The sequence below is a fragment of the Heloderma suspectum genome, chromosome 14 (genome assembly GCF_057233095.1).
Source record: "Heloderma suspectum isolate Gila_16-S chromosome 14, 16-S_ref, whole genome shotgun sequence".
NCBI lineage: Eukaryota > Metazoa > Chordata > Lepidosauria > Squamata > Helodermatidae > Heloderma > Heloderma suspectum.
The window spans coordinates 2,403,254-2,532,554 of NC_139471.1; the positions used below are offsets into that span (position 1 = coordinate 2,403,254).

A 129,301-nucleotide genomic window follows, 5' to 3' on the forward strand; every position below is an offset into this window, starting at 1 on the left:
GGTCCATCCAGTCCAGCATGCTGTTCACACTCTGGCCAACCGGCTGTCCCAGTAGGAAACCCACAAGCAGGACACAAATAGAACAGCACCCCCATGCCCATGTCCCCCAGCAATGTCTGGGACTGTTGAGCTTAGGAGAAAGGTGAGTGAGGGGCAGTATGACAGAGGTGCACAAAATTATGCCTGGTGTGGAGAAAGTGGAGAGGGGGACATTCATTCATTCATTCATTCATTTAATTTCTAGAGAGACATTTTCTTCCCTCTCCCACAGTACCAGACTCTCATGAGGCTGATGGGTGGGAGATTCAGTACAGACAAAAGGAAGTCATCCTTCACACAGTGCAGAGTTAAACTATGGAATTCGCTAACACAAGGTGTAGTGATGGCCACCAACGCAGATGACTTTAAAGGGGGACTAGGCCAGTTCATGGAGGGTGAGGCTATCAATGGCTACTAGTCCTTTTGGCTATGTATTAGCTCCAGTATCAGAGGCAATATGCCTGTGTCCACCTGTTGCTGGGGAGTGAGAGAAGGCCTTCTTGGTGGCCACTCCCAGGCTGTGGAACTCCCTGCTGAGGGAGGCTAGCTTGGCTCCCTCTCTGTTGTCCTTCCGCTGGTAGGCAAAGACCGCTGTACTCAAGTGGGCCTTTGCATGTGAGTGGGCCTGTTGGGCTGGATGCTGGTTTTGTTCCGTTATGGCTGTGTTTTTAAATGTATTTCAACACACTCATTTTATTATTGTTTCAATTAAGTTTTATTTGTGAAAGTTAGCTGCCTTGAGTGCCATTTTTCTTGGTAGAAAGGTAGGGTTCAAATCGAATAAACCAAATAATTAATAAACACGAGTGGAAGGGCGGTGTCACACTCATGTCCTAGTTGTGGGCTTTTAACAGGCAGCTGGTTGGCCAGAGTGTGAACAGAATGCTGCACGAGATGGAGCCTTGGTCTGACCCAGCAGGGCTCTTCATATGTCCTCAACTTCTCCTTCCAGTCAGCCCCTATTGGGGTGTGGGTGGGTCTTGTTTTGCATGTGTTGAACTTGCTTCCTTCCAGTCATGCAGAGGCGCTGGCGAGCTCCTCCAAAGACTGGTCATGCTTCACTGCAGGGCTGGCTCCAGGTTTCAGAAGGCCCTTGGGCAAGACGCCCTCCATGGGCCCCCTCCCTCAGTGAGACCACCTCCTCACCGCCATGGTCACCAGTTGCTGTTGCTCCTCCTCCTCATTGCTCCCGCTTGCTTGCTTGACAGGCAGGGAGCCAGGCGGCCGCGGCATCTCCTGCTCCTCCTCACCACCTCCGTTGCCTGGGCCAGAGCGAGAGGCAGGGGAACAAGCGGGGCGCAACTGGGGAGCGGAGGAGGAGCAACCCAGGGGGCTGTCAGTGGGACCCTGCTGGGGTGTGGGTGCTCAGCAGGTGGCCCTCCACGCCCACCCCGGCGCTGATCCTGCTTCAGTGTTCTACATTCTAAAAAGTGAAGCACCTTTCCAGGCATACATTTTAAATGCAACTCCAGTTTTAACTCGGGAAAAGGAGTGGTTAGGCTATGAAAAGTTGAGAAAATGCTGGTCTAGTCTGCTCCTAGATGGGATGAAAAACCAAGTTCAGGGAACGTTGTAGTGGGAGAAACAGATGTCTGGATGGTGTCACATTTGCTTTTTCGCCTGAGCTGCCTAAATGCTGTCATTGGTGGAGACAGGAGCTCAGGGTGTGTGACACCTGCAGGATTTTTGGAAAAACAACAACATCATCACCCCAAATCCATTGATGGCAGTGGCAGCAGTGAGCAAAACAAGCCAAAAAAGTCACAAGCTCAATTCCTGGTCCTGCATGTTTGGGCATGAGCTTTCAACGGCCTCTTTGCAAGTTCCCAACGTTGCCTTAAGAATAAAAGACGATGAACTCATCACTCCGAGGATGTGAACTCAGCTGAATTATTCTCTCTGTGAATGCCCATGCCGTTAGAAGCAACTGACGTGTGGATTGTTCCTTCCTGTTGCAGATTTTTCTGTGTTTGGCAAGACCAGGATTTTCGTTCAGAAGTTATTGTAAAAATACAAATGTGCAAAACATCGCACGTGCTAGCAAAAGTCACAAATGTGGAATGGAAAATGCAGGGCAGGATGCAGTGCTGCCATGCCGCATAAACCAAGGAGAGTACGATGTCATCAGCACTTGCGAGGCAAAGGGGAGAAGTGGCGACCTGCGGCCAAATTTTCCCCCTTTGCCTAGCAAGTGCCAATGGCGTTGTGCTACGTTCCAGGATGCCTTTTTGGAGAGGTGGGGAGAGCCGTGACAGTTAACCTGGTATAAAAGCGCTGGGTGTTTGCAGTGCAGACAGGCCCTAGTCTTACAAGGTCAAGAGGAAATGCCTTCCTGAGGGCTTTGTTACTAGCAATAAGAAGTCGTAAAGCAAATGGGCTGGTTGGCCATAGAGAAAGAGTAACGCCCGAATTCTCATTGCGGAAACAGGGTTGGTGTGTGTTTTAATGCTCAGAAGTGTTGGTTTCTGCTGGTCTCCAGCCTACCTGGGCATTTTAGCTGGGAAAGCTATTTCCCATAATCCCAGATGTGTGGGAACCTGCGGAGCCAAAGCACTCTGCACATGCTCTCTCATGGATGAGGAAAGAGCTGTGGCACTGCAGCATGGAGGCTCCCAGCCCCTGGCATGATTTGGGGTCCGGAGCTGCTCACAAGCTTCTGATCTGCCCGTGGTGCTGGATCAGGATTTAATGCAGGCATGGCTCCCTCGGTCTCTTGGGTACAATCCATCTCAGAGTTTGGTCAGATGTTCAGCCCTGCACCAGTGTTCCCGTTTCAGAGGCAGGGGCGCCTGCTGGAATAAGGCGAGCAGTATTGAGGGGCGCCGTGTCTTTTCGATGCTGTTTTTAAAATAATGCACGGTGACCGCAGAGGAAAAAAGCAAGTTGTTCTCCAGGTCGTCATATGACTATCCATTCAAAATCAACAAGTCAGCTTTTAAATGACTTCTTCTTAATCATTTTAATCTTCTCCTCCTCCGTCATCACTTCTTTAAATACATGCACATTTTAATTTTACAGCTCGGAAACACATTGGGATGCCAGAGCCGTCCTCCTGATCCCGTGGTGGAGTGGTACATTCCGAAGTGCAAGCACTCATCATGACATTGGGAGGGGACATCGCTCCGTGGTACTGCCCCTTCGCACACAGGTCCCAGGTTCAGTCCCCGGCAGCATCTCCAAGGAGGGCTGGGAAGGAATCCTGCCTAAAGCCCCGGAGAGCCCTTGCTGTCAGTCAGTGTCGGCAATACAGGGCCAGATGGGGCAAGGTCTGACCCAGTAGAAGGCAACTTCTGATGTTCTCCAATCCATTTCAACAAACCCGTTCTACACATTTTTATCTCCACCCAGATTGGGGCTTTTGGTCCGCCCCAAAGTACTTTGCATGACAAGAGGGATCTATCTATTGTTGCTGGGAAAATTCATTTCCCCCTAGCCACTGTGAAGATTGCAGCTAAGAACAGGGAATTCTGAGCAGGGCGGCAGGTGACGTGACGTCAGCGTCCCTGCTAATAAAAAAGTCCCAGTCCTGTGCCCCTGTGAGTCTGGCTCTACCACACCATGGGCTTCACCTCAGACCGAGAATTCTTTGAGCTCCACATTCTGCCCCCAGAAGCCCAGGGTTGTGTTGCCCCTGTCTGGACTTCGGAGGCATTCTGCGCCTGAACGTGGAGGCAAGCTGTGCTGATAGGTTAAACCTCCAGAAATCCATGGGCACAACTGGAATGTTGAGGGAGTATTGTGGGTGCTCTCACAACATGGCTGTCATGGGGGGACTTACCCATTCACAAAATGGCTGCCGTGGCAGGTGTGGCCAGTCACAAAACACTACTTTCCCCAAAGACAGAACGTCTTAAGAAATAAACATCAGGAGCGACAAGGAGTCTGGCAGATGTTAAGTAAGCTGTCTGAGGGCACACTGGACAAGCAGGTGGCAATAGTGATGCGCAGGAACAGCTTTGGGGGGCTCTTTTCAGTGGGCCCCTGCTGGGGTGTGGGCCCTCAGCAGGTGCCCAACTATGCCTACCCGTGACACTGGCCCTGGAGACACCAAAGACGACCCCGGGATTGTGGCTGGTGGCAATTCTCGAAGAGATCTTTCCTAGCCCTGGCATTTGACATCCCCACAACCAATGCTCTGACATGCAAAGTACACGCTCCACCTTGGGTTAGGGCCAATCCCGGATTATTATTTTTTAAAAGATGGTCCACTGAACTCAGGCAGTCTTTCTGAGGCTATCAGAGTTTGAGGGTTTCTTTAGCAACAGCAACGGCTGCTTGTATGAGACAAAATGTCTGTGGGGGTCATTTTAAACCCCTCTGTTACGTTGGAAGGCTGCAAGCAGCGGGCAAGAGAATGCAAAGCATAAACCCAGCTAGGGAAAGCAAGAAAAATCAAGTTTGACGGCTGCCTTTTTCGGGGTCCCATTTTCAGTGTGCTGAATGTCAGGAAGTAAAAATTAATATTTGATTGTGATGATAAAAGAGATAGTGGTGTCCTGCATGGACAGAACATCCATCCACTGCGTGGGCAATCGAGTCACCATTCTAGTGTCGTTGAACGCCAGTTAAAAAAAAAAAGCGGCTGGTTTTATTTAAATAGCCTAGGGCAAATTTCTCACTAAACCAACTTTCCCACGCTGGGACTCTCCTCAGCTTGCACATTTTGGCAATTTTTTTGTTCCCTGAGCTGTCAGGGCAAAATATATAAGCATGCTGGTTTCACTTAGAAGGCTTTTTTTTCAGGCCCTGGGGACATGAAAATAATTTACAGATGTGTGTTACCTGTTTATATTTGCATTAGGTTTTCCTTAGTGAACATAATATTTCCTAGCTTGCAGGAACAAAAAAAAAATCCCGTGGAGGTTTTCCTTATCCATTTTATTTTAACTTACAAAAAAGAAAAAAAGAAAAAAAAACCCGACCAAAAACCCCCTCCAACCCCCAAACAGAAGACATGTTTAAATATGTCTGGGCAGGGAAACATTTAAAAGAACTACTAATCATATGGAAAACTGCCAAGGTTTCCATTAAGACAGACTTAACAGTCATTTATTTTTAAATGCCTAAAGTCCTGCTATTTTAACCCAAAAGGTCTACGCAAACTGGTCTTTTTTTTTTTACCATGGTCAGCAACAAGTATCACTTAAGATGTTTTGCTTTATGGAAATATTCCTCTCCATGGCATCTTTTCTTTAAAAAAAATCTAAGCATTTATTATAAAAGAAGAAAAGAGTCTCTATGTCCTGAGTCCCATGATTTTAAAAATATGTCTTTTACTGCATTCATGGGATCACTGGAAACAGGGCTTCCAGAGATTGCTACTTATATTTCAGAGAACGGGAGATTTTCCTGATTTTTTCCCAGATGATTTCCAAGATGTTTCTCACCTATTGGCAAATCCCCCCCCAAACACCAGAAATGTGTCAAGCAACGCCCCATCCTCGGTACAGTGTGCAAGATCCTTTCACAAGGTTAGCTTTGGCTATCTTCTCACTACAAAAAAAAGCCGCATAGGGCTGGTTTTTAAAAAGCTCAATGCTCTCCCAGTTGGAAGGACAGGTCCGGGCAAAAACTGGAGAGGTATTTTAAAAATAGGGAAATCAGATACGCTGATTATAGTGAAGGGCTATGATACACACAGCCTGTGATCCATAGGAAACAATGAATAAGATGTGGGGCTCACACTCCCTACCCCAATAATCTGTTGCACTGGAATGTGTTCCGGTGATAAGTTCTTTGGCGTCTCCAGGGCAGTGTCCAGGGCAGGCATGTTGGGGCACCTGCTGAAGGCCCACACTGCAGCAGGGTCCCACTGACAAGAGCCCCCCAGAGTTGTTCCTGCTGTTCACCATTTCCCCTTGCTTCTCCATGTGCTTCTCGCGCCGGCCCAGACAATAGTGGTGGCGAGGAGGAGGAGCAGGAGATGCTCCTCCTTCCTCCCTGGCTGTCTGCTGGCAAGCAAGCAGCGGCTGTGATGAGAAAGAGGAGAAGCTGGGCTTTTTGAAGGTGACTTGCCCAAGGGCCCTCCAAAGCCTACAGCTGGCACTGGGTGCCCCCTTTACTGCAGTTTTCATCTACAAACTGCAATTGCTCCCGTCTTGCCACTCCAGCAGCGGTCAATAGCAAGAGTTCCTGCATTTAGGTGCCACGTTTGGCCTGGCCTGTCTCTAAGGCCACCTGTGATTACTCCTCTGTTCCTGGTTCTGAGTAACTCTCACTAAAACAGTGAAATGGGCCTGTGCATTGGTGGTGTGTGTGTGTGTGATCTGGAGTTCATACTACAAGCTTCCTGGCTGCGCATGAGGGTTCCTTGTGGCTGAGCCACTCCAGTCTGCTGACCAGTTGGGTCCTGCAGTTCTTCTACGGAGATGATAGCCCTGCTCTTCCTCAACTCCGGCCCATCTGGCATCAGGTTGGGGAAAGTCTGTGCTGGAATCAAACTTGTTGCACACTCTGCTTCTGGAAATTATTTTAATGCAGGGAATGGTTGGAGAACAGCAGCTCTCTGCTTGGGAAAGGTGTTATGTCTGTGGGCCCAACTGCCCTCCCAGAGAGATGGTGGCACACAGCTAGCGTGGGTGGCTGCTCTGTGTGTGTGTGTCAGTTCCTGGCTGCGCCCTTTTTCATTCATTAGTTCAAACTAATCACATGCCAGGACTTAGGTTTTCTTCCCTCTTCCTGGAATTGCTTCCAGGAAAGAAAGAAAAAGAGAGAGAATTCGATGGGTGGAAGCAAGAGGGACAAGTGCAAGAAAATGGCCCACTACCTAGCAAAAACATTTTGCTAATGTGACGAAGTGTGTGTGTGTGTGAGAAAATCAGCCCTCGTCTCCTGTTCAGCTGATCTCTTTTGGAGCACTCCTGCAGAAGTTCACTTGCTTTAAGAGAAAGGGTGGAGAATCAGAATAAGGTGTGGAGGAGGCCAAACTGTCAGCCACCAGGCCCTATGCCAGCCGGATGACACCATCGCCTTGCCCATTTTGCCCTTCTCTGCGCCGAGGGACTCTCAGAATGGAGAAAGAGATGTGGCGGGTGCCAGCTCAGACCCAGCAGTGCCTGAATCAATCCCCCACCACTTGTATCCCTGGAGATAAACCACGGAGGGTGGAACCCAAGGCAGCTCTGTGGGCTGCATATAGAAAACCCATGGGCAGGACAAGCGCCACGAGCTGGAGGTTCCGCATGCATCTAAGTACAACAACTCTAGGGCAGTGGGACTCAAGTAATCTGTAGGATGGGCTGATCCTAACACTGGCTGGCTGGGGGAATGCTGGGAGTTGTAGGACCTTTTTCTGTCTTAACACGCATAGGACTGTGCCCTAAAGATCTCAGTGCATGGGCAACTTCCTTGCCTCTTCCTTGCTAGGGCTCCCTCTGAAAATTAGATTGTATATGGCTTGGGAGCAGGGACGTGGGGAGAAAAAAGACAGGCCCCTGCCCTCAAGGAGATTGCAATCTACATTTTTCTTGACGTTACACTGTAAAGCACCATGAATGCTGATGGAGAAATGACAGCTGTCAGGATATGGCACAGGTCAGCCTTTCCCCAAACTGGGGCCTTCCAGATGAGTTGGACTACAACTCCCATAATCCCCCAGCTATGCTTTGGTAACCCCAGCTTAGTATGCAGGGGCAGGAAGATAGATGTGGGGGAGACTCAGCAGGCCACTTAGAGAGCCTCACAGGTCCGAGTGATTCAGACAAAGCCGGTGCCAAAGGCAGGTATGGTTGGGCACCTGCCCAGGTCCTGCACCCCAGCAGGGGCCCACTGACAAGGGCCCCCTGAACTTGCTCCTCTGCTTGCCCATGGCAGCCTGCTTGTTCCCCTGCCTCTCGCTCCGGCCCAGGCAGCGGCGGCGGTGAGGAGCAGGAGATGCTGCGGCCAATTTGCCCGCTGGCTCTCTGCCTGGCAAGCAAGCAAGCGGGAGCCATGATGGGAAAGAGAAGGAGGAGGAGGAGGAGGCAGAGCAGCTGGTGGCCATGGCGATGAGACGGTGGGCTCGCTGAGGCAGGGGCCCATGGAGGGCGTCTTGCCCAAGGCCCCTCCAGAGTCTGGGGCTGCCCTGGCAGCGAAGAATAACCCAGCTTTGGAGCTGCTCCTGCTCCAAGTCTCTGCATGACTGGAAGGAACCCAAAGCAGCAACTCAGAGATGCAACAGGCACACTCTGCCCCAGGAGGGATCTAGTCACGTGGCTGGCGTGCCAGTTCAGCCCCGGCTGTGCCAACCAGCCCTATGGGGCAAGCCACCATCTTATGTACATGTACTGATTTAGTTACCTTTGTATGCTGCCTCCCCCGCCCTTTTATGCCCGCAAGAACCCTGTGGGGTACGCCGGGCCGGGGTCCGAGCCTGGCCCAAGGCAGCCAGCGAGCTTCCTGGCGGAGCGGGGGCTCGAACTCCGGTCCAGAGAACGGAGGCGCGCCGGGGATTGACCCAGGCCCGCGGCCCCGCCGGACGCGGGGGCGCGCTGGGCGGAGGGCAGCCCGGCCCGGCCGGGCCCCCTCCGGAGCGGCCGGGCCCCGACGCCCAGCATGCCCGGCCCGCCGGGGTGTTCCGGCGGCATGCCGGGCCGGACGGGCCCCGCTCTGGCCCGCCGCTCCTCCTCCGCTCGCAGGCAGCTCGCGCCCCTCCGGATGCTTCGGCCGGCCGCTCCCGCGAGCCCTCGCCGGCAGGGGCGCCGGGGGCTCCGCGGGGGAGGAGCAGCGGCTCCGCCAGGCCGCTCCGGGCCGCGGGCGCGCGCGCCCGGCCGGCCCGCCGCGGCTCTCCCGCGCCGCCCCCCGCGGCTGCCCGAGCCCGCCCCGCCCCGCCCCGCCCCGCCCCGGCGCCGGCCCCGCCCCGAGGCCGCCTCGGCGCGGCGCGCGCGCCCGCCCGCCCGCACTCTCGCCAAACTTTCCGGCGGCGGCGGCGGCGGCGCGAGGAGCGGCTCGTTCTCGGCGCGCTCGGCTGGGGCAGCGAGACCGGCCCGGGCTGCCTCGGCGGGCGCCTCGCGGCCCCGCGCACCGGCCGGCGGGAGCAGCCGCGGCGCGGGCGAGCCGGCCACCGCGCTCCGCGGGCGCTTCCGGACGAGCGCGCTCGCCTTGGGGGTGCCGGCCGGAGCGCACCCGCCGCGGGCGCGCCGGGACCCGCCGAGCGCCCCCGGCTGTCCTCGCCGAGAGCGCGGAGCGCGGGGCCCGAGCCGGTGCGCGCGGAGGCGCCGCCGAGCCCAGCGCGGGGGGATGCGGCCCCTTCGGGCGCGGAGCTGCCGCCGCCTCCTCTCCCTCCTCCTCCTCGCGTTGCTGCCCGTCCTAAGCCGAGGTAAGCGGCGGGGGGGGGGGGGGCTTCGCGGGCGGAATTCGAACTCGCCGCCTCCGCTCCCCGCGCCTCTCTCCTCCTGTTCTGCCCCGGCTGCCGAGCCGCTCTTGGGGGGGGGGGGCGATTGTGAGGGTTTTTTAGCGGAACCCCCAGGCACGGGGGGAGGCTACCCCCGAGGGGCAGCGGATGTGGCTGTCTGTCTCCAAGGGGCAGCCGTGCTTGGAGCAGCGCAGCTTTTCCGCAACCCGGCGCCCTCCGGACCGGTCGTGCGGCAGTTTCCATTATTCCCCCACACACCCACGCCACTGACGGCCTGTACTGCAAGCTCCATCATTCCCCTCCGGGGGGGCTGTGCTTCGTGTCCGTCACCCCGCTCTGCGTGTGGGTGGGTGGCCGTATTGCAAGTTCCATCATTCCTTTCCTGGATGGCTGAATCGCAAGTTGCATCATCCCCCTCCGGGGGGGGCTGTATTGCAAGTTCCATCATCCTCAGCCAGCATGGCCCTGTTGGCAGGGGCTGATGGGAGTTGTAGAGCAACCCATCTGGGGGCTGCTGGGTTAGAGAAGGCGAAAGCAGACCCGTGGCCAGGACTGGGATTTCAGTCAGATGGACCTTGGGATGCAGTTCCAGGTGCTGGGCCCCTCCGTTCCCTTCGCTGGGCGGCCTCCGGCCGGCCCTGCTGGAGGCAGGGGGCTGGGGACTAGGCGGAGGACCCGCCGGGGCCTGATCCCGCGCAGACCAGCCCCGCGCTTTTACAGAGCCTGGAGAAAACGCGCAGGGGCTGCTGTGCCGGCAAGCGCTGCGCCGCTAAGTGAAACCTCCGTGGACGGGGCGGCCCGCCGTCTGGCGCGGCGGGCAAACCCGGAGGCAGCTCCCCGCGGCGCCGTCCGGACGGCCCGGACTGCAGCCCCCAGCATCCCTGGCCATCGGCTATGCTGGTGGTGTCTGGAGCCCCAGACGCCCGCGGGGAAGCCACTGGCTCCGCACACCGGCCCCGCGTGTGAGCTGCCTGGGCCGAGACCCAGCGGGCTCCTCTGACCCGCTGCTCACCTCCGGGAGCAAGGCAGGCGCGCGAGTGTGTCTCGGTGTGTGTGTGTGTGTGGGGGGGGGGGTTGTGTTGTTCGTGAGAGGAGCGTTAGTTTGCAAAGTGAAACCAAGCAGACCGGATTGGCGGGCAGTAGGAGGGATTCGCGCTTGGCTTTTCGTTTTGCAGAAGCGGAGAGGCTCTTTAAAAAAGCCACTTTGCGGAACGTTGGCTCTCCGCTGGAATCCTGTGTGGCCCTGCTGTTAGTGACGCTCGAGGAAACGGAGGCGGCGCGCGCGCGCAGACCTCCTCCTCCTGCCATCCTGTGTGTTTCTAAAATCTCACAAAACCCCGTGGTGGGAGGGGGAGAGTTGGGGGATGCCTCGCACTGGGTGTTTCCCAACATCACAGAGCAGGATGAAGGCATATGGCAAGAGTGGCAGAGCCCATGATGGTAAATCTTGGAATATCCGGTCCAGGGGAAGCGCTTGGAGCCCAGAGGGTGGGTCCGTTTGTAGTGTGTGAAGTGACCACCTTTGTCCGGCAGGAAGCTTTTATTTGGAGGGGCACCCTTCTTGTCTGCAGAGCAAGTTTAAATGCAGTAGGGAAATTAAATTGTTAAATGCGGCCTGTCCTTGGTTACAGTTTTTTAAAAAAGAAATTTCTATTTTGTGAAAATGCGTCAGATTTCCTGTATTCACAGCCTCTCTCTTTCACCTCCTCTTCTTTTTTTTTTTTTTTACTCATTACTTTCTGGGGGCGGATGTCAAATGTCACACGCTGTGTGTGTGTGTGTGCGCACGCGTGTACACGCTTCCTTGTTCTGTAGAGTGTTTGGGAGAAACAATTGAATGGAAATGGGGCTGAACTTAAAACCTGATGCTGATGCGTCAGGGCTTACGAGTTTCATTGAGATGGGAAGAGGAATGCAAAATGAACTACTTCACGTCCCCCCCCCCAAAAGTCCCCGGGTGCACTGTCCATTTTGGAGTTAGCGGAACTTTTTTCTAGATGCAGAAAAAGCTTTCGGGGTGCATGTGAGGCTGACGGAACTTCCCACGAAGTGCCTGGCTCACTGAGTGCACAGGGTAAGCTGGCTTGCAAGCTGAGCTGTGTGCTCAATGGTTTCCCTCGCCTGAATTCACTCCTCTTGCGTTGTGGTGCCAGGCAGGTGGTGATCAGGTACACAGGAAGCTGCCTTCTACCGAGTCAGACCCTGGGTCCATCTAGCTCAGTATTGTCGATACTGACTGGCAGCAGTGGCTCTCCAGGGTTTCAGGGAGGGTTTTTTTCCAGCCAGCCCTACCTGGAGGTGCTGCCGGGGATTGAAGCTGGGACCTTTTGCATGCACAGCACGGGCTCTGCCACTGAGCCACGTCCCTTGGAGAGTGCAGCATCTGTGCACACATTGAGGGGAGCCATATAATCCTCTGGGTGTGCAAGTTGACTGGCACTCATACAGCCTTCAGCCAGGAAAGAAGGAGCCGGCTTCAGGTTTCTGTGTGGCACGAGGAGAAAGCATCCGGCTGCTTCTTCATCTGGCTTTCGCCAACCTGCTGCCCTCCAGATGTGTGGAACTACAACTCATCCAGCCAGTAGGGCCAGGTTGGGGTTGTGAGGCTGTTGTCTGCATGAGCTGCATCTTGAAAGCGACTGGTGAGGGAGGTGTCTGCCGTGGGATTACGGGGCTCCTGAGAATGTTAATGGACCACCCCTGTTGCACTCGCGTCCGGCTTGTTGGTTTCCCATTGGGGCCACTGGTTGGCTGCTGTGTGAACAGAATGCTGGACTAGATGGATCTTTGGTCTGATCCGGCATCAGGGCTCTTCTTACATTCCTGATGGTATAGATATTTTGCGCCAGGGCAGCTCAGGAGATCCAAGTCAGTCTTTGAATCCATGATCAGCCTTCCCCAATCTGGTGCCCCCCAGGTATGCTGGACTGCATAGTGTAGATTTGGCTGTAGCTCTGGTTGAGCACCTTCTTTGCATGCGGAAGGTCCCCAGTTCAGTTCCCAGCAGCGTCTCCAGGTAGGGCTAGGAAGGAACCCTTCCTGAAACCCCGGAGAGCCATTGCTGCCAGTCAGTGTTGACAATACTGGGCTAGATGGACCAAGGGTCTCATGTCATGTAAAGCAGTTATCTCTTTGGGCACTGAGCCACATTGCACAATTTTATTATCTGGGGAATAGCCTCTACTACACCCAGTCCACTCTGTGGACCTTTCTTAATGTAAAGCAGCTTCCTACATTCCCATTTAAATCACCCCTTTATTCGGAACCAAGAGGACTAGAATCTTGCTTTATTTTTAGGGGAAGGGCCATAACTCGGTGGTAGAGCCCCTGCTTTGCATGCAAAAGGTCCCAGGTTCAATTCTTGGCATCTCCAGATAGGGCTAGGAAAGAATCCTGCCTGAAACCCTGGAGATCCGCTGCTGCCAGTCAGTGTTGACAATACCGGGCCATGATGTCCCAGTGGTCCTGCTGGCTGGGGAGTGATGGCAGTTGCAGTCCAACACTATCTAGTGGCTAGAATGTTGGACTGGGAGTCAGGAGATCCGGGTTCTAGTCCCCACTCAGCCATGAAGCTCACTGGGTGATTTTGAGCCAGTCACAGACTCTCAGCCCAACCTACCTCACAGGGTTGTTGTTGTGAGGATAAAGTGGAGAGGAGGAGGATTATGTACGTTTCCTGGGTTCCTTAAGGGTGAAAATAGGTGGGATATAAATGTAATAAATAAAATAAAAAATTTGCGGGGAGCAGAGTTACGTATCTTTAGAATAGATTTCCATTGCTGGATTGGCAACTCTTAACACTTCCAGAAGGCATGAACTGTGCCACCCTTGTCAAGTGAAGCAATCCTGCTTTGTTTTGGAGTGCGTTGGAAATAGTCCTCAAATCGTAGCCCTCAGATTTATTTATTTATTTATTTATTTATTAAATTTATTAATCGCCCATCTGACTGGTCACCCAGCCACTCTGGGCGATGTACAACCCCCATAAAACAATTTAAAACAATAAAATTTTACCATATATTTTTTTTTTTAAATACCCTAACCCACCCCAAATGCCTGCCTGAACAACCACGTTTTTAATGCACGACGGGAGCTCATTAAAGAGGGGGCATGACGGAGTTCCCTAGGGAGGGAGTTCCACAGAGTGGGGGCCACCACAGAGAAGGCCCTCTCCCTCGTCCCCACCAGTCTAGCTGTCCTGGCTGATGGGACAGAGAGAAGGCCATCTGAGGCTGATCTTGTTAAGCGGCCTGTCTGGTGTTGCTGGAGGCGCTCCTTAAGATAGGCTGGGCCGGAACCATATAGGGTTTTAAAGATCTTACTGGGACCCCAAATCATTTTTCCCCATTCACAAAAACTTGTGTATCTAGTCGCCTAGAAGTAGCTGATGCTCACCACAGGTGAATTTCCCAAGGATTCGATGGTATGGTCCTTCAGCAAAAACTACCTCTGCTTTGTATATAAGATATTCTTATTTAATCCATTTGTCACACTTGAACCCCAACTTCCCTTCACGCAGCTCAGTGGGGAGTGCTTCAGTTCAGCCCAACGTGACCTCCCTGTGAAGTATTACTTATTTATTCAGTTAAGTTATCTGGTCAAGAGGAAGGTTAGACTGAGAGACAGTGACTTGAGAAAGGTCGGCCAGTGAGGTAGAAACAGGTATCTGGACCTTGGCTTCCTTCCCTCCCACCCACTCATACCCCCCAAGAAGCTCTACATGCTACCTTGTTCTTTTCAGGGCCCAGAGACAAAATTCTTCTGTTGAGTTCCACAGACTCCTAGGGAAGAACAGTCATGGCTCCCACAACAGGAAAAGGAACTCCTTTTTCTTGTGGAGCCTATGGTGGAGCGGCTACTTACGTTAGCAGTATTAGCCCATGAACGTGCCCATGGGCAACGTTATATGCCCCCTTTCCTCTTCTCCGTCTCCTTGGGAGCCCTATGGAAAATCTAGATTGTTTTGTGGTGAAGCCTCCAGCACTGATCTGCTGCACTGATAATAGCAAGGATTTTTTTTGTTGCTAAGGGAGCCAAAAAGTTTGTAGTCCAGCTTCTGTGAGGGAAGGGAGATGTTGTCAGTTTGGCTGGGGGCTACACTCACACAAGGAGTGAGGATGCCAAGAAATGGGAAGTCCAGAGGGAAGTCGGCTGAAAGAATGGAGCAGAGTAGGCCCTAGACATAGAAAAAGGGATCTGAAGGGAGATGGCGGTTGAGACTTGAAGGAAAAGACAGAGGAGGCAAGAAATTGCGTGCTGTTTGGTTTTAATTTTTGTGAACCGCCCAGAGAGCTTTGGCTATTGGGCAGTATAGAAATGAAATAAATAAATACATTGAGGCAAAGAGAAGCTAACTAGAGAGGTGATTTCAAGCCCCCCCCCTTTTTTTTTACCTCAAAGGGCCGTTTCATATATTTGTGTGATCTTCATACGACTCATTGCAAACTAAGCATCACAGCATTTTCTAGACCTGGTGATCTGGCCACGCTAAAGCCTGTTCACACATTCAGGGGAAGTTGTCAAAGGCATGTGTGTGCATCTGTGAAACAGGCCATAAGAAGGCTTGCTGGAGAACCTGGCCCTTCCGCAAACCCACGAGGGCTGCCGAAGACCAGGCTGTGGCTGCTTCTGGCGCTACCCAGCTCAGTGGAAGTTTGGCGCCTCGTAGTCATACTGCTAGAGAGTCATTTTGCCTCTGCCTTCCGGGAACGGAGGAGGAGGAACCCCCTTTTGCTTACTTTCCGGGGGGGGGGGGGCATGTCTAGTTTCACTTTGCGTTTTCTTTCTAAGCTGCTTAGTCAAAACCTTCCCCCTTTCCCCCCCCAACGGGAGCCTAGATGAGTGTGTGTTTGTGCGCGCGCGTGCGCAGGTGGGTATGTGCGTCTGTGCGTGCTCTGATCTGATTCAATCCGAAACAGGTAGGTATTGAATATCAAGGGGCCAAGATCTAGCTTTGCATGTAGGGCCTGCAGTAAATACAACAAGAGGTATCTGTAGCTTTTGACAATGGGCAGCTCTGATTCCCCCCCCCCCCCCGCCGCCTTTTGTTTGGGTTGGGGAGAGAGCTCTGCTGTGCAGCTGTTGCTTTTTCCCACGAGCAAGGAGGGGGCGTGCTTGGTTGCTGCTTTACAACACTCCCTTATGCCCCTCTGTAGGACTCTTTTGCAGCTTCTCTCCCTCTTTTTTTAAAAAATCATGAATATCTGAACAGCCAGACAATTCAGGAATAGCTTTGTGTCCGTGCGTGCGTGCGTGCGTGCGTGTGTGTTGGGGGTGGGGAGGCTAAAACCGGATAGCTGTTAATAAAAGCAAGGTCGTATTTCATTGGAGCGCCTGAGGAATGGGTTTTCTAGAAAACAGCCAACTTGATATGCAAGGATGATCTTATCTAACTCTTGCCTGCGCACTGTAAGCAGAAGCTGAAAACTTAGTGTAGCACCAAACTTTGCTGCGTTTGGGATTGTTTTTCTTACAGCCCCTTTTGCGAGGGAGAGAAAATCAACATTTTACTCACCTTGTTCATGCTTGCAATAACACTGTCAGGGTTGTATCCACTGTTCATCTAACTTAATCCCTGTTCATGTCACTGGGTCTACTCTAGGTAAGAGTAGCATTGGATACAACCTCACTGCGTGTTGCTCCCATTTCATGGAGAGTGAACTGAGGCCCAGCGGATGAGGTGAGAACTATGCCGAAATCAGGTGCATTTTGTCGAGATCGTAAATAATTTGGATAAGGGCAGCAGTTTATAATCTAGCCTGACTTCATCTCTGTTCTCACAACAACCCTGAGGTGCAGATAGAGAGAGGGCGATAACTTGGCCAGTGAGATCCTCGCACTGAGTGGAGATTTGAACCCAGGATCCCAGCCTTGCACATAAATCCACGATAGGAACTAGGCCATGCACACACCTCATGTAACAGTTTCCATCAAGGTAGGCGTGTTAGTCTGAATAGCGGCAATGGTTTCCTGCCCCACTATATGGGATAATTTACTTAGCAATGCTAAGGTGATTGTGTTATCACGAATTATTCCAGCTGTGAATTTGCATGTCGATTTGCATGTGTTTCAGCTCTAATTGAATTGTCACAGAATGTCCTTCTTGCATTTCATTGCCATTTAACTCAAAACTTCCACCTGTTTTTACAACTGCGTGCACGTGTGTGTGTATACACGCGCACGCACACACCCCTAATAATTAAGGATCTCATTTCATGCATCTAGGAATATAGATCTAGGAATATAGGAAGCGTCTTTATCGGGAATCAGGCCATCCAACCCAGTGGTGCTGGGGATCAAATCTGGGAGCTTCTGAATGCAAAGCAGGGGCTCTACCACTGAACTGAGGTGGTTCTCTTATCTGATGAAATTAGCTCGAATCCATGGATGCTTCTGTTACTGTTTAAGGTGCCATGAGATTCTTTTGCCCTTCCCATATGTGACCTGTCAAGAAAAGACCAGCAACTCTTTTCTGCTTTAACCAGTGTTTCCATGCTTAGTTGCCTAAGCATGGAAACACCTAGAGGTGATCCTTCTTAACCACAAGCGATCAGATGAATGCATATTTAAATGCCATTATGACTATATTCAGGGTCTTCAATAGACTTGGTGCTTTACAAAATAATTGAAAGAGAAAGGTCGCTGCCCCAAGGAGCTTGGAGTTTACTGAATCATACCACTTCCTTTATTGCACATGGATAGCAATTAACAAGTCCTTGTTTTATTTGCCCTCTTAGTAGTCCGCTGTAATTTATCCATGGATAAGTCTTAGCATCCTTCCCCAACCTGGTGCCCTCCAGAGGTTTTGCACTTCAGCTCCCGTCCGCTCCAGTCAGCATGTCCCATGGTCAGGAACTGTAGTGCAAAACATCTGGAGGGCACCAGGTTGGGGAGGGCTCTGTTACAGGAATTCTTTACAGCTCAGAAGGAGCAGGTATAGGTTCTGTTTTTAAAAGCCATTTTGCAAAGACAGTGTGTTCTAAATGGTTACTTGTCGTGGGCTCTTAAAGTACAGCCTGTGCACCATCTAGGCTGGCAGCGTGCTGTTTTTTTAAAAAAGAAAGAAAGTGAAAGAATCTAGTCCACATGGATGTAGTGAGAACCATGGAACCTTGTGGGCGGATCAAGAACAGGTATGGCCAGGACTTGCATGAATCATGGGGTAGAGTTGGAACTTGAGATGCCCCAGTCCTACCCTTATCCCCTTGCCACTGCCCCATGCTCTTGATTGGCCACTGACCCTCCCAAACCATAATGCCAACCCACCTTGCAACGCCTCTCTTGCCACTTGCTTTGCTCCAATGCCTTTGGAAACCTCAGCTCTGGAGGCAGAGCAAACTATGCACAGACTTTGAGTGTGTTTACCGATTAATGATGCTGTTTATGCTAATGGTAGACTTCAGCTTTCCTTTGTGTATGTATTTCCTTACACCCTAGTTCTAGGCTCCTCTAAGGCAGTGGATGCACCTTGCATGGGCATTTGGCTTGTCCAGGCACTCCGTGTGTGTGTGTGTGTGTGTGTGTGAGCGAGCACGGAGCGCCTATCACAGGAGTGTTGGACCTCTTCCAGCCCATGGGCTGAAATCCATTTCGGAGAAGTTCCCGGGGCCACATTTCAGTGCTGGGTGGGGCCATGGCAAAAGAGGCAGAGCTGAAAATGCCAGCATATTTTATCTTAAAACCCTTACTGCCAGTAAATAAGAGAGCCAGTGTGGTGTAGTGGCGAGAGTGTTGGACTGGGAGCTGGGAGATCCGGGTTCTGGTCCCCACATGGCCACGGAAGCTCACTGGGTGACTTTGGGCCAGTCACAGACTCTCTGCCCCCACCCTACCTAAAGGGTTGTTGATGTGAGGATAAAATGCAGAGGAGGAGGATCATATAAGCTGCCGTGGTTTCCTTGCAAGAGGAAAAAAGGCAGGATATAAATGCAGTTAATAAATTTAGGAGAGGCATTTCAACTTTTTAGAATGCGGGGAAAACTCTGCAAAACTGGGAAAACACCAAATGGCCAGTGGTTGGAAAGAAGTTAGGGCCAAGGGAAAGAGATGCATTGGGTAGCTTTCTAAACCAGCCTTCCCTGTTGGCTGTGCTTGTTGGTAATGATGGGAGTTGCCGTCCAGCGCATGAGGGCACCAGGTTGGGCAAGGATGATCTACACAATCAGGCGGCTTTATAGCAGCAATTTGGTTGAGATATATATCAGGCTGTGGTTCCGCATTATGGATTCTGTTGTTTACTTTGAAAACTGTCCAGCAGCTAGATTATAGGTCTTTTATCTTGAGAACTTTGGTTCAGATCATCCAACCTTGAGCTCGGTGGGTGGTCTCAGGCCATTCCTTTACTCTTTGCCTCAGCTCCCCGTCTGTAAAATGGGGATAGGGCTCTCTAACCTTATAGCAGGGTTGACCAACGTGTGGCCCTCCAGGTATTGCTGCACTGCAGCTTCCATCAGCCCTAGCCAGCATGCCCAGTAGTGAGGGACAATGGGCTTGCCATCCACCAACATCTGGAGAACCTTCCCACCCATGCCTTATGGAGTTGTTGCTGTTAGGAGGAAAGAGATAAAATATGACTGGATTTGTTTGTGCACTTGAGGGTGTCTGTATTTGTCGTTTAAAAAAACATAATGAGTAGAACTAAAATGCTTTGTGAGTGTCAACAACCTGACCTCTGAATGGTACATTTATGGAGTTGGTGATCACAAACTAGATGCCCATCTCTGTTTTCCACTCCCCCTCTTGCTGTTTTCAAGTTATTGAGGGTAACCCTCTGCCCTCTCATTGCAGGTTTCCGATGTAGCCAGTCTTCTGAATCCTGCTTGAATGGAGGAAGGTGTGAACCCTATCCCAATGGGACAGAAATGTGCTCGTAAGTATGGAGTGACCCTTGGCGGTGGACAGATGGGAGCTAAGCTAAACGTTGGTTCTGATGGTAGAAGAGAAATAATATTTGTGAGCAGTTGGATGGGGTTTGATCTTTTAGCTTCTTGTGTGATGAGCAAGTTGGTGGAAAGGAAGTCCTTCTTCACACAGCACATAGTTAAACTATGGAATGCACTTCCAGAAGATGTAGTGATGGCCACCCACGTGGATGGCTCTAAAAGGGAATTGGACAAATTCATAGAGGGGAAGGCTATCAATGGCTACTAATCCTGATGGCTATGTGCTACCTCCAGTATCAGAGACAGTGAGCCTATGTACACCAGTTGCTGGGGAACATGGGTGGGAGGGTGCTGTTGTGCTCATGTCCTGCTTGTGGGCTTCCTATGGGCAGCTGGCTGGCCACTGTGTGAACAGAATGATGGACTAGATGGGCTGTTGGTCTGATCCCACAGGTCTCTTCTTAAGGTTGGAGGATTCTGTGTTGGGGCAGGGTAGATGAAAGAACCTTTGCAACCTTTTCCAGATCTAAGGGCAGATCAAAGCAGGCTGTTGTTTTGAAGATGGAGCCTTGGCCCCATTAAGGTGGTTTGGAAGAACCTGGTAGCGATGGCACGGCACTGTGAATACTGTGGTGGTTGGCATTTTGCTGTGATTACATGCGGTGGACACGTAACTGGGAGCTTGTTGTTCCCTAGCATGTTCCCCCAAGTGTTTGGGGCGGGGCTGTCTTATGTTTGCTGTAGCAAACACAGGCATACTCAGGAGTATGGCATGAAGTGGTTCTAAGACGGTGCTGTAATGGTGAAGTTTGTTGGTCAGATCCCTTGAGGGTTGAGCCTGGGTTCAAGATCTAGCTCAAATCAGAGTTACCGGACAGCCTCCTTAGTGTCTCATCCAAAATGGGAATATTACGCCCTGCCTAAAGGAGCCATTATGGGGAGAAAAGATTGTCTCTGTCTCCTCTTTAATTGACTTCTACATTAGGATTTAATTCAGAGGTGGGCAACGTCTGGCCCTCCAGATGTTTTGGCCAACAATTCCATCATCCCTCACCAGTGGCTATGTTGACTAGGGCTGATGGGAGTTGTAAGCCCGAACATCTGGAGGGCCGTAAGTTGTCCACCCCTAATAACTGAACAGCCCTAATCTAGTCATGTTGATAGGTGTATATTTGTGTGTAACCATAACAAGTGTGATAGAATCGAGCTGTCTACTGGTGGTGGTAATAATAATAATAATAATAATAATTTACATTTCTATACCGCCCAATAGCCAGAACTCTCTGGGCATTTTACAAAGATTAAAAACATTAAAAATACAATATACAGAGATTTAAAAAAATGTACATAAAAAACACATGAACAGACAAGATACACAAAAGAAACATATACCTAAAACAACTTCAAACAAACTATCTCAAAAACAAATGACCATAATCAAAAGACATTCCATGACCGATTAAAACTTATCATATGCTGCCAAATGCCTGGGAGTAGAGAAAGGTTTTAACCTGGTGCTGAAAAGATAACAGTGTTGGTGCCAGGCAGGCCTCAGGGAGATCATTCCATAATTTGGGGGCCACCACCGAAAAGGCCCTCTCCCTTCTTGCTGTCCTCCGAGCTTCCCTCAGTGTAGGCAGCTGGACGAGGGCCTTAGATGTTGAGCATAGTCTACGGCTAGGTTCATGTTGGGAGAGGCGCTCCATCAGGTATTGTGGCCCCAAGCCATGTAAGGCTTTATAGGTTAAAACCAGCACCTTGAATTGGGCTTGGAAACATACAGGCAGCTAATGCAAGCGGGCCAGAGGCAGTCTTATATTTTTGGACCTTCTGGTCCCCGTTATCTAACTGGCTGCAGCATTTTGCACGAGCTGCAGTTTCTGAATTGTCTTCAAAGGCAGCCCCATGTAGAGTGCATTGCAGTAATCTAACTTGGAGATTACCAGAGCACAGACAACTGAAGCCAGGTTATCCCTGTCCAGATAGAGGTGTAGCTGGGCCACCAAAGTTGGTAAAAGGCACCCCGTGCCACTGAGGCCACCTGAGCCTCAAGTGACAAAGATGGCTCAAGGAGGGCCCCCAAGCTACGAATCTGCTCCTTCAGGGGGAGTGTAACCCCATCCAGAACAGGTTGAGCACCCTCCATCCGGTCAGAAGAACCACCCATCAACAGCATCTCAGTCTTGTCTGGATTGAGTTTCAGTTTATTAGTCCACTGAATAATAATTAATAATTATTCATAATTATGAATAATTAGTCCCCATCCAGTCCACTGTTGCAGCCAGGCACAGATTTAGCACATCCACATCCTCACTTGAAGAAGATGAAAAGGAGAAATAGAGCTGTGTGTCATCAGCATACTGATGACAACGCACCCCAAAACTCTGGATGACTGCACTCAATGGTTTCATGTAGATGTTAAATAGCATGGGGGACAGAACTGACCCTTATGGCACCCCGTACTGGAGAATCCACAGGGCCGAGCAATATTCCCCAAGCACCACCTTCTGGAGCCGACCCTCCAAGTAGGAGCGAAACCACTGCAATGCAGTGCCTCCCACTCCCAGCTCAGGCAATCGTCCCAGAAGGATACCACAGTCGATGGTATTGAAAGCCACTGAGAGATCAAGGAGAATCAACAAGGTCACATTCCCCCTGTCTCTCTCCCGTCATAGGTCATCATACAGGACGACCAAGGCTGTTTCTGTGCCAAAACCTGGCATAAGAAGATACTTTTCCAAGTGTGAGCAATGGCATTCAACTTAAAACTTTCCCTTGGGGAGTTGTAGGCCTGGTGGAAAAGCTTTGGTGCTTACACTAAAGCTCACAAAAGTTTGAAGAGAGGCTTCCTGATCTCCCTGAAGTGAGTAAGGGATGACATCAGTTTATGCCAGCCTTCACCAAACAAGTTTTGCTTGATACTGTTTGGTGGAATTTGCTTGCATGTAAGTGGCTTGCAGCTGAATCAGACCAAGAGCTAATATGTTGAAGTTTCTCGCCTGTTAGAAGCAACTGGCCAGACCCATGCTTAAAGGGGGTCCTAATGGTCCCGCTCTCTTAGTGGCATTTCTAATCCCAACTGTTGAATGGCGGACTTTTCTCTGTGTGGTTGGGGAATAATGCAGGGAGGAAGGGTGGGGGAGAGGGCAGAAGACTCTGCTAGTGTGTGTGCTTCAGTTATTTCATTTTGCTCCCATTTGGCGTTTTCTGTTTGCCCAGGGGAGGGGGGGGGGACCTTCAGCAAATTAATCGGGCACATGAGCAATTTAATGGACAAAGGCAGGGTCTCCTTTGTGAGGCACTAATGAATGCACGCCACAATTTTTTTCTACCCGCAGAAGCTGTACCGACGCTTGACGCTCTAAATCTTGTTTTCTTTCATTCAAAGAATGACAGCTGGGATTCGGTCGAAATTCGGCAGCTATTGTTGGGGAAGGCAGATTAATGCTATGTGACTAATCGTGGAGGGCTTCCCAGAATGCATAACTCACTCTGCTTCCCCACCTCTTGCCCTGGTCTCTCTCCCCCCGCCCTTTTCCCCCTCTTCTGGTCATTCTTTCTCTCTTTCTTCATCTAAAAAGCCCTCTTGTATCCTCCTGATTTACATTGGATGTACAGATGGCAGTGGAATCTAATTAGGCCTGATGTGTGTGTGAGCTCTGTCCCAAGGGGAGAGGCTGCAAAGAACTTCCACTTGTAGGGCAGTTCTGGGGGTGGGGGGAGAAGTCTTCCGTGCCTGAGAGAAGTCTTTTCCAGTTACGAATTTCCTTCTGGTTTTACATGTCAGCCTGGAAATCTCTGGACCTCATCTGTGTAAATAAAAAAAAAAGTTGATGACTTCCAGTGATAGGAGGCAAAGGTTGGTAAGAGCTCCTCCAAAGTTGCTTGAGTTCAGCTGAACCAACACAAATGCCATTAGATGCAGCTCTCCGGGGCCATCGTTATTTGGGTCCCCAAGAACAGTTTTGTGTTTTGGAGCTCAGACCCCACCGTGGACCTGGGTTCTTGGGCTAGTCTCACCACTTTACCTTTGGGGAAATGAGTGTTTTGTGACTGGTCATGCCCGCCACGAATGGGGGCAAGCTTCCCCCAATGGTAGCCATTTGGTGAGAGTGCCTGCAACACCCTCTCAAAATTCCAATTGTGCCCACCAACCCAAAACGTTTGGGGACTCCCAGTACAGAACTTGGTGCCATGCTACTGTAATACGGTCACCACCAACAATCATTACAGGCAGTGCTTTCCTACAAGGAGGATCAAACTGTGAGAAACAGCACACTCCAGGGTTCTTTTCTCCTCTGCTTCGTCCATACATAGAAGTGGAAGGGGTCACTGAGCCCACCAACCCCCTGCTCAGTGCAGGAATCCTGTTTCAAGCATCCCTGACAGATGGCTGTCCAGTTTCTGCTTGAATACCTCCAACAACGGAGAGTCCACCACCTCCATAGGCAGTTGGTTCCATTGTCTGCCTGCTGGGACCGCAAGGCCGTTTTTCCTGAGGTTCAGCCGAAATCTGCCTTCCCATGACTTAAGCCTGTTATTTCATGTCTTGGATGACAGAGAACAGGTCGTGGCCCTCTTATGTGTGGCAACCCTTGAGGGGCCTGGAAACCACTAATATATCCCCCCTCGGTCTTCTCTTCTTGAGGCTAAACAGACCCAGTTCCTTCCACCTTTCCTCATAGGACTTAATTTCTAAATAAAGTGTCTGCCTTGCAGTAGCTTTGGATGTTTCTGCCCAGTCATATCCTCATGCATCTGGGGGCACTTCTATTTAATCTAATCCCCGAAAGGACTTTGCCTGGGCAGTTGTCCAGGCTGACCTTGCGACCGCAGCCTGCACATAATTTTCCTAAACAAGATCATCTTTGGACGTAACTGCAGGTGGGTGCTTTTGCTTGTTCAGAATGTCCAAAGTTGTTCTTTTGAGACAGCCTGAGAAAGGGCAGAGAGGTGCTCCCATTACACTGAACTTGGTGTTTGTGACATAAGAAATTGGATGAGATTCGCTGACGAGCGGTGAAAGGCAGGAGTAGCAATGTGAAGTTGATCCAACAGCCATAGTATGAAGTCCTCTTAACTTGACTGAGAATCTTATTTCCAACTTCAAAAGACACATTAAAATAGGCTAGTAAATAAGCTACTCTTCTGGTCGTCTGTGATGAGTTGGCATTGCATCCAGGTGACTTGCTGGGGAAACTACAAAAGTTGGTTCGAATAAACCGATATGTAGGCGATGCGATGCACATGACACAACACTCCAAACCCCACAATAAACGTCCAGCAATTATGCACCCAGTTTATAAAAAAAGGAAAATTTAGTAACAGATTTTAAAATGTGAAGCATTTCAGCAGAAGATGCCAGCTTCAGTCACAAATGAGTGTATGCTGCCGTGCCACTTATAAACTAAGCCAGTTGGTTCTTTTTTTTCTTCTTTTTAGCCCCGCACATTTTTAATAGTTCACCTGCCCAAATACACTGTCATCATTTGTGGCCTAAAAGAAGAAAAGAACCAATTCCTGTTTTTTAAAAAAAATAGCCCAGTCTAATTGCTTATTGAGGCGTTCCTTGCTCACCGTAGGAGATCAAGCAAAGAGTATTTACTGTCTTAGGTCTGAGCCAATACGGCAGCTTGCTTGTTGATTCGTGTTCTGTCAACCTTGCAAACATACTCAGAAACCCCCAGGCTTTAGAAGCCAGATAGCCCGAACCCTATATTTTATTTTTGATATGATATAAATAAAATGAACATTTGGAGTTGGCAGTCGTGGTTTTGTGCCAGCCATCAGCAATGGTGGCTTCAGCTTTCTGCCAGTGTGGTTTTTGTGGTCGTGAGTGTTAACAGCAGCTTTGCAAAATTCGGTCCCTCTCTCTCGAGTAGAATACTTTTTCCCAGATCAGATGAAAAGGTTTCCCGAAGGATCATGTATCCTTGCAGTGATGGGTACTAATTAAAGCTTGGCATGATGGTGTTTTTGGACTGGCACCCTTACCACAGATGAAAAGGGACTGATCTATTTATTATTTTTAAGATTGTGGAGACATGGGGTGGCGCTTTCCCAGGAACACCCTCGCTTGCTTAGTTAAAAGCAGATGGTACAGTTGGGGCCTGGGTTAGAATTGGAGTGGGAGACTTTAGGAGCATCGGAAGTTTTATACTGAGGCCGGCCCTTGGTCCATCTAGCCCAGTACTGTCGACACTGACTGGCAGCAGTGGCTCTCCAGGGTTTCAGGCAGGATTCTTTCCTAGCCTTACCAGGTGGGGCTGGCACAACTCCTGCCTGGAATCCTGGAGAGCCATTGCTGCCAGTCAGTGTCGACAGTACTGGGCTAGATGGACCCAGGGTCTGACTCGGTACAGGGCACCTTCCTAGATTCCTGTGTCTTGCATGGCAGAAAGATTTCACAGTGCTTTGGTTTGCAGGAGCAAAGGGTGCTGATGAATTTATCACCATCAGCTTCCCCTTGAAGCCAATCCTTTTTGGCCATTTTAACAGCTATTTTGACTAGAACGGAAACTTGCACTTAAAACGTTCTCTCTTGCTTTCTGTACTGTGTTAATGAGATTCAGAAGAGGTGCCACCCAGACTTAAAAGGTTTCCTTACATCCTTAGTGTGGGGTTCATAGCTCTTGTTGGGAAAAGTATCCAGGAAGAGAGTACAGAAGCAAAGGACTTTGGACTGAAAGTCTCCTTGTGGCAGAACGTAGAAATTCACAGGCACCAGGGGTTTGGGTTTTTGTTGTTTGTTTATTTGCTTCCCAAGCTTTCTGGAGCCGCTGGGGTTATTCAGCTCCGGAGTCTATTGTTATCTTCTTAAAGGGACAGAAGCTTTTTGCTTGAATCCCCCCCCCCCTTATGATTTAACCTGTCGTAATTTCCATGAGACAATAACTGTGGTGGGGGAAAAGCGAATAAAAGACTCGTACCGGACAGGAAACGGGTGCGGTGCTGAAATTGCCTGAGGAAGTCCGTAATCTAAGGAGCAGGAATAGTCCAGCAGGGATCCCGCCACACTGGACTCCCTTGGTGGACTTTTCTGGTGGCCTTACTCTTGAAGGAAGAACAATTTGAGGGTGATGACCAGTGAGTCCTGTAAATTAAAATGAAAAACTAAAACACTTGAGCATTTTGTATTTTGCAGGTAGCAAGAAACTCACTGCATAAAATTAAGTTGTTCATATATTCTCTGCTATGTCCATGGAATAAATGAAGAAAATCGAAGGTCCTTTGCATTCTTGTTTTGGGCACGCTGCTTGCATGTCACCCTCCGGTGGCTTTCGAACTACCTTCCTCTGTGGACTCCTTTCCACATGCAGAGGGTTCTCCATGGCACGTGTGGTCAGACCTCAGGAGTGCGGGATCTGTTTTGAGTATTTCTGGTCCACCAGTACTATGCAAATGAATGGCTGGGGTCAGTTACGGAGCACGGATGTAAGGTTTACTGCTGGCCCAGAACTATGGCCGTAAGCTTTGACATTTTTTAAGAAGACCTTTGGGCTGTGGTCTTGTAGGTGACGAAGGCAGCACTGCTTTACTCAAAAGCAGTTGTTCTGGGGCTCAGGCTTGCACAAGAGCCCTAGTATGCCCTGCTCATTAACTCAGCCTCTGGGGACAGGCTGCTCAGTGGTGAAGGACGGGTGCTACTCTGGCATATTCTCAGAGGCGGTTTCATCCTTTGTTTAAAGCAGGGGTAACTAAGCCTTAAGAGAGGCACGTCCACCTTCTAGAAGGGAGGAAAATGCACAAAAGCACCAAGCAGTTGGTAGTCTGATGAAACAATCTGATGAAACAATTGGTAGTCCGATGAAAGTAGCTGTGGCCTGGGGAGGGGACGTGGCCATCTGGTGGAGCTCAGAGGGCCAGAGCAGGTGACTATCATATCTACTATTGTGGGCAAGAATCCCTTAGAAGAAATGGAGTAGCCAGTGTGGCGTAGTGGCTAGAGTGTTGGACTGGGAGCTGGGAGATCTGGGTTCTAGTCCCCACTCGGCCATGGAAGCTCACTGGGTGACTTTGGGCCAGTCACAGACTCTCAGCCCAACCCACCTCACAGGGTTGTTGTTGTGAGGATAAAATGGAGAGGAGGATGATAATGTAAGCCGCCTTGGGTGCCTTGCAAGAGGAAAAAAGGCGGGATATAAATGCAATAAATAAATAAATAAATAGCACTCATAGTCAACAAAAGGGTGGGAAAAGCAGTACTGGGGTACAATCTTAAAAACGATAGAATGATCTCAGTACAAATCCAAGGCAAACCATTCAACATCACAGTAATTCAAGTCTATGCCCCAACCACTGATGCCGAAGAAGCTGAGGTTGATCGGTTCTATGAAGACCTACAACACCTTCTAGAACTAACACCAAAAAAAGATGTCCTCTTCATCATAGGGGATTGGAATGCTAAAGTAGGAAGTCAAGAAATCACCGGGATAACAGGCAGGCATGGCCTTGGTGTACAAAATGAAGCAGGACAAAAGCTAATAGAGTTTTGCCAAGAGAACATGCTGATCATAGCAAACACTCTTTTCCAACAGCACAAGAGGCGACTCTACACATGGACATCACCAGATGGTCAATATCGAAATCAGATTGATTATGTCCTTTGCAGCCAAAGATGGAGAAGCTCCATACAGTCAGTAAAAACAAGACCTGGAGCTGACTGTGGCTCAGATCATGAGCTGCTTCTTGCAAAATTTCGGCTTAAATTGAAGAACGTCGGGAAAACCACTAAACCGTTCAGGTATGACCTAAATCATATCCCTGATGAATATACAGTGGAGGTGAGGAATAGATTTCAGGGATTAGACCTGATAGACAGAGTGCCTGAGGAACTATGGACGGAGGTCCGTAACGTTGTTCAGGAGGCAGCAACTAAATCCGTCCCAAAGCAAAAGAAATGCAAGAAAGCAAAGTGGCTGTCTGATGAGGCTTGACAAGTAGCTGAGGAAAGAAGGGAAGCGAAAAGCAAGGGAGAAAGGGGAAGATATACCCAACTGAATGCAGAGTTCCAGAGAATAGCAAGGAGAGACAAGAAGGCCTTCTTAAATGAACAATGCAAAGAAATCGAGGAAAACAACAGAATGGGAAAGACTCGAGATCTCTTCAAGAAAATTGGAGATCTCAAGGGAACGTTTTGTGCAAAGACGGGCATGATAAAGCACAAAGAAGGCAGGGACCTAACAGAAGCAGATGAGATTAAGAAGAGGTGGAAAGAATACACAGAAGAACTATACAGGAAAGATCTTAATGTCCCTGATAGCCATGATAGTGCGGTCACTGAACTTGAGCCGGACATCCTAGAGAGTGAAGTCAAGTGGGCCTTAGGAAGCATTAGTAACAACAAAGCTAGCGGAGATGACAGTATTCCAGCCGAGCTATTTAAAATCCTAAAAGATGATGCTGTTAAAGTGCTGCATTCAATATGCCAACAAATCTGGAACACTCAACAGTGGCCACAAGACTGGAAAAGGTCAGTTTACATTCCAATTCCAAAGAAGGGCAACGCCAAAGAGTGTTCAAACTACCGCACAATTGCGCTCATTTCACATGCCAGCAAGGTGATGCTCAAAATCCTACAAGCTAGGCTTCAGCAGTATGCGAACCGAGAACTACCGGAAGTACAAGCTGGGTTTCGAAGAGGCAGAGGAACTAGAGATCAAATCGCCAACATTCGCTGCATCATGGAGAAAGCAAGAGAATTTCAGAAAAACGTCTATTTCTGCTTCATTGACTACGCTAAAGCCTTTGATTGTGTGGATCACAACAAACTGTGGCAAATTCTGAAAGTGATGGGAGTACCAGACCACCTTACCTGTCTCCTGAGAAACCTGTACGAGGGTCAAGAAGCAACAGTAAGAACCAGACATGGAACAACCGATTGGTTCAAAATTGGGAAAGGAGTACAACAAGGCTGCATATTGTCACCCTGCTTATTTAACTTATATGCAGAGTACATCATGAGAAATGCCGGGTTGGATGAATCAGAGGTCGGAATTAAGATTGCCGGGAGAATTATCAACAACCTCCGATATGCAGACGATACCACCCTAATGGCAGAAAGCGAAGAGGATCTAAAGAGCCTCTTGTTGAGGGTGAAAGAGGAGAGTGCAAAAGCTGGAAACTCAACATTAAAAAAACGAAGATCATGGCATCTGGCCCCATCACTTCCTGGCATATAGAAGGGGAAGAAATGGAAGCAGTGACAGATTTTACTTTCTTGGGCTCCAAGATCACTGCAGACGGTGACTGTAGCCATGAAATTAAAAGACGCTTGCTCCTTGGGAGGAAAGCTATGGCCAACCTAGACAGCATAGTAAGAAGCAGAGACATCACCTTGCCGACAAAGGTCCGTCTAATCAAAGCTATGGTTTTCCCAGTAGTAATGTATGGCTGTGAGAGCTGGACTATAAGGAAGGCTGAGCGCCGAAGAATCGTTGCTTTCGAACTGTGGTGCTGGAGAAGACTCTTACGAGTCCCCTGGACTGCAAGGAGGTCAAATCAGTCCATCCTAAAGGAAATCAACCCTGAGTGCTCATTGGAAGGACAGATAGTGAAGCTGAAGCTCAAATATTTTGGCCATCTAATGCGAAGAGAAAACTCCCTGGAAAAGACCCTGATGCTGGGAGAGACTGAAGGCAAAAGGAGAAGGGGACGGCAGAGGATGAGATGCCTAGATGGCATCATGGATGCAATGAATATGAACTTGAGCATGCTCCGGGAGAGAGCGCAGGACAGGAAGGCCTGGCGTGCTATGGTCCATGGGGTCACGAAGAGTCGGACACGACTGAACAACAACAACAAACCTGAGCTCCTGCACCCCTGATGTCAAACCTCATGGAAGAATGTGCGTGTACACCCTCACAGACATCCTCCCCTGAGAACCCCAAGTCAGGGTGCCGCTTAAGCTAACGGCTTGGGTGGTGCTTCTAAGGAAATTACACGGCTTGCTTTGCTCCAGCAGGAGCCTGGAAACCAGCTTGGGGGAGTGGGGGGAAGGGGGTGGGGTCATCTGGTGAATCCCGGAAGGACGTATTCAGCACCCTTGTCTTAGACCACTGAAGAAGCTACACAAGCAACGCTCAGCCGCGTCTTGCATGCCCCTGCAGCCCGCGCCTTCAGTTTGTCGCCTGTCCCCGTACTGCTGGGTTCCCTGTGGTGTTAGGAATGGAGCCCACCGCTCAGTGTGACCAAACCAAGACAAAAGTGGCTGGGTTCACACAACACACGCCAACCCATGCGCAGTGGTTCCGTGTGGGTTGTTTGTTGAACCGTTGGTTAGTGTGTTGTCTGAACCCAGGACATTTTCCTCAGGTTGGCTTGTTAACCATGCAGTGTTGCTTATTTTTCCTCAAACAAGCTATCTTGAGAACCCATGGTTTGTTGTTGGTTGTTCAGGGTGGTTAACAAGCCACACTGCAGAAAATGTCCTGGGTTCAGACAACATGCTAACCCATGGTTCACCAAACAACCCACGGTTCAACAACAACTCACACACAACCACTGAGTGTGGGTTAGCATGTTGTGTGAACAGCCCGACGGTGAACCTGTGACCTCATACCAGGTCAGTCCATCCAACCCGTTATTGTCTGTTTTGGCTGTGGGATGCTGGGAGTTGTAGTCCAACACAGCTGGAGGCCACTGGTTTCAGGAAGTCTGTTTTGTTCGGACCAGCGGTGGTTCTCCCACAGAGAAGGATCTTTCCGTCTCCTCCTGCAAGGTTCCTTTCAGCAGGAGCTGCCAGGGATCAAACCTGAAGCATTTTTGACATGCAAAATCGAAAACCTAATTTGGTCACAGCTCAGTTGATGGGGCAGTCGGGTGCATCTGCCTTTGTCATGCGGGGCTGAGTGACCCAGCACTGAGCTGCTTGGGCTGCCGTTTCCCGTTCAGCTTCCCTAAAGCTGCTGCTCGGTAGACTTTGATGGGTGGGCCCCTCTGGTTTTGCAGTGGGAGGAAATCTGTGGCTGTGACAGCAGCTGCAGCAGAACAAACCAAGATGGTGCTTGATGGGCCTCCATTTAGCTTCTGGTGCTCAGCGGGGGGTATAGATAATAATGCCATCAAGAGGGAAGGAATCGCCTTGCCCTTTCTTCGATTCTGTCGCTGAGTGGGACTGACCAATTTCCCTCTTGCCCAACGTGCAAGATTTAAAGTTGGCTCCTAGGTCTGACCCTGAAATCGCTTTTCTCGGTAGGCGATTGGCAGGGCTGCCCTAATTATACATGTAGATTACGCAGCAGCTAAAAGTTCTGTATGTGCTGTCTATAAACCTGACACTCTCCATAATGTTCTGTGCATCTGACGAAGTGGGCTATAATCCACGAGAGTTTATGCCAGAATAAACATGTTAGTCTTTAAGGCAATGGAGAGCAGCTTGCGACCCTCCAGATGTTTTGGCCTACCACTCACGCCAGCCCTGTCCGCGTTGACTGTGCTGGCTAGCGTCCATGGAAGTTAAGATCATAGGGAGCTGTGTTATGCTGAGTCAGACCCTCGGTCCACCTAGCCCAGTACTGTGGACACTGGCTAAGTGGCTCTCCAGGGCTTCAGGCAGGATTCTTCCCTACCTGTACCTGGAGATGCTGCCAGGGATCAAACCGGGGACCTTCTGCCTGCAAAGCAGGGGCTCCAGCACTGAGCTGTAGGCCAAAACGTATGGAAGGCTACAAGTTATTCACCATTGTTGAAGAGGAATATGACTTCAACACAGGCTGTCCCTGATCTGCTGTTCTATTGACACCTTTGTCTTGCTGGGATTAAACTTTAATTATTTGTCCATATCTATTTTTATTTTTTATTTATTAAATTTATTAATTGCCCATCTGGCTGGTCATCCAGCCACTCTGTTACCAGTCTGTTACCCCCAGAACCTCAACCACCTCCCCAGATTTGCAGGGGAGAATGCTGAATGTCATCCACATATTGATGGCATTGCGCTCCAAATCCCTGTGTGTCTTCTCCCAACTGTTCCATGCAGATGTTAAATAGCATGGTGTGGGGAAATATCTCCATGGGACCCTGGCATAGGCCCACGGACAAGATGTCAAGCAGAAGTCCGCCAGCACCATCTTCTGGAAGTACCCCTCTAGGAAGGAGTGGAACCCTTGCAAGATGGTGCCCCCAAGTCCCATCCCTGCCAGGTGTCCCAGAAGGATGGCCTGGTCAATGGAATTGGAAGCTGCTGGGAGGCCCAACAGAACCAACAGGGACAACCCCCCATCCAGTTTAATTAAAGTGATCAAAGCAGTCTCTGTCCCATAACCAGGCCTGAAGATAGATTGAAGTGGATCTAGAAGGACCTTCCTCAGCATGAGACATCGTGCCTTCCAGATGTTTTTGACTACAACTCCCAGCATTCCTGACCATTGGCCATGCGAGCTGGGAATTATGGGAGGTGCAGTCCAACACATCTGGTGGGCTCCAGGTTGTGGAAGGCTGCATTAAAAAACCCAGAATATAGCATATTATTGAAACTAGGGTTCCTGGGCGTTTTCTTCCAAGCAAGCACTAACAAACCCTGGCTTACGATCCTGGCTTGTAAGGGGAACAAGAAGCCAGGAGCCTTGGTTCAGACAGTACACTAAGGGCGCAATCCTATATGCATGTTTAGACAGAAAAAGGTCCTACAGCTCCCAGCATTCCCCAGCCAGCTATGGTTGGCTGGGGAATGCTAGGACTTGTAGGACTTTTTTCTGTCTAAACGCATAGGATTGCGCCCTAAAGAAACAACTTCTGGAGCCAGGCGGGAACGGACTGACTCTGTGTATTAGTGTGCAACCCATTCATGTTAAGCCATGATTCCGCAGAATTCTGGCTTTACAGTTCCGTGCAAATGCTGCCGAAATGTTGCAGAGACATTAAGCCATATTTCAATGTGCCTGATACCTGGGACCCTCCAACAAGCTAGAGTTATAAGCCAAGAACAAACCCTGGCTTCTGTCTGTCTGGTTAGGAGAGGAACAAGCCAAGATCCCAGTTCAGATGACATGCTAAACAAATGTGAGAAGAAGAGTCCCTGGCTTGCTAAGCTCAGACACTGGTGGCAGAAGGAGCTGAGTAGGAGCAATTCGGTAGTGAGTGCCAGCTTGCACGCTCGTTCGTAGTAAACCAGAATGAAGAACAAGCAGACCAGAACTCTCACATACCATGATGTACCAACTGGCCCACTTGGAGCAAAGGGAACGGTCAGAATACATTAAATAACTAAAAATGAGAGGTAGTATTTTGTTAAACTGCAAGTTTATCCTCTGCTTCCTCCAGGAGCTTAGCCCGATATGAGTTCTGGGTTTGCCTGGAAATATTCTAACTGGAGCTCTGAGCCAGTTCTGTTGCATGTGTGTGCTTTGTAACTGTGTGTGGAATTTGGCTCCTGCCTAATTTCAAAAGACTTGACACCCGCTTGAGAATCTTGACAGCCTGTGCGTGGTTCTCTTCCCGAGGATGGGGGAACGGCATTTAGAAGGTGGGGGGTGGGGTGGGGACTCTTATTTTATGGCCCTGTCGCCCTTTGCCACTAGCAGCCGTTGGAAGTTTGCCGTGCGCAGCTGTCCTGGGAACGACGCGCATTTATTTATATGCCGCCGCTCTATAGAGCATAGGCCTCACAAGCCCACTGAGTGGTGGCGGGGCTGTTGGGACTGGCTAAAAAAAGTAAAACCAAAAACTGCGCCAAGAAAAGCTGAATTTTGCAACTTGTAGATGTGAATTTATTACATTTTTCTCCTGCATGGCGACTCCCTGCCCCACCCCCCACCACAAATCTATCTGAATGAAGATCTGAATCCAAACCTCTGTGGTTAAAGTTGGGATGGAATTTCGTTTCAGTTCAGTTTTGATAAAGATTTACCAAAATTCGCAACTTTATTATTATTATTTTTTTATTATTATTATTAAATTTATTAATCGCCCATCTGGCTGGTTACCCAGCCACTCTGGGCGATGTACAACATACAATAAAAACAGTTTAAAACAATAAAATTCTACAATAAAAACATTTTCTAAAATACCCTAACCCACCCCAAATGCCTGCCTGAACAACAGCGTTTTTAATGCACGACGGAAGCTCATTAAAGAGGGGGCATGATGGAGTTCCCAAGGGAGGGAGTTCCACAGAGTGGGGGCCACCACAGAAAAGGCCCTCTCCCTCGTCCCCACCAGTCTAGCTGTCCATCTAACTTTCTCCATATTTGGGACAAAAAAGAACTTTGAGATTAAAAAAAAATTCAAATGTGGGAGAAACAGAAAATGATAGATTTCTCCATCCAGAGCTTTGAGGGCTTTGCTCTTAATTGGCTTTGAATCCCAGTATATTCAACCATTTCAATGCTGAATTTGGGTTGCTGCTTTTTTTTTCCTGACACACCCCTCGTCTTTACCAGGTACATCACAGGTACATCCTGATTCTCTTCGTGATGGGAATAGTTGTGCTTATTGAATTTAGCTGGTGCAGATGGATGAGAATTTGCTTTCAGTTAGTTTTTCATAAGAATCTACCCAAATTCTCAATGTTCTTTGTATTCAGGAGAAAAAGAACTTGAGATTTGAAAAACAAAAACACTAATGCAGGCATAAGTGAAACTGACACATTCGGCCATCCTTATGTGGAAGCACAGAACTCAGATTCGCTACACCAGGCTGGCATATGATGTAAATTTAGCAAGTCTGATTTTGTATTATGTATTTATTGTCCTGCTCATAGGCTGGCCAGGTGCGCATCTGTGGAGCTATATAGGGCACTAAAATCTTCATTCTTTCCTACTTCTGAAATGTGCCCTGGCATTGCCTACACGCCTAGGCGTCTCTTTGCAAACACAAGAGTGTGAAACGCATTCAGGTTTCTGTTTTATTTTATTTTATTTAAAAGAAAGCTGACGTTCTTAGGAAGTTGGGATTTTGTGGCTAATAAATCCAAGTCCTGTTGCTCCCTTCCCCCGCCCGCCTCCATGTTCCATAAGGATCCTGCTCCCCACATCACCTCTTGATGTTGTTTTGTTACTGTTATTCTGTCCTTCCTCACAAAGCAGTCAGGGTGTCTAGAAGCCTACATCAAACATAATACATCACATAGTCAACATTAAAATCATGACTCCAAAATCACAAATATATCATAGAATACAATAAAGCCAACCACAGAGTCAATCAAAAAACAAATAAAGCACTTGTCTGTACCACAAAAGCTTGCACAAATAAATAGGCCTTTAACTGCTTCCCAGTTAACTGCAATAGTGTTGGGGACTGAATCTCTACAGGAAGAAGTGTCCACAGCCAGGGTGCTGTCTCAAAAGGGCCCTGCCATGTGTGGTAGCCATATTCCTCAAGGGCTCATTGCTGCTTAGTGCATTGCCCTGGAAATAGATGGGATTTTGAGAGAGACCCTTTGGTGATGGGCAGTTCTGGATGGAGGTGATAGATGTTGGGGAGTGGGGCTTTAACCCATAGCCAGTTTTCAGTTGTTGGGCCCTATTCCTGGGGAAGATCCATTTCCTCAAATCTCTACCTCTGAATTTGTTTTAAGTTCCCTCTGAAAGCTTTTTGCATGTGGTTGTCCAGGTTGGCTTTTTGTGTGCAGAGAAAAAAACCTGCCAATTGCACAGCCGGAGTTGGGGAAAGTCCCAGATCATGCCTGTGTTAGCAGCTATTCTCCAAGAATTTCAGATTAATATAGCAGCCTTCACTGCGGGCCTGGGAGTGTAATGTGTTTCCCATGGAGCTCTTGTATTCCAACACTCCCGTTATCGTATGTGTGTCTGAGGGGGTGTGGGGTGTTAATGTATATTCAGAGGTCGGGGCAGTAATTCATACTGAGATGACAATGCATGGGCCCCCACAAAGGCTGCAGTGTAATCTGAGGTGTCAACAGCCCAGATCGCAAGTTGGGATGGCTTTTTAGTGTTTATGCAGTTGGAAGTTCTTTGTCAGATCTTTGATCTGCATAATGTAACTTGACCCACCGGGGTCAATGATTGAGGTACTCAGCCAGTGCAAGTAGGCATACATCCGTAAACTAAATGCTCTCCAACTCTTCCTGCAGAGCATTCAACCCACAAACATGTTACATTGACTTAGGGCAGAATCCTATGCATGTTTAGACAGAAAAATGTCCTACAACTCAAAACAGCTCAATGCTAAAGTTGTAGAACTTTTTCTGTCTAAACATGCATAGGATTTTGCATCCTTAGATTGTTTTGCTGCTTGTTCTTTCTAAAACAGGCATCTGGTCATGGAGCAAGGGTGAGGGGAACCAGTGTAAAATCTGTGATGTCCAGCTTCAGTGAGGGAAGGAAAAGTTGTCAGGGTATGGCTGTGGAGTGGTGTGAGTTTTCTAGGAAACCTTGAATTTTCTGGAAAAATGTCCCATGCAGATTAGGGCAATTTGCAAAGGATAATTTATTTTGGAAAGCTTTCAGTTTGCACCAGAAGATGTTCTGATGCTCTAGACATGGAGTGGGACACTTCTTGCTCTCCAGATGTTTAGGCCTACAACTCCCATCAGCCCTAGCCAGCATAGGGATGATGTGGCTTGTAGGCCAAAACATCTGGAGGGCCACAAGTTGCCCAGAATAGATTGACTAGGTTTGCACAACACACTAATCCAAACTCAGTGGTTGAGTGTGGGCTGTTGTTGAACTGTGGGTTGTTTGTTGAACTGTGACTTAGCGTGTTGTCTGAACCCAGGACATTTTCCACAGGGTGGCTTGTTAACCATTCAGTGTGGCTTATTTTTCTCGGAACAAGCCACCTTGAAACCACATGGTTTGTTGTTGGGTTGTTAAGGATGGTCAACAAGACACTCTGCATGGTTAACAAACCACCCTGTGGAAAATGTCCCAGGTTCAGACAGCACGCTAACCCACGGTTGTGTGAGCAGCCCCACTGAGGGAGACAAATGCCAAAGAAGGAGAGGTTTAAAATGAGGGTTGAGGGGGAAGGGCACAGAGAACTGAGTTCTGAAGAAACTTCACAGGGCTAAAGGTAAGGAGGGGCTCTTTTCTGTTGTGGGAAGGGGAGAGGGTTGGTCAAGAGTCAAGGGTGTCTGAAGGAAGTGGGGACAAAAGTCTGCGGCAGCCGAAGCAGCAGGAACCACTGTAAACAATTGGGGTGGCGGAGACACCAAGCTGAAGAAAGGGAGAGCCAAGGCTGCAGTAGGGCTCCTATATAGGGTTGGTCTAGCCCTAGAGACAGAAAGGGCTTTGTGCTAGTTGCAGGAAGGAAATGGGCAGGGTTGGGAGCTGAGCTGGGGAGCTAGGTCCAGAGTCACACTATTGAGTGCGAAGTTCTGCCCGCAGTGGGTCCTGCTGCAGAACCCTGGCAAATGGATATGAGATCAGTTTTGTTAACCATTGATGCCTTCCCCATAATACTTGCTAGAATAGATGTCCCCAACCTGGTGCTCTCCAGACTTGAGGATTATGGGAGTTGTAGTCCAACACATCTGGAGGTCACCAGCTTAGGGGAAGGCTGTGTTGTTAGAGCAAGCATTCCACAACTATTTGTACCTGGAATGATGGGGACCCACTTGTGTCTTGGCCTCCCCTCTCTCTCTCCTTCCCCATCTCGATTTGTCTGAAGCTATTCACGGGTAAAGTTAGGGAAAGTTACAAGCAATTAATATCATGGATATTGTTTGGACAACTCTGTTGAATGGTCTAGGAAGGTGGCGAGGCGAGATGGCGGGGAGTCAGATTTTAATGGGAAAGTTTCATGCTCGGTTTAGTTGCAAGAATGTGTAGGGATGTAAATCAGTGCCTCCTTAACAGGTTTTTTCCCGTGTGCATGCATGCACGGGTGCTTGTTAACCTATTTCTCTGAGCGCTAACCCCTCCCCACTTCCACATGCACACACACACGCGCACGGCGTGGGAGATTTGGATGCTATTTATATGTCCAATGGATTTGCATCTTTTAATGATGCCGAAACGGCATTCCCTCTCCCCTGCTGGTTTAATAGATCAGGGCTCGTTATGAGATCGTCTTGCAGCTCTGGGTCCTTGCCCTGTTCAGGAAGGAAGGGGTCATTTATTGTAACAGTCATACATCTCTGTAATCAGGGATGTATTTATAGAGCAGCTTCGGTGTATGGTGAACAGAAGCCAGAAAGGCAGGCCTCTGTTCCAAGGAGCTTGCAATCTAAATTGGAAAAGCGGTGGGGAGGGTAGAGGGACTGCCTTCTCTCATACGAGCCTGTCTGGGTTTTAAGATCTTGAGGGCAGCCGTTCTCTTGGTCCTGCCACTGCTGGAGGCACATTTGGTAGAGATGTGAGAGAGGGCCTTCTCGGTGGCTGCTCCCAGGCTCTTGAACTCCATGCCGATGGAGACTTGGTTGGCTCCTTCTCTGCTGGTAGGCAGGCAGCGATGTTTTTATCTCCTTCCCTGCTTTATCACCTGGACATTACTCTTCTTCACCCCGGACAAGAGGTTGGTCATGAGGCTGGGGCAATGAGTGAAAACAGGAGGAATGTTTTGTTTTGTTTTGGAGTGTGGGCTGCAGTTTTTGACATGACTCTGCACCAAAATACCCTTATGTGATAGCTGGAAACCTCCAAGGTACCTTTATGTCTCTATTCCAGTTTAGGTCTTGCAAAACCTTGTAGAGCAGGGGTGCAGAATCTTGGTCCCAATCCAGCCCTCTGCAGTTTCCCAGATGGCCCTGCCCCCTTCCCCTGCCCCCTCGCCCTTTCCTCCAACCACCGATCATGTGGTGCTTTCCTGGTTTTGTGCATTTTTCCCCATTCTCAAAGGTTGAAATGCCTCTCCTAAGGCTGAGTTACTGGCAGGAAAAGCTTTAAGCTAAAAGACGCTGGTATTTTTGGCCGTGCCCCTTTTGCCTTTGGCCCCGCCCACCAAATGCAGCCCCTGAGACCTTCTCCAAAATGGAATATGGCCAAAAGAGATTCTGCACCCCTGTTTCAGAGGGTGTTCGTTTGAGAGAAAGTGGCCCCAGACAGTTGCCGGCTTAGGGGGAGTGACCGCTGCAACAGAACGGCCCCGGAGAAAACTTGTGAGGGAGTTCAAAGAATGCCTCCCTTCCCCCAGCCACGATGAAAAAGCTGGATGCAGGCCTCAGAGTCAAAAGGCAAGGTGACAGACGGCTTCTCCGCAGAGGCCGCTGCTCCCCACAAAAGGTGGGTTTCTAAGAGAGACTGTGGAAGAATGCCGGGGGCAGAAGTGTCTCCGTTGTCTGGGTTTGGTCAATAAGTCCTCATGTTGACATTTGGGCTTTTGCTGGTAGAACACAGAGTCAGGGGCTCATTCCTGGGTTCAGTTTGGTAGGCGGCTAACAATATCCAAGCCCAGCAGGAATTATTTTATCTGCTCTTGAGTTTTCATGTGTTCTTCTGTTTTAGAAGGTGGCTGTCCCCCCCACCCAAACCAGTCAGACGTTTCACTTTAGCAACATTTGAGAACGCTCCGGATTCTTGTTCTTATTCTTTTGGGTTCCCCTTCTTGCTGTTTGGACAGCCCAAAAGATAAAGTAGAGCTCTCGTTTGCCCATTGTAAATGCTGCCCCCTCTGTTGATGGCAAGGCTGGTGCTACTTGTGACTCATCATCTAATGCTGAAAGATTGGGCAGCCTTACCAAACCCAGCATGAAAGAGACAGTTCTGGTTTCTTGGAGAAATGCCATCAGTCTGTGGGCCAAATATTAACAGCTGGCATTACTGTCTCAAAATAGAGCAAATGCCATACCCCACCACACTACAAAGCAGTCGGCGATAGCCACCACATTACTAAGTCATGCCCAGGCGACATTCAGGATCGTCAAAGGAGGCCTTGTGGGCCATTCCGAAACTAACAACGTCACCATGCAATACCTCGACAGCAGGCCTTCTCTGCGGCAGCCCCCATCTTTTGGGAAACCCTCCCTCGCACAGTTTGGGAGGCAGAAAATGTGGCATCTTTCAGATGCCTCCCGAAAACATACTTGTTCACCCAAGTTTTCCCTGGGCTGTAAATGAATTCACCATGCTGCTCCATCTTGCCACTCCTTGTATTGCTTTTATTGTAATTGGAATTGTTTTTAATGTTGTGTTTTTAATATGGATATGTGAACTGCTTAGGGATTTTATTGTATTTAGCAGTACATAAATATTACGAATAAAACAAATAAATAATAACATGCCCCTGGTGTGCACCTATTGTGCAAGAGGTTTGTAGAGCTCCTGCAAAAGTTAAGGCCGAGGTTACTGTGGAAGCAGCTTTGCATGGAACCCAGAATTCTTCCTCTGTGATTCAGGGTCTAAATCAGGGGTTCAGAGCCTCAGACTCCAGGGACAAATCCCCTCCCCATTCTAAAAGGTTGAAACGCCTCTCTTTAGTTACTGACAGTAAGAGCTTGAAGCTAAAGTATGCATATATTTGGCCCACCCTTTTTGCCTTCAGCCCCAATGCTGGAAATTGTTTGCTTAGGGAGGCATCCAAACATGGGATCTTGGCTTGTTGGTCCTTTTACATCTGTAAGCCAAGAACAAACTGTGATGTATATTCCTGGCTTGTAAAGGGAGCAAACAAGCCAGGATCCCACATTTGGACAACCTGCTACACAAACTGTTTTTGGTTTAGAGCTAGAAGGAGAGCCAAATTGGAGTGTATGAATGCAGCCTTTTTCCTTTCCTTTCCTTTCCTTTTTAAAAAGCCAAGCTATAATTCTCAGGATTGAAAATCGTGCCCCTCAAAGCAGAATATATAGAGTTAATATTAAGAGACTGAAAAACAAGAGATCCTTCTTAGGCTTCTTTGAAGGGTGGATGCAAATGTTCATTCACAATCCCTTCACTTGGCAAAGCGCTATTTCCATTGTGAATGGAATTTTGTAGAAGTTCCATTGAAAAGCAGTTCCTCTCTTTCTCCCATTCAGAAATACATGAGATGTGATTCCTTTTCCATCATCCAGATTGCGCTGTCTTTCGTTACAATACGGACTCCCATTCCAAAACTCTGTTGGCCAACATCTGCCTACATAACAGCTCAGGGGTTTTCTTCTACTCAGAAAGGAAGAAAAATGATTCCAAGTTACACACAAACCTAAAAACACCCCAGGCGTGTAAGAGTTTGACTTCCTTATGGAATGATTTTAGTCCATCTGAAGAAAAAAGCTTGCAATTTCGGGCTCGGTATGATATGTTGTGTGCAATTTCTTTTCATAAAAAACAATGTTTGCAGTCTCCTACCCTACCAAATTCATAAAAACCAAAGGAGAGGCTTTTTGGAAATCAGCTGACATCTCTAACTTGCAACTTGAATGGCTGCTGCTGCTTAATTACTTTTCTTCATTGGCATCCTGGAGTGCTTAATAACCTTGATTCTGGATGTTTTATGGTTTCAATTTAGCACTGTTGTCAGGCAATGGCTGAGGCATTTGCATCTGGCTACTGGTCTGGATGGCTGTGTGCTACCTGCAGTACCAGGGGCAGTGGGCATCTGTGCACCAGTGGCTGGGGAACATGGGCGGGAGGGTGCTGTTGAGCTCATGCCCTGCTTGTGGGTTCCTCGTTGACAGCTGGTTGGCCCCTGTGTGAACAGGGTGCTGGACTACATGGACCCTGGGTCTGACCCAGCAGGGCACTTCTGATGTTCTTATCTGGGTTATCCTGCCTAGGCTATCTGAAGGGCAAGCAGAGGGCAAATTTAAAACAGCAGATGAGTGTCTGGGTGTGGTCAGGCCTCTCATTTTGAAACTGGGGCGTTGATGTAATATGATGGAAGGACGGGAGAATCAGGGAAGTTTGAGTTCACCAGAATTCTCTGAGCTTCTTTTTAAAGCTTGGTTTAGCAACCTTAGGGCTCTATAAGACAGGATCTCCAAATTTCTTAAGGATGGGTCCTCACGAGGATCCTATGCACCTGGGTTGGTAAATGGCCCAGAATCAGGAGCTGGAACCTCTTTCAACCCAGGGGGTCAAATTCCATGTCAGAGAAGCTCTCGGGGGCCGCATTCCAGTGCTGGGTGGGGCCAAAGGTGAAAGGGGTGTGGCCAAAGGTGGGGGGGCAAAAATACCAGCGTATTTTAGCTTAAAGCGCTTCCTGCCAGTAACTGAGCCTTTGGACAGGCATTTCAACCTTTGAAAATGGGGGAAAGCTGCACAAAAGCTAGGAAACCCCTGCACTGTTGGTGGTCAGGGGGAATGGGGTCAGGCCAGGGGACTGTGGTGTGGCCATCTGGGTTAACCCAGGCAGCGGGTTTGGCTGTTGAGCCTGAGATTCTGCCCCCGTGCTGTAGCAGGAGTGGAGGAGGTGGGAAGCACTGCTCCGTCAGCTGGGTAAGGGAAAGAAGCGTGGCGCCTGTGGTATTTCTGGCCATCCAGAGGCCAGCTACTGCCTGCCTGTCGCTGAGAGAGGACGTTGCTCAGCGTGATTCCTCTTCTCCGCGTTTGGGGGGGCTTGTTTCAAAACCTTGGTGGTTTAAGTCGCCTTGGGGGCCCTTTTTGGGTTGAAAGGTAACTCAGAAATAATTATATAAATATAAAGGGCCTAGGTTGAAGCTGGGTCAATCACGCTGGCAGAAGTGGACTTCTCTCCCCGCCCCCTCCCATGGCAGCCCCTCCAGACCCTTAAAATACATGCCAAATGGGGGTGATGAGTAGGGTGAGATGGGGGGAACGTCTGCCCAAAAATTGGGTGGATGGACCTTCCGCAAGCAGAGGGAGCTCTTCCTCTCCTGGAAGGCAGATCGTGGATCCAACACAAAATGTTTATGTTGGTAACTGGGACACCTATGGAATTTATTCTGTCCACCTTTTGGTGGCCCCTGTAACCTGCTGACAGAAGCTGATGGAACTTTTGGATTTGGGAGTTGAGTTTTGCACTCTCTTCCTCGCAGGTTGGACATCCCCCCTTGTGTCCTGAACGTCGGAACTTGGCTATAAGGGGGAGTCTCCACCTGTTCAGTACCCCCGCCTCCTTTGCTGTTGCTGTACTGGTGAGGCCCGTGCAAGAACTCCACCAGAGTGCCTGGAGGCTGTTGAGGGTGAGCGAGCGGCAAGTCCTTTGATTGCCGCCATAAAACCCTCACTGGTCATGGCCGCAGGCATTGCAGAAAACCAGCAGTGCTCCGAGCATGGAGGAAAGTCATCCTCTTTTAATCTTTAAACCCAAGAGTAGTGCCAGACTTTCTCCTGGGGGTGCTTTCCAGGGCCAGGCAGTGATAAAGGTACTTTATTGACTTTTCAGTCGGCGTCAGATTTGAATTCGGCGGAGATGAATCGATCGTTAAGCTCTAGAGATGTGGGGCTGGATGACTGGCCCATAAAACAGCACCTGCAGTGCAGAAGGGCTCTTGTAATCTCCCAACAGGTGATACCTGTAATCAGAAGGGCTTAGACAATTTGGGGGAGGGCAGCTGTCGGCTGCACAGCTTACCTGGCGAGTGTTTCCAGTTGTCAAAGCAGTGGAAGGGGAAACTCCTGGGTCTTGTTTAATTAATGCAGAGGCAGGGGGTCTAATTAAAAGAGCGTGACCCTGTTTTTCCCAGACTTTCCCATGAGTGCTTTTACTGTGAGGAGGGGGGAACAGACAGGGCCTTTATGATTCCAGCAGACCACAGCGAGGGGGGGGAGCAGTTACTTGCGTGACAGAGATAAGCAGGACTTGTGTACAGTTGGGGCCAGTTGGTGGAGCTGAGTAGGTGATCCTAGTGCTTTCTTAGGGTTGGCCCATCCATGCGTTTTACCTCTGCAGCCGAAAGTGGGACCCCCACCAACCTATTAGACCATTGTGTTTAAGGCGGTAGGTGAGTTCTGCCCCTAGAGTCACACACACGAATGGTGCTCAGAAGTGTACAGCGTTGCTTGATGTTGCAATCAAGTGGTTTTAAAGATAAACCCCTTGATTGCGACTGGGCCTTTGACTCTGTTGATGTGGAAGAGTTCTCTGACTAGAGTGGCCTCTTCTATGTCTCCGAGAAAGAGGAAATGCATCACCACAAAAGAGGGCACTGATTTGTATAAAATTTGCATGTGTTGATTTATACATCTACGTGCACATTTAGAAATAAGTTTAATTTAAATAGAACTACATCTCAATACATAGTGGGGAAGACTGTGACAGGGTGACCTGTGTGTTTTGCTGCTCATTCTGCTGTCCAAGTGATAACTGTTTGGGTAACCTATGGCTATTTAAACTGGACTTGGAGAGGACAGCCTTTCAAACAGAGGATGCCTTCAAATAGAGGACTGTCCTCTGCAAAGTAGGACACATGGCCTCCTGATCCCTGAGAGTACACATTTTGAAAGCACTGACTTAATGGGGCCAATCAGAGGGTTTTCATCTTCCCTTTTCTTCTAACCTTAATACTTTTGTACAATGCCCAAGCAGCCAACCCCGTTGGAAGCGTTGCTTTCCCAAAGCAAGGTAGAATTTGTTTCCTGACCGGAAGAACAGACACGAAGTCCACCCTTCTCGCATGTCAAGAACCCTGTTTGCTGGGGGTCCAAACACTTTGCAAGTTGATTTTGGATCCTGATGTAATACCATTTCTGGTCACTTCATAATCATTGGACAGAATGCTACAGCCAGACTGTTGATGGGAAGGAGCTGGTTACAGGGAGCACGTGACTCCCTCCCTGGCTACAGCAGCTTCACTGGCCACCAGTCAGTTTCTGGGCACAATTCAAAGTGCTGGTTATGACCTGTAAAGCCCTGTATGGCTTAGGACCACCTTACCTGAAAGACCGCCTTCTCCCATATGAGCCTGCCTGGGTTTTAAGATCTTTCGGACAGGGCCTTCTCTCAGTCCTGCTGCCCTTGGAGGTGTGTTTGATGGGTGTGTGCAAGAGGGCCTTCTCAGTGGCTGCTTCCAGGGTCTGGAACTCCCTGCCAAGGGAAGCTGGGTTGGCTTCCTGTCTGTTGTCCTTCCACTGGTCTGGTGCTAAAGGAGCTTTTGACTGGTTGGCGCTATTTATTTCTCCTCTCGTGTTCTTAATTATTTGTTTTTATGCTATGTTTTAATTAAGATTTTGTTAATTTGGGTTTTATTGTTAGCCGTCTTGAGCACCATTTTTTGGGGGTGGAAAGACTGTTTAGAAATTAAAACATAAATAGCTGAGTTCCTGTCTAGCCAGTTTACTTAATCCCCCCCCCCTTCCCCCTTCTGTCGGGGCCCAATAAGTTCTTAACATCAGATATTGCTAACACAAGGTCTTCTGCTTGAACAGGCCTTCAGTTTGTTTCTCAAACTTCTCCACACAGCTTCCCGACAAAGTGTCCAAATTGGAGAGAGGCTCTTCTGAACATTGGAATCCGTTTGAGGGAGCATCAAGGCACCCTTGAAAGGCTTATGGTCTCTCAGCAAAAGGGGTTCTCGAAACGCTGCAAAAATTATTCTCTCCGAGCTGATTGCACTTCTGAATTCAAACTTTATCTCATCCCACAATGGGCCTCTTTGATTTTTTTTTTTGCATCCAATTGGCAGCGCTCTTACCCTTAGTAACTTGGGTGGTGGAGGGTTTTTTCCTTCCTCTTTGAGAAAAAGAGGGAGGCAGAAGAAAATGGAGGGGTGGCTGTGTGTGTGTGTGTGTGTGTGTGTGTGTGCGCGCGCGCGCATGGCATCTGTCCCCAGGGTGGCAGATGGTAGCTGGTGACTCTGAAAAGAAACGGCGAGCCTTCTGAATTAATCTCGGGTGAAAGGTCAGCAAAACATCTGCCCTGGGATGTGTTTAGAGATGGCATTTCTATAGAGGGGAGAGTGTGGAAAAGACAAAAACCTGTTGCTGGTAGGATGGCAGGAAAACCCCCGAAACAGTGGAAATATTGAAGGAAGGGGATAAAATCCAGGGGGAGGCATTTGTCAAACACGCACTGAACCACCGTTTTTGACATGCGGTTGTCCTTGGTGCTAAAAGTTCCTTCAGTCCAACCATTTATTTTATCTGGGGGATGGGAGACTTTGGATTTGCAGTGATGAGTTTCCCCGAAGAATGATTGGCATTCGAACTAGAAATATTTGCATTGGAGAATTTTGTCTGAAAATCTTACATCACCCGGTGGTGCAGCTTGGCAATTTTAGACCCTTTACCTGATGGTCTTACATATCCGTCCCTTTAAATGACTATGTGTGTTATTTCAGTTGTGATGCACACAACTCTCTTTTCTATTTATTCCACCCAACCAACCACCATTCCATGCTTTATAACTGTTTCTACATTCCTGACATTTTAGAGCAAACAAAAACGTTTTGCTCACCCTGATTTAAAAAAGAAGGGGGGGGGCACTCTGAGCCTGTGCAGTTTTGCATTTTAAACTCAATCATAGAGCTGTCATGGCTGTAGGAATAAAATCAGAGTTGCTGCCCTGATGCTAAACACATTGTGGCTGTTCAGACAACACGCTAACCCACACTCGGTGGTTGAGTGTGGGTTGTTGTTGAACCATGGGTTTCTTGTTGAACTGTGGGTTAGCATGTTGTCTGAGCCCAGGGCATTTTCTGCAGGGTGGCTTGTTAACCATGCCGTGTGGCTTATTTTCTCAAACAAGCCACCTTGAGAAGCCATGGTTTGTTGTTGGGATGTTCAGGGTGCTTAGCAAGCCACCCTGCCTGAGTTCAGACAACATGCTAACCCACATTTCAGCAAACACCCCGCCCCCACCCACTGTGTGTGGGTTAGCATGTTGTGCGAACAGCCCCATTGGCTTGGGAATAAGTGCTATTTTCTTGTAGAAAATAATATATTTTTAAGGTTAAAAACAATAAAATGAGCATCTCTTACACATGCTTGGCTGGCTGCATGCTGACTATAAAATGATTTTTAAAAAATAAGGAAGAACACTGTGGCAAACAGCATCAGATCCAGTGTCCATGCCAAACCTGGTGCTGAAGCTGGGCCTGTTTATACGGCCTTCATCACCTGCCACTCTTTGGGTGGCCCTTTGGCCCAAGGTCCAACCTGCCACTTCTGCCACCTCTCCAACAGGTTGGACGTTGTTGTGATCCAGCGGCTGCCAGCTGACCTGCATTGTTTCCCTCAAACAGCATCTACCATTAGCAGCAAAGGATGACTTTTTTCATTCCAGACGTTGACATTTTATTGCTTGGAACAAGAACAGACTTCACGGACAAACAGTCTTATGGCATCTTAAAGACTTAATGAATTTAGTAGGACAGAAGGTTTTATGGACTAGGGGCCACTTGATCCAAGTGTGAAGGGTTATCCCTAATTCGGCTATTGGGCAGTATAAAAATGTGATAAATAAAAATAATTGGCAGGGGTGTGTGTGTGTGTGTGTATCTACATATCTTTCTGTCTACATGCACGCACACACACACACACACACACGTGTGCATGAGGGAATAATAAAACAGAGGTTAAATGTAATGAAATGCAAAAAGTTAAGCTTGTGAAAATTCAGTAAATAATAAAAAGGTAAAGGTAAAGGTGTACCCAACCAGTCGTGTCCAACTCTAAGGTGCGGTGCTCATCCCCGTTTCTAAGCCGAAGAGCCAGCGCTGTCCGAAGACGCTTCCGTGGTCATGTGGCCGGCATGACTGAACACCGAGGTGCATGGAACGCTGTTACCTTTCCCGCCGAGGCGGTACCTATTTATCTACTTGCAATTTCTTGCTTTCAAATTGCTAGGTTGGCAGGAGCTGGGACTGAAGACGGGAGCTCACTCCGTCACGCGGTACTCGGGTCTCGAACTGCTGTCCTGCCGACCTTCCGGTCTGCAGTTCAGCATCTTAACCACTAAGCCACCAAAAGAAGCTCAGTGACCATTGACAGCCACAGTAATTTGGTGGTGATTTACCTAGCTGTGCCAAACTGATTATTGCCAGTAACAGTGGTTGTGAATGCTTCTGCATACACCTGAATGATCACAGACTGTATTTTTTTGTTTCACATTAACATTTAACCGGTCTCACAGTTTTTCATACGAGCCACCCTTCATGCATCTGGCATGAAGTCGAAAAAAGGCTTATGCCATAATACATGTCAGTCTTTAAGGTGCTACCAGACTCTTGTTGTGTTATGGCCAAAGACCAACACAATGAAGATGGCTACGCCCCCTCCCCCTGGAATACTTCATGGAACAATTGATTCGGTTAATTGATCGTGGGACTATGAGTTGTAAATGAGTTGTTTAGATGTATTATTGGAGAAATCAACAGGGATTTGGGAGTATTGCAGCCAATCAGAGGAGAAGCTACTAGGCCTTCCCTAACCTGATGCCCTCCATGTTGGACTATAATGCCCATTATCCCCAGCCAGCATGGCCATTGCACTCCAACACATCTGGAGGGCGCTAGGTTGGGGAAAGATATACATTTGGATCCTTCTTGGAAAGTGGTGAGGCCCTGAGAGGGACTTTGTGCATGCTAGTAAGGTGTTCTCAGATGTGGTCGATCAAAATAAAAAGTAGGGGAAACCCTCAGAAAGGTTCAGGAGTTGGATGGGATAATTGCCCTGAAGCATTTCGAGCAACAAGGGCTCTGTGTTGCCTTTTTCCAATAAGTGAAACTCTTTGTTCTCTAACGAGTCTGCCTAGTGCTGAATACTCCTGCCCTTCTTAGAGATGAGTAGGTGGGCTTTTAGGGTACCTGCACTCAAGTTCGTGAACAAGTGCAATGGCCTGTAGATCAAGTTGCAAATTAGGAAATCCGTGGTTGAAACTGTCACGAATTCAGCAGGTGGCCTTAGCCCAAGTATGCACATGTGATGACTGCCAAGCTGCCAGTACTGCCCACAGGCCATGCCTTGACAACGCCCTTGTTTTCTTGCAGTCCCAGGAAGGCAGGAGAAGTAGGAGCTTCGTTGATCATCTGAACGTGGCGGTGGCCTACCTCAGTGGTGGAGCACCCGCACTGCATGCAAAAAGAGTCCCAGGTTCAATCTCCAGCATTTCCAAGAAGACCCTGTCCGAAACCCTGGAGAGCCACTGCTGCCAGTTGGTGTTGACCAAGGGTGCCACACTCTTCCGTTCCCCAGATTGCCACACCATTTCTCCCTTTCCGTTTGGTGGTTTCCTGGCTTTTGTGCAGTTCCCCTGCCTTCTAAAAGGGCCTCATTCATTCATTCATTCATTCATTCATTCATTTATTTATAACATTTCTATCCTGCCCTAGATCATTAAGATCTCAGGGTACCGATAAAATCAATTTAAACAGTATAAAATGCCTCTTTGAAGGCTGAGTTACTGGCAGGAAGAGTAACTTCAGAGTATTTAAGCTAAAATAGGCTGGTATTTTTAGCCATGCCCCTTTCGCCTTTAGCCCCACCCACCACTGGAACGTGGCCCCCGAGAGCTTCCTTGAAAAGGAATTTGGCCCTCAGGCTTTTAGGTTCTGCACCCTGGCATAGGTAATACTGAACTTGATGGACCAAAGTCTGCCGCCACATAAGGCAGTTTCCCATGTTTATATGACTTGATGGGTCACACATTCCCTTAGCTAAGCTCCACACTCACACCCTTACCTGCCTTCCATCCCAGTACACATAGCAGCAGTGTAGAGATGGCAATACTGGTTTACCTCACAAAGCTGTGGTGGTATGGACTGAGAGGACATAATGGGACGTGCGGCTGCTGCTGCTATTTCACGCTGTGTTGTTTTGTGACTCTGTCTAACTTCCAGTGTGTGTAGAAAGTACCATAAGATTTCTTATCTCTGTGATTGAGGACCCATTTAAATGCATCTACAGTCTTTTCGAAACAGCTTCGATAAAATGTGCTGTATGAACTTAAAAACAATGGAGAGACTTGCGGCACCTGAAAGATGAACACCTTTATTATTGCTTCAGCTTTTGTGTATTACAGCCCACTTTGTCAGATGTAGCAATAAAGATTGTTTTCAAGAACAGTCATTGTTTGCTTTAGGGGGAAACAATTCTGCAAACAAGGTGCGGCCACAGGGCTTTTCAGCTGCGTTTCAGCTGTAGAGCTGCTGAGTCAGTGTAGTATCCGGGGTTTTTTCTCACCTTGGCTGGGGCAGTTCCAATGCTACAAGTGCTTTGCACCGTTCGGTTGTCTGTCCCAGTATCTCCAGGCTTGGAAGGCTGGGATAAGGTCTCTTGCTTACTTGCCAGCCGTTAACTCTTTTCCTCTGATCAAGTTCTTCTGCAAGTAATGCCAGAACCATGTTGTGAGCTATCAGATCAAAAAGCTCCCCAAATGAAGATCTTTATCGACAATTGTATTGACTATCTTCTTGCCATCTTGCATGGCAACATGGCCTCATACTGAATTGGTCTGTCTCTGTCTCTCTCTAGGTGTGGGTGTCTGTCTGTGTCCTGCATATGGGACTTACCCTGCACTGCTTAAGTGTCCCTCCCATTTTTAGGCCTTAGCAACAGAAGAAGCCTTTTGAAACAGAATCCTGGAAGCACAACACCTTCATGAAAGCTAAATTTAATTCTCTTACCCAAATTCTGTGGTCAGGTTATGGTTATTGTTTGGCTGCAGATTGGAACCAGACTTAGTCATGCCTAGAGTTGATTCATCAAACTGGCTGGGACTTAAGTTAGTTATGACTTAGTTCTCTCATAGTTACCTTGTCCCATTGATTTCTACTCTAAGAACTGCTAAGTCTAGCGCAGGGGTGAGGAACCTGGTGCCTCTCCAGATGGTGGTGAACTCTAGCCCCCATCAGACACAGCCAGCATGGTCAGTGGTCAGGGGTGTTGGGAACCACTGTCCAACGACATCTATAGGGCCACCAGTAACCCAACCCTGGTCTAGATCCAACACTTTGTTTTAAAATCTCTCTCAAGGTGCAGCTTATCAACAGTTCTTCACATGTTTGTGCACAGAGGGAGAACCCTCAAAAGCCCACTGTGTGGCCACTTGAGTGCTCCTGTAGCTCACATCTGTCTGCTCTCTCTCAGTTGCATTGTGCTGGATTACTTCCCATCAGTCAAAGACATCTGAGGGCTATAGTTTTGTTTCTCTATTTGTTTCCTAAGCGAGTCTTGTCACTAATTCAGGCAAATAAGTAGGAGTTGGCAACAGTTTCTCCTGCAGTGATGCCTTTCTTTGTTTTAAGATATGAGATCATTTCCTGCAACTTCCTCACCAACCTGAGGCTGCTTTTCTTGGCAGTACCGTTCATAGGATCAGCAAAGTGCAAGTTACTCCTGGAAGTGCCCACATGCAAGTCCTATTCCAGTGCTGGTGTGACATCACACTTGGCACTATCAGCGGTGGCTGCAACTATGGAAGAACAGAAGAAGAGCCCTGCTGGATCGGACCACGGTCCATCTCACCCAGCATTCTGTTTAACTCATAGTTTAACTCTGCGCTGTGTGAAGAAGCCCTTCCTTTGATCTGTCCTGAATCTCCCACCAATCAGCCTCATGGGATGACCCCTTTGTGTTTAGTATTATATGAGAGGGAGGAAAATGTCTCCTTTTCCACTTTTTCCACACCAGGCATCACTGTGTACGTCTCCATCATGTGTCTCCTCCCTGGCCTTTTCCCTAAGCTAAACATTCCCAGACATTGTAACCTTCCTCATGGGGGAGTTGTTCCAGCTCCTTGATAATTTTGGTTGGCCTTCTCTGCCCTTTTTGCAATTCTGCAGTATCCTTTTTGAGGTGCAGTGACCAGAACTGCACATGCCTCTCCCAACTGTGGTTGCACCCTAGATCTGTATAAGGGCAGGAGGATATTGGCAGACTGCCCTTGTGACTGTCTCTAAGCCAGACGCCCCCACCTGGGTGCCCACCAGAAGTTTTGGACTTCATCTTACATCCTTGGTGATCATTAGCCATGAGGCTGATGGGGGTTGAAGTCCAAAACACCGAGAGGGCACCATGTTGGAGAAGACTGCATCAGGCTCACCATGGCAAGAGCACCCGAAGCATTCTTACCACGCCAAGTCCATCCGCTCACTGATAGCCCCACAGGGGGACACTGAAGCAAGGAAGTTGGCAGTTGCATTTTCTCCCCCCCACCCACACCTCAAGGAAGAGTGATGCACTTAAAATATTCTGTTTGTGCAATCTGAGCTTTTGAGGGGGAGGTGGTGTTGCAGGGAGCCAGCAGAAAGCGCTGCAGACTGGGAGAGGAATCGTGGGGGGCTGCACACTCCAGCAGCCGACCACATGCGGTTGGAATGCCTTTGCTGCCCTTTCTGGGTCTTCAGGAAGGGGCGATTCCAACACGCTGGCGCTGCTCCTATGAGCAGCAGGTTTGTCTCCAAAGCAGCCAGCTGAATTCCCTAACAGAGTGGGGTGGCCCGGCCCCCTGCCCCCCCCCCCCGGTATTGGCTGGGGGGGGGAAGAGCAGCTGCCGCACTCTGATTAACATGCACACCTGCTCCCGGCAGCCCTTTGTCTGCCCAGCAGATGCCCTGGGTTTTGTTGTTATGCCCATTTTCCCTTTTCATTGGGGGCTGGATCATGCCATCTCATTAACTCGAAATGTCCTCGAACCGCGGCAGATTCTCACACTAGCTCCCAACAATGAAATTGGAATTTGAGCACTGGAAAGAGAGGAGGAGGGGGAGATCTCTCCCTGTTTCTCTTTCTTTTGTGGTGCTTCTATCTTTGTCCTTTTACAGAGGATATTTGGAACTTAGTTTCTCTTCAGATCTGCCAACTGCACTGCTTAACTCCCCACCCATCCCTCTGCCATGTTCCCCTCTTAGTTTGCTGCTTGGTATTTTGTTCCTGCCCTGATTGTTTTCATCTGAACGGCTCCAAAGTATATGCATCTTCAAAATGCTGGGCGCAGGCCACCCAGAATCGAATGCTTTGAAGTCCCGTTGTGATTTCAGTGGGAGAGTTCAACGCATTTTCAGGTCTCTCCTTTTAAAATAAAAACAACTGCTTCGGCCTTCTGGAAGTGGAGTTTGGGGTGGGGAAAACAGGATAGAAACCAAGTGAAATGGCTTTGGGGCTTCTGCTGGTTTGGATATTGAAGTTCCAAGTGGTTAGTTTGCCTGATGGATCATACAGTCAGACTAGTAGGGGCCTATAAGACCATCGAGCTCCTTGTAAGAGCTTCTTTGTGCTGCATCAGAGAAGGACACTGGGTTCCCCCACAACAGATGAGTAACGGCTACATGAGAAAACACACACTGCGGAAAGGCACCGGTGGACATTTTGCAAGTCACATATCGGCAAACCTGCCGGGCTGTACACACGAGGCAGAAAACCGCAGCCAGTCCTGGATTTCTAATTAGTATACCTCTCATTGAGCTCTCAGGCAGGTGTGGGGTGTGCATGCAGGCATGGTTAACGCTATGTGTGTGCTTAAGGGGATGGAAGAGGCACTGGGTTTTGAACTACCAACGGATAGTGTTGCCAAATGCAGATGCCTTTGTTGGGGCAAAAAGGGCTCCGCTAGACCACCTTTCCTCATCTGGGTACCTCCAGATGTGTTGGACTACAGCTGCCATAATGCCCATTGGCCATGCTTGCTGGGCATGATGGGAGTTGCGGTCCAAACACATCTGGAGACCACCTGATTGGGGGAGGTTTCTCTAGCCCATCCTCACTGGGAGATACGGAGAAGGAAATGGAGGAGGGAAAGAGGCCATATCAGGCACTCCAGTGAAGACAAGGTAGCTGGAGTAAAGGGTGAAGGCTTTAGCAGCAGGCTCATGGAGATGACATTGGGGAGGAAACATCCGGAACTGGTGAGGAGAAGGTGAAAACTAGGAACGGCTTCCCAGAGGTGTGAGTTTGGGAGAGGAAGGAAGGCAGCGCCCCGTGGAGATCAGGAGCTGACCTTTACCTGCTCCAAGCGCAGCCCTTGTGCCACCCTGATGCCTTCCAGGGGCAGGTGAGTCATGACGCTGGGCGCAAAGGGAACCCTCTGGGCGACTGCCTCACTTCAGATTCAGCACCACCTATGGAAGATGCCGGGCAGGCGGATGCAGCGCGGAGTTCTGCTTGGAGAGGATGTGGCCAAAGCGCTTCTTCCCGCTGCCTCCCTCTTGCATAACTGCTCTTCCTCCCACTCTTCCAGATCGTCCTTACTCTCGCCCCTCAAACTTAAGTGTTTCTTCTTCCTCATGAAGAAATACAATGTGAGGGAGGACAGGAAAAAAGGTGATGCCTGCAGCACCCCTTGTTCCTGCAACTGGAGCTTTCCAGTCTGATGAAAAAGATACGGGGGGTTGGAGAGGAGAGACAGGGAGGAAGCGAAACAGGACAGAGAGGAGAGTGCTTTTTTGGGATCCAGACACAAAGGGCTTCGTAGTCCTCATCATAATCAAAGAAATATTCCAGAGACAGCTCCTGTCGACGCCTTGCCCGTGCAAACCCACCTGTCTGTCCTCTCCTGCTTTTGTTTGGCTCTCTTTGGCACAAGACAGACCTTCATTTTTCCGTCTTTGAACTCTGGTTGTTCATGTTACCAGCCTTCAAAAGAAGAAGGAATTGCTGCACACAGGACACCAGTTCAATGTTCTCCCCACCAGCAGAGTTTCTCTAGGACTAGGAAGGGCTAAGCGCTGCCCTGAGCCTGGAATCCATGATTATACCCTTCAGCCAGGGTAGTTTAGTGGATTGGATGCTGGGTCTGCACATGGGATCACAATATAATGCCAGTTCCCGGGCATGTCTCTTGATGACCTTGGACTCCTTGGTGCAGCCGTGGGGAAGCCATTTACCTCTGCGGGAAAAGGTGCTGGCCCTTGCTAGCTCACACTGATCCTGGCATAGCAAGAAGGTCATTTTCCCTTCAAAAATGGCTTTCTTTCCCCAGAGCAGGGATCCCCAACCTTTTTGAAATTCTAAGGAGTGTTGTGGGCACTCTCACAAAATGGCTGCCACCAGGGGCGCTTGCCCATTCATAAAACAGTTGCAGTGGTGGGCACAGCCGGTCACAAAACACTCATTCCCCAGGAGACAAATTGGTGAGGCTAAAAGAAAGGTAACTTGCCCGAGAACCTAAGTAAGATGGCAGAGATGGGGTCTGAGCTCCAAAACAAACAAGCAAACAAAAACCACTCTGTTAAACTCAAATAAAGATGGTGTTGGAGGGCAGCATTTTGCAGCATGGTAACCTCCCGGGTTAAAAATAATTTTAGGAAATAAAGTTGGGTGGGATGGGGGTCCTTGTAGGCACCAAGAGAGGGGTCTGTGGGCACATCAGTGTCTGTGGGCATCACATTGAAGGCCGGGGAATCTAAACTTGATTTGTGTAAAAATGAAACTTGGGCCTTCAAGATTTTGCAGCTTCTTGGGCTTTGCTGCTGCGAGACATTTTGCTGGTTTAGTGAGTGGTCTCAGCAGTGCAGTAAACCAATGTATCTATTCTATGGCTGAATGCACACAGTTGTGCTCCTTCTCAGAGCTGAGTTATGTGTTCCTCTGACCAGTTGTTCCAGAAAGTGGTGTGTGTGCACATCATATGCTCTCCTTGCTTTCTTTTGGTGTGTGGGCTTTTTAATGAACCAGTTGGCTGAGACCCTTTTGGCTTCTGGTAACAGATGCTGGCAGCCATTTGATGGATTGGGTGTTTTGTTGCAAGGATGTTTTCAAAAAAGAAAAGAAGGAAAATAAATAAAAATTTAAGGCCCTCATGCTGAGATAAGAATTAAAGCATGTGTTGGGCTGACCCTGCCCTTTTGCTGTTGATAATAACTTTTTGAAAGGGAGTTTATCTTTTAAGGCAAGAATGAATCAGTTGTGTTGGAGAGTTATGTACACAGGGGGGTTTAAGGATGCATCACCTGTCTTCAAGGCCACCTGTCAACAAGCACGGAGTGGGCTCTTGGTGTCTGACTTGTGCTGAGTGTTAGGGTCTGATTCCCACAGCAACCTATCTGACCGTTTGCCAAAATATTGCCATATTTTGGAACCATAAGGGCTAGAAACTTGTAAGTGTGTGTGTGTGTCTTTCAGACATTAGAAAACAGTTGTGTGCATTTATAGTTCCATCTACCGGTAGTAATGGTAAAGCCAGCAACTACATTTTAATTATTTTCTGGGACTTTGTAATAACTTCCATTACAAAATATGCCAATTTTCAGTAAGCTTCTCACCAAAGGAGTGTGTGTGCGTTTTCAAATGTAAGAGAATGTGGAGCTGTAAGAAGTTACCTGATTTATATATTCATGCGTACTTTCCTTCACAAATCCCAGTTTTTAAAAAGCTCTGCTAAGGAGAGAAACAAGTCGAGCAAAGGGCTGGGTGCACCCGATCTTGTCTGATCTCGGAAGCTAAGCAGGGTCAGCCCTTCCTGCACTAAGCAAGGGGTTGGACTCGATGGTCTTGTGGGCCCCTTCCAACCCTGCCATTCTATGATTCTAAGTCTCCGGGTTTAAAAAAAAGGAAAGAAAATTGAAATCTCAACATTATATCCCAGATACCAGATCCTGTAGGCATATTGCAGGGCTGTTGTGTTGTGTTGCTATTGTTGTTTTTAAGTTACTAGTCCTCATGCTTGCCGCTTGAGTTTGTGTACCAAAACATCCCAAAATTCTGTGAAATATCTTGCTTGGCAGCTCAAAACTGTTTTTGGTGTTGTTGGTTTTTTTTTTTTTTTGCAAATTAGGTCAAATCATCATTTCCTCTAATACTAAAAAAGCGCCTCTTCATTTGGAAGCACAATACGGTAGTGGTTTCCATATACTCGGGACATTTTCTAGCTATGGAAAAGTATCAGCCTGATAAAGGCCTTGCGCTACATGGGTTTTGGATGGTGTGCTGTGAGGTTAAACGGGCTTGCCTTTTGAAGACCCTGGATACAGACCCTGCTTCTTGTTTGGAGTCGAAGCGAAGAGTGTGATTCTCATGCTGTTCTCTGTTTGATCTTTGCGGGGGAAACCACAGAGGAGCTTCTTTGAAATCCAGAAGATTTATGGCCCTCGCTGGCTCTGGGAAGTGTTGAGGCAGGTGGTTCTAGGGGGTGGGGGAGTGTATATGGGCAGCAGGAAAGGGTTGTAGGATGCGTGTGAAAAAAAGATTGCCATGGGGTTGTGAGGCCTCTAAGAACCCGGCGGCTTGAACAGTTGACCAATGGGTTGTGATTCTTCAGTGGCTGTCTCAAGGGAGCTATATGTGTACGTTGTTGTAAAATCCAAGGGACGACGTCTCAGTTCTGCAGGAGGCCTGCTTGATCATGTGCGACGACCCCTGCCCCTCTTGCCGTAACACTGGAATGCAGGCCAGCTGTGCAATAAAATGTTCTAGGCAGTAAGTTTGGGGACATGCGCGTGCATAATTAACTCGCAAAGTTCACTGCCCTGTTTAAGGAAACTTGCTTAGATGGGGTTAAAAGGGACTGGGCGAATCCAGGGTGGGTAGAGACTTCTGTCCATAGACAGCCGGTGTGTTGTAGTGGGCCCAGCGCAGACAATGAGCCTAACCTACCTCAGTGGGTTGTTGTGAGGATAAGACAGAGAGGAGGAGGAGGACCACGTGAGCTGCCTGGGCTCCTTGAAAGAGGAGAAAAGGCTGGGATATAAATGTAACAAATAAATAATAAATATGTTAGCCATGAGTCCTAGATGGAAGCCCCAAGTTCTGCGGGAATACAGCTCTGAATACAGGTTACTGCAGAACCTGATGAAAAGGGGATGTAAGGACTCATGGCCTGATGTTGCAGGGCGCTGCTTACATCTTTAAGAATGTACAGCCTTGATGCTTTGCCTTTGGGTTCCAGTTGTTTTTTCCTGCTGCCCCAATAGCAGCTTGTTTGTTTACTCAGGTGTTCTCAGTGTGTTGCTATCCACCTTGAACCTTTTTGGACGGGTGAGGTGACTGGGTAGTATTTGTATTTATTTTTAATTGTATGCTGCTCCTTCATCGCAAAAGGCAACCCCAGGGCAAAACCAATGTAATATAACTGTAAAATGAGATAAATTTCGTATGGGTTGAAGGGTGGTGAAGATAATAAGCTCGAACAGGGAAGTCCCTGATTTGACTCTTGCTTCAGCTGCCAACTTTATTTATCAGGTCCTGAATCTGTCTTATGGTTGATGGTTTTAAATTGTTTTAGATATATGTTGTTTATGTGTGTGCTGTCTGTGTAAATGTTTTTACACTTTGTATCATGTATTTTAATGGTTTTTAGTTTTGGTAAACCACCCAGAGAGCTTCAGCTATGGGGCTGTATAGAAATGTAATGAATAATAATAATAAAAGTTTTTTTTATTCATAATAACTCCCTATCCAAGCCACTATTCTCTTGTCTTTGGTCTACCATCTGCACTGCGAGGATAATGTCAGCCTACTTTACAAGGTTGTTGTGCACATTGCTGAGAGAATGGACGTGCAGTTTTCGGGGAAAGCGCTCTGTAAATGCTTAGTATCATTGCTACAGGCTGTACTCCCTGACTTTGGAGGGATGCTGCTGGCCTCATCCTGATGCACCTTTCTGCACCTTTCTGTCTTCAGATGCCCCGGCAACTTTGTCGGCAACCGGTGTCAGCTGCCAAACCCATGCCGCAGCTCACCATGCAAGAACGCTGGCACCTGCCGCCCTGTCGTCCGTGGCAGCGTTGCAGACTACACCTGTGCCTGCCGCTTGGGCTTCACTGACAAGCTGTGCCTGACGCCTGAGGAGAACGCCTGCCTTAGCAACCCCTGCCGTAATGGAGGGACCTGCGACCTTCTCACACTGACAGAGTACAAATGCCGCTGCCCTCCAGGGTGGTCAGGTAAGGGAGCAAGCGACACACTGAGCGGGGGTTGGTGCATCTCACAATCCAGGGGTGCAGAAGCTTTTTCAGCCCGAGGGCCGTGTTCTCAGCGGCTGCATTCCAGTGGTGGGTGTGGCCGAAGGGAAAAGGGGTGAGGCCAAAAAACACCATCCTCTCTTAGCTTAACGCTCTCACTGCCAGTCACTCGGCCTTAGGAGAGGCATTACAACCTTTTAGAATGGCAGAAAAATGGCACAAAAGCCAGGAAACCACCCAGCAACTGGTGTTTGGGGGGAAAGGGGTGAGGCCAGGGAAAGAGGCTGTGGCCCACAGAGGGCCAGATGAGGTTCTGCACCCCTTTCTTAAACCAATCCAGCGTTTGTTTAGAGCAGTGGGTGCCCAACTGACTTTTAGAAATCAGGAGTGGTCCAGCATGAACTTTCTGGGTCACCTTCCAGAATGTCCGCCGAGCTATCCGGGCCCCTGTCTCCGCCTGTCCCTCTGTGACTGTGCGTTTTCACCTGACGAGTGCCCTCCCCCCTCTCTGGCCTCCAGGCAAGAGCTGCCAGCAAGCAGACCCCTGTGCCTCCAACCCCTGTGCCAACAACGGCCAGTGCGTGCCTTTCGAATCGGACTACTTCTGCAAGTGCCCGCAGGGGTTCCACGGCGCCACCTGCAAGGAAGACCTCAACGAGTGCAGCCGCAGCCCGTCCATCTGCAAGAACGGCGGCATCTGCGTCAACGAGGTTGGCTCCTACCAGTGTCACTGCAAGCCGGCGTACACAGGCCAGAACTGCGAGCATCTGTACGTGCCCTGCAACCCCTCGCCTTGCCAGAACGGGGGCACCTGCCGCCAGACCGGAGACACCACCTACGAGTGCACCTGCCTCCCAGGTAACGAGGCCTGTCTTGCAGCGGCGCTGGCTCTGCCTGCTTTCTCTTCAGACTTCCTAGTAGCCCTTGGATTGGTGAGGGAGGGGAGCTGAGCCTTTCCTCTTGGGCTCTTCCTCTTGGCCTGCCTGGACAGGGATAACTCTCTAAGAGATATTTTTTAAATGTGGCAAGCGGTATATAAATCTAATGAATTATCGTCATCAGGATTACTTGTAATCAAGCACTGAATGCCCTTAGTTATGTATTTTAATTTTTCCAAAGGAAAGATTTGGAATCCACCCTTGTCCCCCCACCCCTCCACAAACATACACTTTTGGCCTCCGCTTCTTCGCCTGGCCAACCCCCTCGGCAGCCGCGCCCAAGTGTCGCTCGTGCGATGTTCCTTTCTGTTTGCTTTGAAACCTCATGCAGGGAAGCCGCTACAAAATGTGGCGCTTTTTTGTCATGTCTGAGCATACCATTGAAGAATGAAGTGTGTGAACTCTGGGGAAAGCCCTGAGATGCTTTGTGGATGCATGCATGCCTTCGGCTCTCCAAAGTCGCATACTGCTTACCCTGGGCTACTTTGGGTTATTGCTCTTGGGCATCAGATGCAGCCCAGGGTCTCTCTTTGGTGGAGGCTGGCTGCAGTCTCCTTCGTGCACCTTGCCGTCTCTTCCAGGGTCGTGCTGGGGAGACACGCTTCCTCTTGTCTGTTACTGTGTCCAAAGTGCCGCCGGAGGCCCTGCGGTGCTCGTGTTCCTCTGCCTCCAGTCCTGTATTCTGTATTCTGCTGAATTCCCACCAAGGCTGGAAGTCAACAGAGACTTGATCCCTCGTGAAGGTCCCTCACTTCGAGTGGCTCTGTCCTGTTGCATCCAGGCTTGAAATTTGCACCATTGCCTTCCTTCCATAGCTATCATTTCCTCATCCCTTGGTGCTCCCTGTGCAGTCAGATGCCAAGGACTGCTCAGCACCGTGCAGTGTGTTTCCCATGCACCAACGGCCACATCTGTCAGATCCTACCATGTGCCTAAAAGGCAGATAGGCCAGTTCTCGTGATCAGTGGGCAAGCAGTGCGTTGGGTTCTTCAGAATAAAGTCTCTGCTTTTTAATTTTCCATTCCAACTGCCAGCTAATCTCATCTAAGTCCTCTATCGTTGTTGAGACAAAGGCAGCTGTGCCCCACTAACTGATTAATCACTTGGACAGGCTGAAGAGGGCTACAAGGGCTTTTGCTGTTTGTCACTAGATTGGCTTGGATTTTTTTAAGAGCAGAAAGAAAAGAGCAACAAAAATCAGTGATCAAGCTGGCCTATGTCCAGCACTAACAAATAACCTGTTTTTGTAATTCATCTGAACTGAGTCTAACTAGGAGCAGTCCTAGGTGCAAACTGAAACCTATGCAGCACTTAGCAGAGCCTGATCTAAGTGCCTGTTACCTCCTTCTGCATTCTATCTTAGATTGGGACTAAATCTTAGACTTAGATTGGGACTTCATGACTTCAACACCAACCAGCGTTTTTTCTCCCTTTCTCTCCCTCCCCTTGCTACTTCCTTCCTTCCTTTGCTTTGTTTAAGATCTAGCCAAAGGGTGGACAGCCTGGTGCCCTCCAGATGTTTTGGACTTCAGCTTCCATAAGCCCCAGCTAGCATGGCTAATGGTCAGGGATTACGGGGACTGTAGTCCAAAGCATCTGGAGTGAATCTACTCGCCTACTTCTTGATCCAGCCTAATGAAGAGTCCTGGAGAACACGGAAGCTTGCTCATTGTTTTGTGAGATTTTGGTTGGCCTAATACAGAGCTATTGCCCTACTTTGGATTTTGGAGTTTTTTTCTTATGGGGCAACACGGCTTTTTGTGTGATGTTGCATTCTTTTCGTCACTTCTCTTCATTTTCTTTAAACCTGTTCCTTATCGTGTTCCTCTAAAAGCAGCCAGACAAGCAGAAACTTAACAAGGGAGGGAAAGCTTTTCCATCTCTGCTTGTCCATGCCAGGCAAAGATTCGCCAGTGACACTTCTGCCTGGTGGGCAGCTGTTAAAGGCAGGGCTGGAGGGAGAAGAGGGCAACACCCTAAGTGAGCGCACTTAGCCCAGGGGTGCAGAACTGACCTGAGATGGTCATGACCCCTTTGCCTTTCGCCCAACTACCAATTGTTTGGTGCCAGGAAGAGCTTTAAGGTAGAGTATGCTTGGTATTTTGGCCACACCCCTTTTGTCTCTGGCCCCGCCCACCAGTGGCATGTGGCCTGTGAGAGCTTCTCCGAAACAGAATGCGGCCCTGAGTCTGAAAGAGGTTTTGCCGCCCTGACTTAGGGGGTTCTGGGCGTGTGAGTTCTTGGAGGCTGCTAGCAAGCTCTGGGACTTTCTTCCCTTGGGGATTCACGAAGCTCAAAGCTGGGACTCTTCACTTCGTAGCTGGCTTTGGAGGATGGAGGTTAAGCTTGTAGAGGGCTGGAGATTTTAGGGCTAATATGTTCAAGCTGTTTTTATAAGCATGCTAATTGTCTTAAATTTATTACCCACCCAGAGCCCTGGGAGGGGATGAGAGTGAGAGAGATTAAATCAAAATCACTCTTCCCCAACCTGGGGCGCTCCAGATGTGTGGGACTTCAACTCCCAGCATGCTCCAGCCAGCCTGGCTGGCTGGGGCATGCTGGGAGTTGTAGTCCTGCAACCTGGAGGGCCCCATGTTGGGAATACTTGATTGAAGTGTATATTGCAGGCCTTCACAACTCATGACCCGCACGCCAGGCGTAATTCATCTGTCATGGATGGTGGCTGAGCCGGAGACCCTCCTGCTTTCCTGGTTTTGCTGCCCGCTTAGGACTGCAAAAAGGAAACAGAAAGGACAGGGTCGAGCCTGTGGCAGGTCCCTACATAAATGGCTGAAAGGCCGTGTTCAGTTTCGAGGCAGCCAAGTTATGTAGGCTTGCCTGAGAGAGTGGACGTCAGCTGCTCACGTTCTTCTCCACAGTCATGAGGACTAGAAACACTCTTGTTTGGGCCTAGATTTCTTGTCCGAGGGCTTGCTGTTGTGATCCTTTTTTTGTTTCTTATCCTCTGACATTTTTAGCCCTTTTGCCTTCCTGGTTGGCTCTTCTCTGCAGTCAGCCTATAGCTGCTGTTGTTTCTGAGTAGCTGTTAGCACGTCAAATGCATTTCCTTACTCGGCATCTGCGGGGTTCTTCCGCCCTGCTGTTTCCTTCAGAAGGTGGAGAGTCGCTGAAAACTTTTGCAAACTGAAGTCAAAGCAGTTGTTGCTTTACTCCGCTGGAGGCGGGGTTGTAGCTTGGCAGCTTTTGCAAGCATGGCTCTTTCTGGTTTACTGTAAACTAATCGGTTTCACCCCAAGCTGAGGGCAAGTAGCAGCAGCTGGAAAAAAGTAGTTTTAGGAAAGGATGGAGGGGGAGGCCGAGAAGTGCTGTCTCCTTGCTCAGATAAGCCCCTGCCTTCTTTCCTTGCATCCTTCTCTCCTCTGGGAGGGGCCACAGCTTTGTGCTGGAGCCCCTGCTTTGCATGCAGAAGGTCTCAGGTTCGATCCCCGGCAGCACCTCCAAGTAGGGCCGGGAAAGAATCCTGCTGAAAACCCTGGAGAGTCACTGCTGCCAGTGGGTGTGGATGATACCAGGCTTGATGGACGAAGGCAGGCCTGGCTCGGTGTCCTATGAAATGGCAGCAATTCTGAGCCTGCTGCTATCGTATCACATTAAAGCCTTTGGAAAGTCCTAAGCTTGATGGATCGGGTTCTTTGGCGAGAGGGGGAAGCACCTCTCTTTTTAGTGTTTTCGTAGCCCAGATGCCAGGCAGAGGGCTTGCCTGGGCAGAACGGTGCCGGCTGTTTCTTTCCATTGCTTGAAAGAGAAGAACTTTCTGTTTTAAGAAGGATTCAGATAAATTGGAATGAGTTCAGAGAAGGGCAACAAAAGCAGCCCGGGGACTAGCGACCCAGTCCTGTGAGGAAAGATGGAAGGAACTGGGTCTGTTTAGCCTCAGGAAAGGAAGGTTGAGGGGAGATAAGATAGCACTTTCCAAGGCCCTCAAGTGTTGTCACGCAGAAGAGGGCTGCAACCTGTTTTATGTCACCCAAGACATGAAATAACAGGCTTAAGTTACAGGAAGGCAGATTTCGGTTGAACATCAGGAAAAACAGTGGAACCAACTGCCTATATATAGAGGTGGTGGGCTCTCTGTTCAAGCAGAGACTGGACAGCCATCTGTCAGGGATGCTTGAAATGGGATTCCTGCACTGAGCAGGGGGTTTGGCTTGATGGACACAATGGCCCCTTCCAATTCTATGATTCTATGACTGTTTTAAGGTTATGCTAAATCAGGGGTGCTGGGCCTCTTTCAGCCCACAGATTTGGCCCACAGGCCTAAGGTGCTCACCCCTGGTTTAGAGCATTTCATCCATGAGAGAAGAGAGAGAGCGAGAGAGAGAGAGAATTAATTCATGCCTGAGGCGAAATTTGAACTCGGTTCTCGGACCACATTCAACCCGTAGTCTTGGGATTATGCACGTCTCTGTGTTTGTGCCTGCCTTGAGTCAGCGTTGCAGGCTTTGAATGCATTTGGGACTAGAACAGCGAGAAAGCAGTCATTGAAAGTAAATTCCATAAATATGAAGGGTTTCTCTTTTCTTCCCCTTTCAACCCTATGGTTCTCCGAACGTGAGTTGTCATGAGAAACTGCTGGAGGAGGTCGCTTGCCCTCCTGACCTATAACTGAAGGCAAGCCGGCAGTTGGCCTTTGTCCTGGTTGGATCGTGCCATCAATGTCCAAAGCAAGCAAAGCCTAATTGATTTTTTTTAATGTTTTGCTGGCTTGCTTCTGCTTTGTGGTTTCCTGCCTTGCAGGACTTGAATCTAGATCTTGCTGATCCAAATACAGTGCACTGTGAATCAGATGCCACCACCCCGCTCTCCACAGTGTAGGATGACGGGCTCTGCTGATGAACTTCCTTCATCGGGGGTGGGAGGCAGCCAGAATTCTCCTGACCCAGTTCTTGCAATCAGTTTCAAAGAGGGGAAATATTTGGAAATAATAATGCTTACGGTTTTTGTTTGTGCCCTCCAGATGTGCTGGACTTCCAGTATGCTGGGAGTTGTCATCCCACACATCTGGAGGGTGCAAGCAGCTGGCTTGAGGGCAGATTTTGATAGTTACTGCCTCCCCATTTTCATTGTGTTAAATTTGAACATCAGAAGTGTCCTCAGACCAAGTCAGAGTTATTTGTACATCTATCAAAGTATTGTCTTCTCCACCCTTCCTCAACCTGGTGCTGTCCAGATGTGTCGGACCACAGTTCATGCTGGCTGGGGATTATGGGAGTTGTAGTCCCAACATATCCAGTGGGCGCTAAATCGGGGAAAGCTGCCCTTCAGCGATTGGCGGCGGATTTCTGGGGTCTTGGGTAGAGGCCTTTTCCATATCAGCTGCCAGCTGGTTCTTCTTTTTCCTAGAAATGTCAGGGACTGAACCTGAGACTTTCCACATGCAAGGCCTGTGCCCTGAGCTACTGACCCTGCCCTTTCTCCCCACTGTCAGAGGGGTGGTAAAAATGGGTCTGATGCGTGTCTTTTCTCTCCCTCCCTCCCTGTCTTCCCCTCTCCTCACCTGGCAGGTTTTGCTGGTCAGAACTGTGAGCAAAATCTTGATGATTGCCCAGGCAACACCTGCAAGAATGGAGGCACCTGTGTTGATGGGGTGAATACCTACAATTGTCAGTGCCTCCCTGAATGGACAGGTAAGAAGTGGATGCCATGCCCATGGGACATGGGGGCCGGCTCTGGAAGGTGGCATGGTTTGGTATTTGCCAGGGATGGAAGGACCCCCGGCAGCCCCAAAGGACCCCCAGCAACCCCAAAGGACCCCCGGCAGCCCCAAAGCCACTGCTTTTCTTGCTTTACATGGAGTATCCTTAAGGAGGTCAGTTTTTAGGTTTTGACCTTTCCAGATGTTTGTTAAAAGCTCACACATTGTGTGAAGCACCTCAAATTTGGGCATGCGCGTTCCCTGGCAGAATTCAGGAGCGCGCCCCCCCCCCCCCAACTCCAAAAACAATCTCAGGATTTGAGTCTAAACATTTCGATTTTGAGTTCTGAAAACCTCGATTTTTTTTGTTCCATATTTATTCCTTAGCTCATTTGCATCCATAATCCTCTCTTCTCAGAAGCTGGTGATAGATACTCCTCTTTTACAGAGAGAGAAAGCATAAACTTCCCTGAAAGCATCATGTGAAAAACCAGCCTGAAACTGAAACTTGGTGTTTCAGGGCCACTTCACATATTACAGGGTTTATGGAGCCTTCTCTGTAGTGGCCTCCTCTTTGTGGAATTCCCTCTGCAGGGGGGATGCACCTGGTGTCTTCACTATACACATGTAGACACCAGGTCTCTTCCAGCAGGCATTTAATCTTTAATCAGGATTTGTTTCAATTGAGAAGCAGTATATAAATATTGCTAATAATAAATAATGCTCTGATTATTAATTTAACTGCTGGCTCTTTAATTTTGTAAAAATATTTTAATACTTTGATACCTTCATTGTTGTATATGGTTTTGGTTGTTGTTTTATTGTGTGGGGAGGGTTGTTTTGGTTTTTTTTAATGAGCGTACACTGCCCTGAAACTACCCTCCAGTTGGGTGGTTTATAAATTTAATGATAAATAAATAAATGTTTAGGCACATCCATTAAGCATTAAAAATGGAAAGAGTGAATGCAACAACATCTGTATGCTACTGTTGTCAGGTAAATAGACAGTCTTTAAGAGGCATCTAAAGCTCTCTGCAGTTTCCGCCTCTCGGATCACACATGGGAGAGCATTCCAGAGAGTGAGTGCCTCTACCAAAAAGGCCCCGCTGATGAGCTGTTACCTGGTGACACACTGGTGGTCATGGGATGGATGACCACTAAGGTGTCCTCATAAGAACTCAGAGGTCAAGTGGGTGTATATAGGGGAAGGTGGTCAGGTAGGAATTCTGGTCCCAAGTTGTTCAGGACTTCGTATGTCAACAACAAAACCTTGAATGTGGCTCGGTAGCTAATAGGCTGCCCGTGCAGTTCTTTTAACACAGGTGTAAGATGTGTATAGCTGGTTGCTGTACTGAACGTCACCGAGCATCGTAGCCACTGTGTTTTGCACCAGCTGCAGCTTCCGAACCAGCCACAGGGGTTGCCCCACATAGAGTTCATTACAGTAGTCTTTCAGTTGCAGTCGAAAACATCTGGAGGGCACCAGGTTGGTGAAGGCACCACTAGAGAGGTCGATCCACCCCTTCTTCCATTCCTCCCCTGGGAGGAACTGGGCTTCATTGCTTTCTCCAACCGCTCCCAGGCCAGTACTGCACAGAAGACGTGGACGAATGCCAGCTGATCCCCAACGCCTGTCAGAATGGTGGCACGTGCCACAACACCCACGGGGGCTACAACTGTGTCTGTGTCAACGGCTGGACGGGCGAGGACTGCAGCGAGAACATCGACGACTGCGCCAGCGCTGCCTGCTTCACCGGGGCCACTTGCCACGACCGCGTGGCCTCTTTCTACTGCGAATGCCCACACGGGAGGACAGGTGCACATCGAGGGCGGGAGGAACAGAGTGGCAGGTGTTGCGGCAGGGGAGCGCACGAGGAAGCCAGCAAGACCCCGGCTGAACAAGCAGAGGAGCTGTGTTTCCTTTTAGTAGAGGGTTTTTATTAAAAATAAAATCTGCAAGGCCTTCCAGAGAGAGAGCGACTGAACCTGCAGAAAAAGGCAGGCGAATGGAGTAAAGCAGTGGGAGGGGGGGAGGCGTGAGACATTTGCGGGGGATGGATGTGCGGAACCTTGAGCGATATGTTTCCTCTCTTGCACATCTCTCTGGGAGAAGAACAGGGCTGGGGAGACCTGGGTTCACAGGGACCACCGTGTGCCGTGCTACATGAGCAGGTGCCCTGTCAACCCGCCAGGCTCTGCAATGAAGCTGGCACTGCTGGGGAAACAGGCCCTCAGGCGGAAGGGCTGGCTCCCGGGAGGAGAGTGCCCCTGTGCCGAGGAGGAAACCCTGGACCCTTGTTCTCCCTCGTAGGCATAGACCCATATTATACATCCACTGGTCTCGGTGCCCGAGGTTCATCTCGAGCAGGGGTGCACAGCCTGCACCCCCCCTCAGGGCCTTCAATGTGCGTGCGCATGCAGCCCTGCCCCCTGAGCCAAAACCTCGGGTGGCCCTCAGGCCAGAAACGTTGTGCGCCCCGGGTCCAGAGTTCCGGCTTGCCTCCTTCCAGGCAAGAGGAGAAGGGGTGCCCAGCTCCCGTGGGCCCGTGGAAGCAGGCTTGCTGGTTCGGGGTGCTTGCAGGAGCGGCATTTTGGGCAAGGGGGGAGTGTCCCTCGCACGTGGCATGTTCTCGGCATTCATACCCCATCCCCTGCCAGGTCTGCTGTGTCACCTGAACGACGCGTGCATCAGCAACCCCTGCAACGAAGGCTCGAACTGTGACACCAACCCCGTCACGGGGAAGGCCATCTGCACCTGTCCGTCGGGCTACATGGGGCCTGCTTGCAGCCAAGACGTGGACGAGTGCTCGCTGGGTGAGCGGTCCGCATTGCGCGTCAGGCGTGGGGGTGGCATCCATGTCAGGGGAGCAAGTCGGAATGGGCCAGGCTCCAAGCCTGCGTTCCAGGCCAGGAGTCTGTGCATGAAAGAAGGGCGGAGGGAAGTGGAGCAAGAGCCGGTTTGGAAGGGGCTGGGAAGGAGCAGACAGGTGGCAGAAGCCCACGGCACCAACGTGTATTTATTTACTTGCAGTATTTTTCTCTGGCTCTCTCAGCCAGAAAGGTTCCTGGAGTGGCACACATGCAATAAGTGAGATGAGACGGTCCCTACCCTGCAGGCTTGCAGTCTAAAGATACACGACACACAAGGAAAAGGGGATGGGGAGGGAAGAGGGGGGGAAACAAGCAGTCCTTCAGCAGGGCTGGTGGGATGGCCCCGCTTCCTCTGCTCATCTCCCTCTGTGCACCTTAAGAAATAAAACAAAATAAAGACCAGAGGGGTGCAGAGCCTGGCGGGAGCCAAGAAAGGCATTCACAGACATCATGTTGGAGAGCCCAGGATTAAATCGTGCCTTCCCCCAGTGCCATGCTTTTGCTCAAACTGGCAGCCAAGCATCGCTGCTTTTCAGTTGTTAAATAAGTGGGATGCCTACTAGGCATGGCTGCCCTCCGCCAAGGCTACACCGACGGGAATGGACTTAATTTTATTCTTTCTTCCTTCCTTCAATTCTTTAGGTGCCAACCCTTGTGAGCATGCTGGGAAATGCATCAACAAGGAGGGCTCCTTCGAGTGCCAGTGTCAGCAAGGTTACTCCGGCCCTCGCTGTGAGATCGATGTGAACGAGTGCTCCTCAAACCCGTGCCAAAACGATGCCACCTGCTTAGACCAGATTGGGGTTTTCCATTGTATTTGCATGCCAGGTAAGCTGACGGAATACTGTTTCTCCCTATAAAGGGACCGCCGAGAGGTGCACGTGAGCAAAAGCTAGTTCCATCTGCACAGGAAGTGGGTTTGATTGCTCCCTCTAATAGCAAACACGGGTGGTGCATGCAGATGGAAATGGAGCCAAAATGTGGCTGGTGGGAGATAATTGGCATGGTTGGACGAACCCCGGGTTTTGCAGAAATGCAAAATATCCTCTAAGGGGGCAATCCACTAAAGAGGGAGCAATGATCAGTAGCCACTGGAGGTTGAATGTCAAGTAGAGCAGGGGGGAGGGGCTCAAAAAAGGGTGTGGAGGGGGGATGGATGGGAGTATCGTGAGGAGGGCATGGCTGGCTGGAACCCTGAACTGGAGGAGCCCACACTGCAACAGTTTGTATTATAGAATTGTGGGAGATGTGGTTAACCACGCCAGGTAAAGTCACCGAGGTAGATGAGGGACCATTGACCAAAGGCTTAAGGGGTGGGGTCATTTCTCTCAGGTGTGTGTTTTCCCAGCATGCAGCGGGAAAGACACCTCGGGTTCACCTCCCTTTTTCAAAACACCCTTGCAGGGTACGAGGGCGTTTACTGTGAAATCAACACGGATGAATGTGCCAGTAGCCCTTGCCTACACAATGGAAACTGCGTGGACAAGATCAACGAATTCGCCTGCGAGTGCCCCATAGGTACTAACAGAGGGGGCAGGTGTGGGAGGGAGTGGGGGGATCGATCGCTTTGCCTTCAGCACGAAGCCTTTGTAGTGGAAAAAGAGCCGAAATTAATCCACTGCCCAGAGGCAATGCTAGGCTGGCAGATTTACACCCAGTCGAAGTGGGCAGCTCAGGGGAGATAATATACTTTCCGTATGATACCTTCTGCTTCAGGAAACCAGGAAGAGTGTGCGTGTGAGTCTGGAGTGGGGGCGGGGGGGGGCGGCTTAAAGGCAGGTATTTCTTGGCCTTGCTATGAACCGAGTGCTATTAGCGGGGATTACTAAAGGGAACCTCCATGTGCAGAAGAACATGGCCAGCTGGGAGATGCTTGGAGTTGTAGTCCGAAGCACCTAGAGGGCCTCAGGTTGGAGAAGGTGCTGTGAATCTCTGGGTGCCGTTGGCTTGAGGACAAACTAGTATTTTCATGCCCTGCTTGTTTGGCCAATATCAGAAATAAGATAACCAGATGAAACTCCCTTTGGGCTGACCCAGCAAGGCTGCTATTCTTCTTCTTCAACTCTTCCTCTAGTTCTTCAGCTCCTCTTCTTCCTCCTCCTCAACTCTCTTCCTCTTCTTCTTCTTCCTCTCCTCCTCCTCCTCCTCCTGAGCTTCAACATGCCCCTTGCAGAAGCAGAACATTCTCATGGGTTCCTATATTTTCTTTCCGTCCTAGTTCCCCTCTTCACAATGCCTTTGCTGATTACTTGATATTATTGCTGTTTTCATTACTGGAAGATTGGCGCGGGGGGGGTAACAGTGTGTTAGGCTGCCTTATACGAAAACGCCCTCCCTAAGAGGGCTTCCTTACTGCCTACATTTGACAGAGGAGACATGCATGGAGGATGGGATTGTGGGTGGGGAGAGAGAGAGATCAAGGACAGACAAATGAGGAAAAGGGCAGCTGGAATGAAGTGGCGCAACCAGATGTGTTAGGTAGTTTTCCTCTCCTGTAATACCAGATCTTTTACTGCTTTATCTCTTGTGTTCACTGCTCCAAAATCTGTTCTAGATATGGAGTGGTATATAAATATTGTTTGTAAGTAAGTAAGTAAATCAATCAATCAATCAGTCTTGGGGGTCACCCAATAAAATGAATTTGCACTCGGTTCTGGACAGACAGACAGACAGACAGACAGGAGAAAGTACTTCTCACCATAGCATGTGGCTATTATCACCGGTTTAAATTGGCTGGATTGGGCCCCGGCTCTGAGGTTTTGCCCGCCTGACCTAGTTGCTCCAATTAAAGGAATTGTTGCAAAATACCCAAGTAAGATGTGCCTTGGGACAATTCACGCATGATAAGTTTTTAATGGACATGCTTCCATATGTAAAGTGTGGATGAGACAAACATGTGGTTGGAAACATCTGGATAATTCATTAAGTAATTAATTACAGTTCTGTACTGCTCATTAGCCGAGGCTCTCTGGCCGTTCACAAAACAGTCACACGGGTGGGCTCATCAGAGTCGGGATCCCTGCAATATTCTGCTGAGTGTCCATTCTGGGGGCAGACCTCAGTACGCTGTTCCCGTGTGTGGAGTAGCCCTTACGCTGCAAGGCGGCAACTAAAAGACATGACACAGGATGAGCAGGGGTGAACGCAGGCAAAAGACGGTCTCAGTGGATTCTGTGCTGTCTGTGAAGCTACACCAAATTGCACCAGCTGAGGAACAAGCTTCTGCGTTGTTTTTGGTATGGAAAGGCGTAGTGGGTTTCCGTTGTATTGACAGAAGGGGCTGGGTTTTTTCCTTTTTTTGTGCCTCTCAGACATGCCTGACTTGTGTGTCTCAGGACAGTCCCCCCGCCCCAATTCCTGTGAAGCTACTTTCTGCTCTCCCCCCCCATAAATCTGGGAGAGTGAACAGAAAGACTGAGGATCAATTTAAATAACAGCAGCAAGAAGTTTTGCACTTGAAAAGGGCCCCCAATTTGGGAATTGTGGCGGGGCAGGGGCGAGAGGGAGGAGGCTGGGGTTGGATTTAAATAAGGTGTTTAAGTCCATGGGGTAAGGAGAAAGAGAGGGAGAGGGAGAGGGAGGGCCGGCTAATCCATGAAATAAGGTTTTTGAAGTTGAGAGGCCAGGCTCTCCTCTAGAGATGGAAATAAGATGTTCTCAGAGCCGCTGGCCCGTGGTTTCATTCAGTACCCCGGGCTGCTGTCTCCATGGTGATGGAGAGCTAGGCTTGGAAAAACTCTGCTGGGGAACTAGTTGGGCAAAATAAAGTCCCACATGCAGAAGGTACCACCCCCTGCATTACCTTGGAGTAGCTACCACACTTTGGTGTAGAGTGAGCTCAGACAGTACTGTGAATGTGTCTAGCAGCTGTGTATTTTCTCCCTTCATTTGTGCTCTAGAGTAGGTGCAAGGGGCCTGATCTGCACCTTCAAAGCCCCCTCCCCGATTCCCCACAGTAGGGTCCTGAGCTGGATAGAGTAAAAATGGCAGGGGCGGGGGGAGAGACATAGCCGCTAGGCACACATCTAGCTGTTTTGGCCCACAATTGCCAGCAAAAGGGGTTTAGAATCCCTCAGTTAAGCATGCACCGGATGCGGGTGTGTGTGTGTTGTGGGGGCAATCCATCTTTCCAGCCTCTTTTTACCCCACCCCGTGAGGATATTTCAAGCACTAAGGGGTAACTGGTGTGTGTGTGTGTGTGTGTGTGTGTGAAGTCATTTGGCTTTCTGCAGTGTGTGAGAGCGGGTCTCTTGTGCTCCGCCACTGCAAGCTTCCTAGAGCTGCGAAACAAAATGCATAACTAAGGAGAGGAGAAAAAAAAGCACAGTTGGCCATCACTCTCATCCCAGGCAACGGGCCAAGTGGAGCAACCGAAAATGGGAGCCAGGCAACACGGATCCGGCACATGCTTTCCAGAGAAGGAAAAAGTCCTTGGGAATACTTGGAGCTCCCCAGGCCTCAGTCAAATTGTTTCACATTTCTGGACATTTTCTAAAGGAATGGGGAGGGCTTTTTCTTCTTCTCCAACTTGTCTGTAGGGAAATTACAGCCATTATTTCACAATCCCTTTGCCTGAGAGTGTGTTCCTACAAGCGTAAGAATGACTGCTTGGAAATATGCAACAACATATTTCATAGAAAAGTTTGTTGTGTTTATTCCCAACTCGCTCCACCACTGGTATGCAGCCCCCGAGAGCTTCTCTAGAACGCAATCCGGCCCTCGGGCTGAAATAAGTTCTGCACCCCTGGTGTAAAGGGAGGAGGACCGAAACACCTAATCATCCACTTCTATCCTACAGATTTCATTCTTCTTCTCCACCCTTTGTATGCCTGAAGTCTGCTTCATATACGTTGCTTTTTCCAATACAGAGATTCATCTGACAATCCTGTTGTTAATATTTGGCTTGTTCCTCTTTTTTTTTGTACTAGCCTGGCCACCCACACATACCTGCATTAGTCCATTTTGGCTTAAAAGTGGTGGTGGGGAAGCAGGGGAGGCTGCTGGCTCCGATGTTAGTGAAACTGCTCCAGATTTCAGTCAGAACCAGTCAGAACTCTAAAGGACCTGGGGAGAAGCAAGCCAGCTCTCAGGAAGTTTTCCTTTCTGGTCGCCTTGAGGTGCTTCTGTTGTGACTGGGCCAGAGGCTGTTTGTCTGTTTGTTCTATCCTGCCCTTTATCATTAAGATCTCAGGGCAGTGTACAGATAAAATCAATTTAAACAGTATAAAACAATAAATGTTTACACGTGTGATTCCGTGTCTGTGGAAGGTTCATAGTCACTAGAAAAGGGTCTTCATCCTGGGGGTGGGGGACGCATCCTGAGTCTCAGGACAGAACCTAAGAGCGCTGTAGCCAACCTCTCCCTCTGCGTTGTCTTACAGGCTTTAACGGTCATCTCTGCCAACACGACGTTGACGAATGTGCAAGCACGCCGTGCAAGAACGGAGCCAAATGTGTTGACGGACCCAACATGTACACGTGTGAATGCACCGAAGGTAGGCAGGGTTGAGGAAGAAGGTTGCCTCTCTGGTGATCTTGCACGAGCAGCAGCAACTTGGGCAGCTGTCAACAGTCTGTGTGAGGTGGGTGCCCGCTGTCAGGACAGCGATGGTGATGATCTGGTGCTCTTTCCTGGTGAATTGCCATATTTCAGTGGGTGTGCAGGTGAGATGTTCACTTGACTCACATTTCATGTTCTGATAATACGTGAGGTTTTACGTCTGGGGTCTCCAACGTGACACCACGTTGGAGACCCCAGTCTTAGGAGTCTTTGCCCCTCCTGATTTTTATTTTTACTGCTTAAGATTAAAAAAAATTAATCTGGGAGGCTGGCATGCTTCAAAGCAAAGTGCTGCCGGCACCATCTTTATCTGGGTTTTAAGAAGTGTTTTTTGTGTTTTGGAGCGCAGCCCTTGCCTCTACTTTGTGCTTAGGTTTTTGGACAAGTCATTTTTCTTTTAGCCTCACCATTTTGCCTTCTGGGAAATGACCCATGGGAATTTTGTGATCCCCATGGTAGCCATTTGGTAAACGGGCAGGCCTCTCTCCCCAAGACAGCCATTTTGTGAGAGCACCCATGACACTTTTTCAAAAGTCCAAGTGTGCCCACCAGCCTGAAAAGGTTAGGGACCTCTTTTTAAAGTTAGGTTGCTCGCCGTGGCTGTTGGTCATATACAATGAAAGGTCTGACTGACAGGAGTCCTTCTCATGGCTCGCGCTCCTAACTGCTACGCTGCACCGAGTCACTTGCAAATATGTCACCCGTAGAACAGAGAAGAGCCGTTTCTGTTGGTTGTGATTCAAGCAACCACAACTAGACGCTTGGTGCCTGGATCGGGCGAAAGCCCAGTGCAGGCTGTGAGCTGTGTCTTGTGGTCTGTGAGGCATTGGATGAGCTTCTCGGTTCTTATTATTTGCATATTTATTTGATTTTTATCCCCCCTTTCTGCTAAAAAATGGTGCTGTAGGTGGCTCATGATAAAATACATTAAAAAAAAATCTTAAGTAAAACATAACATGAAACAAAGAAATTAAAAACGGAGCAGTAAAAGGAATCAATAGCACCCATCCAATTAAAAAACAAACAAACCCTTCAGCAACAGTTCAGCTTACATGCCAAAAGCCTGCCTGAATAAAAAGCTCTTTGCCTGCCAGGGAAGGACCACAGTGGGGGCCAGCCTGGCCTCCCTCGGCAGGCGGTTCCAGAGCTTGGGAGCTCCCACTGAGAAGGCCCTGTCTCCCGTCCCCACCAAACGTTCCTCCGATGTTGGAGGGATCGAGAGAAGGGCCTCCTTGGAAGAACTTAAAAACTGGGCCAGCTTGTATGGAAGAAAGGGGTCTTGTAGTCCCAGCAGGCAGACAGTGATTCTGGGATATTTATCAAGGGTCTGGAGGTCTGGGTTTGGCTTGGTTGATCTCAGGGCATAGCAACTAAACCTACAAATGCTGGCAGAAATGACGAGCCCAGCTCCTGACACAAAACACTGGGAAAGGACCTGTCTGTTTCCTGCCGCCTTTCCCTCTCTGACTGCTTGCAGCACCTGACACAAGGAGGTGACGTCCTCCATCTTGGTTAAAATTCTCGGTGTAGGCCGTTGGGGTGCCTCTTTGCCGCCATCTGCCCTCTCCTGAGGCCCCTCGCCTCTGCAAAGGAGAAAGCAGGGGCCAAAAGAAAAAAAAAAGTATTTGCCAACCCCCTCCCAAGGCACGGGGTTGTGTGCGCCCAAGGAGCGAAACTCGAGCAGTGCTCGGACAAAACCGACGCCATGAGCCCCCGGCAGCGAACAGTGGCGCTTTTGTGGAGGAGCTCCCGCCAGAAATCTTCCAGCTGAACAGTCTCTAATGAGCGTCTTGGTCAGCCAGGAGCTCCGATGAAAAGCCGCAATGTGGATTTCATGAGGGGCTCAGTCAAAGCCTCACTTTGTCTTCCTTCCAACCCCCCTTTCTCTCTTTTCTTCCCTCCTCCTCTTTTGTCCTTCTCCCTCTGGCCCCGCGCTTCTCAGTCGTCGGAGGACGGCAAGATAATGCGCGCTGCTATTATCCCTCGGGCACACACCGGCACCCGTCTACGACCCCTCCCTGCCCTTTGGATCCCGCAGCCAGGCGGTCGGAGCTGCATGCAGACGAGCTACGGAGCTGGCTCTCACTCCCTGTGAGAGAGGAAAGAAAGGGTCTGCTTGTTAGAGAGGAGTCATTGTGCCTGCCCTGGGACAAAGCCAGGCACTTTTCGATCCGGAGGAGGGCTTCTTCCTAGCGTTCGCACACCACCCTTTATTACACACACACACACACACACACACAGACACACACACACTGCATCCCTATCCTCTGCCACGTGCTTCCCTCCCTTTCCCACCAGCGCCCTCTCCAAGTCTTGCCCGCGTCTCCTTGTGAAGGAGCTGCCGCAGGCCGGGCACAAGTCTGTGGACTGCTTTGGTTCCACTTCTGGGCTTGGCGTCTCCATGGGTGCTTCCATGAGCGTTACTCTGCATGGCCATGAGAGAGGCCCTAGAACGGTCGTGCCACGACTTTAGAGTGACTGCAGAACTCCACGAGCACCATAGGAGTTTAGAAGGTTAGGGGCTCTGTCCTGCCGAACAAGAACTAGCAGCGTAAAGGCTCTTCCGCAAAGCGTACCTCCTATTATCCCATAAAACCCCACAGAGCAGACATCTCCCCAGCCCCAAATCTATTCCCCAGAGCACCGAGTGTCCATTGCTGCCAATGCAGGGTTGATTTTTTCTCAGCTAATTGCCATGCACAAGGATTGCAGCTGGGGAGGGAAGGGTTAATGCTCACCTCCCCACTGCTGCAACACCTCCCCCCCACCGAATCTTCCCCTGCATGGAATTCAGTTTCAGGGGGGGAACTTTCCCCCCATTGGTTTAGGATGGTCTGGGGCAGGGTGCAAATTAATCGAAAAACTTATGTTATTTGAGATGATTTGGAAGAGAAATAAATCTGCTGGCTTTGGCTCCTGTGAATTTTAAGTAAATCCTCATAATTATGTCTGCATTTGTATCTATAGATATAAATTAACATATTTATTTAATTAATTAATTGCATGTCTGTACTGCCCAACAGCTGAAGCTCTCTGGGTGTTTCATGACAATTAAAACTATAAAACACAACGTGATAAAACATAATATAAAAGTTTAAACTGTAGTATAAAGCCAAAATAAACCTAGCAGCAATGCAAAGATTAAAAATACAGTAACAGATTTAAAAACAGCAGACACTGCGGTATTAAGATGCATGGGAAAATAAGAAGGGATCTGGTGCCCCAAAGAGCACAATGTAGGTGTCAGGCAAGCCTCTCTAGGAAGATCATTTTGCAGTTGGGGTGCCACAACAGAAAAGGCCCTCTTCTTCGTAGTCACCCACCTAATTTCATTTGCCAGGAGCTCCTGGAAAACGACCACTGAAGATGAACATATGCAGGTTTCTGACCTGTGGGCCTGAGCCCTGAATCTCATTCAGTAAAGGGGCCCTTTCACACAGCTCTGCAAACCCCTTAGAATAGGGCTAGTAAGGGGTGGACAGCTTGCAACCCTCAGCTTGCTTCCACAGACAAAGTGTACCAGGAAGCTTTCTTTTTCCTTGCCCCCCTGGGCGAATGGTCAAAGCATCCTTCCCCAACCTCATGCCCTGCAGACATTTTGGACTTCAGCTCCAGTCAGCATAGCCAATGGTCAGGAAAAGCTGGGTGTTGTAGTCCAAAATATCTGGAGGGACCCAGTTGGAGAGGACTGTGTTACGGAATTTCTCTTGAGTCTGGGAGGCTGCATTTCTAGCCTCACTGCTGCCTGGCTGGAATGTTCTGCCCGGCGCTACGGGCAAAGCCACACGTTTCCCCCTTCTCTGGTATCCTTCCGCCAGCGAGCAAAGACATTTTTATTCAGGCAGGCATTTAGCATGTAAGCTGGTCTGTTGCCGAAGGGTTTTTTAATTGGTTGGTGCTATAGACTTCTTTTTTAATTGTGTTTTTATGTTATGTTTTAATTATGATTTTGTTTTTATCCAGATTTTATTAGTGATCAACCTTGGGCACCATTTTTTTGGTGGAAAAGCGGGATATAAAATGCATACATACCTACATACATTTTATTTATTTATGTCTATCTGCAGGGGTATTTGGTGGCCAGTCAGAGTGCTGGTCTCCTCCATGACAAATTCATGGAGGAGAAAGCTATTAATGGCTACTGACAGCCTATATACAGTCAGGGCCAGAAATATTGGAACAAGGATAACTGTTTTGGCAGTTGGCCTCTGTACACCACCACATTGAAGTTGAAAGGAAACACACCCAGATGGGAGCGAAGTCAGGAATGTCAGCTGTAATTCAAGGGGTTGGACAAAAGTGGGGCACTAACCATTCAGGAAGTATGGCCGGTGGCATACACACACACCCATCATTGGTGGCTCATAAGTAATGGAACAAACCAACATCATTTCAAACTTAAGGATCGCCTTTAATACCTGGATGAAAATCCTTTGCAGTCAATGACTGCCTGAAGTCTGGAACCCATGGACATGACCAAATGCTGAGTTTCCTCCCTCGAGATGCTTTGCCAGGCCTTCACTGCAGCTGCCTTCAGCTGCTGCTTGTTTGTGGGTCTTTCTGCCTTCAGTCTTGTCTTCAATAAGTGGAAACCATGCTCTCTTGGGTTGAGATCAGGTGACTGACTTGGCCATTGAAGAATATTCCACTTCTTTGCCTGGAGAAACTCTTGGGTAGCTTTTGCTGTATGTTTTGGGTCATTATCCATCTGCACTATGAAGCAGCGTCCTATCAGTTTGGCAATATTCGGCTGAATCTGAGCAGAAAGTATAGGCCTGTACGCTTCAGAATTCATCCTGCTGCTTTTATCAGCAGTCAGGTCATCAATAAACACCAGTGACCCGGTTCCATTGGCAGCCATACATGCCCATGCCATAACACTGCCTCCACCATGTTTGACAGATGATGTGGTGTGCTTTGGATCATGAGCTGTTCCTTTCCTTCTCCATACTTTTCTCTTCCCATCATTCTGGTACAAGTTAATCTTGGTTTCATCAGTCCAAAGAAACTTATTCCAGAACTGGGCAGGCTTTTTTAAGTGCTCGCAAAGGCTAATCTGCCCTGTCTGTTCTTGAGCGTTACCAGTGGTTTGCACCTTGTTGTGAAGCTTCTGTATTTACATTCATAAAGCCGTCTCTTGACTGTAGATGTTGACAATGACATGCCTACCTCCGCAAGAGCGTTCTTGACCTGGCTAGATGTTGTGAAAGGGTTCCTCTTCGCCATGAGCAGAATTCTGCAGTCATCCGCTTTAGTTGTCTTCCACGGTCTTCCAGGCTTTTTGCTGTTGCTGAGCTTGCCAGTTAATTCCTTCTTTTTCAGGATGTTCCAGACTGTTGTATTGGCCACTCCCAATGTTTTTGTGATCTCTCTGATGGGTCTATGTTGTTTCCTCAGCCTAATGATGGCCTCCTTCACTTCCATGGACCCCTCTTTGGACCTCATGTTGGGAGTTCCAGTGAACAGCTACCAAATGCAAATTCAACACTCAGAACCACCTCCAGGCCTTTTATCTGCTTGATTGGTCATGGGGCACTGAGGAAACAGGCCACACCTGGCCATGCAGCTGCTTGCAGCCATTCGTTCCATTACTTATGAGCCACCAATGATGGGGGGGGGGTGTATGCCACTGGCTGTCCTTCCTGAATGGTTAGTGCCCCACTTTTGTCACACCCCTTGAATTACAGCTGGAAGTCCTGACTTGCTCCCATCTGGGTGTGTTTCCTTTCAACTTCAGTGTGGTGGTCTACAGAGGCCAACTGCCAAACCAGTTATCCTTGTTCCAATATTTCTGGCCCTGACTGTATATAGGCTATATTGGCTATATGCTGCTGCCAATATCAAAGGTGGTATGCTTGTGTACCCCACTTGCTGTGGAATATGGGCGGGAGGGTGCTCTTGCACTCATGTCCTGCTTGTGGGCTTCCGGCAAGCAGCTGGTTGGCCACTGTGTGAACAGAAAGCTGGACTAGATGGACCCTTGGTCTGGTCCAGCAGGGCTCTTATTTTCTTACATGGACCCTTGGCCTGATCCAGCATAGACAGTGGTTCTTATGTTCTGGCTTGGCTGCATTGTAGATCAGACTACCGTATGAAATTTTCTCTTCTCAAAATACCATGTCGTTCTTCTTATGTTCTGTGTCTTCCCCTCCGTTCCTGCCCCCTCTAACCAGGTTTTTCTGGCCCCCACTGTGAGACCGACATCAATGAATGTGACCCAGACCCCTGCCACTATGGGACCTGCCGAGACGGCATTGCCACCTTCACATGCCTTTGCCAACCGGGCTACACCGGCCACCGTTGTGACATTAATATCAATGAGTGCCAAAGCCAACCGTGCAAGAATGGGGGGACGTGTCAGGACAGGAACAATGCTTACAACTGTTTGTGCCTCAAAGGGACAACAGGTAAGAACTGCACAGCATTGGCTCCGTCTCCTCCATCCAGGAGATGCTGTCCCAGGAACCTTAGTTACAGGTTTCTGGGCTTTGGATCCAAAAACAACCTCAAGCCAAGTTGGTGTCATTAACCCCAATCCTTGGACCTTCTGGTGTGCACCACAGGATTCTGATGAGGACAAGGCATGGGCTACTTCCTTGGGTGCCTTATTCAGGGCCCTCCTGCCCAGAGGACACAGCCCTGTTGTTGTCCTCTGGCTCAGAGGATGAATTCCCTGCAGAACCTCCATCTCCCCAGCCTTGAAGACCACAACAGGGCCCTTTAGCAGTCCAGTTAGCTCTTCCAGGAGGGGCGGAGTTGACTGCACTACAGGTCTTGTCAACCTACATAAACCTTCAGTTGACATTCTCCTGCTGTTGTAGTCAGAGAGAGTTCCAGCCAGCAAGGCCCACTTGGAGCTATCCAAGATCCTGTTTTCTTTCTGTCTTGTTCTGACTGCCATCATATGCTACCGGCTTCCCCTGCGCGCCTCAAGGGACCACAGAACAGGGCAGTTGTTGGAGAGCCATTATGAGCAAGATGTTTACATGGGCATGTGTGCGCCATATAAAGTTTTGTGCCCTGGCAGTCCAGTTTTTGGGACCTGTGGCAACTGTGCATAGTTGCATAATCTAATTTATTCTGGTGTTGGTAGTCATCAGGAGAGGCAGGGAGTTCTCCTGTCAGTCCAACCCCTGGAAACCTTACACAGCTTCGATTTCCTAAGATTTCAGCAGGCAGTGTTTGCATATGTCAGCCTTCCCAAAGCTGGTGCCCTCCAGACGAGTTGGAGTGCAACTCATGTCATGCCAGCCAGCATGGTCAACAGCTTCAGTTTGGTTTTAGTTCCCTGCTGAGACAACATCCTCGTATTGTTGTAGTAGGAGAGACTACATGCTGGCTGGGAATTAACACATCCAGGAGGCAGGTTCCCTTCACCTTTTTTCCTTGAGTGACATTTACTTCCAAAGCTTCTTCCATGATTATTTAGGAAGAACGCTTCAGAGGGCAGGGGAAACAGGAGCCCCCCAATGTCAGCCATATCATTGGCTATCAAGCCTTGGTCCTTTTCTAATCCACTACAATGTGCTGTACCCCTGAAGAGTGTTTCAGTTCGAAAATGCATCTAGGCTTATAAAGAGTGTAAAGTATCAAGATCATATTACACCAGTCTTGAAAGAGCTGCAGTGGTTGAGCTTTCAGGGCTCAATTCAGGGTGTTGGTTTTAACCTGAAAAGCCCTAAACAGCTTAGGGCCTGGCCATCCAAGGGACCACCTGTGTTGCTCTGAACCTGTCCTGTTATTAAGATCTGCAGGAGAGGCTTTTTTGATGGCACCATTACCCACAGAACCCCATTTGTTGAGCATGCAAGAAAATGCTTTCTTCTGTGTCACCCCCAAAGTGTGGAATGTGCTCCCCCAATAAATCCCATTAGCCCCTCTTTCTTGGCCTTCTGAAAGAGTGTGAAGATACATCTCTTCAGTTTAGCCTTTAAAGTTATGTAGTTGTTTTAATATTTTACTATTTTTAATGCTCTTGGTTTTTATTGTTTTGTTTTAAATTGTTGTGCATTGCTTTGCTGGCTTTTTTAGAAAATAAGGCAGCACATAAACATTTATAATAAATAAGTAAATAATCCTTGCTTTTGCTTGGAAGGACCCAATTGTGAGATCAACCTGGATGACTGTGACAGCAATCCTTGTGAGTCTGGCAAGTGCATCGACAAAATCAATGGCTATGAATGCACCTGTGAGCCCGGCTACACAGGTGAGAAAGGAGCTGGAGGAGCAGCCAGAGGGCTGGGAAAGAAAGGTCATGGTCTGTACGTTGAGTGAGGGGAGACAGGCAATGGTTCCTGTGCGGCTCAAGGGCTGAGACATGCTTGGTCCGACCCTGCTTGGAACACTGTGTCCAGTTCTGGACACCACACGTCAAAAGGGATATTGTAGAGTTGGAAAAGGTGCGGAAAAGAAGTACTGAAATGATCAAGGGGCTGGAGCATCGCCCCTCTGAGAGAAGGTTGCAACAGCTGGGATTGTTTAGCTTGGAAAAAAGGAGGGTCTGGGGAGACAGGATAGAGGTGTACAAAATTACGCCTGGTGTGGAGAATGTGGAGAGGAGCATTTTTCTCCCTGCTTCATAAGACTAGAAGCCAATGGGGTCATCCCATGAAGCTGATTGGTGGGAGATTCAGGACAGGTAAAAGGAAGGACTTCATCACACAGCGCATAGTTAAACTATGGAACTCACTACCCCGGGATGTAGTGATGGCCACCCATTTGGATGGCTTTAAAAGGGGGCTGGACAAATTCCTGGAGGAAAAGGCTGTCAATGGCTATTAGTCCAGGATCTGAGGCAGTATGTCTTTGTACACCAGTTGCTGAGAAACGTGGGTGGGAGGGTGCTGTTCCGCTCGTGTCCTGCCTGTGGGCTTCCCACAGGCATTGGCTGGCCACTATGTGAACAGAATGCTGGACTAGAGAGTCTTTGGTCTGACCCAACGCGGCCCTTCTTATGTTCTTGTGACGCCCTGCCAACCTTTTACCTCTCTGTCTCTCGCAGGGAGAATGTGCAATATCAACATTGACGAGTGCGCCAGCAACCCGTGCCACAACGGCGGCACCTGCAAGGATAGAATCAACGGCTTCACGTGCGTCTGCCCAGAAGGCTACCACGATGCCATGTGCCTTTCGGAAGTGAACGAATGCAACAGCAACCCCTGCATTCACGGGAGATGCAACGATGGACGAAATGGGTGAGCTTCAGCACGGAGGCTCCTGGGGCCAACCCATCAGGCTTGGTGGGAGGAGATCCAAATGGCTGTTCCGTACTGTCAAGCTGGGGGTGGGGGGCAACAAGCAAAGCCCTGGAAGGCAAGCCTGCGTGCCGGAGCAAAGACGCTGGAGCTCAAGGGAAGGGCTGGAGCTCACGCGAGCTGATGAAAGGGGCTATCGATGCATATGGCTCATCATGGCAAAGGTCATAAAGGGCCACCGTAGTGGCTTAGCTAAGCTTAATGCTTGCTTGCATTGAACTGACGAACCAAAGTCTGTTTGGGGGCCTAGAAGTTAGAAAAACTGGCTCAGGTCGGAAGTTGTTTGTAACCTGGAATTGCTAGTGCACGAAGTCATGTTAACAACAACAGTACAAAAGGATCCAGATGGGAAGCGACTGTGGGTTTTGGCCTGTGAGGAAAAGCACAGACTAATAGAAAAACTGCAGCATTCCGTTTAAGAAACTTGGGGAATTTCTGTAGAATAAAAACAGGACAGAAGAGGTGTGGGCCTAAGCATTGAGGAAGGGTCACCACAGAGGAACCAATCAGCTAGCTTAAGGTATTAAGTGTTCCATAAGCATGGATTTTAGAACCTCATATTAACTTTGGGCTCTATGCTCCAAAACCGAGAAGACTGGTGGTTTCCATAGCCCTGGATTAGGGATTCTCAAGGGAGGTAGTCCAGTGCCAGCAAGTATTTGTAAGTGTGTACTATTCCTTCTTTTATCTTTGTATTCATGGTTCAGTACTTTTTAATGCCAGAGACAAGCCACACCCTAGAACCTTAAGCCAAATGTAGCAGGTGGGATATAGGGACCTACTGTAATGCGAAGGTAGACCTTGCTTGAGTAAGGGTATTCTAGGTACTTTTAAAATGATTAAGGAGCCTTATAATTGAGCAAGGGTAATTTAGGGTGCAATCCTATGCATGTTTAGACAGAAAAAAGTCCTACAAAAAGTCGTAGGACTTTTCACCGCCTAAACATGCATAGGATTGCATCCCGAGAGGCATATCGGGCAAGGGATCCTTCTAAATCTTCTTTAAATTAAAACAACAGCATTAGCTGAGCAAGGATCTAAGAGTCCTTTAAATTATTCCCATTTATCCAACTTTTCCTATCACGAAAAAAACGCCATGTCCCATTGGAGTCTGCTCCTAGGCGTCCAGCACGCACACGCACAGAGTCAGGGCCACGCCGCCGATTGGTTCACACGTCCTCTGTTTCCATTTCTCAACAACAGCTACAAATGCGACTGTGATGACGGCTGGAGCGGGACAAACTGTGACATCAACAACGACGAGTGCGAGTCCAACCCGTGCGCGAATGGCGGCACCTGCAAGGACATGACCGCCGGCTACGTGTGCACCTGTCAAGAAGGATTCAGCGGTAGGAGCCCCGGGGGAGAGCGGATCGGGGCTGTCTGAGGCAGCAGTGGCACCCCACGAAGTGGGGCTGGCCCACAGCTAGATTTTTGTCCTCATCATCTGCCTGGAGTAGATTTGGAGGAAAACGGGGCTTAAATAAATGCGGTCTGTGCTCCCTGATGCTTTACCAAGTTGGAAAGCCTTGAGTGCTTCCATGGGGGGCCCAGACCCACGGGAGGCTGTTCCGTTCTCCGAGCATTACCAGTTTGCCTTCTGTTCAATGGGCGTTTTTTGTGCTTTGTGGGGGCAAATAAGTGATTTAGCACCTGGAGCTCAGACTCCACCTCCGTCTTGCATTCAGTTCCTTGGCCAAGTTACTTGTCTGTGCCTCATTAGTTTCCCTTCTGTGAAATGGACAGGTTAGAGCAGAAAACTCTGGGTTCAAAGGAGCGGTTTTGTGTTTTGGAGCTCAGAGCCCACCTCTTCCTTGGACTTAGGTCATGGCAAGTTATTTTTCTTTTAGCCTCACCAGTTTGCTATTGGGAAATGGGTGTTCTGTGACCGGCCACGTCCGCCGTGGCAGCCATTTTATGAATGGGCCAGGCCCCCCTCATGACAGCTATTGTGCTGTAAGGCAGTGAAATCTGAAGCACTGTGAATGTTTAAATGCTGTGTATTATCGTGGAGTAATGTTTTGCCTTCAGAAGGCCCGACGTTCAACTCCCAGGGTCTCCAGTGTGAACGGTTCTCTGAGGCTGGATTGGGAGAGATCCCTTCTTGCAACTCTGGCAAGGAGCCAGCAGTGAGCTCGTTGGGTTGACTCTACAGGTCTTCTTCCCTCCAGGTCTTACCTGCCAGACAAACATCAATGAGTGCGCATCCAACCCTTGCCTGAACCAAGGAACTTGTATCGATGATGTGGCTCGTTACCAGTGCAATTGCGTACCACCATATACCGGTAAGAGGCCAAACTCTTGTTTCATAACTATCAGCCTCCTGTCCTGGGTTAATAGCTCAAGGCAGCCAGGATGCCTTGAGACGCGCTTTGGGGGGACCAGGAAACATCAAAGCCTTCCTGTTTCTAGAGAGATATTTACTTCGTGATTTTCATATAGAGCAGGGGTGCAGAATGTCAGGCCAACTGGCCAAATCTGGTCTTCTGTGATCCCCCAGAAGGCCTCACCCTCTTCTTCTGGGCCAATCCCTTTTCCCTCAACCACCAGTCACTTTGTGTTTTTCTGGCTTTTGCACAGTTTTTTTCCCCATTCTAAAGAGTTGAAATGCCTCTCCCAAGGCTGAGTGAATGGCAGTAAGAGCTTTAAGCTCAAATATGCTGGTATATGCTCCTTCACCTCTGTGTCTCACAAGGTATTTTATCCTTTCCCCCTGATATTAGGGCCAACAGAAGCACCTGTGTTGAGGTGTCACGCTCACTCACGTTTTGGCTCCCCTGAATGTCAGGAAGCTTTCTCTAGAAGCTTTCCAAAAACTTTCTGAGATAGGATTCTTTCTCTTGTTGTCCCCACCCCAAATAGTCACACATCCACACACATGAACGTAAGAGCCGTGGTGGATTGGACCAAGGGTCCGTTTAGTCCAGCATTTTGTTCATGCAGTGGCCAACCAGCTGCCCCAAAGGGAAACCCACACGCAAAACATGAGTGCAACAGCACCCTCACAATTTTAGTTTGTTAGAACAGGAGAGGCTTATTTCACCCTGCTTTCCAGCACTGGAATCACTCTTGAAAAAAGCACTTAAAAAAAACACTCTTGAACAAACTGGTCTCCCTTCAGCCCAGTTCCCTTTTTTCTTGCAAACAACTGTATTTGCCCCTCTCGACATCCCCTTTTGGAAAGGCGTACTTCAGATCACCTGCATAGCAGGCGGTCAGTTTCACAGGGCTAGGGATTTTCTGCTGAGCCAATTCCTCTTTGCCCATTTCCTGCTTCCTCTTGCTACACAAAATGGCAGCCTGCGTACAATTGGAGGAAGTTGTGACTTCTTTCCTGTCTTTGCTGGTTGCCACGACGACAAACCGGGATAATGCTGGGGTGCGGGGAGTGCAAGGCCCTGGAAAACAGAAAAGGCCTTTAGATGATACTGGCTGACGAGGAAGATAACGTTATGTAGGGAATGTTGGCTTTGTAAACAGGAAAAACCTCTGGATGAGGGGGCAGAGGTGAGAGAGGAGAAATGCAAGTTAAATCGCACTTTTCCCCCTTGCAAATAAATACGTGTTTTTTTCCTCTGGGTAAACTGAATAGTTAGCAAATCTAAGCATGCAGAATGTTGAGGCTGCTGCCTCTTCGGAAACTCACCTTCCCAAAATGTCCCCTGCCATGGATAAGTTCCTTCCCCAAGAAGGAAACGTCTTGGAAAGGCTCCAAGGAAGCCCGAGTCACTCCCAGAGGGATGAAGAGGAGGAGGCTCTGTTGCTATACATAGCCCAAAAGACCATTATGAAATCTGTGGGAATGTTGGTCGACCTCTTCAAAGGTTTAGGAGGAAATGTCGCCTCTGCGCACGCACAACGCACTGGAAGCAGCCCAAGACTTCTTGGTGGTGGTATATTTTAAGCGCAGGCCCTCTTCATGACAGTCCCTGTAGCCAAGCCCACAAGGAGAATCCAAAAATTCAGGCCGCTGGGTTTATCCATTACCCCCCCCCCCCCCCCGCTCCAGCAGTTTTCATCTCCCCCAGGAGCAGGTCTTTTGTAAAGTGAATGTGTCTTAACTGCCCATTCAAGACCAAGCCACCCCAAAATATTTTGCATTAGGACAGGGAACAATATATTGCTGATGGGAAAATCCATTTTCCTCCCTGCTACTGTAAGGATTGCAGCTAAGCTCAGAGGGAACAGGGAAGTCTGAGGGGAGTGGCAGATAATGTCAGCATCCCTGCTAATAAAAAAAGGCCCGGTGCTGCATCCCTGCAAGGCCTGAGTCCACTACACCCCTGCTTCTTGGGTAGTATGATAAAAACAAAACACATCCCCGCCATTTTTAGGTCAGAAAGTTGGTGACAACCAAATGTGAGAATGGGTTTCTTTGGTCTTCTGAATTGCAGGGCCCACCTGCAGGGACGTTCTGGCACCGTGTGCGGATGGTCCCTGTAAGAACGGTGGTGAGTGCAGAGAGTCGGAAGACTACGAGAGCTTCTCGTGTGTGTGCTCTTTGGGTTGGCAAGGTAGGATTGTTATTTTTGCCCTCTTTTTGTTCTGTGGTCTTCAGAGGTATCCTCGCGTTCATGCACTGGGTGAAATTTACAATGCATATTTAATCCTGGGTTTGCATGACCGCATGCATTCAGTAACATCTTTATTTCAGGAAGCCTTCCTTAACTGACCAGCCATGATTTTTGTCAGTATTCTGTTTTTCAAAACAACAGTTTTTAATTTGGAGTTCTATTATCTTCTTACCTTGCATTATTCACTGCTCCAGAATCTGTCTAGATGTGGTGCGGTATATAAATGTTGTAAATCAATTAATCAATCAATCAACGAGGACAAAGACAGTCCTGGGAAGAATTGGGTGACATATGATAGGAGAGGCTTGTTTAATTAATTAAGCAGTGTGTGTGTGTATCAGTTCAAATTGCTTCTCAGCAGGCCTCAAATCTTGCTAATTTCCCACCCACCCACCTGCCATCAATGCGATTGAGGAAAGATGCGTGCTTTCACGTCCGCTCCAAATAAAGATGCCCTACGTGGGCTCCAGATAGCAAACTCTCCCACTGCAGTTGCTTGATTTATTGCCTGAAGCTACAACCACAAGCTAGACACTGGTTCACCTAGGATGCACCTGGCTTCCTGCAAGACTTCGCTCTGTGGCTAGCAGTTAATCTTTTCCAGTTTCTTTCCTTCCCTCCTCACTCATTGTCACTCCCTGCCTGGCCTTGTTCTAAAGCAGCCTTCCCCAAACTGGTGCTCTCCAGGTGTGTTGGACTGCAAATCCCACGATTCCCAGCAAGCATGGCCATGGGAATTGTAGTCCAACACATCTGGAGGGGAAGGCTGTGCTTAAACGATGTTTTCCCCTGTTCCCAGGTTTAGCACAAGGGCAGGCACCTTGTTCCGCTGTTTTTGGCCTACAACACCCATCATCCATGCTGGCCAGGGCTGATGGGAGTTCCAGGTTGGAACAACTGGAGGCCCACATGGTGCCCACCCCTGGTTTAGAAGGAGCCTGTGTTACATCTGCAAGATACGTTGCACTTTCTTCAGAAACTCTCCCATGTTGAGGCTTTGTTGGTGTGCACACACATTTAAATGTACTTGATTTAATAATCAGTTCGAAAAACCGATTGCTCCCTTATGAGCCTGTCCTATTACTGAGATCTTCTGGGGAGGCTCCTTAGCTTTTCTGTGACTATTCCTGGATTGTGAAACCCTCTAACTAGAGTGGGTCCCCCCAACTCTGATGGCTTTTTCCCCTATGTGAAAATCTTCCTCTGTGGATTGAGCTTCCCTCTTCAAGATGATTGCTTTTTATAATTTGTGACATGTTGCTCTCACTACTGTTTATAGTGTCTTCATATTTTGTCTACTCTTCCATTACCTTTTAACCCAACGTGTGTATTGTTGTTTGGCTTTGTATTCTTGAATTTGGTAGAGCCCTCCTTTTGTTTTTTAATTCTTTCACTGAAATGTTTGCACTTCTTGTTAGCCGTCTTGGGTGTGATTAATGGAAAGGCAGGATATAAATATTTAAAAATGAATAGATGAATGAATGAAAGTAATAGGCAGGTGACTGATTAAACAAATGAACATAAGAAGAGCCACACTGGCTCATACCCAGGGTCCATCTAGTCCAGCATTCTGTTCACCTGCCCACGGGAAACCCACAAGCAGGACAGGAGTGCAACAGGACTCCAAAACATGTTTTGGTTTGAACTCCAGTTGACAGCAATTTTTTTAATATATATATATATATATATATATATATATATATATATGTGTATGTATGTATGTATGTATATGTATAAATTCACTTTTCAGGACAAACCTGCGAGATCGACATCAACGAGTGCGTGAAGAGCCCCTGTCGGAACGGTGCCACGTGTCAAAACACGAACGGGAGCTACCGGTGTGTCTGTAGACCTGGATTCACGGGCCAGAGCTGCGAAACGGACATTGATGACTGCCAGCCCAGTAAGAGTTTAAAGCCAGGCCAGGGACTTGATGGCCTTACTACACCCTCCCCCAACCTGGTGCCCCCCAGATGTGTTGGACGGCAGCACATCTGGAGGGCACCACGCAGTGTTGCAGTGGAGCCAGCGCTCGCAGGGACTCAGTGCCAGCACTTTGTGAGCAGCAGGGAATTCTCCCTTCCTTCTGAGCTTCCCTGTGATCCTCCCTGTGCAGTGTGTGTGTGTCTGTGTGTGTTCCCAGCAATAGTTGTGAGCTATCCCTATTGTAATGCAAAGTATTTTGCCATCCCTTGCTCTTGAATGGGCCTCTAAGAACCATTGGCTTTAAAAAAGCCCTGCTCCTGGTGGAGATGAAAACTCCTAGAGCTGGTTTGTTTGAGATGGGTTCCCACAGCTGCCTGCGTTTTTGGCCTCTCCTCAGGGACTGGGCTAAAGAACCGTCACAGCGAGGGCCTGTTCTTCAAAACTGAGCGCCACGCCGTTGTCCCTGCCGGGCAGAGGTGCACCCTGCCAAGAGCATCCGGCCCGGGGTCTCCGTTTCCCTGGCCAGCACATATGCTGGAGCTGCCTTGAGTGCAAGCCCAGCATGTCTTCTCCCCTCCTCTAGATCCATGCCAGAACGGTGGGTCCTGTTCCGACGGCATCGACGCCTTCTTCTGTGCCTGCCTGCCCGGTTTCCAGGGCCCCAAGTGCGAGGAGGACATCGACGAATGCGCCAGCAACCCCTGCAAGAACGGGGCCAACTGCACGGACTGCGTCAACAGCTACACCTGCACCTGCCCCTCTGGCTTCAGCGGGATCCACTGTGAGCACAACACGCCGGACTGCACAGAAAGGTGAACCTCTGTGAACCCAGAATAAGTTGGGTTACTTTTTTAAAAGACGTTTTTGGCTGTAGTCAGGGCTGTGTGCTTCATTGAAGAGGACCTACGTGCTGCACTCCTCAGCTTGTATAAACGATGCATGTTATTTGCAAAATGTTGCTTGTTTTGCAAAAATGCAACTGGAGTTGTGATTGGTCCTCACTTCCTCTGCCTTGAGGAAAGGGGTCAAGATGCATCTTTTAAACATGGCTTTTTGTTATGGTTTTTAAATGTTGTTTTAATCTTTTACTGTTTTTTAATTTGATGATGGTTTTTATGTTGGGAAGGTTTTGTAAACCGCCCTGGTTCATTTCAGCAAGGTGATACAGACATACAGTCAATCAATTTATAAAAATAAATGTATTTATTCTGGCAATCTGCAAGGGACCCTGGAGCCCAAGCCACTGACTGCTGGTCTTCTTCTGGCTTCTGAGATTTCCGCAGGCATTGCCTGGGGACCTCCGGGCATATCTTTGTGCCATGAGTGCTAGAAATGTGCTTTTTCAAATGAAACTAAACCTGAGATTCTCAGGAAGCTGAATTTTAGGACCAGGCTGGTTTTTTTAAATGTATTTGTCTGTACTGGTGCAGCATCTTTGGACACAGGTTCTGCCCTGGCTTGGACACTTGTAGTATCTGTGCTGTTTCTGCTGACTAGAGTTTGAGATGGATCTGTGGGAACTGGGAGGGCGTGAAATTGACCCAGAGTGGAGACTTCTTCTCCTTTACCAGCCTGTGCATTCACTGAGGTCATGGTGGGTCGACACGGAGCTGTGGTCCATTCGGCGTCCACTCGAGAGTAGAGCCTTTGGCGAGTTGGCGCCCTCTCTGTGGAACTCCCTGCCTGTTGATGTGATGCACCGGCATTGTTTTGTTTCTGGCACCTTCTGAAGGCATTTTTATTTAAGTGCGCCTTCTCTGATTGACCAGCCACAGTTATATCCACGTAATCTGATTATCAATACTTTAGTTCCGTATTTTGATTCCGTTTTCTTCCTTTAATTATTCACTGCTCGGGGATCCCGTGGGATGTAGAGCGGTATATAAATGTCAGGAAGAAATAGTGCTGATGGTTGTGCAAGGTGCTCAGAGGGCCCAGCGGTGGGAGAAGCCCCTTGGCGAGCCATCTTCTTCTTTTTGCCTCGCAGCTCCTGCTTCAATGGGGGGACCTGCATGGATGGCATCAACACCTTCACCTGCGTGTGCCCATCGGGGTTCACGGGCATCTACTGCGAGCACGACATCAACGAGTGCGACTCCAAGCCCTGCTTGAACGGTGGCACCTGCCAGGACAGATACGGAACATACAAATGCACTTGCCCACAAGGCTACACTGGCCTCAGTTGCCAGGTAAGGCCCGGCAATGGCAAGTTCTTTTCTCCCATTGTTTTGCATGCGGATGCCGCGCATTTCCCCCATACTTCTCCGAGCGACCACAGATAAAGCCCCCCCTTGAAGGGGAGGGGTTGTGGCTTCCCAAAGCCCACTCGTGCATTCGTGGCAAATGCAAGACTCAAACAGGGACTTTTGCTCACCCCTCTGAGCCCTGGTCCAGCATTTATTCATGGCTGTGTCCTTCTCTCAGCACCTTAGGATCAAACCCACAAAGGCTTCTCTCTGCACCATAGCAGCTTAATGGGGCCTGGAGCATCTCCGTTTTCTTTGTTGTTGCACACACAAGCCTCTTCTGTGTTATTTATTGTTGGTTGAAAGTTTTTTTGAGATTATATTTTATGTTCAAAGAAAATCCCCCTCCCTCCTTCCCAATTATGCAGTCGATGGTACAAGACATATAACAAAAAGCTTGCCTTTTCCATGTTGCCCTCTCCACTCAACCTTTCCCTTCAGGTCACTGATATTAAGTTCTGCATCTTACGTATTCAGCCATTTACAGTCATCACTTTCACATCTGCTAATTTGCCTATTATGCGCAATCCAATGCATGTTTAGACAGAAGGAATTCCAACTACTCCCAGCATTCCAAGCTAATCATGCTGGCTGGGGCATGCTGGGAGTTGTAGGACTTCTTTCCTGTCTAAACATGCATAGGTTTGCACCCTAAATAAGGAGTTCTTCGAGGCATGTAAAAAATCTCTGCTCTGTGCATCTGGACTATGAGCCTGCAAGGCAAAAGTTCTTATGCTTGCTGGGAATGCTGAGAGTTGTAGGACGTTTTTTCTGTCTAAACATGCTAAGGATTGTATCCTTATAAGATTATGTTCAAGTGAGAGAGAGAGAGAGAGAGAGAGAGAGAGAGAGAGAACAAAGGAATGCGAGTAGAATAAAAGTGAGAATTTAAAAAGAAAAGATGACAAAAAGATGATAAAACAGATGATAAAAAGATGATAAAACATGATAAAAAGATGATGATAAAAAGATGATGATAAAAAGATAAGATGATAAAGATGATAACACATAAGATAATAAAGATAAAAAAGGTGATAAGATGATAAAATGATAAGATGAAATAAGATAAGATAAGATGATAAAAAGATGATAACAGATGATAAAAAGATAAGATGATAAAGATGATAACAGATGATAACAGATGATAAGATAAGATAAGATGATAAAAAGATGATAACAAATGATAAAAAGATAAGATGATAAAGGTAACATGATAAGATGATAAAGATAAAAAAGATGATAAGATGATAAAAAGATGATAAAAAGATTATCAAAGATAAGATGATAAGATAAGATGATAAAAAGTTGATCAGATGATAAAAAGATGATAACAGATGATGAAAAGATGGTGAAACAGAGCATGGCATTGGTAGTGCTGAGGCGTGGACTTCCACTCCTCAGTCCGCACTGAGTTCTAAAAAATTCTGCCAGACAAGCTTTTTGGGATTTGTCTTGCCTCCTCTTTTGCTGCAAATGGGTCGTTCGTGAGCTGTGAACTGCCAGAGGTGGGTCAGTGGGCGAAAGTCATGGGGGGACGTGGTGGCTTCCCACCTCTGCCGGACAGTACATCTGGGCACGGGGGTGGTCCTGCAGAACACGTGCTCCTCTCATGCTTCCCCTCGTCCCCAGAACCTGGTGCGTTGGTGCGACTCCTCGCCCTGCAAGAACGGCGGGAATTGCTGGCAGATCGGCAACTTGTACCGCTGCGAGTGCTCCAGCGGCTGGACCGGCCTCTACTGCGACGTCCCCAACGTCTCCTGCGAGGTGGCCGCTCGGCAGCAAGGTGGGTCCCATGCTGGCTCGCTTGGCTTCTGTGCTGGCCTGCCCCAGAGGAAGGGTGGAGCAGCTCTCCTGTCCCAGGTGTTGCGAGAGCCGGGACTGGCCTGGGGGTGGCCCCAGTCCAGATCCAGGCCCCTGCTGTCCGTTGCAGGCACTGGTCCAAGGAAATACTGCCTGAAGTGCAGCAGGTCGGAGGCCTTCTGTTGCCTGGGCAGGGAGGGCAGGGGGAGGCTGGAGGCTGGGTCTTGGTGCTACCCACAAGTGTCTTAGGACCTAGCTGTCTACGGAACTGCCTGCCTCGCTCTGAGCGGGCCAGAGGTCAAGATCTTCGGGAGAGGCCCTTCGAGGGCACCATGACCCGCGGCTTTCTCCTGTGTTGCCCCCCGATTGTGGATGGTGCTCCCTCAATTAATATCATTAGCCCCCACGTTCTTGGCCTTCAGAAAGGGGGTGAAGAGGCATCTTTTCAATCTAGCCTTTTAAATTATGCCGTTGTTTTACTGTTTTTAATGTTCTTGCTTTTTTATGGTGACGGGGTTTTGTGGCATTGAACTGTTGTGCGCAGCCTGGATGGCTTTTCAGCAAATGAGGCCGTACAGAATTGTTTAATGATGATGATAGCAGCAGCAGCACCTGGCCGAACTAGAGGCTGTGCCCTGCTGCCACTCGCAGCTGTGCCCGAAGAGGCGCGCTCAGCACCCAGCGCCCCAGGCTGCGTCATCCCAGCCCCAGGTCTCCCGTTCCTTCCCTGAGTTGTCGTTGCGGTGTATTGGGTTTCTTCTGCGCCTTTCTCCCAAAAGACAGAGCGGATTGCAATGGAATTGAGACCTGCCCCCAGCGGTGGCACGCACACGCCAGACCGGTTGCCCATGTGTGACCGCACTCGCCTTTGCTCATTGCAGGTGTCGACGTAGCGCACCTGTGCAGGAACTCTGGACTCTGCGTGGACAGAGGCAACACCCACTTTTGCCACTGCCAGGTTGGCTACACGGGCAGTTACTGCAAGGAGCAGGTGGACGAGTGCTCCCCGAACCCATGTCAGAACGGGGCCACCTGCACCGACTACCTCGGAGACTATTCGTGCGAGGTACAGCTGAAGGGGTGCAGACTTTGGGAGTGGAGGCAGGATACTGGGTTTGCAGAGGGGCTCACTGTCACAGAGTCTTGAGGACTGTTCTGAACCCCCTTCAATGCGGATTCCTTCGTTTCTGTGCCAGCTCAAACTGACTTCTCCCTACGGTTTGGTCAACATTCTTTGTTGATGAGTTTCCCCCATCGAAGCAGCTAGGATGCTTGCAACTGTCATGATATCACAGCAGATCAGCCAATAGCCAGTGGGGAAAGGAGGAAAAGCTGTGGGGTGGGGTGGGGGGGGTCAGTATTGTTTATTTTGTATGTAACCCATTTAAGTGGTTTGGCATTTGGGGCTCAGAGTGGCCTACCTACAGGGTTGGTAAAAGGATATCTAAAGGCGCAATCCTGTGCATGTTTAGATGGAAAAATCCTACAACTCCCAGCATTCCCCAGCAAGCATAGCTGGCTGTGGAATGCTGGGAATTGTAGGACTTTCTCTGTCTAAACATGCATAGGGTTGCACTCTTAGAGATTTTACTATATTAAACCAGATATAAGTATTACTAATAAATAGTTTTCTACATTCCTGAAATTTATGACCCACTTTTCATTACAAAATAATCCCAAATTGTGGTACATCAGTGGATACATCAGAGGGCACAGAATGCATATTTTCAATTTGAGGCTGTTTTTATTTCGCTCTGGTTGTTTCTAACCTTTTTTTAATTGTAAGCCACCATGTGAGGGCTTGCCTTAAAAAGACGAGGTATCAACAAATAAAATAATAATTAAGCATTAACAAAAGCAGCAGGAGAAAGGGAATCTTAACCAAGGTCTACCGTGCTGCCTTCTTGCAGTGCGTTGCTGGCTACCATGGGAGGAACTGCTCAGAGGAGATCAACGAATGCCTGTCTCACCCCTGCCAAAACGGAGGCACCTGCATCGACCTTATCAACACCTACAAGTGTTCTTGTCCCCCAGGAACTCAAGGTAAACGAACGAAGCCAGTTGGGCGTGGAGGTTTGGTGCAGGAGCAGCTTTTCCAGTACTTCCATCGGTCATTTCTCTGACGTGGTTGTCCAGCAGCCCCCATAGCAGAGGTGGACACCCACGTTCAGTGTGACTCCAGACCGATCATGCCAGATACAAATATAGGAAGTTGGTCCATCTAGCCCAGTATAGTCGACACTGACTGGCAGCAGCGGCTCTCCAGAGTTTCAGGCAGGATTCTTTCCTGGCCCTACCTGGAGATGCTGCCAGGGATCGAACCTGGGACCTTCTGCCTGCCACGCATAAGAACATAAGAAGAGCCTTGCTGGATGAGACCAAGGGTTCATCTAGTCCAGGATTCTGTTCACACAGTGGTCCACCAGCTGTCAATCAGGAGCCCACAAGCAGGACACGAGTGCAAGAGCACCCTCCCGCCCATGTTCCCCAGCAACTGGTGCACATAGGCTCACTGCCCCTGGTACTGGAGGTAGCACAGAGCCATCAAGACTAGTAGCCATGCATAGCCTTCTCCTCCAGGAATTTGTCCAACCCCCTTTTCAAGCCATCCAAATGGGTGGCTATCACTGCATCTTGACGTAGTGAATTCCATAAACAATGCGCTGTGTGAAGAAAGCCTTCCTCTAATCTGTCTTGAATCTCCCACCACTCAGCTCCCTGGGCAGGGGCTCTACCACTGAGCTATGGCCCTTCCCCTAAACAAAGCAAGAAAAAGTTCTTGGTTCTGAAAAAGGGGGTGATTTAAATGGGAACATGGGAAGCTGCCTTGCATGTTGTAAGTCCCTTGGTCCGTCTAGCCCAGTATTGCTTGCACTGACTGGCAGCCACGGCTCTCCAGGGTCTCAGGCAGGATTCTTTCCTAACCCTCCCTGGAGAAGCTGCTGGGGATCGAACCTGGGACCTTCTGCCTGCAAAGCGGGGGCTCTGCCCCTGAGCTACAGCCCGTTGGGTTAAGCTGATGGACAGGAATCCACTTGTTGTATCATGCATTTGGACTGCAACATGTGGCGTTTTGCGGAGTTTGAGGGGGATGGGAAGTGGAAGGACGGGCTGAGGAGGGGAGTCAAGACCCTTGTAGGCAGCGTGCAGTGGTCGCGAGGAGGGGCGGTCAAAAGCACAAGACTTGCAAAGGTTCTAGCCTGGGGAGACAGGTGGAGGTCTGTCCCCCTCTCGTGGTGGGCTTTGGCTGTGCAGCTGCATTAGCAGGGCTCCCAGATGAGTTAGAAGCAATTGAGCCTCCTTGCAGGAAGGAGTGGACTATGGGCAAAGCTGTGTGTGTCCTGTGGAAGAAGCCCAAGGGTTGGCTGCAGAATTCATTTCTCATTTTACAACCCAAGTTTCTAGTCCTTATGTCTTCAAAGATATGCCTTGAAGGTATGCGGGCAACGGCTACTGAAATTGCAAAGAGGAAAGGGCTGAATGAGGTTTCCAGGGGCGGGGATGGGTCCTTGCTTTGCCAGTGACAAGCAGCATGATCGGAAGTCCCTGCTTTATAGCTGCTTAAACTTACTTAACTCAAAGCACCGTCACGGTTACAGGAATAAAACGGGAGGTTGCTTCTGCTGCCTGATGCTGAGCACATTTACTGGGGAAGAAGCACCATTTTGATGTCGAAAAGGGCAATAGTTACATGTGGTTTGTGTATACGGTCTACATGCTTTTATGTAAATGGCTTTTAGACTCTGCATTGTATTTTAACCTTTTAACTTCTGTAAACCGCCCAGAGAGCTTCGGCTGTGGGTCGGTATAGAAATGTAATTAATAATCATATATTTTTAAGGGAAACATAATAAAATGAGCACCTGTAACCATGGACATGCCTGACTATAAAACCTCCTTAAAAAGGAGAAAGGACGGTGCTGCAGCAGGCATCTTCCACCCCCGTGGGCCCTGCTGTGCTCACGCCACGCAGGGCTTGTTTGCCACTGCCTGGTGCACCACGCTCCGGCCAGTTGTTTGGGGACGTGCGTCAGCATGTCCTTTGGGAGAGAAAGTCCGCTGCACACCCAAAGCCTGGCGGGCATTGCTGATCTGTGCGCCTTGTCTCCCCCCCCCCCGCCCCGCAGGGGTGCTCTGTGAAATCAACGTGGACGACTGCGGCCCCCCTTCGGACGCGAACGCCGTGGCCCCCAAGTGTTTCAACAGCGGGAAGTGCATTGACAAGGTGGGCGGCTACAGCTGCATCTGCCCGCCGGGCTTTGTCGGGGAGCGCTGTGAGGGGGACGTCAACGAGTGCCTCTCCAACCCCTGCGACCTGCACGGGACCCAGAACTGTGTGCAGCGGGTGAATGACTACAAGTGCGAGTGCCGGCCGGGCTACTCTGGTGAGCGCTACAAGTCCAGAAGGTGTCCCTCAATGTCTTTCTCGCTTGCACAGGCCTGTGGGCCACGTTTGGCATACCTGGGGTCCCAGCCTGGCCCTCCAGGGTCCTCTGAAGGCCTGGCCCCCTTCTCCTGCCCCACCGCCTTTCCCCAAACTACTGCTGCTTCGTAATTTCCCTCCGTCTCTGCACTTCCCCCCCATTCTCCAAGGTTGAAACGCCTCCCCTAAGGCTTCTTTCCAGGCAGTTAGAGCTTTATGGTAAAAGAGGCTCTCATTTTTGGCCCTGCCTCTTTTGCTTTCGGCCCCTGCCCACCACTGAAATGAAACTGAATGTGGCCCATGGTTTCAAAGAGGTTCTGCAGTTCTGATTTAGATCTACATGCGTGCACCCCACCCCCCATCTCCCTGCTTTATATATTGGGGGACAGATCCACATTGGAAGAGAGGGGTCTGCAGGCATCCTGTCTAGTTAATTTTATTCATTACTAATATTATTTATTAGCCACCTTTTGGCACAGAAAAAGCACCCTAAGGCGACATGCAAATTAAAACCTCTTTAAACATTAGCATAATAAACAAACAATGCATTAAGCAAAACGGGAGTGGGGGGGAGAGAGGAGAATTACATTTAAAAACACTCAAAGCCTTCTTTATGGCTCCACAGGATTCTCTGTTGTGGGGGGAGGGAGAGGGTCTGGCCCCATGGCACAAGTAGATCTCCCCTTTTCAACCCTTGTTTCTGTGTCACCATCCACCCCCGTATCCAAGGATCCGCACCTAAGATTTCTGCAAAGGCGTCTGCTGAAGGCGGGCAGGGAGGGAAGAAGTTTTAAAGCCAGAGCTCCAGAGGACGTTGTGACCTGACGATGCTTTCTCCATCCCTTTTTCAGGGCGGCGCTGCGAGACAGTGGTGGATGGCTGTCGAAACAAGCCCTGCAGGAACGGTGGGACCTGTGCCGTTGCCAGCAACACGCAGCATGGTTACATCTGCAGATGCCCCCCTGTACGTGCTGGACTCTCTGTCTGAGGGGTGGGGTGGGGGGCGCAGGTCTGAGAAGAGCGATGGTGAAATGATGCCTGTTCCTTTGTAGCATGTATTGTGAACCCCACCGAATATAAAGTAGAGTAGTGATGTGCAATCAGGGCCAGCGCCAGGAGTCAGCATGGTGGGGTACCTGCCGAGGGCCCACCCCCAGCAGGGGCCCACTGGCAAGAGCCCCCTGGAGTTGCTCCTCCTCTTCCCATTGCAACCTGCTTGTTCACCAGCCTCTCGCTGTGGCCCAGACAACGGTGGTGGTGAGGGAGGGGAGCAGGAGACGCCACAGCCTCCTTGCTCCCTGGCTCTCTGCCTGCCAAATAAGCAAGTGGGAGCAACGGTGAGGAAGAGGAGGAGGAGTAGAGCAGCTGTTGACCATGGTGGGGAGAAGGTGGGCCCACTGAGGGACTGGATCCACTGAGAGCTTCTTGCTCAAGTGCCCTCCAGAAACCTAGAACCAGCACAGTGTGTACATAAGAGCAAAGGAAGAGCCACGCTGGATTGGATCAAGCGTCCATCTCATCCAGAATTCTGTTTGCACAGTTGCCCAGCAGGGTCACCCAACCAGGTGCCATGGGGAAACCCACAAACAGGGCCTGAGTGCAAGAGCACCCTCCTGCCCATGTTCCCCGGCAACTGGTGTGTAACTGCATCGGGGGGGAAGCCAGCTTGTCCTCTGACAGGCTGCCTTGGTGTCTGCTCTTGCTTGCACCTGCTCGTCACAGTGTTCACTGGTGCCCAGGCATAGAATCGCAGGGCTGGAAGGGGCCTGCAAGACCATCGAGTCCAGCCCCCTGCTCAGTGCAGGACTCCAAGTCAGAGCATCCCCGACAGGTGGCTGTCCAGCCTTGTCTCAAATGCCTCCAGTGTGGGAGAGCCCACCACCTCCCCAGGTCATTGCTTCCACTGTCCACAGTCCCTGCCTTTGACATCTGCGGGAGGAGGAGAGGGCAGGCGAGAACGGGGAGGGGCCTCAGGAAGAATGCGGGGAGGCAGTGGGTCTCCGGTACTCCTGTCACACTGGACGCCTGGTGCGTTTGCACCCTCTGCAGAGGAAGGGGGTGCCACTGCTCTGGAATTCGGGCATGGCCAGGAGACCCACTGGCGAGCATCTCTGCTGCACTGATCATCGTCACCCGGAAGTTTGGAGGAGCAGCCACGGATAAGGAGACTGCCTGTGCCTCCAGATGTGTTGGGCTGCAACTCCTGGCTGGGAATTATGGGAACTGCAGTCCAGCACATCTGGAGAGCACCAGGTTGGGAAAGGGTGCTCTGCCTGCTTCATTGGAAAATTCGGCTGTAAGGGCCTTGGTGCTGCCCTTGCCACCTGCGTCAGTCATGGTAGTTACAAGCTCCCTGCAAACCAGGCTTCTTCCCCGTTCAGAGTTGGAGAGTAGATTGAGATTGTTTCGGCACCAGGACCTCTCGCCAGATAAAAGCAGAGGTCTTGGGGCCAAAGTGATCTCAGCCTCTTCTCAGACTTCGAAGGGGTAAGATGCCCAGATTAGGGATGTGTGTGCATTTGCGTGCGTGCGGATATATAGTGCAAAAGCAACAACCCGCAGGCAACTGCACTTGCTTGGAATTTGTTCACAAGTTCGAAGGGCTTCCACGTGGGGGAGGAATGGAAGCCATGGCACCATCGGTCTTTCTGGAAATCAAGTTTCCCCGCTCTTTCACTCTCAGGGCTTGGACGGCGCCACCTGCGAGAACGGCCTTCGCAGCTGCGGCACTCTGCGGTGCCTGAATGGCGGGACCTGCGTGTCGGCCCAGAAGAGCGCCAAGTGCATGTGCGCCCTGGGCTTCACGGGACCCGAGTGCCAGTTCCCGGCCAGCAGCCCATGCCACTCCAGCCCCTGCTACAACGGCGGCACCTGCCAGCTCGTCGCGGAGCCGCCCCATTACCGGTGCAACTGCCCCGTCAACTTCAACGGGCTGAACTGCCACATCCTGGACTTCGAGTTCCTGGGGGGCATCGGCCAGGACATCGCCCCGCCCCCTTTCGAGGAGAGGTGCGAGGTCCCGGGCTGCGCCAGCCACGCCAGCAACAAGATCTGCGACGCCAAGTGCAACAACCACGCCTGCGGCTGGGACGGCGGGGACTGCTCGCTCAACTTCAACGACCCCTGGAAGAACTGCTCCCAGTCCCTGCAGTGCTGGAAGTACTTCAACGACGGGAAGTGCGACGCACAGTGCAACACCACGGGCTGCCTGTACGACGGCTTTGACTGCCAGAAGGTCGAGGGGCAGTGCAAGTAAGGGCCTCGCCTCCCACTTTTCTGAGCCGGGGTACAGGGTGGGCACAGTCACAGAATCACAGAAGAGTAGGGTTGGAAGGGGCCTACGAGACCACCGAGTCCGACCCCCTGCGCAGTGCAGGAATCTGAGTCGGAGCATTCAGCATGCGCCTGGTATTGGTTTTCATAGGATCATAGAAGATAAGATGGTACTGCCTACTCCGTCCTGTTTGTTGGATGGTTTCCACATCTCTCTTAGAGTCTTGCAGGTACCGTGGAAACCAAATTGTCTTAAGAACATCAGAAGAGCCCTGCTGGATCAGAGCCAGGGTCCATCCAGCCCAGCATTCTGTTCACACAGTGGCCAACTAGCTGTCAACCAGGAGCCCACAAGCAGGGCATGAGCGCAACAGCACCCTCCCGCCCATGTTCCCCAGCACCTGTGTGTGTACATAGGCACACTGCCTCTTATCCTGGAGGCAGCCCAGAGCCATCAGGACTAGTCGCCATCGAGCGCCTTTTCCTCCAGGAATTTGTCCAACCCCCTTTTCAAGCCATCCAGACTTGGCCTGCTGCTCTTGTGTACAGTTTGATAATAGAATCGTAGAGCTGGAAGGGACCTCAGAGACCATCTACTCCAACCCCTTGCAGGGGGCAGCTACAGCAAACTTGACAGCTGGCCACCCAGCCTCTGCTGAAATACCTCCCTAAAAGGAGCACCCACCACCTCCCGGACAGCCCTCAGTGTTAGGGAGGTTCTCCTAATGTTTAGCTGAAATCTGCTCCCCTGCAATTTCCACCTGCTGCTTCTCGCCCTTGGGAGCCACAGAGAGCAAGTCTGCTCCTCTTCTGCATGGCAGCCTTTGAGATACGTAAAGATCGCTGTCATGTCTCCCTTTAATCTCCTGTTTTCCGGGCTAAATATTTTAAATAAAATGCATACATAAAAGAAATATGCCCAGCTCTTTCAACCATTCCTTGGTTTCCAGACCAAGTCCTATGATTTGCACATCCATGGCTCGCATCAATGTTTTCTGTGTCTCAGCTATGTGCTCAGTTCTTATTGCCTTTTTTTCATGCGGCAAAGCAAAGGACCGCCCTCCAGCGCCGTCTTTGGGTTCCGAAGAGCGGTTTCGCCATTTGGCGCTCAGGTCCCACCTCTGCCTTGTACTTGGGTCCCTTTTCTTTTAGCCTCCCCACTTTGCTTTCTGGGGGAATGAGTGTTCTGTGACTATGGTGGCCGTTTTATGAATGGCCATCCCCCACCATGGCAGCCATTTTGTGAGAGCACCCACAATGCTCAGCATCCCAAATGTGCCCACTGGCCCAGCAACGTTGGGCCCCCCCATTAAACTGGTTTCTCTCCCCCTCCGTGCAGCCCTCTGTATGACCAGTACTGCAAAGACCACTTCTCCGACGGCTACTGCGACCAGGGCTGCAACAACGCCGAGTGTGAGTGGGACGGGCTCGACTGCGCAGACACGCCCGAGAAGCTCGCGGAGGGCACACTGGTGGTGGTGGTCCTGACTGCGCCGGAGAACCTGAGGAACATCTCCTCCAACTTCTTGCGGGAACTCAGCCGCGTCCTTCACACCAACGTGGTCTTCAAGAGGGATGCCGAGGGCGAGTGCATGATCTTCCCCTACTACGGGAACCCGGAGGAGCTGAAGAAGCACCGCACCAAGCGGTCCACCCAGAGCCAGCCGGACGTGTCCGACGCGGTCCTGAGAAGGGAGGCGTCTCTCCGCTCGAGGGTCGGCGGGAGGCAGAGGAGAGAGCTGGGCCAGGTGGAAATTGTCGGGTGAGAGAAACAAGCAGGCCTGGTTTGGGGGAACCTCCTCTCCCATGTGCAAAAATGGAAGAAGCTTTCGCAGAGTCTTGTCCAAGATGGGGGAGCCTTCCTTACCGTTCACACGGGTGTGGTGTGGTGGGTTAAAGACCCTTTCCCCTTGCATCTTGGTTTAGGGGAAAGGAGCCAGTGACCTCACAGGTCATGCAGGACCAGACAGGAAGGCACCGGGGTGGTGCTGGTGGAGGAGGGGGAGCTTGAGCTGCCATTTGCATGTCCCTGGCCTATTATGTAGAGGAGGCCTGTAAAAAGCCCATCGTCTAGTCATCTAGGGTGAGTGGGAATTGCTTCTAAGCGATCAGGGCAAGGGATATTGGTTGTTTCGTTTATTTATTTGTTCAAACTATTTTTATCCTGCTCCTCAGTTGAAGAGGCTCCTGGATGGGCTTACACACAACCAGTAAAACAAGACAGCCACTTCCCACAGGCGTACAGTCTAAAAAGACACAACACACAAGGAAAAGGGGTTGGGGAGGGAAGAAGAAGAAGAAAAAACGTAGTAGTCTCCAGCAGAGCTGGTAGAATCGCTCCCCTTCTCCTCTCCCTCTATACAGCCTGCTGGATTTTTTTTTCCTTTCAAGTTGTCAGCATGCCACTGAGAACTAAAGAACAGGTTTGTGTGGCAAGTTGGCCAGTACAAGCTTTTGTGGAGTTATTTGTGAGGCGGATGCAGAGCCCCGTGGTGGGTCATAGAACAGTCCCTAGGACTGTTTTTAAATGTCTCTTGTGAGTAGTCCCTCCATGGGATACAGTCTCTGGTTACCAGCTACTAGGGCTTTATCGGAGCCACGGTATGGTTTGGGGACCATTTTGAACAACCCTGCAATAGTTGAAGAAGTCATTAAATCCTGCATTGGTGGATGGAGTTGGTTGGAGAACAGCTTAAGAGGCAGGGTTTCCCATCCAGCAGATCAGGTCACAGCCAGTTAATCGAGTTTATTTCTTCCAAAACCCACAGATCTATTGTTCATCTGGAGATCGATAACCGCCAGTGCATCCAGACCTCTTCCCAGTGCTTCCAAAGTACCACAGATGTAGCGGCATTCCTGGGGGCCCTGGCCTCGCTCGGCAACTTAGACATCCCCTACAAAATTGAAGCTGTTAAGAGTAAGTTTAGGCATGCTGGAACCACCCGCTGGGGATTCAAATGGGGCATCTTGGGAGTAAGAGAACCAGGAGGGTGAGGGCCTGGAGCTCATGTGGGCTGGCCACCCCTCTTCCAGCTGGCCTTCAGTCCTGGTAGAATTCCAAACCACAATAAACTACCAGCAATTGCGCATCCAGTTTATAAATTTTAAAAGGATTTTTAAAGCAAACAAACAGATGTTAACATGTGAAATGTTTCGGCATAAAATGCCAGCTTCAGTCACAAGGGAGAGAATGTTCTAATGCCACTTAGGGTGCAACCCTATGCATATTTAGACAGACAGACAGACATGTCCTACAACCCCCAGCATGCTGGGAGTTGTAGAATGTTTTTACATAGGATTGTACCGCTATAAACTTGGCTCAGTTTCTAAGTGGTATGGCAGTATACTCTCACCTGTGACCAAAGCTTGTGTTTTATGCTGAATCCGTTTGTTTGCAATAAGAAAAAGATCTTTTAAAATTCGAAAACTGGATGTGCGATCGCTGGTCTTTTATTGTGGTTTGGAGTGGCATATCATGCGCGTCACATCACCTGGGCATAGGTTTATTCCTGGTAATGTTGCCAGGCATCTCTTGCCTTCACAACAGCAGCCTGTTGTCTTCAGGAGGGCAGCACTCGGGCCCATTGCTAGTGTCATTTTTCAGATATACCAGTTGGATGGACAGGTGGCCCGTGCTAATTGCTTTCCCCTTAAGTCTGTGACCTTCACTGCTCCAGAATCTGACCCTACTGCAAGCGGAATTTGGGGAACCAAGTGACAAGTAGCTGTATTAGGGTAGTGCCTTTATTAGGTCAGCCAAAAGATCACAACACCTGCGATCCAGTGTCTGCAGTCCCAAGATGAAGTAGAGGGAAGAGGTCTGCAGACATTCCAGTGTGATAGTTGGACCTGCAGCTGGCCCTAGGATTGCTGGGAACCGGAATGGAGAAAACATTGGGTTCCCATTTTGGAAACGTAAAACCCCGCTGTTACTCAGACATGTTTCCATGATGAGTGAAGCAAACTTGCCCCTTTGACTAGTGGATCATAAAAAGGGACTAGGCAGTCTTGATAGTAAGGCTTCTAGCTGGAGGTAGGTAAAGCTGTACATATGGCACACCTGCACAATTTGATTTCCTCGTCATGTTGGTTCAGACCAAGCCGTTTCTAACATTATGGCAGAACAGGTCCTTACTTGGGCTTGCACTGTCTACGTAAGGAGCCCTTTAAATTTGTTTGGCTCTCATTGCATTGAAACCTGGGAAAGCAAAGGCAGAGAGAGGGAAGGTGCACGTTCCTTGGCCTCATTTATTTATTTATTCATTCATTCATTCATTTCATTTCTATACCGCCCAATAGCCGAAGCTCTCTGGGTGGTTCACAAAAATTAAAACCAAACGGCAAACAATAAAACAATATAAAATATATAGAACATTAAAGCCACAATATAACAATGCAACCACAATAAAACCTAGCAGCAGTGCAGGAGTTTAAAATACAGATTTAAAACAGCAAAGCTAAAAGTTCAGAAAGCTAAAATGCTAAAATGCATGGGAGAATAACTTCACCTGGCGCCAAAAGGAATACAATGTAGGTGCCAGGTGCACCTCGCTAGGAAGCTCATTCCAGAGCCGGGGTGCCACAGCAGAAAAAGCCCTCCTCCTAGTAGCCACCCGTCTCACTTCCTTTGGCAGGGGCTCATGGAGGAGGGCCGCTGATGATGATCTTAAGGTCCGGGCAGGCACATATGGGAGGAGGCGATCCTTCAGATAACCTGGCCCCAAGCCATTAAGGGCTTTCATGGCTGTGAAGAGACTCCTTACATTGTTTGGGCAGTTCCTGCTAAATTGATGTACTATTATTTATTAGACCACCACTGCCCACACGCCTTTGTGGCAAGTGACAAGCCGATAAAAGCAAGAATATTATAGAACACACAGTGTTCAAATAGATGAAAGATCCACATTAAAAAAAATATATTGCTAACCTTTATCCCAGCCATTATATGTTTGCCTAGAGAAAATCTCCAAAATACTGTTGACATTAATATAGGGAAATTAAGAGCTTTGAGTCAAATCAAAGTACCTTGGCCCCTGTTCATTTGGAACAAAAACAAGAGATAGTTTTGTGGAATGCAAAAGATAAATGGTTTTTAAAGCTTTTCTGAATGAGAAAAAACACTTCCTTCAGGTTTGTGTGTGTGTATTTGTGTGCATAAGAGAGGGAGACACATATGCACACACCCACAGCATGTGTATATAAAGCATAATAGGCATGTATGCATGGTTTATAAAGAAAAATATTGTAGATAGTGGCGCCGGGGGATATAAAATGCAATGGATACAGCCTGCGATGCCCATATTTAACAATGTAAATTCATTTATTTCATTTATATCCTGTCTTTCTGTCAAAAATGGCACTTAAGATGGTTAGCGATAACAAATACAGATTAAAATCAAAATCTTAATTAAAACATAACTTAAAAACACAATTCAAAACATGGCGATTGAATGCCTATTGAAGAAGAAAGCAACATCCCTTTGCTCTTTTATTTTTTGAAAACCGACCTGTCTTTTAAGTTTTGCCTCTCATCCAGAGCTTATTTCAAAATCATTACTGGTAGGGCAGAGAAGGGAGAGGAGGGGAAACAAACTCCACAACCCAAACCTTGTAATCGATCAGTGACATGCGAAGTGTTGAAGTTTGCATCTTCCAAATCCCCCTCAATCCTTTTGACTTAACAGCTCAATGCGAATGCAACGATTTGAAGTTTGCTAATCCTTTTTCCCTTAAAGGAGGGGAAAGCCTCCTTCCCCGGTGTAGCAACAGAAGCCATGGAGGGTTTGCAATTCTGATGGATTGTGTGGAAAATGACCTTCTTCTTTTTCTTCTCCACAGGGCTTTAGAGGAGGTTGGGGCGGGGGGAGAATTAGATCAGCCGGACAGACTGTTATTAACTAATTTCGCTTCATTTTGTCTCTGCCTCCGACTTGATATGAAGCTTAACTCTGCTTGCTCTTGGCACACCCTGCCCCCTCCTTTTTTTAGGCGAAACGACCGATCAGCCGCCGAGCAGCCCGTTGTATCCTATGTACGTGGTGGTGCCTGCTCTCTTCCTCCTCCTCTTCATCATCGTGGGAGTATTGGCGTCTCGCAAGCGGCGGAGAGAACATGGGCAGCTCTGGTTCCCTGAGGGCTTCAAAGTGACGGAGTCGAGCAAGAAGAAGCGACGGGAGCCCCTGGGGGAGGATTCCGTGGGGCTGAAGTGAGTAATCCCCACCGCATTAACTGGTGAAGGACCGCGGAGCTTGACTCCGGTTGCCACCTGTGCTTCTGTTTTGGCGAGGGGAGGGCACTTTCCAGCCCCCTCCCTGGCTTCCTGGGGACCAGATTTCTTTTAGTTTCTTGGGTTGCCTTGAATTTCCACTCCACGTAGAAGGTTGGTCCTCATTTTTTGGGCATGGGAGCTCCGTGTGCCATGCGAAGAAAGGGAAGGAGGGTGTTAGATTTCAGGAGGAATATTCTGTGACTCATTCAGCCCCTTATTTAAGTGTAGATCCCCTATTTAGTTTTTAGGCGCTGCATTGGGAGGGGCTGCGGCTCAGCGGTAGAGCCCCTGTTTACATGAAGAAGATTCATCCCCAGGTACGGCTGGGAAAACTCCTGCCTGAAACCCCGGAGAGCTGTTGCTGTTCGTGTTGACAGTACTAGGCTAGGCGGACCAGTGTGGGGGTCTGACTTCATATGAGGCAGCTTCCTGTGTTCCGATTTTAAGGTGATTGATGACCTTGACAAGCGTCCAGTGGGGAGAGCCAGCGAGCAGGGTGTGTGGTACAGAGAATCAACCCGCTACCACCTCATGTCTGGGACCCATCTTTGCTTTGCTCGCTCTCTCTCAGGAGCCCAGATGCAAAGTGGGCTTCCTTTGCCTTTCATTTGCCATGTAGAAGGGAGATGCCTGGCACATGCTGCTTTTCTTCCCGCTGCAGGACAAGCCACACCTGGCAACATTCCTTCTTCTGCATTGCTTCTAAAGCAACAGGGCTGCCCTGTTGCTCCTTGGCTCTCTGGTGTGTTCCTTCTCGGGGGAAAAACCCTTTGGTTGGGGGATACCCCACCCACTGAAGAGCAGGGGCATAGAGAAAGGCTGGGTTAGTCAGCTGTGCTTTATGTTCCTTCCTTCTGACCCAGTGGAGCGAGGCTGGACTGTGAAATCCCTGGATCTCTTTTCCTCCAGCTCATAACTCCACTCGAGAAGATCCATGATTGCATTGTATTTATTTTTGTACGTGTATTAGAAGTATATCCTGCCTTCCCACTAAAATTAGTGCTTGACACGGCGAATGATAAAATTCAAATAGAAAGTAACCAAGTCATCATTAGAATAATAAAACTCGCCAAATAAAAAACACAGCCCAATAAAAAGGGAAAAACAGCACCCTCCAGATTCAAAACTATTTCAACAGCACATCAGCTTAGATGACCATCATATATCAGCCAGACACCTAGATAAATAAAAATGTATTTGCCTGTCAGTGGAAGGACAACAGAGAAGGAGCCAAGCTAATCTCCCTTGGCAAGGAGTTCCAGAGGCTGGGAGTAGCCACTGAAAAGGCCCTTTCTCTCGATGTCACCAAATACACCTCTCCAAAGTGGTAGGACTGAGAAAGGGGGCTCTTGTGAGGACCTTAAAGCCTCGGCAGGCTCATATGTCTTTCATATGACTTGTTTGCAAGTGTTTAGATAAAAATTAAATCAGGTGCATCATCCAAATAATTCTGAAAGGACCCTTAGAGGCAGGAGGAACAGGACTGAGATCTCTGCTTGGTCTTAATTTCTCTCCTTTTCTCCCATTACCCAGCTCGACAAAAGGGATCTGAAATGTTTTCCAGCAGGATGGGATAACACGAAGCTTGGATAACGTGCAGAGTGTAACCATGGCAGGGATAATTTTTTTTAACAATTCTTAATTACTTTCACTTACCCTTGGTATCAAAATTCACCGCTCGTCGTTTGACTCTTATAGCAGTGGATCTAATTCCTGTGCCTCTCTTTTTGCTTCCTCTTCCCCACCCAAAAGACCCTTGAAAAATGCTTCTAATGGCACCTTGATGGACGGCAACCAGAACGAATGGGGTGATGAAGAGACGCTAGACGCCAAGAAGTTCAGGGTAAGTCAGCGGGAGAACTTTGCTTCCTGTTCCTGGTGTGGTCCAAGTGGGGTGGGATGAGAGACAGAAGGAGCCGCACATCCTCACTTGCGCCAGTCAGGTATAGGCAGACCCTGTGATGTTTCGGAGGCTCCTTTGGGCCGGGATTCCCAGGGGTTTGACCCACAGGAACAGAGGGAGTAGGAGACGGTTGGTCCTCCTTTGCCACAACAGCCACATGGATCCCATTTGCCTCTGCCCAGAGCATGGATTTCAGTGCGCTGAGGAACTCTGTCTTCTGCCTCTCCTAAAAAGCAAGTTTCTAGTCATACTCTCGGAGGAAGACCCTTGGAAAGGCACTGTGCTCCTTCGCTTCCCCTCCCGTCTGCCCTCCTGGCCAATCGCCCACCCGTTTCCAAAACACCAGAGTTTTTTTTCACAATGTTCACCTTTAGGCACCTGCTTAAGACCTACCTCTTTGTGTGGGCTTTCCCTGGGGTGTGACCCAGCCAGTATGGTTACAGTTCTATTGCTGAGCACTATTAATATTATTATTAAACTGCTTTGATCATTTTATTCAAAAGCAGCGTACAAATTTGTGCAATAAAATAAATAAAATGTGGTTGTCCGAAATTAAGCAAATCTAATGCTCAACATCTGGTTACGGAACACGTAGTTGCGCAGTTCGTTTCATATTTTGTTGGTGCGTGGAGCAGATGATTCAGTGTCTGCCTACCAGTGTGTGTGTCTGTCTGTGTGTCTGCATTTTAAACCAGTCCTCTCAAATTCTTCCCTTCTCTCCCTTCCCAGGCAGAGGAGCACGCGATGTTGCCTGACATGGACGACCAGACGGATCACCGGCAGTGGACTCAGCAGCACCTGGATGCGGCTGACCTGCGCATTCCTTCCATGGCGCCCACCCCACCGCAAGGCGAAATTGATGCTGATTGCATGGATGTCAACGTACGAGGACCAGGTAGGGGGCAAAATCTCCCTCCCTCCCTCCCTCTCTTGATGACTTTGTCAGGAGCAAAACCAGGAGGTAGGTGACATAGCTGCATCAGGGTAAAGTGGAGAGCAAACAGGTTGGGCAGGATTCTCGGGAAAGCAGAATAGAGCAAGGCAAAGGAAAGCAAGACCGTCGTTATTTATGGCGTTCATCTAGTATTTTGGAAGGCTCATCCTTTATCCTTACAGCAAGGTAGGCCGATATTATCACCTCCATATTGCCAAGTAGTAGAATTGCATTTGCCTTTCTTGCAGCCGCATCACAATGCTGGTTCCCACTCAGCTTGTGATCGACTACAGCTCCTTCGGGCTGAGTTCAGACCCAATGCTTTGGTGTCCAAGAACAGTGGTGGGCAGAAGGTAGATCAAGATCTACTGACAGATCTCTGGGTGATCTGCAGTAGATCGGGAATTATTTCTGACTCCCAATTGCTTAACTATAGCAACAAGAAAATAACGGTCCACTTGCCCACATCCTCAATTATACTGCTGTATTGAAGAAATCTTGGATAACCAGGAGTGGATTTTTGTGCTATGGGCTATGATGCCGAAAACAAATTCCTGGGCTTGAATTCTTTAATTCTCAGTGTCTGTCTTTTGCACCCGCTAGGCTCCGGTTGGTGGATCTCGGGGTTCTAGTAAAAACCAAAGTGGATCCCACAAGCCTAAAGTCTGTTCCAGAAGTCCATCCAGGCAATAAGAGAAGGTTTCTGCTTCTGCACAGAAGAAGCCACTGACACAAGCTTCCCTTGTGTGTTTTTGCAGATGGATTCACTCCGCTAATGATCGCTTCATGCAGCGGGGGAGGGCTGGAGACGGGCAACAGCGAGGAGGAGGAAGACGCCCCGGCGGTCATTTCAGATTTCATCTACCAGGGGGCCAGTTTACACAATCAGACGGACCGCACAGGAGAGACGGCGCTCCACTTGGCCGCCCGCTACTCCCGCTCCGACGCGGCCAAGAGGCTGCTGGAAGCCAGTGCTGATGCCAACATACAGGACCACATGGGGAAGACGCCGTTGCATGCCGCGGTGTCAGCGGATGCTCAGGGTGTCTTCCAGGTAAGGACTGCGCAACTCCCCCAGATCCTGGACATGATGGCTGGATCTATTGGCCTCTCGGGCAAACGCTTGGTTGCTCCTAGATCAGGAGTGGGGTCCTCCTTCAGCCGGATTGAGTTTTGGAGACGCTCCTGGGGGCCGCATTCCGCTGGTGGGCTGAAGGGGGTGGGGCCAAAAATCCAAAACATACGAGCATGTTGCAGCTTAAAGCTCTTACTGAGGCCCAAATGTGGCCCACCTTGGTTCCCCAGAAGGCCACGCCCCTTTCCTTCCCTGAGCTGTTTGCCTTTTCGTCGTATGTGAGGGTTTAGGTCCCGCAGTTGTGCAATCTGAGAGTTAACGTTCGGTCTCTGCCCTTCGGTCCATCCCGCCCAGGATAACAAATAGCCCTTTCCATCTCTTTCTGGGACAGATTTTGATCAGGAACAGGGCCACCGATCTGGATGCGCGCATGCATGACGGCACAACACCCCTCATCCTGGCTGCCCGCTTGGCTGTGGAAGGCATGCTGGAAGACCTCATCAGCTGCCACGCAGATGTCAACGCGGTGGACGACCTAGGTACGGCACCCAAAGCATTCTGGGAAAGGGCTGAAGGGAAGGGTGGGGGGAGCAGCTGCCAGTTCACGGTCTTCACTCGGACCTCTCCGTCCGCAGGAAAGTCAGCGCTGCACTGGGCTGCTGCCGTGAATAACGTGGACGCTGCTGTGGTGCTGCTGAAGAACGGGGCCAATAAAGACATGCAGAACAACAAGGTGAGGCGTCCTGCCAGGGCTGGGCCCTGCTGCTGTGCACGCATTTGCAGAGGTGCTGGGGGTGGTGGTCAGGGCTTCGTTGGGGGCTGTGCAAGGTTCATCACTGATCCCACAAGCAGGAATATGCCTTAGCCACAGGGTCTCCAACATGGTGGCTGTGTGTACTATTGCGGCCGTAGACACGCTTAGCACCCACCAGGCTCCCTGCATCTCCTGGTTTTCATTTCATTCCAGAAGGTTTTTTTGAGTGACATTTTTTTAAAAACTGGGAGGCTGGCATGCTACATGCTGCAAAGTGCCGCCCTCCTCCGCCATCTCCATTTGAGTGCCAAGGAGGGGTTTTGCGTGTCAGAGCTCTGATCCACCTCTGCCTTGGACTTTGCTTCTTGGGCAAGTGACTTTTCTTTTAGTCTTGCCAGTTTGCCTTCTGGGAAATTGGAATTCTGTGACCAGCCACGCTCCCCATGGCAGCCATTTTATGAATGGGCAAGCCTCCCCACACCGATAGCAGCCATTTTGTGAGAGTATCCACAACACTCTCTCAAAATTCCAAATGTACCCACTGACCGTGCTTATGCACCCACTGTCCAGTCGAAGTCAGCTCTTCTCCTCAAGAGTCCCGGTGTTGTCTAGAAGAGTCCCTGAAAGAAGCGTTCCGTGGCTGAGAAGCGGTAGGGGAGCAATTGCCGTATTACTTCTGTGTGCTCCCTTGGGTAAAAGTGTATAATTTGATCTTCAAGTAAGTACGGACTGGGGAATGAATAAATGAGAGCTTATTTGTAATGCTAATAGTTACTTCAGCAGGGATGCTCTCTTGACCTTTTCCAAGTGAAAAAGGAGTCCTCCCAAGCGAGTAAACATTAGAGCACTTTGTTCAAAACCTTCATAATCCCCCCTCCTCCAGTTTTCCCATCTGACTGCACCTTCAGTTGCATGTCCCTGCTGATTTTGTGGGAAGACTCAAATCCTTCCCCCCTCCGTGTTTCTAGGAAGAGACCCCTTTATTCCTGGCAGCCAGAGAAGGGAGCTACGAAACTGCCAAGGTCCTCCTGGATAGCTTCGCCAACCGGGACATCACGGACCACATGGACCGTCTGCCCCGCGACATCGCCCAGGAGCGCATGCACCACGACATCGTGCGGCTGCTGGACGAGTACAACCTGGTGCGGAGCCCGCCCATGCACAACGGGCCGCTGGGGGCGCCCACCCTCTCCCCACCCCTGTGCTCACCCAGTGGCTACATCGGCAACCTGAAGCCCGCTCTCCAAGCCAAGAAGGCCCGGAAGCCAAGCACCAAGGGGCTGAGCTCCAATGGGAAGGACGGCAAGGACGGCAAAGCCCGCCGGAAGAAGTCGCAGGAGGGCAAAGGGTGCCTGCTGGACAGCTCCAGCGTCCTCTCGCCGGTCGACTCCTTGGAGTCGCCCCGCGGGTACTTGTCGGACGTGGCGTCTCCGCCCTTGATGGCCTCTCCCTTCCAGCCGTCGCCTTCCATGCCTCTGAACCACCTGCCGGGCATGCCGGATGCCCACCTGAGCATGAGCCACCTCAGCATGGTGGGCAAGCAAGATGTGGGCATGGCCGGCGCCCGGATGCCGCCGTTCGACCCGGTTCCGCCGCGCCTCTCTCACTTGCCCGTCTCCAGCCCCAGCACTGTCCTGGGCGGCACGCCGCTGAATTTCACCGTCAGTGGGGCCCCCGGCCTGAACGGGCCATGTGACTGGCTCAACCGGCTGCAGAACGGCGTGGTGGCGGGCCAGTACAACCCCATGCGGAGCGGCCTGCAGCAGGGGGCGCACCCGCAGAGCCAGGCCCTGCCGCACGGGCTGCTGACGTCCTTGCACAACGGTCTGCCCACCACCGCCTTGTCTCAGATGATGAGCTACCAGGCAATGCCCGGCGGCCGCCTGCAGCCCAGTCTGCTGCAGGCTCAGCAGCTGCAGCAGATCCAGCAGCAGCAAAGCCTGCCGCCGCAGCCGCCCCACAGCACCGCCTCGAGCGCCGGCCCGCCGGCCGGCCCAAACTTCCTCGGGAGCGAGCTGAGCCAGCCCGACCTGCAAGTCAACGGCGGCGCAATGGCCGTCCACGCCGTTTTGCCTCCAGACACCCAGGTCCTCACCACCTCGCTCCCCTCGGCTCTCACCCAGCCTATGACCACCACCCAGTTTTTGACGCCGCCCTCTCAGCACAGCTATTCCTCCACGTTGGACCACACGCCCAGCCACCAGCTGCAGGTGCCTGACCACCCGTTCCTCACGCCTTCCCCGGAGTCGCCTGACCAGTGGTCCAGCTCCTCTCCCCATTCCAACCTCTCGGATTGGTCGGAAGGCATCTCGAGCCCTCCCACCAGTATGCAGTCACAAATGGGACAGATCCCGGAAGCGTTCAAGTAAAAGGAGGCATCCTCTCGACTGCCTTCCAGCAACAGCGCCCTGGAGGGGCTCCTCATGCGGAGAGGCACACGGTGGTTGGACTAGAGTGACCTTTTTTTAAAGAAAAAGAATATTTTTACATACTCAATAAGTGGAAAACTCAATGTTTCTTTTCTTTTTTAGTATTTATTTATGTACTTCTTTAATTTCACATGAAAACACTGCCTTTTTTATTTATATGTTGTGTTAAGAATTTGACTGGATGCATTTCCTGTGTTCCGAGAAATGTAAAAAAAAAAATTAATGGCGTTCGTCTGCTTTTGTTTTTTTTCTTTTTAGGAAATCTTTTTTTAAACTTTTGTATGATGTCCTTGTGTAGAGAGGTTTTCTTCTGTAAAGCTATAAGCAAAGATCCATGATTATAAAATTAGAATTATTTATTGAGCAGGAGTTTTTCCCTGTTTGTTTTTAAAAGTCTGGAAAGGGTTTTTTGTGTGGGGGTGGGAGCAAATCATTAAAAATTTTACCTGTTTGAGGGGAAATGATAATTTAAATATAAGTTGATGGGTTGTTGTTTCTAAAATGCTTTAAAATATTCCCTCAGATAATGATAGATAGAGTGGGGAACATTTTAGAGTTCCAACCATGAATCTTTGTTTAAAAGTTTCAGTATTACATAGTTTTATACAGTTTGTCTTTTTGGATGATAGCTTGGCTTGCTCTCTTTTATTTATTTTAAATACTCCCTATGATCAAAAATCAGGATCACGGGTTCTAAGCTACAAAGCAAATCCAGACGCTTCCTTCCCTCCCACCCCCCAAAAAGACTTGTGCCCAACCTATTGCAAATGTAAAAGACAAGAAAAACCTGCAAAGGATATGGTGTGGAAGAAGGGAACTTTCCTTCACTGCCAACATCTTTTTGCTTTTTTGTTTGAACGGTTGCAATAATGCTGTTTTTAAAATACCCGTAATCTTGGGTATTTATTTAAGAACGACTTCCTTACTGTTAGGATGCACAAAATGCCCTCGTTATGGCCTTCAGGGTGTGTATACATGTGTGTATGGATGCTAGGTGTATATGTTGCCCTGGGTGGGAGGAGTGGAGTGTGCGTTGCAGGGGCACACCTTTCATGCAGGATCGCAGACGCACACATGTCCTCGTGACACCGGACCGAAAGAGCCAGGCCATCTACTGTCAGGCCCACAGGGCAGGTTTTTTGCCCTGGTGGCAAGAGGGTCCTCTAAACACAGTACTTTGACTTTACTTTTTCGCTATAGCAGTTGATGGCAACCACTCACTTCCATGGGAGAGAGGAAAAAAGGCATCTGCCCTCAGGGACATTGTAGGGGTGCCCCTTCAACCTCCCCGGTTGTTTCCGGTGATGCCAGCAAATGAGAATCCTGCCTGCTCCTCTCTGTGTGTGCGTACCTCTGCCTCTTCATCCGCAGAGCCCTCTGTGGCATACTGTATTTATGGGAACCAGAGAGAAAGAGAGAGCATGGCCTGGTTCTCACACAATGCTAACCCATGGTTTAAGTTGTTGACTGTTGGATTGTTGTGATGTGCAAACACAGCCACGCTAACCAACCATGGTTTGTTAACCATGAACAACCCAGAAAGAGGACCCATGGTTTCTTCTTTGGTTGTGAACTCTGGGTTGTTTAAACCGTGGCTTGTCGTTACGTGTGAACCTGGAACCATTGGTTGCCCATGGCTTGTTCACCAGGCTACAGAGGCAGTGGGCAAGAGTGGCCCCCCAAAACAGCTGCTCTGTGTGCCAATACAGCAGTGCCACAGAGACATTTGGGATACGGGGAGGGAGCCTGCGAAGGAGGAGGGAAACAACCCAGGGATTGAGAAAACAAAAAGTGGTTTGTTTGATCATCTGCCAGACAACCCCCGGGCAGGGCAACCAACCATGGATTAACTAACCATGGATTAGCATTATATGTGAACCAGGCCAGAGCATGTGTGTCCCTGCATTAAAAAGAGTCTCTTGTTGTGGAGGTGCATATCCCAGATGAAAATTTAACCCCACTTGTCAAAGTCCAGGCCCACAATTCCAAACCCTTTTTCCTGCCCGTCGCACACAGACTTTCTTCCAAAGACCAGGAAGTCATTCTTAAACACAGTGATGGGAAATTCTTCTGCCCACCCTCAGGTGTAGCTTGGATGTGAACTAGCAAAAAACCTCAGCTTGAGCTGACCATTTGGGAGCTTCTGATGACATCAAAGCGGAGTTATTGTTTTTAAAAAGGTCTTGTTAGTTTTCAGGATAATGGCACGTTGTGTTTCCTGCAGGATGTATGCTCTTTTGGAGACCAGGAGAATGGGGCAGCGGGGAATTGACTTTGTGTAAAAATAAAATAAAATAAATATATATATATATATATAGTATAAGCCTATGGCAAAGTAAAGTTCTGTAAATAAGGGTTTTTTAAAAAAAAATAAGGGTGGATTTTGTTTAAAAAATCTGAACAATTAAGTCAAATGTAAAGATTGTGCTGGTTTTGAGGTGTTGAAATATTGCTCAAGAGGGGAAATAATGAGCCCAACCCACCATCTTGCTCACAAGATCCATTGAAATGAAAGAGAGCTGTCCAGTACGCTTTTGGAAGAGGTTCATTTCACAGGAACTTGTGCAGGAGGAGAACATGCCAGGAAATTCTCCTCCTGAGGCTTCCATCTGATGCATGTTTTCTTTAGAATTAACCCCCATTAAATTTGCAGGGACGCAAGCATGTATAGGATCAGTCTCTAAGTGTTAGCTACACAGCCTATACAGGACAGGACAGACTGTCATGGCCACTTAATTAAAGAAAGATGACATTCCATATCTTTGTGGCGCTCAAATGCTGTCATATTTAGTGGGAATATCCTGACAAACGCCCTCCCCCCTGCGCTTTTGGGGGTGGTGTATCTTGAGCATCCACCTCTTAGAAAACAGTGAAGTGCTGATATTGGGGCATCCCTAAAGCAAGTGATTTTTAAAAACACCCTCTGGTGTTAAATCTTTTATGTTTTATAAACTAGAGTGTAGTTTATCAGCGGGGGTGCTGTGGGAGATTTTAAAAAAAAAGCAACCTTCTGTAATAAAAAAAAAAGTTCATGCAAGATTGTAGTTTGCAAAAATGATGTGTATTTTTTTGGTTAACTGATTTGCAATAAACTATGCCCATGGGCATCTAGAATTTTACTAAAAGTGGAATATGGTCTTTCTTTGTCGTCTTAATCGTGTATCTTACTGTGAGGAGGGGATTATAGATGGAGACACACAACTAAAAAACCAAAATCAAATGGGTGGGAGACCAAAATCAGCAAAGACTTTTAGTCTTCTATATTTGAAGATATTTAGGGAGCAATCCTATGGCCGCTAGTCAGCGGCTAGACGGCCATAGGATTTGGCTGTTCCCTGAGAACCAACCTTTCCCCCCTCTTGCTCTGCCTCATGGGCAGCTCGGAATGGCCCCGCACTCAGAAGAGAAGCACGGAGCTGCAAAAACGGGGCGTTCTGGGGTGGGGAAGGTGGAAATGCCGGTGCAACACATCCTACGTGTTGTCCGGCAGCCGCTTCCTCTGCTCTGCCTTCCCGTGGCTAGACGTGGCTGCCTGTCCCTGTAGGATTGCACCCTTAGCATGCAATCCTATGCATGTTTAGACAAAAGTCCTATGAAGTTGTAGGAATGTTTTCTGTCCAAACATTCATAGAACTGTTCCCTTAGCTGACTTTGCCCCCACTAAGATTGGCAGGTGAGCGGGGTGAGGCTGAACCTGCCTGCAAGACCTCTGCTTGCACAAGACATGTTGCTGCCCGAGGCGGAGCCCCCTCCCACTCCATGCACAAAATCCCACTGGACTGCCAGTTTATTATTTAAAGGGTTTTTTTAAATCTGGTTCCTCAGCCAGAAAGGTTCCCAGAGTGGCTTTCAAGCAATCAGTAAAACAAGGCAATCCCCACGCACAGGCTTGCAATCTAAAACAACATGACACAGAAGGAAAAAGGGAGGAGGAGGGAAGAGGGAAAAAAGCCGTCTGTCAGCAGGGCTGGTGGGATGGCCCCGTTTCCCTCTTTCATCTCCCTCTGTACAGCCTGCCAGAATGGTTGCTGGAGAATCTGTGCCACACCTGAAGGCAGGGGATAGCTTGGGCACAGGACAAGCCGCCTGGCACACAGCTTTCTCCTCCAACACCTTGCTGGGGTCTCCCGGTATCTGTTGCCTGAAGCAACTGCCTCTCTTTGTCTAATGGTAGGGTCGGCTCTGATGATTTGATGTTCTGTAATTTTTACTTCCATCAGTTACTGGTACCATCTCCTCCTCCTGTGCAAGTGTAGGTATGATTGTGATGAACTCACCTGGACAATATTGAATGGGACCTGATCGCTTTATCATTCCCCCATAAAAGAAGCAGATGGGGGGGGGCACTGGAAAAGTAGGCCATATTCATCATGGCCAGGCCACCTTGCTCCAGACCCCCTAAAAATACTTCCAGGGTGCCTGAACCCGCCCCAATCACTGCGGGGTAAACGTGTGCCAGACTTAGTGCACATGGAAAAGTGCAGCAAATTCTTAAATTAAGAAGCCCAAAATCCACAGTTGGGCAAAAGCTTTGTTAGGACCAACCAAATTTCCACAGAAATGTGCAAGCTTTTGAGTTCTCCAGAACTCTTCATCAGGCTAGCTGCCTACCACCGAGCCTGACGATGAACTCTAGAGAACGCAAAAGCTTGTACAATTTTGTGGAACGTTGGTTGGTTGTTGCCCAAGTGTGGATTTTGGATAGATTTTCTCAAGGAGCAGCACAGCTATCTTTGTATGATTTGATATTATTAATAATGATGATGATGATGATGATAATAATAATAATGAGTTGCTTGCATTATCTTTTTAAAAGCTCCTTCCTCCGGGCTCACAAACTGTAAGGAACGCATAATGGCCTGAATGGCACTCTGTGCATGCCCAGAGGTAAGCCACTCTCAGCCCCGCCCACTTCCCTGCCCGGCCAAGCTTGGCTCAGATTCCGAAGAGAGCGAGCCAGACCCGACTTCGCCTCTTTTCGCCTCCGCCCGCCGGAAAGAGCCGAACCTTCTTAAAGGGACTGCGCCCTCCCCTTTAACTGAGGGAAACGCCAACCAGGCAACTTCTTATTGTCTACGGCAGAAAATGTAGAGATAAGTAAAGGGCATATCGCACGCCCAGCAGTCACTTCCGGTCTCCGTATAAATACGCTCGGAACTCTCTGTGTCTGTATCTCTGTGGCGGGCTGTCTGCCCCTCATATGGACTTAGCTATGTTTCCTTAGAGAGAGAAAAATTAGGCTGACACTGTCTGGAGAAGGAAACTCGAGGATCCTTTTTTGTTGTTGTTCAGTCGTGTCTGACTCTTGGTGACCCCATGGACCACAGCACGCCAGGCCTTCCTGTCCTGCGCTCTCTCCCGGAGCGTGCTCAAGTCCATATTCATTGCATCGGTGATGCTATCCAGCCATCTCATCCTCTGCCGTCCCCTTCTCCTTTTGCCTTCAGTCTTTCCCAGCATCAGGGTCTTTTCCAGGGAGTTTTCTCTTCGCATTAGGTGGCCAAAATATTGGAGCTTCAGCTTCATTATCTGTCCTTCCAATGAGCAGTCAGGGTTGATTTCCTTTAGGATGGACTGATTTGACCTCCTTGCAGTCCAGGGCACTCGTAAGAGTCTTCTCCAGCACCACAGTTCGAAGGCATCAGTTCTTCGGCGCTCAGCCTTCCTTATAGTCCAGCTCTCACAGCCATACGTTACTACTGGGAAAACCATAGCTTTGATTAGACGGACCTTTGTCGGCAAGGTGATGTCTCTGCTTCTCACTATGCTGTCCAGGTTGGCCATAGCTTTCCTCCCAAGGAGCAAGCGTCTTTTAATTTCATGGCTACAGTCACCGTCTGTGGTGATCTTGGAGCCCAAGAAAATAAAATCTGTCACTGCTTTCATTTCTTCCCCTTCCATGTGCCAGGAAGTGATGGGGCCAGATGCCATGATCTTCATTTTTTTAATGTTGAGTTTCAGACCAGCTTTTGCACTCTCCTCTTTCACCCTCAACAAGAGGCTCTTGAGATCCTCTTCACTTTCTGCCATTAGGGTGGTATCATCTATGTATCTGAGGTTGTTGCTAATTCTCCCGGCAATCTTAATTCCAACCTGTGATTCATCCAACCCGGCATTTCACATGATGTACTCGGCATATAAATTAAATAAGCAGGGTGACAATATGCAGCCTTGTTGTACTCCTTTCCCAATTTTGAACCAATCGGTTGTTCCTTGTCTGGTTCTTACTGCTGCGTCTTGACCCTCGTACAGGTTTCTCAGGAGACAGGTAAGGTGGTCTGGTACCCCCATCTCTTTCAGAATTTGCCACAGTTTGTTGTGATCCACACAATCAAAGGCTTTAGCGTAGTCAATGAAGCAGAAATAGAAATTTTTCTGGAATTCTCTTGCTTTCTCCATGATCCAGCCAATGTTGGTGATTTGATCTCTAGTTCCTCTGCCTCTTCTAAACCCAGCTTGTACTTCCGGTAGTTCTCGGTTCGCATACTGCTGAAGCCTAGCTTGTAGGATTTTGAGCATCACCTTGCTGGCATGTGAAATGAGCGCAATTGTGCGGTAGTTTGAACACTGTTTGGCGTTGCCCTTCTTTAGAGTTGGGATGTAAACTGACTTTTTCCGGTCTTGCGGCCACTGTTGAGTGTTCCAAATTTGTTGGCATATTGAGTGCAGCACTTTAACAGCATCATCTTTTCGGATTTTAAATAGCTCAGCTGGAATACTGTCATCTCCGCTAGCTTTGTTGTTACTAATGCTTCCTAAGGCCCACTTGACTTCACTCTCGAGGATGTCCGGCTCAAGTTCAGTGGCCGCACTATCATGGCTATCAGGGACATTCAGATCTTTCCTGTATAGTTCTTCTGTGTATTCTTTCCACCTCTTCTTAATCTCATCTGCTTCTGTTAGGTCCCTGCCTTCTTTGTGCTTTATCATGCCCGTCTTTGCAGAAAACGTTCCCTTGAGATCTCCGATTTTCTTGAAGAGATCTCTAGTCTTTCCCATTCTGTTGTTTTCCTCGATTTCCTTGCATTGTTCATTTAAGAAGGCCTTCTTGTCTCTCCTTGCTATTCTCTGGAACTCTGCATTCAGTTGGGTATATCTTCCCCTTTCTCCCTTGCTCTTCGCTTCCCTTCTTTCCTCAGCTACTTGTAAAGCCTCATCAGACAGCCACTTGGCTTTCCTGCATTTCTTTTTCTTTGGGATAGATTGAGTTGCTGCCTCCTGAACAACGTTACGGACCTCCGTCCGTAGTTCCTCAGGCCTTCTGTTTATCAGGTCTAATCCCTTAAATCTATTCATCACCTCCACTGTGTATTCATAAGAGATATGATTTAGGTCATACCTGAATGGTTTAGTGGTTTTCCCGACGTTCTTCAATTTAAGCCGAAATTTTGCAAGAAGCAGCTCATGAGCTGAGCCACAGTCAGCTCCAGGTCTTGTTTTTACTGACTGTATAGAGCTTCTCCATCTTTGGCTGCAAAGGACATAATCAATCTGATTTCGATATTGACCATCTGGTGATGTCCATGTGTAGAGTCGCCTCTTGTGCTGTTGGAAAAGAGTGTTTGCTATGATCAGCGTGTTCTCTTGGCAAAACTCTCTTAGCCTTTGACCTGCTTCATTTTGTACATCAAGGCCATGCTTGCCTGTTATCCTGGTTATTTCTTGACTTCCTACTTTGGCATTCCAATCCCCTATGACGAAAAGAAAAGCTTTTGGGGGGTAACCTCTTGCCCAATGAAGAGATTTTTTTTGGTGTTAGTTCTAGAAGGTGTTGTAGGTCTTCGTAGAACCTATCAACCTCAGCTTCTTCGGCCTCAGTGGTTGGGGCATAGACTTGCATGACTGTGATGTTGAATGGTTTGCCTTGGATTCGTACTGAGATCATTCTATCGTTTTTGAGATTGTACCCCAGTACTGCTTTTCCCACCCTTTTGTTGCCTATGAGTGCTACTCCATTTCTTCTAAGGGATTCTTGCCCACAGTAGTAGATATGATGGTCACCTGAATTAAATTCACCCATGCCTGTCCATTTTAGTTCGCTGATTCCCAAGATGTCGATGTTCAGTCTTGCCATCTCATGTTTGACCACCTCCAGCTTACCTTGATTCATTGATCTTACATTCCAGGTTCCTAAACAATATTGTTCTTTACAGCATCGGACTTTCTTTTCACCACCAGACACATCCACAGCTGAGTGTCCTTTCGGCTTTGGCCCAGCCGCTTCACTCTCTGGCACTACTTGGAAATTCCCTCTGCTCTTCCCCAGAAGCATATTGGACACCTTCTGACCTGAGGGGCTCATCTTCCGGCGTCACATCTTTTAGCCTTGTGATACGTTCCATGGGGTTTTCTTGGCAAGAATCCTGGAGTGGGTTGCCATTTCCTTCTCCAGTGGACCACATTTTGTCAGAACTCTCTGCCATGACCTGTCCGTCTTGGGTGGCCCTGCATGGCATAGCTTATGGCTTCACTGAGTTACGCAAGCCCCTTCGCCACAACAAGGCAGTGATCCATGAAGGGGCGAGGATCCATTAGTCCCCCTTTTTTGCCTCCCGGGGCGGAAGTGATAGTTGTCCATAGAAAAGGACAAGTGGGACGTGCTGCAATAAAATGTTGCAGTATGGAGTGCTCTCGTTCCGGGTTTCAGCCAGCCATGCTCTTTTTCAGGATACTCCATTGCACGCCCCCTTTTTTCTGATCTTTCCCCCCTAAAGTCCTTAAACTGGTGTTGGTGTTTGTCATATTGAGTGAGAATCTGGCCTTACAAAAAAAAGAGAGGCAGCCATGGTGTTGGCCATAAGAAGAATTCCAAAGTCTACGTGGTGTAATACTTTTATTACCAAAAAAGTGCAAGTTTCCGAAATCTCCAGATCTCTTCATCCAACAAGATGTTGCAAAAAGCAGGTTTGGCCACCTTTCCCTCCCCCTGCTTTTTGGGGGTAACCTCTTGCCCGATGAAGAGATCTGGTGATCTCTGACACTTGCTCATTTTTGTCCTCTTTGGGTTGACCTAATAAGGAATTGCACCATATTGTCGGGTTTCAGGCAGGAGTTTTTCCTGCCCTACCTGGAGATACTGTGGGGATCGAACCTGCATGCAAAATCAGGGCTCTACTACTGAGTTACAGCCATTCTTCCTGCAAACCAAGTAAGAGTCTAGTCCTCATGGTTCTGATAAAGGGGCTGCTTTAAAGGGGATCAGACCCTGGGACTGGCAGTAGTGGCTCTCCAGGGTTCCAGGCAGTTTTCCAGGCAGTCTTCTACCTGGAGGTGCTGCTGGGGTTGAACCTGAGGCCTTCTGCCTGCAAAGCAGGGGCTCCACCGCTGAGCTACCTTCCTTCCTAACGTTTCCTTGCCCACTTCTCGTTGTGGGACAGGCTACTTCCTAACTTGACGATGCCTTTCTGAACTTGCAGAAGCCAGCTCCACCATCTAGTCAGAGCCTTCCCTCACCCCGCCCACATGCTGCCTATAACGCCCGACGAAGAGACCTGGAGATCTCGGAAGCTTGCACATTTGTGGGTAATCTTTTGGTGGGGCTAATCAAGGTATTGTAGCAAGGCTGGGGGACGTGTCGTTGGACTGAAACTCCCATCATCCCTCAGCATTGGCTAGGATGGCTAGGGCTGATGGGAGTTGCAGTCCAACAACTTCCCTCCCTGCAATCCGGCTCCTCGCTGGGTCCGACGAAGGATGTCTTTGCGAAGTGACCCCGGAACCTGGTCTCTGCGCGTGAGTCTGCAGATATCAGTGCCGTAAGTCTGCGTGCACAGTCGCCTTCGCCTTTCCTCTCCGGGAGGGGGCCGAGGTGGGCGTGGCCGCGCGATGGCGTCACGCGCACGGAGCGCGGCGAACGTGACACGTCGGCCGCTTGAGCCGGATGTCCCAAGATGGCGGCGGCGGCTCTGGCGACGAGAGGAGGGGGCGACGCCGCCGGTTGGTGCCGCAGCGGCGGCCGCTGAGGGGGCCGCGCGGGCGGAGCAGGTGACCGGCGGGGCGGGGAGCACCGGGGCGCGGTTGCGGGGCCTGCCTGCGGGGGGCCGGGAGGCGCCGGGAGGGGATGGAGCCTCCCGCCTCAGGCGCAGGCTACCTCTGCGGGGCCCGGGCTGGAGGACGGCCAGCGGGCGCAGGCCGCCCTCCGCCTGGGCCCCTGCAGAGCTGTGGGACTACACCGCCCAGCATCCCCCACCTGGGTCCCTCGAGACGTCTTGGCTTACAGTGCCCAGCATCCCCCACGTGGGGCCTTCCGGATGGCTTGACAAACAACCCCGGGCGTCCCCCAGCCAGTAGGGCTGAGTCTGCTGCTGGACTGCACCTCCCAGCATCCTCAGCCAGTGGGGCTGGACTACACCTCCCAGCATCTTCAGCCAGCCTTCCCCACCCGGCGCCCTCCAGATGTGTTGGACTACACCTCTCAGCATCCCCCACCCAGTAGGGCTGAATCTGGTGTTGGACTACAACCCCCAGCACCCCCCACCTGGGGCCTTCCAGATGTCTTGACAACCCCGAGCATCCCCCAGCCTGCAGGCCTGGGTCTGGTGCTGGGCTGCAAGTGCCGGTATTCCTCAGTTAGCAGCGCTGAGTCTGGTGTTGGTCTACAACTCCCAGCCTCCCCCAGCCTGGTGTCCTCCAGAAGTGTTGCACTACACTCTCAGCATCTCAGAGTCAGCCCTGGTAGCTGTGGGATGCTGGAAGTTGTAGTCCATGCTGGTGGGGGATGCTGGGTGTTGTAGTCCACCCCCTCTGGAGGGCACCAGGTGAGGACAGGCTGCCGGCAGGACGGCAGAGGTGGAGATTTGGTGTTTATTTTGTTCCTGGAGTTTGTGTCCTGCTCCGTAGTTCCTCAGGAGTCTTTACTATTTAAAAAAAAAATGTACTTGGTATCAGTAAACAATAGCAAGATCCATAAAACGACAAAACACAAGAGCAGAGAGCAAGGCAGGTTTAAAAAAAAAACAAAAAACCAGAAAGCCAAGATCTAAATGCTCTGGGCAAGTAAAAAGGGGTTTCCTTTGGTACCAAAAAGAATATAAATTTGGCACCTATTGAACCTCCCTGAGTAGGGTGCTCAAGGGTTGGGGCGCCAGAGGGGTCTCTGAAGAGTTCTCTCATACCTGCTTGGAGTCACCGGGCACAATCCCCTGGGGAACTCATGCAGGTGCTGTAGAAATGTTCTGTCGTGTTCCTTTCAGCGGGCTGAGTGCTGGATGAATTGTAATTAGGCTCCAGCACCAAAGTACCTCAGGTTTGCTCTGGCGGCCTGACATGCATAAATTAAGTGAGGTGGTTCCCGTGGCTTTATCTCCATACCACGAGGTGGCCTCACCTGTTCACTTTCCCCACATCAGGCTGCTGGCCAAGGGACCGGGGCTGAGCAACAGGTGGCAGCTGTGAGTGCTGCGTTAGCGTGGACGGACTGCTTTGCTGGGCGAGATCCAACTTCCCTCCTAAACCAGCATTCCTAGTTTCACAAGCAGCTGTTGACAGGGATGCAAGTCTGTGCAGGGAAGGGGGCCTTTTAACAATTGCTCTTGAGTGTGGTGTGGTTTGGTTTGGTTTGAGGTAGGGTGGGCAGCAGGAAGTAATGAGGCCAGAAGAGGATTTGGAGTATGGTCTTGGGAGGTGGGTGGGGGGAACACAACACAAATTACAGTTGTAGGGCTTCTATGAAGTAGTCGGGGGTGGGTTGTGATGTCAACATTAAAGGGTCCCGAAATGTTATCAGGGCACTTAGGAACATCGGAAGCTGCCTTCTGCCAAGTCAGACTCTGGGTCCATGTAGCCTGGTATTGTCATCACAGACTGCCAGGGATCAAACCTGGGACCTTTTGCATGCAAAGCAGGGGCTCCACCACAGAGCTCCAGCCCCCTGAAAATGCTATACAGAGACTTACAGATGTAGCATGTCAACAGTGCCAGATGGCACCTTGGTCAATAGGAACATTGAAAGCTACCTTATCCAGAGCCAAGCCCTGGTTCCATCCAGCCCTGGGTTGTTGGCACTGACTGGCGGCAGCTCTCTCGCCAGGGTTTCAGGCAGGAGTTTTTCCAGCCCTACCTGGAGATGCTGCCAGGGATCAAACCTGAGACCTTCTGTGTGCAAAGCAGGGGCTCCACCACTTGGAGAATATGAAGCTTCTTTTGACGTTGTTGTTGTTATTATTATTATATTAGTTTAGTACTTGGATCTCCCTGGTGAATAGAGGCATGGCATTTTAAGTTTGCTTAGGAGTTTCTCAGTTGTCTGTCCTTTGTTTGAGCCAGAAAGCATACCAGCCTGTTACAGCTAGCATCTGATAACCCTGCTTTTGTTCAGAGTGAATGAGCTTTGGGTGAGTTGGTGTGAGGCCTGCTCTGAGCCACTGTTTCTAAAACCCCACCGTTCCTGACTTCCTTCACTACCATATTCCTACACACCCTGCCAAAGGAATTGGTCCAGTTAAAGCTATCATGCAAGTCAGTTTGGACCTTTGCAACGGGATTCTCCCCCCCCCTTTGGATTTCTAAGCTCGTAGACTGGGTTTGTTTGGGTTTTAAACATTTCATTGTACTGACTGTAGTGTTTGAGATGCTTTGTAAACAACACACATCATTGATTTCAAATAGCAGTTCTCTGCAAGTTTTGTAAAATATTCCTTAAAAGTCTTGTTTGCTTTAAAATAAATTTTTGGAAGGGATGTTGAACACCATAAAGAATACCTTAAAAATGAAAACCAATCTAGCTGCCTTACCTGGAAGCAGCTACCTTACCCAACAGTGCTTAAAATAGGCTACATCTGTTTCATAGAATTGTTGAAATGAAAGGAGCCATAGGAACATCAGAAGCTGCCTTATACTGGCTCCATCTAGCCCAGTGTTGTCGACCCCAACTGGCAGCAATGGCTTTCCAGCATTTCTGGCAGGATTCTTTTCCTAGCCCTACCTGGAGATGCTGCTGGGGATTGAACCTGGGATGTTCTGCATGCAAAGCAGGGGCTCTACCACTGTGCTGTGGTCCTTTCCTTGTAGGCCTTCTAGTCCAAACCCCTCTCAATGTAGGAAATGCAGAGCCAGAGCGTCCTCAACAGATGGGTGTCCACCTCTGCTTGAAGACTTCTAGGGAGGGAGAGCCCACCCCTAGTAATTGGTTCCGTTGTCAAACTGCTCTTACCGTCAGTACGCTTCTAATGTTCAACCGAAATCTGCCCTCCTGTAATTTAGGCTTGTTAGATCTAGTCCTGCCTTCTGGGGCAGCAGGGAACAAGTCTTTGCCCTCTTCTACACGGCAGCCCTTCAGATATTTGAAGAGTGCTGTCATGTCCCTCCCACCCTCAGCATTCTCTTCTACCAGCTCAGTGGTACCCAGTTCCTTCAGCCTTTCCTCATCGCACTTGGGTTTCTTCTTTGTTTCCCTCCTGTGAACCCGCTCCAACTTACCTACTTCCTTCTTATAGTGCAGCACCCAGAACTGGACACAGATGAGCTCTGACTATTGCAGAATGAAGTGTAACAGTTACAGTTCTTGTGACTTGGAAACAACAGCGTTAATAACCCAGTGTAACATCGCATTAGCCCTTTTTGCAGTTCAGCTTGTGATCAACTCCAATCCCAAGACCCTATTCACATGTACTGCTGCCAAGCAGGTATCTCCCTCCCCCTCTTATACCTGTGCATTTGATTTTTTTAAAAATCGAGATGTAGTGGTTTTGGCCCAGCTTCCCATCCATTACAGTCTTTTTGAATTTTATTTCCGCTTTCTGACATGTTAGCTCTCCCTCCCACTTTTGTGTCATCTGCAAATGCAATAAGGATTCCTTCCACCCCTTCATCTAAGGCACTGATAAAAAAATATTGAAATGTTCCAGGACTAGGATGGAGCCTTCTCCACCCCACTCCTTCCAGAGTGATGAGGAATCATTAATGAGTACTCTTTGAGAATGGCTTTCCAGCCAGCTGGGAATCTGCTTGACAGTATTATCATCTAGCTTGCATTTAACCATTTGCTAACTAAAATCTCATGGGGAACTTTGTATTGCAGCAACATATCACAAAGTGTGACGTTATTTTGCCTTTCTAGGAACGCTGTTCAGAGCGGAAGAAATCCCAGGAGCCCAGTCGGGAGGCATTTGGAAACCTGATGCTGTTGTCTCAAATCCGGGCATATTTTTTCTTCACATGCCCTGGGGAGTGTTGCTTTGGGATTTCAGGCGTGCATAGTAATCCAGTGCAGCATGGAGAAACATTTTGATTCATGTTTGAACTACTGTTTCTCAGTAGCCATTAGGATCGTAATATACTGAAGGGCAGTGTTGCAAATAAGATATTGAAAGTTACTAGCCCACATCAGTGTTTGCTAACCTTCCAGCCCACACATGCCTACATTAGTTGTTTGGCATACTCCCGTGGCCTAAATATAAGAAGAACCAATGCTTTTCTTATCGACATGTGCTTTCCTGCTTTGTCACCTGCAGGCAGTTCTACGTTGTCCAGGAGACCAGAAGAGTGCCTGTTAAAAAAGTCTTCTTCAGGGCTAACCTGACTTTAGTGCATAGCCCTGTTAATTCTGATGAGATGCCAGGCAAAGTATTGACACTCACTGTAGCGTTAAGTTTGTAACGGTGCAATCCTATG

General features: G+C 49.3%; 1 protein-coding gene across 1 annotated transcript; it reads left to right on the plus strand.

The window, feature by feature from the left end:
* Nucleotides 1–8,938: 8,938 nt before the first annotated feature.
* Nucleotides 8,939–116,971, plus strand: NOTCH1 (notch receptor 1). Its single transcript, XM_084821223.1, has 34 exons — nt 8,939–9,334; nt 19,157–19,238; nt 58,527–58,789; nt 59,327–59,665; nt 65,271–65,393; nt 66,984–67,217; nt 68,060–68,215; nt 68,915–69,100; nt 69,677–69,790; nt 73,654–73,767; nt 80,006–80,239; nt 81,928–82,038; nt 82,834–83,026; nt 84,290–84,435; nt 85,258–85,371; nt 87,481–87,600; nt 89,411–89,563; nt 90,170–90,398; nt 91,574–91,775; nt 93,462–93,615; nt 94,514–94,698; nt 95,543–95,675; nt 97,760–98,017; nt 98,907–99,019; nt 100,739–101,307; nt 102,668–103,090; nt 104,097–104,245; nt 107,317–107,533; nt 109,349–109,439; nt 110,229–110,394; nt 111,192–111,487; nt 111,900–112,047; nt 112,144–112,241; nt 113,231–116,971. Exons 1-34 carry the CDS (start codon nt 9,256–9,258, stop codon nt 114,629–114,631), a joined length of 7,593 nt encoding a protein of 2,530 aa, XP_084677349.1. The 5' UTR covers nt 8,939–9,255; the 3' UTR covers nt 114,632–116,971.
* Nucleotides 116,972–129,301: the final 12,330 nt, after the last annotated feature.

Coding starts and splice junctions, on each gene's coding strand:
- NOTCH1 (XM_084821223.1), top strand. CDS start 9,256: ATGCGGCCCCTTCGGGCGCGGAGCTGCCGCCGCCTCCTCTCCCTCCTC. Junction 69,101..69,676: donor CCATTGTATTTGCATGCCAG/GTAAGCTGACGG, acceptor ACACCCTTGCAG/GGTACGAGGGCGTTTACTGT. Junction 89,564..90,169: donor CATTGATGACTGCCAGCCCA/GTAAGAGTTTAA, acceptor CCCCTCCTCTAG/ATCCATGCCAGAACGGTGGG.